Source organism: Oncorhynchus gorbuscha, linkage group LG11, assembly GCF_021184085.1.
Source record: "Oncorhynchus gorbuscha isolate QuinsamMale2020 ecotype Even-year linkage group LG11, OgorEven_v1.0, whole genome shotgun sequence".
Taxonomy (NCBI): Eukaryota; Metazoa; Chordata; class Actinopteri; order Salmoniformes; family Salmonidae; genus Oncorhynchus; species Oncorhynchus gorbuscha.
This window is the reverse complement of record NC_060183.1, coordinates 37,542,205-37,686,383: the sequence shown is the minus strand read 5'-3', so window position 1 is coordinate 37,686,383 and position 144,179 is coordinate 37,542,205. Positions and strand designations below refer to the sequence as shown.

Here is a 144,179-nt window from a genome sequence, read left to right as displayed (position 1 = left end):
CAGTGAACAAAACCAAAAAAACTGCGACATCTTCCATTTAATTGAGGGGTATGAAGTGACCTTTCTAACAAGACTGGAGTGGACAGATTAGATTAAACCTAGATTATACCTAGATGCTGCTACAGTCATACTGGAAACTCATCAGGACCTCATCCGATTCCATTCTTTCTCTCCGTCTACCTCATTTCCCTCGTTTGCATGTGTCAACTCTGAGGAGGCTATTAAGTGGCCACTTAATGGTGCTTTGTGTGAATGCGAGGGCTGGGAGAGAGCGGGACAGGGTGAGAGAGTTCTGGCTGCTGCCCTCTCTGCTCTGTGTGATTAATGTGTGTCTATAGCTCTAGCTGCCCACACACACCCGGATGGACGTGCACACACACATGAATGAAGATTGCACACACACACAACGGTACTTACATGCATGCATAAACGGATGACACACACACGCACACAGAGTACATACATGAGAGGTTTTGATACCTCCACTCACCGTTCTGCCTGCCCTGACCTTGCCGTTCTGGACTCTTTGCACCCTCTCTGTATTACTGACCGTTGCCTGCCTTTGACCTGTCCTTTGCTTGCCCCTGTTTTAAAAAAATAAACATTTGTTTCTTAGACACTGTCTGCATCTGGGTCATACCTAAAACATGATACCATCAATCAGGCCTTTATGGGTCCACAGACGACGCAATCGCAATCCCACTGCACACTGCCCTAACCCATCTGGGCAAGAGGAATACCTATGGGTCTCGACCCCGCCCTGTGCAACTGGGTCCTGGACTTCCTGACGGGCCGCCCCAAGGTGGTGAGGGTAGGTAACAAGATCTCCACCCCACTGATCCTCAACACTGGGGCCCCACAAGGGTGCGTTCTCAGCCCTCTCCTGTACTCCCTGTTCACCTATGACTGCATGGCCATGCACGCCTGCAACTCAATCATTAAGTTTGCAGACAACACAGTGGTAGGCTTGATTATCAACAATGATTAGATGGCCTACAGGGAGGAGGTGAGGGCCCTCGGAGTGTGGTGTCAGGAAAATAACCTCACACTTAAAGTCAACAAAACAAAGGAGATGATCGTGGATTTCAGGAAACAGCAGAAGGAGCATCCCCCTATCCACATTGATGGGACAGTAGTGGAGAAGGTGGAAAGTTTTAAGTTCAACCTCAGGAGGCTGAAGAAATTTGTCTTGTCATCAAAAACACTCACAATCTTTTACAGATGCACAATCGAGAGCATCCTGTAGGGCTGTATCACCGCCTGGTACGGCAACAGCTCCGCCCACAACCGTAAGCCTCTCCAGAGGGTAGTGAGGTCTGCACAACACATCACCGGGGGCAAACTACCTGCCCTCTAGGACACCTACACCACCTGATGTCACAGGAAGGCCAAAAAGATCATCAAGGACAACAACCACCCGAGCCACTGACTTTTCACCCTGCTATCATCCAGAAGGCGAGGTCAGTACAGGTGCATCAAAGCTGGGACCGGGAGACTGAAAAACAGCTTCTATCTCAAGGCCATCAGACTGTTAAACAGCCATCACTAACATTGAGTGGCTGCTGCCAACATACTGACTCATCTCTAGCCACTTTAATAATGGAAAAATTGATGTAATAAATCTTTCACTAGCCACTTTAAACAATGCCACTTTATATAATGTTTACATACCCTACATTACTCATCTCATATGTATACACTGTGCTCTATACCATCTTCTGCATCTTGCCTATGCCGTTCGGCCATCGCTCATTCATATATTTTATGTACATATTCTTATTCATTCCTTTACAATTGTGTGTATAAGGTAATTGTTGTGAAATTGTTAGGTTAGATGACTTGTTAGATATTACTGCATGGTCGGAACTAGAAGCACAAGCATTTCGCTACACTCGCATTAACATCTGCTAACCATGTGTATGTGACAATTAACATTTGATTTGATTTGATTTACAGTGGAGTGGCCAGACGGAAGCCATCCTCAGTAAAAGGCATGACAGCCTGTTTGGAGTTTGCCAGAAGGCACCTAAAGGACTCTCAGACCATGAGAAACAAGATTATCTTGTCTGATGAAACCAAGATTGAACACTTTGGCTTGAATGCCAAGCATCATGTCTGGAGGAAACCAGGCACCGCTCATCACCTGGCCAATAACATCCCTGCGGTGAAGCATGGTGGTGGGAGCATCATGCTATGGGGATGTTTTTCAGCGGCAGTGACTGGGAGACTAGTCAGGAGTGATGAAAAGATGAACAGAGCAAAGAACAGAGAGATCCTTGATGATAACCTGCTCCACAGCACTCAGACTGGGGCGAAGGTTCACCTTCCAACAGGACAATGACCCTAAACACACAGCCAATACAACACAGGAGTGGCTTCGGGACAAGTCTCTGAATGTCCTTGAGTGGCCCAGCCAGTGCCCGGACTTGAAGCCGGTCAAAAATCTCTGGAGCTGAAAATTGCTATGCAGCGACACTCCAACCTGACAGAGCTTGAGTGGATCTGCAGAGAAAAATGACAAAATATCTTGTTTAAAACGGGAACGTTTTTTCATCCAAAAATGAAATACTGCCCCTAGTGTTCCAAGACAGTGTTGTTAACAAAAGGCTAAGCTTGAGAGCTAGCATATTTATTTCATTTCATTTGCGATTTTCATGAATAGTTAACGTTGCGTTATGGTAATGAGCTTGAGCCTGTATTCACGATCCCGGATCCGGGATGGCTAGAATCAAGAGGTTAATAACAAATTAATGAACATGTACAGTGAACAAAACCAACAAAAACAACGACATTTTCCCTTTAATTGAGGGGAATGATGACTGGAGTGGACGGATTAGATTAAACCTAGATTATACCTAGATGCTGCTACAGTCATACTGGAAACTCATCAGAACCTCATCCGGTTCCATTCTTACTCTCCGTCTACCTCATTTCCCTCGTTTGCATGTGTTAACTCTGAGGAGGCTATTAAGTGGCCACTTAATGGTGCTTTGTGATGAATGCAAGGGCCGGGAAAGAGAGGGCCAGGGTGAGAGACTTCTGTCTGCTGCCCGCTCTGCTCTGTGTGATTACTGTGTGTCTGTAGCTCTAGCTGCTCACACACACCCGGATGGACATGCACACACACATGAACGAACGGAAGATTGCACACAAACACACACACTCACGAGGGTGCTTACGTGCACACATACGCGCATAAATGGATGACACACACACGCACACCGAGTAAATGAGAGCTTTTGATAGCTCCACTCACCACAAAGCAATCAAGTGTCTTGGCCGTTGGTAAATATTGCTATGTGAATGCATTATCATTAATTACCAACAGACAAGTGGCTGGGCTGAAGGGCCTTGAACAGACAGTCCCCACGGCCACAAACAATGGGCCTGTTTCCCAGTACACCTTTCCTACCATAACTAGGAAAGAAAACATTGCAGTGAAAATGTCATCACCCATTGACTTCAATGTCGAAATAAACTCAAAAAGCGTTCTTTGTGTATGTGGAGAGTGTGACTGAGTTAACAGAGGACACAGTGGAGGGGAAAGCTGGCAGGGATGTCCTGTATAGGACCAAATGGGGGGCTATCTTTCCTGTTATATATATTTGTACAGTAGGTTTCTACAGGAGGTTAAGCAATTGATACCAAGATGGCTTAGCAGTACAGACGTTGTTTGTCGTCCTCCCGTGTAAATTTAGTATTTTTCATCTTTTTTTGTATATATTTTTATATTTTCAATTTCTTTTTCCATTTTTAAATTAAATATACCTTCTGGCAACCCGCCTCACCCAATGTGATACGGATCTGCTATTGTTTAGACCTTATAGCCAGAACCTCCATCAGAAGATAACCAGCTAATTAGTTACAAGCTATTTAGTCATTGTTAGACACTGCTAGCGGCCTTTACCTTTAGCACAGACACCAGCCCCTTTTAGCCTGGATAATACTTGCCAGCCTGCCAGTCTGCACAGCGCATTACCAACCCTGTGCATATCGGACTGTTTTCCCCACAAATTACTCCAACTACAATACCTCTTTTGCCAACTGGCCTGGACCCTTTGTCGACACGGAGCCCGCCGTTGCATCACGACTGGTCTGCCGACGTAATTCCATCTGTTGTGCCCTCAACCAGCAGGGTGGGACGGTAGGGTAGCCTCGTGGTTAGAGTGTTGGACTAGTAACCGAAAGGTTGCAAGTTCGAATCCCCGAGCTGACAAGGTACAAATCTTCTGTTCTGCCCCTGAACAGGCAGTTAACCCACTATTCCTAGGCCGTCATTGAAAATAAGAATTTGTTCTTAACTGACTTGCCTAGTAAAATAAAGGTAAAATTAAATTAAATAAATAAAACTGCCTTTGCCGGACGTCGGAGCAGACGCTTCAACGAGCACCGGCATGCTGGACCCTATGATCACTTGGCTACATAGCTGATGCCTGCTGGACTGTTCATTAATCACAGTACTCCATTTTTATTTATTTTGTTTAACTGTCGGCCCCAGCCTCGAACTCAGGCCCTGTGTGTAGTTATCTGACCCTCTCTGCTCCATTCATCACCATTTTACCTGTTGTTGTTATCTTAGCTGATTAGCTGTTGTTGTCTTACCCATTGTTGTCTTAGCTAGCTCTCCCAATCAACACCTGTAATTGCTTTATGCCTCACTTTATGTCTCTCTCTAATGTCAATATGCCTTGTATACTGTTATTTAGGATAGTTATCATTGTTTTAGTTCACTGCGGAGCACCTAGTCCCACTCAACATGCCTCAGATACCTCTTTTGTCCCACCTCCCACACACGTGGTGACCTCACCCAGCATAACTAGTGCGTCCTCTCTTATCATCACCAAATGCCTAGGTTTTCTCCACTGTACCCGCACCCTACCATACCCCTGTCTGTACATTATGCCCTGAGTATATCCTACCACGCCCAGAAATCTGCTCCTTTTATTCTCTGCACTAGATGACCAGTTTTGATAGCCTTTAGCCGTACCCTCATCCTACTCCTCCTCTGTTCCTCGGGTGATGTGGAGGTTAACCCAGGCCCTGCGTGTCCCCAGGCGCTCTCATTTGTTGACTTATGTAACCATAAAAGCCTTGGTTTTGTGCATGTTAACATGAGAAGCCTCCTCCCTAAGTTTGTTTTACTCACTGCTTTAGCACACTCTGCCAACCATGATGTCCTTGCCGTGTCTGAATCCTGGTTTAGGGAGGCCACCAAAGATTCTGAGATTTCCATCCCCAACTACAACATTTTCCATCAAGATAGAACCTTCATAGGGGGAGGAGTTGCAATCTACTGCAGAGATATAACTTTGCAGGCTGTCATACTTTCCAGATCTATGCCCAAACAGTTTGAGCTCCAAATGTTTAAAAAATGATCTGTCCAGAAATAAGTCTCTCACTGTTTCCGCCTGTTATAGACCCCCCTCAGCTCCCAGCTGTGCCCTGGACACCATATGTGAATTGATTGTCCCCCGACTATCTTCAGAGTTCATTCTGTTAGGTGACCTAAACTGAGATATAAGCTAGATGCCCTCAATCTCACACAAATTATCAAGGAACCCACCAGGTACAACCCTAAATCCGTAAACATGGGCACCCTCATAGATATTATCCTGACACTCTTGCCCTCAAAATACCCCTCTGCTGTTTTCAATCAGGATCTCAGTGATCACTGCCTCACTGCCTGCATCCGCTATGGGTCTGCAGTCAAACGACCACCCCTCATCACTGTCAAACGCTCCCTAAAACACTTCTGTGAGCAGGCCTTTCGAGGCGACCTGGCCCGGGTATCCTGGAAGGATATTGAACTCATTCCGCCAGTAGAGGATGCCTGGTCGTTCTTTAAAAGTAATTTCCTTGCCATCTTAAATAAGCTTTCAAAAAATCTAGAACTAAGAACAGATATAGCCCTTGATTCACTCCAGGTCTGACTGCCCTCGACCAACACAAAAACATCCTGTGGCGGACTGCACTAGCATATGCAACTTTTTAGGGAAGTCAGGAACCAATACAAGCAGTCAGATAGGAAAGCAAAGGCTAGCTTTTTCAAATAGAAATTCGCATCCTGTAGCTCTAACTCCAAAACGTTTTGGGACACTGTAAAGTCCAAATCAAATCAAATCAAATTGTATTTGTCACATACACATGGTTAGCAGATGTTAATGCGAGTGTAGCGAAATGCTTGTGCTTCTAGTTCCGACAATGCAGTGATAACCAACAAGTAATCTAACTAACAATTCCAAAACTACTGTCTTATACACAGTGTAAGGGGATAAGGAACATGTACATAAGGATATATGAATGAGTGATGGTACAGAGCAGCATACAGTAGATGGTATCGAGTACAGTATATACATATGAGATGAGTGTGTAGACAAAGTAAACAAAGTGGCATAGTTAAAGTGGCTAGTGATACATGTGTTACATAACATTTACATTACATTTAAGTCATTTAGCAGACGCTCTTATCCAGAGCGACTTACAAATTGGTGCATTCACCTTATGACATCCAGTGGAACAACCACTTTACAATAGTGCATCTAAATATTTTAAGGGGGGAGGGGGTGAGAAGGATTACTTTATCCTATCCTAGGTATTCCTTAAAGAGGTGGGGTTTCAAGTGTCTCCGGAAGGTGGTGATTGACTCCGCTGTCCTGGCGTCGTGAGGGAGTTTGTTCCACCATTGGGGAGCCAGAGCAGCGAACAGTTTTGACTGAGCTGAGCGGGAACTGTACTTCCTCAGTGGTAGGGAGGCGAGCAGGCCAGAGGTGGATGAACGCAGTGCCCTTATTTGGGTGTAGGGCCTGATCAGAGCCTGGAGGTACTGAGGTGCCGTTCCCCTCACAGCTCCGTAGGCAAGCACCATGATCTTGTAGCGGATGCGAGCTTCAACTGGAAGCCAGTGGAGAGAGCGGAGGAGCGGGGTGACGTGAGAGAACTTGGGAAGGTTGAACACTAGACGGGCTGCGGCGTTCTGGATGAGTTGTAGGGGTTTAATGGCACAGGCAGGGAGCCCAGCCAACAGCGAGTTGCAGTAATCCAGACGGGAGATGACAAGTGCCTGGATTAGGACCTGCGCCGCTTCCTGTGTGAGGCAGGGTCGTACTCTGCGGATGTTGTAGAGCATGAACCTACAGGAACGGGCCACCGCCTTGATGTTAGTTGAGAACGACAGTTTGTTGTCCAGGATCACGCCAAGGTTCTTAGCGCTCTGGGAGGAGGACACAATGGAGTTGTCAACCGTGATGGCGAGATCATGGAACGGGCAGTCCTTCCCCGGGAGGAAGAGCAGCTCCGTCTTGCCGAAGTTCAGCTTGAGGTGGTGATCCGTCATCCACACTGATATGTCTGCCAGACATGCAGAGATGCGATTCGCCACCTGGTCATCAGAAGGGGGAAAGGAGAAGATTAATTGTGTGTCGTCTGCATAGCAATGATAGGAGAGACCATGTGAGGTTATGACAGAGCCAAGTGACTTGGTGTATAGCGAGAATAGGAGAGGGCCTAGAACAGAGCCCTGGGGGACACCAGTGGTGAGAGCGCGTGGTGAGGAGACAGATTCTCGCCACGCCACCTGGTAGGAGCGACCTGTCAGGTAGGACGCAATCCAAGCGTGGGCCGCGCCGGAGATGCCCAACTCGGAGAGGGTGGAGAGGAGGATCTGATGGTTCACAGTATCGAAGGCAGCCGATAGGTCTAGAAGGATGAGAGCAGAGGAGAGAGAGTTAGCTTTAGCGGTGCGGAGCGCCTCCGTGATACAGAGAAGAGCAGTCTCAGTTGAATGACTAGTCTTGAAACCTGACTGATTTGGATCAAGAAGGTCATTCTGAGAGAGATAGCGGGAGAGCTGACCAAGGACGGCACGTTCAAGAGTTTTGGAGAGAAAAGAAAGAAGGGATACTGGTCTGTAGTTGTTGACATCGGAGGGATCGAGTGTAGGTTTTTTCAGAAGGGGTGCAACTCTCGCTCTCTTGAAGACGGAAGGGACGTAGCCAGCGGTCAGGGATAAGTTGATGAGCGAGGTGAGGTAAGGGAGAAGGTCTCCGGAAATGGTCTGGAGAAGAGAGGAGGGGATAGGGTCGAGCGGGCAGGTTGTTGGGCGGCCGGCCGTCACAAGACGCGAGATTTCATCTGGAGAGAGAGGGGAGAAAGAGGTCAGAGCACAGGGTAGGGCAGTGTGAGCAGAACCAGCGGTGTTGTTTGACTTAGCAAACGAGGATCGGATGTCGTCGATCTTCTTTTCAAAATGGTTGACGAAGTCATCTGCAGAGAGGGAGGAGGGGGGGGAGGGGGAGGAGGATTCAGGAGGGAGGAGAATGTGGCAAAGAGCTTCCTAGGGTTAGAGGCAGATGCTTGGAATTTAGAGTGGTAGAAAGTGGCTTTAGCAGCAGAGACAGAGGAGGAAAATGTAGAGAGGAGGGAGTGAAAGGATGCCAGGTCCGCAGGGAGGCGAGTTTTCCTCCATTTCCGCTCGGCCTTCCGGAGCCCTGTTCTGTGAGCTCGCATTGAGTCGTCAAGCCACGGAGCGGGAGGGGAGGACCGAGCCGGCCTGGAAGATAGGGGACATAGAGAGTCAAAGGATGCAGAAAGGGAGGAGAGGAGGGTTGAGGAGGCAGAATCAGGAGATAGGTTGGAGAAGGTTTGAGCAGAGGGAAGAGATGATAGGATGGAAGAGGAGAGAGTAGCGGGGGAGAGGGAGCGAAGGTTGGGACGGCGCGATACCATCCGAGTAGGGGCAGTGTGGGAAGTGTTGGATGAGAGCGAGAGGGAAAAGGATACAAGGTAGTGGTCGGAGACTTGGAGGGGAGTTGCAATGAGGTTAGTGGAAGAACAGCATCTAGTAAAGATGAGGTCGAGCGTATTGCCTGCCTTGTGAGTAGGGGGGAAGGTGAGAGGGTGAGGTCAAAAGAGGAGAGGAGTGGAAAGAAGGAGGCAGAGAGGAATGAGTCAAAGGTAGACGTGGGGAGGTTAAAGTCGCCCAGAACTGTGAGAGGTGAGCCGTCCTCAGGAAAGGAGCTTATCAAGGCATCAAGCTCATTGATGAACTCTCCGAGGGGACCTGGAGGGCGATAAATGATAAGGATGTTAAGCTTGAAAGGGCTGGTAACTGTGACAGCATGAAATTCAAAGGAGGCGATAGACAGATGGGTAAGGGGAGAAAGAGAGAATGACCACATGGGAGAGATAAGGATCCCTATGCCACCACCCCGCTGACCAGAAGCTCTCGGGGTGTGCGAGAACACGTGGGCGGACGAAGAGAGAGCAGTAGGAGTAGCAGTGTTATCTGTGGTGATCCATGTTTCTGTCAGTGCCAAGAAGTCGAGGGACTGGAGGGAGGCATAGGCTGAGATGAACTCTGCCTTGTTGGCTGCAGATCGGCAGTTCCAGAGGCTACCGGAGACCTGGAACTCCACGTGGGTCGTGCGCGCTGGGACCACCAGATTAGGGTGGCAGCGGCCACGCGGTGTGGAGCGTTTGTATGGTCTGTGCGTTTGTATGGTCTGCTCAATTTAGAACTCCGGAATCTACAATGAGGATGCAGTCGATGATGTAGAGTACAGTATATACATATGCATATGAGATGAATAATGTAGGGTAAGTAACATTATATAAGGTAGCATTGTTTAAAGTGGCTAGTGATATATTTACATCATTTCCCATCAATTCCCATTATTAAAATGGCTGGAGTTGGGTCAGTGTCAATGACAGTGTGTTGGCAGCAGCCACTCAGTGTTAGTGGTGGCTGTTTAACAGTCTGATGGCCTTGAGATAGAAGCTGTTTTTCAGTCTCTCGGTCCCAGCTTTGATGCACCTGTACTGACCTCGCCTTCTGGATGATAGCGGGGTGAACAGGCAGTGGTTCGGGTGGTTGATGTCCTTGATGATCTTTATGGCCTTCCTGTAACAACGGGTGGTGTAGGTGTCCTGGAGGGCAGGTAGTTTGCCCCCGGTGATGCGTTGTGCAGTCCTCACTACCCTCTGGAGAGCCTTACGGTTGAGGGCGGAGCAGTTGCCGTACCAGGCGGTGATACAGCCCGCCAGGATGCTCTCGATTGTGCATCTGTAGAAGTTGAATAGGCGCTGCTGCGCCTTCTTCACTACGCTGTCAGTGTGAGTGGACCAATTCAGTTTGTCTGTGATGTGTATGCCGAGGAACTTAAAACTAGCTACCCTCTCCACTACTGTTCCATCGATTTGGATAGGGGGGTGTTCCCTCTGCTGTTTCCTGAAGTCCACAATCATCTCCTTAGTTTTGTTGACGTTGAGTGTGAGGTTATTTTCCTGACACCACACTCCGAGGGCCCTCACCTCCTCCCTGTAGGCCGTCTCGTCGTTGTTGGTAATCAAGCCTACCACTGTTGTGTCGTCCGCAAACTTGATGATTGAGTTGGAGGCGTGCGTGGCCACGCAGTCGTGGGTGAACAGGGAGTACAGGAGAGGGCTCAGAACGCACCCTTGTGGGGCCCCCGTGTTGAGGATCAGCGGGGAGGAGATGTTGTTGCCTACCCTCACCACCTGGGGGCGGCCCGTCAGGAAGTCCAGTACCCAGTTGCACAGGGCGGGGTCGAGACCCAGGGTCTCGAGCTTGATGACGAGCTTGGAGGGTACTATGGTGTTGAATGCCTTGTGAGGGTTAACACGTTTAAATGTCTTACTCACCTCGGCTGCAGTGAAGGAGAGACCGCATGTTTCCGTTGCAGGCCGTGTCAGTGGCACTGTATTGTCCTCAAAGCGGGCAAAGAAGTTATTTAGTCTGCCTGGGAGCAAGACATCCTGGTCCGTGACTGGGCTGGATTTCATCTTGTAGTCCGTGATTGACTGTAGACCCTGCCACATGCCTCTTGTGTCTGAGCCATTGAATTGAGATTCCACTTTGTCTCTGTACTGACGCTTAGCTTGTTTAATAGCCTTACGGAGGGAATAGCTGCACTGTTTGTATTCAGTCATGTTGCCAGACACCTTGCCCTGATTAAAAGCAGTGGTTCGCGCTTTCAGTTTCACGCGAATGCTGCCATCAATCCACGGTTTCTGGTTAGGGAATGTTTTTATCGTTGCTATGGGAACGACATCTTCGACGCACGTTCTAATGAACTCGCACACCGAATCAGCGTATTCGTCAATATTCCCATCTGACGCAATACGAAACATGTCCCAGTCCACGTGATGGAAGTCCATGGAGAATAAAAACACCTCCTCCCAGCTGCCTACTGCACTGAGGCTAGGAAACACTGTCACCACCGATAATTCCACGATAATCGAGAATTTCAATAAGCATTTTTCTACAGCTGGCCATGCTTTCCTCCTGGCTACCCCAACCCTGGCCAACAGCTCCGATACTTCAAATCAAACCAAATGTATTTATATAGCCCTTCGTACATCAGCTGATATCTCAAAGTGCTGTACAGAAACCCAGCCTAAAACCCCAAACAGCAAGCAATGCAGGTGTAGAAGCACGGTGTCTAGGAAGAACTCCCTAGAAAGGCCAAAACCTAGGAAGAAACCTAGAGAGGAACCAGGCTATGTGGGGTGGCCAGTCCTCTTCTGGCTGTGCCGGGTGGAGATTATAACAGAACATGGCCAAGATGTTCAAATGTTCATAAATGACCAGCATGGTCGAATAATAATAAGGCAGAACAGTTGAAACTGGAGCAGCAGCACGGTCAGGTGGACTGGGGACAGCAAGGAGTCATCATGTCAGGTAGTCCTGGGGCATGGTCTTAGGGCTCAGGTCATCCGAGAGAGAGAAAGAAAGAAAGAGAGAAGGAGAGAATTAGAGAACGCACACTTAGATTCACACAGGACACCGAATAGGACAGGAGAAGTACTCCAGATATAACAAACTAACCCTAGCCCCCCGACACATAAACTACTGAAGCATAAATACTGGACGCTGAGATAGAAGGGGTCAGGAGACACTGTGGCCCCATCCGAGGACACCCCAGGACAGGGCCAAACAGGAAGGATATAACCCCACCCACTTTGCCAAAGCACAGCCCCCACACCACTAGAGGGATATCTTCAACCACCAACTTACCATCCTGAGACAAGGCTGAGTATAGCCCACAAAGATCTCCGCCATGGCACAACCCAAGGGGGGCGCCAACCCAGACAGGATGACCACATCAGTGAATCAACCCACTCAGGTGACGCACCCCTTCCAGGGATGGCATGAGAGAGCCCCAGCAAGCCAGTGACTCAGCCCCTGTAATAGGGTTAGAGGCAGAGAATCCCAGTGGAAAGAGGGGAACCAGCCAGGCAGAGACAGCAAGGGCGGTTCGTTGCTCCAGAGCCTTTCCGTTCACCTTCCCACTCCTGGGCCAGACTACACTCAATCGTATGACCCACTGAAGAGATGAGTCTTCAGTAAAATTTTGAGGGACAATTAGGAGGCCTGCGTCTTGTGACCGTAGCGTACGTGTAGGTATGTACGGCAGGACCAAATCAGAGAGATAGGTAGGAGCAAGCCCATGTAATGCTTTGTAGGTTAGCAGTAAAACCTTGAAATCAGCCCTTGCTTTGACAGGAAGCCAGTGTAGAGAGGCTTGCACTGGAGTAATATGATCAAATTTGTTGGTTCTAGTCAGGATTCAAGCAGCCGTATTTAGCACTGACTGAAGTTTATTTAGTGCTTTATCCGGGTAGCCGGAAAGTAGAGCATTGCAGTAGTCTAACCTAGAAGTGACAAAAGCATGGATTAATTTTTCTGCATCATCTTTCTGCATCATCTGCATCAGATACTTGCCAAAGCATCCCCAGCTTCTCCTTCACCCAAATCCAGATAGCAGATGTTCTGAAAGAGCTGCAGAACCTGGACCCGTACAAATCAGCTGGGCTAGACAATCTGGACCCTCTTTTTCTACAATTATCCGCCGCCATTGTTGCAACCCCTATTACCACTCTGTTCAACCTCTCTTTCGTATCGTCTGAGTTCCCTAAAGATTGGAAAGCTGCCGCTGTCATCCCCACTCTAGACCCAAACTGTTACAGACCTATATCCATCCTGTCCTGCCTTTCTAGTCTTCGAAAGCCTTCGAAAGCCAAGTTAACAAACAAATCACTGACCATTTCGAATCCCACCGTACCATCTCAGCTGTGCAATCCAGTTTCGAGCTGGTCACAGGTGCACCTCAGCCACACTCAAGGTACTAAACTATATCATAACCGCCATCGATAAAAGACAGTACTGTGCAGCCATCTTCATCGACCTGGCCAAGGCTTTTGACTCTGTCAATCACAGTATTCTTATCTGCAGACTCAACAGCCTTGGTTTCTCAAATGACTGCCTCGCCTGGTTCACCAACTACTTCTCAGATAGAGTTCAGTGTGTCAAATCGGAGGGCATGTTGTCCGGACCTCTGGCAGTCTCTATAGGGGGTACCACAGGGTTCAATTCTCGGGCCAAATCTTTTCTCCGTATATATCAACAATGTTTCTTTTACTGCGGGTGACTCCCTGATCCACTATGCAGATGACACCATTCTGTATACATCTGGCCCTTCTTTGGACGCTGTGTTAACAAACCTCCAAACGAGCTTCAATGCCATACAACACTCCTTCCGTGGCCTCCAACTGCTCTTAAACGCTAGTAAAACTAAATGCATGCTTTTCAACCAATCGCTGCCCGCACCCGCCCGTCCGACTAGCATCACTACTCTGGACGGTTCTGACTTACAATATGTGGACAACTACAAATACCTCGGTGTCTGGCTAGACAGTAAACTCTCCTTCCAGACTCACATTAAACACCTCCAATCCAAAATTAAATCTAGAATCGGTTCCCTATTTCACTCACACTGCCAAATATACCCTAGTAAAACTGACTTTGGAGATGTCATTTACAAAATAGCCTCCAGCACTCTACTCAGCAAACTGGATGCAGTCTACCACAGTGCCATCCGTTTTGTAACCAAAGTCCCATATACCACCCATTACTGTGACTTGTATGCTCTCATCGGCTGGCCCTCGCCACATATTCGTTGCCAGACCCACTGGCTCCAGGTCATCTATAAGTCTTTGCTAGGTAAAGCTCCGCCTTGACTCAGCTCACTGGTCACCATCACAACACCCACCCGTAGCACGCGCTCCAGCAGGTATATCTCACTGGTCATCCCCAAAGCCAACAGGCCGCCTTTCCTTCCAGTTCTCTGCTGCCAATGACTGGAACGAATTGCAACAATCTCTGAAGTTGGAGACTTATATCTCCCTCACTAACTTTAAGAATCAGCTATCTGAGCAGCTTACCGGTCGCTGCAGCTGTACACAGCCCATTTGTAAATAGCCCATCTAATCTACCTACCTCATCCCCATATTGTTTTTATGAACTTTTTTCTCTTTTGCACACCAGTATTTCTACTTGCACATGATCATCTGCACATCTATTACTCCAGTGTTAATGTACTAAACTGTTATTACTTCGCTACTATGGCCTATTTATTGCCTTACATCCTCAGGCCATTTGCACACACTGTACAGTATATAGACTTTTCTATTGTGTTATTGACTGTACGTTTGTTTATTCCATGTGTAACTCTGTGTTGTTGTTTGTGTCGCACTGCTTTGCTTTATCTTGGCCAGGTCGCAGATGTAAATGAGAACTTGTTCTCACCTGGCCTACCTGGTTAAATAAAAGGTGAAATAAAATGTTTTTAAAAAATAAAGAGAACCAGACAGATTTTATATATTGTATTTTAAAGGATTTTCTTTTACAATATAGTACAAAACAAAAACACCCAACACAGCTGCTAGACATATCAAGTGGAATATAAGACAACATTATGAGAGTTACAACAACAGTAAGCGTTGTTGTCAGTGCACACAACCAGTCTTTGTCCAGAAGATCCAGAAACGGAACCCTAATCTTTTGAAATCTAATGGAGGAATTAGTACTGTAAAAACGAATATTTTTGATATTGATGGAGCTGATCATTTCCGATAGCCCTCTCCGGAAGCAGGGGGGGGGTGACTTCCATTCTGTGAAGGAGAACCAGGCAGATTCATAGAGATAAATCAAGATACACTATCTCTATGTTGAGAACCACACAAACATATCCCCCAAACTCTGACTTCCTGCGGAAAAGAAGATTGCTGATCGAGTCTGCTCTTTATCAACAATAAATCATTTACTTTCTGTACTGTTTTATTTAATTTGATTGATAATGATCTTAAACATCATCATTCATTATGGTATTTACTGGTTTATCACATGCATTTCTATTGACGACTGGTTCTCAATGTGATTCAGCAAAGTGAGTGTGAAAGCAGCTAGGGAGGGAGTTGGCACTGAGAGAGGAGGGATGACTGATGGATTGATCTGATACTTGTTTATGCAGTTTACACACACACACATACGGATGGGCACACATACACATACACACACCTCATCTTGCTGAGTTGCAGCTTAGCGTAGCTCTCTGTATGGCTAGCCCTCTGAACCTCAGCCTCCTCTTATTAGATTTAACCATAAATATTTGATGACTGCTCCTCTCTCTCCCTCGCCCTCTCTCTCTCTCTCTCTCGCTCTCCCCATCTCCCTCTCTAGTCTCTCTCTCTAGCTCTCTCAGCCAAGCCAAGGGCATTCAAGGTCGGGAACTGCCGCATCCCTTCTTGTGGGGAGGCAGGGGGCGCAGCCTGGGAGGAGTCACGGGACTAAAGGAGTGGAATGGTGGGTATACCCTTCAAACACACCTGGTTCTAGGTAAGGTGAGATACTGAAAATATGAAGAATGGAGGAAAGAGAATATATAGAGTTTGTGAGAAATAAAGTAGAGGTATAAATAAGAAGAGAGAGAGAGAGAGAGAGAGAGAGAGAGAGAGAGAGAGAGAGAGAGAGAGAGAGAGAGAGAGAGAGAGAGAGAGAGAGAGAGAGACAGAGAGAGAGAGAGAGAGAGAGAGAGAGAGAGAGAGAGAGAGAGAAGCCACGTCAGCCATCCTGGCAGGTGGACTGGATAAAGAAGAGGATATCCACACATCTGCGTTCCCAGTCTCTAGACAGAGAAGAGAGCAGCTAATTATTTCTCCTGTGTTATTGTCGTCTGCCTGCCTGTCCGCCTTCCCGCCTCCCGGAATAATCACACACACACACGTGCACACACACACACAATCTCCCTACCTCCATGCAGTTTCAAAACATTTGTAGTGGGTCCTGCTCTGTTTTGTTCTGTTCTGAAGCTGGTATTTACTCAGGCTTGGTTAGCTAGCAGCCAGTAGTGATGGCCATAGGGGCCCAGAGGGGCCATCTATTTCCCTCTACTCCTAACGTCTCCCAGCTACCAGAGTCAACAGTTCAACAGCCCCCCGCTTTCCCCCACTACTTGTCTACTCCCATTCCTCCCATATTCTGTGGATCCCAACTAACTCTCACTCACCCCCCTGCTCGTTTCCTGCCCCGCTTCTTACACACCCCTGGTCAGTAATGGAGGGGTGGGTCATTACTCCAGGCACATACACACAGATATACAGTACACACACACACAGAGGTAAATGAATGTAGGCAAGCAGGCACTCAGCAAATACTGTACAGCCCTCTAGTCTCTCTCTACCACTTCCCAGCGCTTCAACCTGCAACTCACCTCCACTTGCATGCTTTTACAACCCTACCCAGATCCCTCAGTCAGCACTCCCTCATTCCCTGACTCCCATAGTCCCCTCTGTCCACTGAGGCTACATACAGGTATGATTTATGATGCACTCTCTCTGAATATCTGGTAATGACACCCCAGGACACAGTAAATCATCACACACACACACACACAGAGACACAGATAGACACAGACACACACACAAACACCATCCTACAGTAAACCCTGTATCTCTGGAGCCTTTCAGACAGGTAGCAGCACTTGAAGGGGCCTTCGGAAAGATGCCACGCAGCCAGGCGAACGACAGGCGGACAAGCCTAGTACTGAAACAGCTGCTTCGGAGGCCTCGTCACACACTATTGCTACATACCATGACAGCGGGAACAGCTCAGAGAGAAATGGGGGGAAGGAAGAAGAGGAAGGGCGAGACGGAGAGCGAGAGGGAGCGAAAGAGAGCTATAGAGAGAGGGAGAGAGAATATCATAGCTAGAGAGAGAGCTGTAAATGTCAGTGTGTGAGCTGTAATTATGGAGCCGGGCTCAATAGCTGTAAAGTTTGCTCATGAGTGGTGTATTACAGATAAGCATGAATAGAGCACTTGTAGAGAGACCGGAGCTGGTCTCTGCTGTGGAGATATACTTGGCTCTGTTTGTTCAGTGGGGCTGGGCAGTGGGAGGGAAGTAGGAATGGAGTGAGGGAGGGAGGCTGATTGCTTTGGTTAATTCACTTCATGAATGAATGAGGGGCTTAGACATGAGTCTCCATTTCTCTCTGCTTGCTACGTGGCTATACAGTACACAGGGGAGGGGAAGACAGGGGAAATAGAGCACATGGCAAACTGGAGTGTTATAATTGAGTATACAGTGTGTTTGTATCTAAGTGTCTGTAGTTTTAGACTATCTTGCAGTGTTGTAATATACCGGTCTCGAGTCTGGTGACGAGACCACATATTCAGTGTCTCGGTCTTGGATACATTTGTACTTGGTTTTGAGGTCTCGAACAGCGAGGACAAGTACTTTCTTCCGGAGACCAGCGGTGTAAAAAAAGAACCTCATAATTATCAGCTTCTATTCAATCGGCTCATAAAACCACATATACATACTTTATGTATTTCTAAACAGTGGCGAACCTTGAGTCCTTCAGTGTGTGACAGGTTCGTGGTTCTAAAAGGACAGTAACCTTAATACCGGTGCACTCATGTAGGAGAGTTGACGTTTTGAAAAACACAGGGCCAGTGATGTAGTGGAGGCTATACGACTAATCAATTATGTAGTGCAATAGAGAAATCATTGACAAAATAGCCTACACAATCGCAAAGCACGTGAAATATATTAACGCGAACGCCGCACACAGCCTAGTTTCAGCGGAATAGTATATGCAGGCAGCAAGAGTGTGCACCTCCGTTTTGGCATGGAGTAGCTCACAAAAGAATGACATCGATAGCCGGTAGGGTAGGAAAGACGTTATGATATCTACCAGTAAATACTAACGAAGGCAACAATGGGTATGCAAACCAGGTATTGAAAAAGTTCAGTCCGAAGTGTTGGCTAGTAGGCTATTTGTGACGCGTAATTGTCATAATACGCATATGGATGGGCCTGGGAGTACAGAGGCCCACCCACTGGAGAGCCACACGCTGACAGGCCCACGCAATCGGATTGATGTGGTTTAAGCGTTGTTGTGGACTTGAACCATCACGTCTTTTTCTATTTCAAAAAAGTGCGATTTTGAAAGTGAAAATCGGATAAATCTATAGGAAAACTAATAACAAACAGGATTATTATTATTATTTTTTACACAGGGTGACTTTCTGTAATGTCTGCTCCCAACTCACACTGTCATGTTTTGTCATTGATTATCATGTCTTGTCCCTGTGCTTCCCCTTCTATTCGTTTCCCTCTGCTGGTCTTATTAGGTTCTTTCCCTCTTTCTATCCCTCTCTCTCCCCCTCCCTCTCTCGCTCTCTCTCTCTATCGTTCCGTTCCTGCTCCCAGCTGTTCCTCATTCTCCTAACTACCTCATTTACTCTTTCACACCTGTCCCTTATTTTGCCCTCTGATTAGAGTCCCTATTTCTCCCTCTGTTTTCCGCTTCTGTCCTTGTCGGATCCTTGTTTGATGTTCGCTGTTCTTGTCCTCGTTCCGTCCTGTCATGTTTTTTGCCTTCTTCAGATGCTGCGTGTGAGCAGGTGTCTAGATCAGCTATGGCCTGCGCCTTCCCGAAGCGACCTGCAGTCTGTGGTCGCATCTTCAGTTGTTCCCCTCTACTGTCTAGAGGGTTTCAGTATTCCTGTTTTGACTTGGAATAAACTCGGTTTCTGTAAAGTCGCTTTTGGGTCCTCATTCACCTGCATAACACACACTCTCAAACACATAGATCCCTGAACACAGCTCACTTTCCAGCCTACTTTCCAGTCACCTGAATACACACTATTTAGTTCGGTTCTTTGCGCCCCATCATTGTGAGGTTTTGATACACATTCTATTCGGAGTTCTGTTTATTTCCATATTAGTCCTCCTGTGCATCGTAGTTTTTGGCCATCCAAACTAACGATAACTTTTTGTCTATTTTCTGCCTGTACTTTTGCCTATCAGATTTCCTGTCATCAACCTCTTGCCTGATCTCCCGGACTACATTATAAGCCTTTCCCTGCCTGTACTGTTACCTTTTTGGAGTCCCTGTGTATAACCTTCTGCTTGTCCCTGGACCCAGCTACCTGCCTCCTCCTGCGGTCCTTTGCTAATAAACACCTGCTGCGCCCTGCTTGAAACCAGCACTCTGTCTCCCATCGTATTCATTACACTTTCCTTCACTGGGTAGGCCGTTTGGGAACTATTTTGCAAAATTCGAGTGTACCCTCTTCTCCAGGCACCACTGCATAGGGCCGATGGAAAGACAGCAGTCACACACAGCATTATATTAAAGGATAAGCAGTCCATAAACTCTGACATAAGCCAGTAGGTCCCAATCATAAGAATACAAAAACACAACCATGAAGCATTTCCCAATCAAAATGGACAACGATTATTTCCCATTGCAAAAAAAACATTTAATGTTTATCCCACAAAGTAACCTGTGACCTGAAGTTTAAAGTGGAACTGACAGTGTTTTAACTACTTTGCAGATATGAAACAGACAGACGAATATCAAATTCCCAGTTTATGCTACAAAACCAACTTCATAAGAGGTTTTAAAATAGGTTTTATTTCACTCAACATTCCATGACGTACACAAAGGCATTGTTGGCAGAATAGATAGATACATTGTTGGCAGAATAGATAGATGCAGTTCAATGCATGATTAATATAATTCACCAATACATTTGTTGATAGTCCAAAAAATATTGCTATCAGGTTGTAAATCACAGCTGGCTGGGTAATGTTACATTGTTTGCTGCCTCAATTCGGCATGCACTGTTTCAGTTTCAATGACTCAATATTATGGACAAAAATGGACAAATGTAACTAACGTTGTGAATGTCAATACAATCAAACTATCAAGGGCAATGACCACAAGTCAGTCATAACATGGCTAATAGGCTAGTTTACAGTATAAATGTATGTAGCACGCTAAAAACACAGAGCCTAACGTTAGCTAGCTAGCTGCTAGGAGATTGTCATGACATGCAATTGGAGGAGTAGGTGAGTGACTGACTTTTCCCCTCGTATTGTTTTTCGGTGGCTATACACAGCTAGAGATGCAGGTGTCATTTGGTTAGCTAGCAAGAACTTGAACGACTGTTATCCAGTTGGCAAATCTCTCGCATTTGCAAATTCACTCTGGCGATCTACTCCGATTTCAGAGAACTCTCATCTGTGTGTGCCAGAGTGCAGAACAACTGATTCATTTACCAACGTGCTACGCCCTGCTGAATATGACAAACGTAGGCAAAAAAAGTCATAGTTGTTAAATAACGCTCTAGATAACATGTAAACAGCCTATCCAGCTCTGCTACAGCGAGTAAAATAGTCAGAGTGAGGTGTTCTCTCATTTGTGTCTGGAAATTAGCTAGCGAGCAAGCTAGCCAACTTTATCCAGTTAGCTTTGGTGCTTGGTTGGGACAAGCAATGCATTGGCAGGCAAGCTGCAGAAGGACGAGGAGGCTACAGTTCCCCATGGTTTATTAGTGCAATTTTGACGGTCAACTAGTTGAAAACGTTTCTGAGGGTTTATCTAATGTTCCTTTAGCTCATCTTGCTCTGGCTAGCATTAGTTGTTGATCTTGTTGTTTATGGTGTGCATAACTGAGGGAAAGAGAGCCTACAAGCATTTTGCTACATCCGCAATAACATCTGCTAAACACGTGTATGTGACCAATACGGACCTTTTCATGTTTGTTTGATCAATAACACTGTAATGTTATGTAAGAGGACTCCCGTGGTGTTTACACATTTGCAGAAATCGATTCAGGTGTATTTTCTGGCTTTTGGCAAATGCGCTCTAATGAACTAAAGTCGCACTGTAACAACTGCATGTAAACACACAGTAAGGTTGAAAATGTATGATGACAGGCCCATGTGGCAAATGGCTTGTTTGTATAAAGGCCTACTGTAGCTCTGATTGGCTATAGCGCACGGGTCACTGTAGACTGCGGTCCTGGACAAGACAGATGTTTTTATTCTGTTTTATTTACTGCAGTGTCTATTAATTGTATTTGTAATTGTATTTAATCCCCAAACATTCTATGAATTTAAGTTGTTGCTTGTCAGATTTCTTGTTGTTGTTGTGTGTTGTGTTATATTCTTCCTGGGGGTGTCACTCCAAAATGTTGCCCTAACACAGTTGAATGGCAGATGTCTTCATCTAGCTTCTAATGGCATAACCTATGGCTGATTTAGGTAGCTAGACTTATCTTCCTAGAGAACAGCAAAGAAAAATCCTGATTGGATATTTTTTTCCCAGTGTTAACCCTTTCCTTTCACCCCCAAAATGAAGAAATTCAATTAGAACATTATCAATTTGCTCCGGTCTTGTTCTTGAAACAGTCTTGCTTTAGATGGTCTCGAACACAACAGTGCTGTCTTGTCATTATTATTATTATTTTTATTATAGGATCTGAGAAAGAATAAACAAAATATTACACATTGTTAAGTCTCTCGTCACAGCCTTAACATTAGCTGATTTAGTTCTCAGTGCCATTATCTACATATTAATTACACCAAATGACTACAAATGCCATTATTAGTCCCCAAAAGCCAACCATGTTCAGCAGGTCTCCAGTGTGCTGAGGTCAAGCTGTCCCTCCTCAGCCTCTCTGACCTTTAGGTCATCGGGAACTTGACCCCTGACCTCTACCTCAGAGTTTGGTCACCTGCATCCTCTGGTAACACGTAAGCCTGGGGGGTAATAAGGTTTACCAGATGCTGATACATAAAGATCATTATTCACATTAACTAGTTCTACACCCCGAGGCGTAGCATTTCAGCATACCATAGGAGATAGCACAGAAGTATATCCTGAAATCGACACGACACATTTTAATCCTCTTGAAAGATCACCAGAGTCACCTAAATAACACACAGAGAGATGTGTGAACCTAGAGAGAATAAGAAAGGATTGCACTATCCCTGAGTCCTTGACCAGAGTGAGGTCCCTCAGAGTAGACACTAAACACACATACTGACAGGAGGCAAGTGCACAGGAGAGGAGAGGAGAACATCATGTCATTAGCAGCACCAGTCTTGGCTCCACACAAGGAAGAAGAGATGAGGCACAGATAGCAGGGCAGGGTCTGCGTCTGGCTAGGACTCCTATCGCCACCGCGTGGTGAAAGATACGCCACTGCTCCTCCATGTGCTGTGCCAACGCTCTACTGTCCTGTGATGAAGGTTTAGTACCGAGTATAGAGGCTTTACTGTAAGCTTGGAATTGGTTTATCTGCTGATCTGACAGGGATGGGATCAGACTACATGCTCCTTGCTTTGTATTCTCTCTATCTTTACCCCGCCACACTACCTTCCCACCTTACGTAATACTTGTGGTTCTACATCATCATTCTTACGCCATCCTATCTGCTAAACTCCTGTTTGAATTGCAGCTGTGTCTGCACATGCACACACGCACGCACTCACACACAGACAACACACATCACCAGCCCCTAGTATAAATGGGCTGTGTGGCGGATGGTATTGGCCGTGTTGAGAAGTGGAGTCATCCGCGTCAGTGATCAACGCTGTTTGTTGCACGGACCTACGATGAATGATCCTTTCTGTTTACTCCTGAACTACTGTCACGCACACGTGTATATATACACACACACACGCGCACACACACACACACACACGAATATGCACGCACACAAAGGCAAAAAAAAAAAAATGAACACAAGTACCTCAATACAGGGTTTCAAAGTAACCCCAAGTCTCCCCACACTGCCATACTACCAACCCTCTCCGTACCAAACCTATCAACTCATTAATCCAAGAGGTTCTAAGGTAAAATGTGATCGCCAGGGCAACCGAGAACTCCTACAACTTTAACGCCAGAGCAACAGAGCACTCTACAATTGATGCAAAGCTTCTATTCTAATAAAGGGATGGGGCCTCCGAGTAGAGAATCAAAACACGAGAACAGTCTTTGTTTTTTCTCCTTCTACCTCCACTCTCCCGCCCTCCATAACCTAACTGGCATCGCTGATCCCAAGTGGAGTGACTGACCCTGGGGCACGGATGGGGAGGCACTCCCCTCTATCCCCTTCACCTCCCAGGAGCTCTGGACAAAGCCGACTCTTCTGGTGTGAAGAGGACTGGCAAGCTCTTAACAACAACACCCTGTACTGTGCAGTACTGTGCCAGGTAGCTAAAGCTGGAGAAGCATCTTAGCAACCAACTCCCTTGTCCTGGAAAGAGAGAGGGGGAGAGAGAGGGATAATGTAGAGATAGAGGATAAAGGGATGAAAGAGACAGATGAGGGTAGGATAGATAGAGAGAGAGAGAGAGAGAGAGAGAGAGAGAGAGAGAGAGAGAGAGAGAGAGAGAGAGAGAGAGAGAGAGAGAGAGAGAGAGAGAAAAGAAATAAAGAGGGAGGGGGAAGGGGAAGAGAGAGGACAAGGAGACAGGCAAGAGAGAGAGAGCGAGAGAGAAAAAGAGAGAGGACGAAGGAGAGTGAGAGAGAGAGAGGAAAAAAAGAGAAAAGAAGGAGGGCAACAGAGAGCAGAGAGCACCTGCTGTTCAGTCAGCTGCGTGGAAGAGAAGAGGAGGAACGAGCACACCATGGAAGTCACCTTCAAGTTCCTGGTCCCTGTGTGTGTGTTTATCCTGATGGATCCTGCAGTGTGTGTGTGTGTGTGTGTGTGTGTGTGTGTGTGTGTGTGTGTGTGTGTGTGTGTGTGTGTGTGTGTGTGTGTGTGTGTGTGTGTGTGTGTGTGTGTGTGTGTGTGTGTGTGTGTGTGTGTGTGTGTGTGTGTGTGTGTGTGTGTGTGTGTGTGTGTGTGTACTAAGAAGCTCTCAGGTAGAGGGCTGAGGAAGAAGACTGCTCCACTGCTGACACAATGACGTCAAACTGTGAGGTCTAGTAATAGCAAAAAGTGTTAAAAGATTAATCACATTCACCATCATGCTATAATTTGCCAACATGTTGTATTGATTGATAGAAAAGATGGTTAACACTGTAACACCCCTAACCACACAGATATTGCCTAAAAAATGTCATGCAAAATCTTCATTCAAAACCCTTTGATGTCCCCATTGATTCTCCCTGCTGGTACATTGTGTTGGGAGTTGTGGCACATGCAGGCTGGGACGAGTCTAAAGAGAGCGAGAGAGAAAGAGTTGGTACCCCAAGCAGGCTGATTGACTAACCAACTAGAGAGGTAGAGAGAGGGGAGTCCGAGTGGTGTGATGAATGCTGATTGATGTCACCCCCGTGCTAATGTCTAATGTCTGACTCACTTGTAGAACAGAGTTGATAATCCATAGAGAGCTTCAAGGCCTGTGTGGGAGAGAGGAGTAGAAAGAATCTAACTTCACTTTACCCACACCCACAGACCTAATTCAACGGGATAACATGGAGTGCTATTAATCCACTTTTTTAGACAGGATATTGCATACCAGACACCATATATGGAGGGCTCCCGAGTGGCTCAGCGGCCTAAGGCACTACACATCAATGTAAGAGGCATCTCTACAGTCCCTGGTTTAATTCCGGGCTGTATCACATCCGGCCGTGATTGGGATTCCTATAGGGCGGAGCACAATTGGCCCAGCATCGTCTGGGTTTGGCCAGTGTAGGCCGTCATTGTAAATAAGAATTTGTTCTTAGCTGACTTGCCTAGTTAAATAAAGGTTAAATATAAAAACACATATATATCCTGATGCCTAGTCACCTTGCCCCTATACATATCTACCTCTACCATTCCAGTACCCCTGCACATTGTAAATATGGTAGTGGAACTGACTGACGTTTCTTGTTTTATTGTTCTACTCTATGTTATTTTTAGTATGACTTATGTTATTGATCACTGCATTGTTGGGTTTGGAGCTGGCAAGAAAAGGCATTTCACTGTACGTGGGCATGTGACGTTAAAACTCGAAAATTGAAGAGCAGAGATGCAAAACAGCGCTCAAATAAATCATTCACACCAATATGTTTCAGTAAGCTGGAATTGAGCCTTCCCTGTGGTGTCAAGAAAATAGATGATCAGGTCTCCCTTCACCAGACATCTGTTTATTTGACGGTCGGTGAGCAGCTATACTCTTCTTTTTCTCATCCCTTCACCTGTCACCCCCCCTCTCTCTTTGTCTCACTCTTTCCTCTAAGGCAGCAGAGTGGGGAGGTATGCAATACAGGAGGAGGAAGAAGGCCATGTTGAGAGAGAGAAAGAGAGAGAGAGAAATGGAAAGAGAGAAGTTTTCTGTGTGGATGATCTAATTTTCAACACAATGAGTGCAACTCATTTATAACCCACGGTGTCAATTAATAATACGTTTTCATTTTACATGAACTCAATTAAATGTATCTCAAGGTTTAGACTGAAATATTGCAGGTGAGGAAAGCGAGGTCAGTATTTCCGTTAATGTCTCTGTATCTTTCTTCATCTCCCTATGCCTATACTGCTGGTCGTACATTGATGTGGCATTGAGGGGGAGTGACCTATTTAATCTCAATAAATGAGATAAGGAAGGGAGGAGAGATGGAGGTGGTGAAAGAGAGAGGAGAGGGAGGGAGGGAGTGAGCACGTTCAAGATCGGAGAGAGATGGGGAGAGTGATGGAGAGAGAGATCGGAGAGAGATGGGGAGAGAGAGAGAGAACTATGAATTATTGACATCTTGTTGTGGTCTGGGTGAAATTAGACCAGGACACACAGAGAGATGACTGTCAACAGCCCTATGAGAACATGTGGGTACACACACACACACACACACACACACACACACACACACACACACACACACACACACACACACACACACACACACACACACACACACACACACACACACACACACACACACACACACACACACACACACACACACACACACACACACACACACACACACACACACACACATATACAGGAAAGGAAAGATGGGTACACACACAGTCCAAGGTGACACGAGCGAAGTCTTAGATTCATTAACCAACTAGAAGCAGGAAGGAGCACTGTGCAGCAACATCACAGATCAGACAGTCCTGGAACAGATGAGGTGCCACAATGTTAGGAAAGCTTCCCGCTGGAGGACTAACCAAAACCAAAGGGAGATAGCAGTCGTATAATAGAGTTGAATAGATCTCAACTGTCCATCTGAGGAAGGAAAAGAGATGAAGGCTGATGATGGATCAGACTTCAGTATTCAGTGACGCTGAAAGCCGTGTGCCTGTGCAGGTCTGAAACCATATTCTCGTACAAACTCACTGACAGCCCTGAGCCTCATAACTACCCAGTGCTGTCTCACAACTTCCCCCTCCTCACCACCCCCCCCCCTCCTCACACCCCCTCTCCTTCTCCTGACTCTCCCACCTCCCGCCTCCCCCTACAACCTCCTCCCCTTCTCCTCCCCTGCCTCTCGTCTCTATCACATTGGTTCTGTGATTGATCCCCAAGCTCATAGAGAGTCGAGGGCTCATACGTCAACAGCCGTTGTCACGTTACTAGTTATTACCCTTCACGCAGGCTGTCAGAGCAACTCGTGTGCCAACCAAGCTCTTAGAAGACCCAATAAAAACAGGAATCGAGAATATCACACATACTCACGCACGACAGCACACACACACACACACACACACACACACACACACACACACACACACACACACACACACACACACACACACACACACACACACACACACACACACACACACACACACACACACACACACACACACACACACACACACACACATGCAAACACAGTGCGCATGCAAGCACAAACAAACACACAAACAAAAAACCTCCTAAAACCAGTTGATTCCAAGAATAGGCCTGCCGTCTGCATCTCAAACAGCTGCGGTGTTGTTGACAGGTTTGTGCGTGTGTGATCAATAAAAAAATCAGTCGATGACTCTCGGGTTCTATGGGATACCACCAAAGATTTCATAACAAAAAATTATCCAACTGCATTTGTATCTGGGTTGAATAAATCCAAATATAAGATGTCAGAATTGAAAATGTCGTTACCTGCGTTAGAGCGTTATAAGACCAGGTAGATCTTACTCTTTCCAGAGTCAAGACAGAACTTCATTTATTGATAAGGCAGAGAGCAGAATTTGCCATCCATCGAGTTAGTCTCAACCATTGCTTCCGTGGTCATCGTCCTGGTCGTTTACTGGCCAACAAGCTACACAGCATTGATCGGTTCGCTGATTTAGCAACTACGGAATCTGAAATGGGAATTACTATCAGAACCCAAATGAATGAATCTGTCACGGTTTGACATTTATTTCCTTTGGTTTGTCATTATTTAGTATGGTCAGGGCGTGAGTTGGGGTGGGCAGTCTATGTTTGTTTTTCTATGATTTTGGGGATTTCTATTTATATGCCTAATATGGTTCTCAATCAGAGGCAGGTGTCATTAGTTGTCTCTGATCTGCCAGAGCCGCCAGAGCTGCCAGTCAGCCAGGATCTGCCAGAGTCGTCAGCCAGTCTGGAGCTGCCCCTCAGTCCGGAGCTGCCCCTCAGTCCCGAGCTGCCCCTCAGTCCGGAGCTGCCCCTCAGTCCAGTGGGGCCATTTAGAAGGGTTGCCGTGTTTAGGAGGCCACGGAGGCGGACAATGAGGCGGAGAAAGACTGTGGTGAAGTGGGGTCCACGTCCCGCGCCAGAGCCGCCACCACGGACAGACGCCCACCCAGACCCTCCCCTAACCTAGGGTTTTGCGGCCAGAGTCCGCACCTTTGGGGGGGTGTCATTAAATGATGCATTCACACCATGCTGCGCTTTGGTCCGCTTCATACGACGATCGTGACAGAATCAAAGACTCTCGCTTCGATAAAGAACTGTACACCTCTGATTGTTAATCCACACCAAACCAGATGAAGTCCTTTCAAAAAAAATAACTGAAGAACTCCTCTTCTCAACAGAACACGCCATCTCGCTGGGAGCCCAAATCTCTCTCAGTGAAGTCAAAAAGGGCATTGCATAGCAAGAATAAAGGCAAATCATCGGGATGGGACCGTATTCCTCCTGAGGTCTGTTAAAAATGTTGAATCAATTAGGTCCGCTATTGCTCGAAATTACTAACACAGCCGTTCACAACGGTCCATTTGGGAAAGACATGAATACAGCCCGAATTTCTCATTCATTTAAAAAAAAGGCAAGGTTACCACATAATGTTCTCCATATTTCCTCCTATCTTTAATAAACACCATCTCTTTAAACTGCCATCCAGTCTCCAGACTCTATTACCCAAATTGGTCCGCGTAGACCGGAGTGGGTTTGTTAAAAACCCATTTATTCTCGGACAACGTCCTTCGACTATTACACATCTGAGATGCTTCATCAGGAACAACACTTCCTTGGGCTGTATTATCTCTCAATGCAGAAAAAGCTTTTGATAGACTAGAATGGACATAATGCCAAGACTGTGCAAAGCTGTCATCAAGGCAAAGGGTGGCTCCTTTGAAGAATCTCACATTTCAAATATATTTTGATTTGTTTAACACTTTTTTGGTTACTACATGGTTCCATATGTGTTATTTCATAGTTTTGATGTCTTCACTACTCTTCTACAATGTAGAAAATAGTTTTTAAAAATCAAGAAAAACCCCTGAATGAGTAGGTGCATCTAAAAGTTTGACTGGTACTGTAGTAAAATGCATTTTGGGCAGTTAATTTTCGAACAAAATGTTATCTAGAATAAAAACTGTACAACATATGAACAATTCCCTCTAAGCAAGTCTGGAGAATATATCTAAGGATAACCACACAACATTTGATGAATGCAGATGCTTCTGAAGCTGAGAAAAAATGAGTTTGCATGTGGTAAGAGTTTGACTTTTGGGAAATGGCTGTTAAGGCGATGTAAGGGAGGCGAAGTCAGGTGCAGGAGAGCAGAGTAGAGTAAACAGGCGCACTTTTATTCAGTTCAACTCTAGGCACAAAAAAATGACATAAGTGCCCAAAAACACGGAACATAAACTATAAAAGTGTGAACATACACCATTACAACGAACAATTACACACAAAGACATGATGGGGAACAGAGGACCAAATGCATGTAGATTTATTGGGGAATGAAAACCAGGTGTGTATGGAACAAGACAAAACAAATGGACATATGAAAAATGGAGCAGTGATGGCTAGAAAGCCGAAAGCTAAATGAGAGAGCAGCAGTTTGATTCCTATCAATGCACTATGTGGATATCAATCATAAGTGATATCCATATAGCCGTAGACTACATCACTGCTGTCATCCTTACCTCCAAACATTTATTCAAGTTGGATAATCTTTGGATGCCGACAGCAGTCGCACCATTGGAAGACATAGCTTGGACTGTAGCCTACAAAAGCCTTCCTCCTTTTTTCAATGCTGATTTGAATGTCATTGAGAAAACAGAGAAGTGTCAAAGATTTTTTTTCGCAAACATCCTTTCTGAATTTATAAGTAATACTCAAAGTAATCGTCCAGTTTTTCAAAAGTATCGGTAATCTGATTACAATATTTTTGCTGGTAACGTAATGGATTACAGTTTTTTTCTCTCGTAATCCCTTACATGGAACGGATTACATGTAATCTGTTACTCCCCAACCCTGTTGATGGTTGATACATTGTTGATATACATTGACAGTGTACTGGGGGTGGGCAATAGATGCACACACAGACCAGGTTGCTCCTCGACAGACAGGAGCTGTGTGTGTATGCGTGCGAGCGAGCATGTGTGTGTTTCAGCCATCTTGCCTCCTATCTCCAGAACAGGACAGAACGATTTCTGAACAGTGATACCCCTGCCCGATATAGAGCCGTCAATCAGACCCTGTCTGGCTGTCTGTGAACAACCTGGGTCACACACACACACACACACACACACACACACACACACACACACACACACACACACACACACACACACACACACACACACACACACACACACACACACACACACACACACACACACACACACACACACACACACACACACACACACGCGCGCACACACACACACGCGCGCACACACACACACACACACACACACAGTCCCTATTCTCACTCCCACATATCTCCCTGTCACCTCACTGATTCATACACCAACATAACGACAATAACCTCACATCATGTTCACATGGGCGAACACACATCAATATAGCCTACTGAATGTGATGGTAATTTATAGATCCATGTGATGCATCATTAAACATTGAACATGAAACATCATTAAACACGTTACCAAATGGCACCCTATTCCCTATATAGTGCATTACTTTTGACCAGAGCAGTGCACTATATAGGGAATAGGATGATATTTGGGACGTTGTTAGTAAGGCATTCACTGTGTACTCATATGTAATTAAAGACTATTTATAATTCTGAAAACACCTCATTTGACATGCACACATATGACCAATTTGTCCGTAGTTCCTTGTTTAAACATGCATGCACTCTAAGTTAATAATCTGGTAATAACTAAGCACTAATTGGGAACCTGATTCATCTACTGAACCAAAATATAAACGCAACATGTAAAGTGTCGGTTCCATGTTTCATAGGTTTATTGAGCAGAAATAAAAGATACCAGAAATGTTCTATACGCACAAAAAGCGTATTTCTCTGAAATGTTGTGCACAAATTTGTTTACTCCCCTGTTACTGAGCATTTCTCCTTTTGCCGAGATAATCCATCCACCTGACAGGTGTGCAAATTGAATGACACCAAACACATGGAAACCATGTCTTAGATGTATTTGATACCGTTCCACTAAACCCACTCCAGTCATTACCACGAGCCCATTCTCCCCCAATTAAGGTGTCACCAACCTCCTGTGATCTGTAGGCTACATTAAATCACTTATTGTTGATTTATAGTGCCTTTGATGTTACCGCTCTGAGACAGAGTTCATGTGGGGGAACAATTCAGGCTACCAGTCCAAAGGTGCATGGTTTTGAGTGGATGTTGACTGGAGCACAGAGAATGAATTCAATACAGGACTTGCTCTGTACCGAATACTGTATATCTGCTGCATTCTAGTGTTCACTTAGAATACTGCAAGTAAAAACCGGAATAGCTGAACACAACCAGGTACACCTGGCTGACATAGATACCCACGTAAACAAGCTTGGAATGTAAGTAAAGTAGCTATAAGCTATCTAAACTGAAACAAACATTTCGGCACAAATCTATAGGACGAGGCACTTTGCACTTGTCTCAGATAACGCCATCAGGCCGATCATTATGCAAAGTAGCCTATACTAGAGAAATGTGAAGTTTGAAATGAAGTATGTTTGCTAATATGGGTGATTGTTAAATGAATGGGACAAATGGCTAAAACCATCAAACTAGTAGTAGTAGTTTAAAGGATACAAAAAACGCTGGAGCACATTAACGTCGTAAACTTATCGTTCTATTCATCGTAAATTGATGTTTGTCCATATCGCCCAGCTCTAAAAGTAAGTGTCATTTCAGCTCTTAAAAACATGCACAACATGTTCCTCATTATTTGACATATACGTAGCTTCATATTTCCATATGGAGGAAATTGAGAACTCCGTAAACAAATACTTTAATGTTTTTGGTTGTTGTTGCATGCTGATGCTTTTCACTGTCTTAGACAGTCTGTGGGGAATGCCTTTCCTCATATCATTCATTGGTCTCCCTGTTCATAGTATATATTCACTGCATGGAAATCTGTGTTTGTAAGTGTCAGATTGATGGGCCTAGAATCAGATATACTGTAGCCATCTCGTATGTACAAACGGTCCCTCAACAATTCACTAGTGGTCCCAGACTCCCGGGGTAAAATAACAACAACAGCTCAGGGATATGATATCAGACCAGAGATCTGATAGGCAGCTGGGGCTTTCAGTTTCATTAAGGAATCATTCATTATTAACTTCAGTCTGTGGGAAAAGGTCTCACATGCATGCAGCGCTATCAGCCTCTGTCAGGCGCTGTCTGTTACATGCAGGGAGGGCCGGTTGTCTGCACCTAAGATTAGCACCCACACACACACACACACACACACACACACACACACACACACACACACACACACACACACACACACACACACACACACACACACACACACACACACACACACACACACACACACACACACACACACCGTACACCGCTGCACTACTTCTGTATAGCCACAATACAGTGACATGCTACAGGCTCCTCTACTCTCACCTCCCTGTTACCTACTCCCCACTGGCTAACACAGGAAGCACAGAGGCCTGTCTACTCTGCTTCTTCTGCGTGCATACATTTACACATCTGTTCTTGTGGAGCGGAACTGAACTGAACTGTGGCTAGATAGAGAAGAGGTTGGTTGGTTAAAGGAGTGGTTGGTTCCTGCTCTTAAAGACAGTCTACTTGGCACTGGAGATCGAGTAGCTCCCCCCCCCCGCAGTCAGATAGTTAGTAAGCCTGAAGTTGGACCCCACAGCCTCACCATGAGCGGAAAACGGAAACTGAGTAAGTAGCCTACTACGGCGTGTGTGGAGTACCACTTCAGTGTGTGTGTGTGTGTGTGTGTGGCTAGAGGCTGAGGATTCACGTTAATCATTAACTAAATGCACCTCTCTTACAATTACGTCATGCTAGTGACCGTAGTAATGCGATATCTGTGTTTGAGCCACCTGCCATTCCTCTCACTGGTCTCATGCAAATAAAGCTTTAGACAGTATAACACACAAAAAAAGATCTACAGTGTAACATCTCTCTTTTTAGGCTGACCTAGATACAGGCTTCTTTCTGATGAATAAATGAAGAGGGACATAGTAAATAATGCACTTCTGATCTAGTTGAAGGGTGTGCTACAGCTGCTAGCCTACACCATTGCAATAACGTGAGTCATGACTATAGACTATGTACATGCATGACAACACCATAGACATCATATACTAAAGCAATAAGGCACAAAGTGCTGTGGTATATGGCTAATATACCACGGCTTAGGGCTGTTGTTAGTCACGACCCAACGCGTCGTGCCTGGATACAGCCCTTAGCTGTGGTATATTGGCCATATACCACAAACCCCAGAGGTGCCTTATTATTATAATAAATTGGTTACCAACGTATTTAGAGCAGTAAAAATAAATATTTTGTCATAGCCATGGTATACGGTCTGTTATAAGCTGACAGCCGTGGTATATGAGACCGTAGACCACGGGTATGACAAAACGTTACCACGGCTAAGGGCTGTGGCCAGGCACTCCGCGTTGCGTCGTGCTTGAGAACAGCCCTTAGCTGTGGTATATTGGCCATATAACACACCTCCTCTGGCCTTATTGCTTAAATACACCACGGCTGTCAACCAATCAGCATTCAGGGCTCGAACCACTCAGTTTATATTGTATTAGAATGTATACACTATATACATGTATATGATAGGCTATTATTGGTCTTAGGTCCTGACCTCAGCCTGGTTTAAGGGAGAAATTTGGTTCATTTTTGTACTTCACTGAGGGGAAGAGGAGGAGGAGGAGGAAGTGTGAAAATACCACACATGCGCGCGCGCACACACCACAGAACTTCCAAGATAGATGCAGCAGTAGCACACACAGGAAACAGTTCAGTTTCATTGGTTAACTGTTACCTTTGAATGTTCTTCACTCTACAGTGTAGATAGATAATATGGAAGATGTCACAGCTAAAAAAAGGATCCTTTAGTGGTATTACAGGCTTTGGTTTTTCTGTTAATATTTCGAGGTTGGACATTAGCACGTTAGCACATTGGGCGCGCCGATTGGTGTCATCTCGCTTCTCGTTAGTCAGAAGGTGTTTCACCTGTGCTGTCCCAGGTGATATTTAAGTGGCTGGACCAGTGCTCCAGTTGTGTTGAGAGATGTGAAGGGTTGACACCTTTAACACCTCTCACTATTTGATTTATAAAAAATCTATTCTTTATCTGATCTTCATTTTCTCCACTTTTTGGTTTGCTTCCTGTCTTTTAAGTATGGTGTGGGTTTGTAATTATGTTTGTCTCTTCTTGAGCAAATTTAGTGGGCGCTCAGAGTGGGTGTCTTTTATGTCCCAGTTGTTGTTGCTAGTCAACTTTCAGTGGACGACCCCCTTGTGTGTCTTTCAGAACCCCTCCTAGAACCCCCACCTGTTTAGTTTTGGTTGTCGTCAGTCACTCTTTTTTTAGTTCCCCCTTCTGTTTTTGCGACACTTTTTTTGTTTCTTGCTGGGGAACGTAATAGTGGCCACTGCCTCTTTGAGGACAAAGTAAAGACAAAACGTGTAGTTTCTGTTTCATCCTCCTATCCAGTACAGTGCTGTCCGTGTTCTCTCTGTAAATGGTCTTCATATAGAAACACACATGGGAATCTAGAAAAAGTGCATAGAACAATTACTTTGAAAGTATTGGAGCCTACTGTAGCCTCACTTTCTGAAATCACAGGTATAAAAAAGCAGGCTAACTAAGAAATACAACAAGGCCATTATTATATATTAAGGCCTACATTCCCCATCACCACTGCGTCATCATCATCATGTGATGTGCCGATCATCACGTGAGATGTTTTCCCTCCATTTCCCCCACACAAACGGACTAATTGTGTGCAACAAACATTGTTAATTATCCTTGCAAACCTATGGCTAATCACTCAAACATTATGCTTTTGTTCATGTAAAATAACAAATGTCAGTCTGGTAATCAAGGTTATTATAGTTTTGTTTTTTCTATCCTTTTTTTCTATTAGTTTCATCAATCTTTATTTGAAATTCAGTTTAGTTTCTTATTTGCTAGTTTTTATTTAGTTGTATAAACATTATTATATTTTGTTTTTTAAATATTTAGTTTTAGTTTTAATTTGAGTGTTAGGGACAGAAAGCATGACTGGGGGCCATTTGTGTTGTATAGTGTTTTTGTTTAGTGTGTTTTTTGGGATGTCATTTCTCGCAACTGGGGGGCAGTAATAAGATGTAAGTAATAAGTGACATTTAAGATACATATACAATTATATTAATTTTTGTGGATGAATTTACTGCCAGATGCCTTTCATGAAGTTTTTGCTATGAAAATTGCGCTATGTTTTTGCCCATTGAAAACTATTCAATAAGCCTACAAATGTTCAAAAACTACAAGACTACTTCCTGGAAAATATGTCACTTTCATACATTCAGCAGGATGCAATGTTTTGGAACGTTCAGATAGGTTATTTCTATGTAGAACAAACATGCCTCTGACATGTAGAATACGGAGTCACATCAGCTCTAATCATGGCATTTTTATCTGGAAGGTTGGAGAACGTTTGGCAACTGAACGTAGCCAAGATCTTGGGTCATGTCATAGGTTAAGTTAAATTGGTGGAAGGAAATCCTCGCTCGCCCATGTTTACGCCAATGAGGTATAAGGGTTTACACCAATTCAATGCTTTCTAACTTTAGTAGTGCATGTAAAGAAGAATCCATTTTGCTACCTAGATCATTTTTTCATTGATAGCTAGTAATGGCTAGTGATACACAAGCTAGGCCATTTTAGCTCTCGAACACCCTTGTTTGCCGTATTGTAAGGTTTCCAGCGGTTTGTAGAAAATTTAAAAAAAAGTTTCCAAAAACGTACTGCAAGCGATGCGTGTTAATGTTTAGAGCAAGCGTAGGGCTCTTAACAAAACTACCACGGTCAGAAGATAGTATCGTCAATAGGCGCTAAAGTAGTTAGCGTCTATGAATGGGGTAAGCCTATTTGAAACAGCATTTACTTGCCAGATTCAGTAGCTTGAACCCCCCCCCCCCAAAAAAAAAACGATTAAAAAAACGTATTCAACTTTTGCCAAAGTTTAGGGGGGAAAAAAACAAAGGGACAATTTATTATTTTTATTTTAGTTAGTTTCGGAGTCAAAGATAAATAGTTTCTGTTTAGTTTTTCAAACAGGTTTGTTATTTTATTTTCATGATTCATTATCGGATTATTTTTAATTTACTATAACAACCTTGCTGGTAATCATGTCATTCACTTAACAGTGTTTATCCCTGTTTGAAAAGTCAAACAGTTCTAGTCACCACACCGTTGTGAACTGGCCAGCCGGTAAACTCACAACTTTATTCATATCAAATTTTATTTGTCACATACACGTGTTTAGCAGATGTTATTGCGGGTGTAGCGAAATGCTTGTGTTTCTTGCTCCAACAGTGCAGTAATATCGAACAAGTAAAATCTAACAATACACACGATCTAAAGTAAAGGAATGGAATTAAGAGTATATAAATATTTGGATGAGCAATGTCACAGCCGCGTTGACTAAAATACAGTCGAATAGGATAGAATACATGAGATGAGTAAATGCAAAATATGTAAACATGATTAAAGTGACTAGTGTTCCAATTATTAAAGTGGCCAGTGATTTCAAGTCTATGTATATAGGTCAGCAACCTCTAATGATATGTGCTATCTGGAATCCTTGGGATGTCCCTACCCCATTGAAGTCTACATTTATATTTATTTGATTTAACCTTTATTTGATCAGGGAGTCATACGGCCAATGTCTCTTTTACAGAGGATCCCTGATATACATAAATTACAGAAAATACACACATCAAAATATAAATAAGAAATGCAAGCAGAAAGAATAATATAATAATAAGAAAGAAAAACACAGTCTTGAAAAACAAACCCATTTGTCAGCAATAAGGGCCTGTAATTGAACCCACAAGTAATGATGATACAGATACTCAACTAGTCTAAATAAGGCCAGGTTTGATTGCTTCTTTAATTAGCACAACAGTTTTCAACTGTGCTAACATAATTGCAAAAGAGTTTTCTAATGATCAATTAGCCTTTAAAAATGATCAACTTATTAGCTAACACACCGTGCCGTTGGAACACAGGTGTGATGGTTGCTGATAATGGGCCTCTGTACGCCTATGTAGATTTTCCATTAAAAATCAGCCGTTCCCAGCTACAATAGTCACTTACAACATTAATACAACATGTATTTCTGATCAATTTGATGTTATTTTAATGGACAACAAATGTGCTTTTCTTTCAAAAACAAGGACATTTCTAAGTGACCCCAAACTTTTGAACGGTAGTGTATATTTTTTGTAAGTGTTTTCTTCTTCACGATATTGGAGATTTTCCTGTTACTCCATTTTCATATCAGGTGACTCCACATGTACCATGCAGGCCAAAACTCCATCCATCCAAAACAGGCAGGAATTTCAGGCGGTCACAATTAAAGGGCAATACAATTTCACAGTATTATTCTAACCTCATAGTGTGGAAATATATATAAAACAAAAAGGCAAATCAAATTTAACTGTACTGGGCCTTTAAGTCATTGTTGCCATTTGGATCTGGAGTTGTGTTTACAAAAATGTACAGTCTTCAGAATCATCTGCACTGTAAATAGACTAAATAGCCTACCACCTATTTTGCATTTGATCTACTGTCTGTCTCAACTGTTGCGGCTCCACACCAACTAAATAGGCTGCTAGTGCTGGGTCCCTTATCTTAACACATGACCTTCCTCAATATTCAATTGAAATAACTGCTTCAAAAGAACGAGTTAGCTCCTACACCTAAGACAAACGCTTTCCGTTCCTGCCCAGTGTTTATGTATTGTTCCCCTGGACCCCGAGAGGCTGTTCTGGCTCTCCCACCAACTCTCAATCTGACCATGTTATACTGTTAACTTTGAACAGTTTGAAGTTTCTGAAGAAAAAACAACAACTATACATGCCAGCAGTCACCTCTTGCACTCCAACAACCCAGCCCAGGGGGTCACGTTCCAAACATTCTAGAACACACGCAACATTCTAGAACACACACACAACATTCTAGAACACGTAAACAGTGTATAAAAGCAATAATGTGAGGAAAGCAAAGACATCAGAATATATTTTAAAAACAAGGTTAAAACATTAAGAACTGATTGCTGACATGCAAAACATTTTGGGACTATATATCGACAATGGATTAATGAAGCAAATACCAAATGTTTTTGAGTGGAATTTGATTTGAAGAGCATTCCAGGGTACTACTGTAAACGTATGACACATTATCTGTCTGTTTCCCTCAACAGGTTTAAAGTGGTTTGGAATTCTCCCTAACTTCTCCTTCCGTCGCAGCTCATTGTCTGACAAATTCGACTCCAAGTCCTCCTCCGCCGAGCCTGATGGGGCTGGGGCTGTGGAGACGTTTTTTGACGACATGGATATGATGCATCCATGCACATCCAGCTCCAGCGACAACTACACGCACATGGGCACCTTTCCCCGCTTCCTCCTCAGGAAGAGTGACAAGAGTGGGAATTCTGGGAAGAGCGGGACCAAGAAGATCAAGGAGAAGACAGGGGCAAGGCTGGGCAGGAGTCAGAGCCAGCGGCCGGCAGGGGACCATGTGTGTAGCTCTCACCTGCTCATGGCACAATCCAGCCGGCCTGGCTCCAGAAAGGACCAGCCTCTCTCACCTTTATCCACCCAGGCTGGTCCTGGTCCAAGGCCCCAACGGGACCAAGGGCTGCCTCCCATCCCCAGAGGAGGATCACTCGATAGGAATGAACACGGAGACCCACAGGCTCACTGTGAGGAAGAAGAACCACACCAAGGGCAGCTAATGTCAGCTCAGGATGTGGGGTCTCGTACCTCTAACGCCCCGCCGCTCACTTGTGAAGACGTCTCCAAAAAACGCGCATTCACCACTGATCAGGGTGCAGCTTCAGATACAGCTTCAACTGGTGGGGCTAGAAGGAACCTTGCTACTGTTCCTGGTCAGTCTGATTCCGTCTCATTATAGAGCCAGGGCTGTAAACATGCACCTGTTATCCATCAATAATGATAAGCCGGGGGCCTCCCGAGTGGCGCAGTGGTCTAAGACACTGCATTGCAGTGCTAGCTGTGCCAATAGAGAGCCTGGTTCCAGTCCAGGTTCTGTCGCAGTCGGCCACGACCGGGAGACCCATGGGGTGGTGCACAATTGGCCCAGCATCGTCCGGGATTGGGAGGGTTTGTCCGGCAGGGATGTTCTTGTCCCATCGCGCACTAGCCACTCCTGTGGCGGGCCGGGCGCAATGCACACTGACACGGTAGCGAGGTGTACGGTGTTTCCTCCGACACATTGATGAGGGCTGGCTTCTGGGTTAAGCGGGCATTGTGTCAAGAAGTAGTGTGGCTTGGCTGGGTTGTGTTTCGGAGGAGGAACGGCTCTCGACTTTCGCCTCTCCCGAGTCCGTACGGGAGTTGCAGCGATGGGACAAGACTGTAAACTACCAATTGGATACCACTATTTACTAAAAATAGGAAAGCACCTTTTGCTGGCCTGTTCTAAGTGATCTGAAGGAGAAAATTGTGTTTGAAAAAAATACAATGCTATTTTTCAAAGAACAAGATGACTGATTCATTGAAGTTGTATTTTTCAAATAAAATTTAATTTGTAACACGTGCCGAATACAACAGGTATTAGTGAAATGCTTTCTTACAAGCCCTTAACCAACAATGCAGTTAAGAAAAATACCCCCCCTCCAAAAAAGTAACAAATAATTAAAGAGCAGCAGTAAAACAACAAAAGCGAGGCTATATAAAGGGGGTACCAGTACAGAGTCAATGTGCGGGGGCACCGGTTAGTTGAGGTAATTGAAGTCATATGTACATGTAGGTAGAGTTATTAAAGTTACTGTGCATAGATAATAAACAGAGTAGCAGCAGCGTAAAAGAGGGGAGGGGGGCAATGCAAATAGTCTGGGTAGAAATTTGATTAGATGTTCAGGAGTCTTATGGCTTGGGGGTAGACTTGGCGCTCCGGTACCGAGAGAGAACAGTCTATGACTAGGGTGGCTGGAGTCTTTGACAATTTTTAGGGCCTTCCTCTGACACCGCCTGGAATAGAGGTCCTGGATTGCAGGAAGCTTGGCCTCAGTGATGTACTCTGGCCATAAGGACCAAATAAAATGTAATTTGTCACATACATAAGGTTAGCAGATGTTAATGCGAGTGTAGCGAAATGCTTGTGCTTCTAGTTCCGACCATGCAGTAATATCTAACAAGTCATCTAACCTAAAAATTTGTGTAAAGGAATGAATAAGAATAAATAAAAATATATGAATGAGCGATGGCCAAACGGCATAGGCAAGATGCAGTAGAGGGTATAGAGTACAGTATATACATATGAGATGAGTAATGTAGGGTATGTAAACATTATATAAAGTGGCATTGTTTAAAGTGGCTAGTGATACATTTATTACATCAATTTTTCCATTATTAAAGTGGCTAGAGATGAGTAAATATGTTGGCAGCAGCCACTCAGTGTTAGTGATGGCTGTTTAACAGTCTGATGGCCTTGAGATAAAAGCTGTTTTTCAGTCTCTCGGTCCCCGCTTTGATGCACCTGTACTGACCTCGCCTTCTGGATGATAGCAGGGTGAACAGGCAGTGGCTCGGGTGGTTGTTGTCCTTGATGATCTTTTTGGCCTTCCTGTGACATCGGGTGGTGTAGGTGTCCTGGAGGGCAGATAGTTTGCCCCCGGTGATGCGTTGTGCAGACCTCACTACCCTCTGGAGAGCCTTACGGTTATGGGCGGAGCAGTTGCCGTACCAGGCGGTGATACAGCCCGACAGGATGCTCTCGACTGTGCATCTGTAAAAGATTGTGAGTGTTTTTGGTGAAAAGCCAAATATCTTCAGCCTCCTTCAGCCAACCACACCACGCTGTCTGTGTGGGTGGACCATTTCAGTTTGTCCGTGATGTGTACACAGAGAAATTTAAAACTTTCCACCCTCTCCACTACTGTCCCGTCGATGTGGATAGGGGGCTGCTCCGTCTGCTGTTTCCTGAAGTCCACGATCATCTGTTTTGTTGACGTTGAGTGTGAGGTTATTTTCCTGACACCACACTTCGAGAGCCCTCACCTTCTCCCTGTAGGCCGTCTCATCGTTGTTGGTAATCAAGCCTACCACTGTAGTGTCGTCTGCAAACTTGATGCTTGAGTTGGAGGCGTGCATGGCCACGCAGTCGTGGGTGAACAGGGAGTACAGGAGAGGGCTGAGAACGCACTGACACAAGGGGCCCCAGTGTTGAGGATCAGCGGGGTGGAGATGTTGTTACCTTCCCTCACCACCTGGGGGCAGCCCGTCAGGAAGTCCATGACCCAGTTGCACAGGGCGGGGTTGAGATCCAGGCTCTCGAGCTTAATGACGAGTTTGGAGGGTACTATGGTGTTAAATGCTGAGCTGTAGTCGATGAACAACATTCTTACATAGGTATTCCTCTTGTCCAGATGGGTTAGGGCACAGTGCGATTGCGTCGTCTGTGGACCTATTCGGGTGGTAAGCAACTTGGAGTGGGTCTAGGATGTCAGGTAGGGTGGGGGTGATATGGTCCTTGACTAGTCTCTCAAAGCAATTCATGATGACGGAAGTGAGTGCTACGGGGGCGGTAGTCATTTAGCTCAGTTACCTTAGCTTTCTTGGGAACAGGAACAATGGTGGCCCTCTTGAAGCATGTGGGAACAGCAGACTGGGATAAGGATTGATTGAATATGTCCGTAAACACACCAGCCAGCTGGTCTGCGCATGCTCTGAGGACGCGGCTGGGGATGCCGTCTGGGCCTGCAGCCTTGCATTTAAATGTTTTACTCACATTGGCTGCAGTGAAGGAGAGCCCGCATGTCAAGTGGCACTGTCTTGTCCTCAAAGCAAGCAAAGAAGTTGTTTTGTCTGTCTGAGATACGAGAATTCTGTTCTCAATGTTCATAAACCCAATTCACTACTCAGCCTGAAACCCAGAATTTGTAAGAAACTGGTTGAAATGAATCAGACGGAGGCCCAGCTACGATAGTCAGTAAGTTTATTTACGAGAGCGCGCTGCTCTGTTGTACAAGACAATTCATTTTATACTGGCTTCTCACCCACACCCATTCACACTAATATACGCACACACATTGACACTAACATACGCACACACATTTCCAGGTACCAAGCCGACAAAGATTAGGGGATTCCGTGAGATTTACTCCCCCTCCTCCCTCAAGATAGGGAGACTCTGGGAAGTACTCTGTGTCCCCAGCCAAGGTCGGCACTGAATCTTGCTCAGACAGAACGTTCTGGTCTGTTTTTAAGATACTATTATAGACATATTGTACAGACTATGGTTATACATAATTCTAATCAATTTCATACGAAATTGGCTTCAGGGTGGAATATTCTAGTCATTCATATCAATTCCATCAACAGTCTGGGAGCATGACATTGTGGTCCGTGATGGGGCTGGTTTTTCATTAGTAGTCTGTGATTGACTGCCACATACCTCTCATGTCTGAACCGCTGAATTGTGACTCTACTTTGTCTCTATACTGACGCTTAGCTTGTTTGATTGCCTTGCGGAGGGAATAGCTACACTGTTTGTATTCGGTCATGTTTCTGGTCACCTTGCCCTGAGTAAAAGCAGTGGTCCGTGCTTTCAGTTTTGCGCGACTGCCGCCATCAATCCACGGTTTCTGGTTGGGGAATATTTGAATTGACGCTGTGGGTACATCATCACCGATGCACTTGCTAATAAACTCGCTCACCGAATCAGCATATTCATCAATGTTGTTGTTCGATGCAATGCGGAACATATCCCAGTCCACGTGATTGAAGCAATCTTGAAGCGTGGAATCCGATTGGTCGGACCAGCGTTGAACAAACCTGAGCGCGGGTGTTTCCTGTTTTAGTTTCTGTCTATAGGCTGGGAGCAACAAAATGGAGTCATGGTCAGCTTTTCCGAAAGTAGGGCGGGGGAGGACCTTATATGCGTCGCGGATGTTAGAATAACAATGATCCAGGGTTTTGCCAGCCCGGGTTGCGCAATTAATATGCTGATATAATTTAGGAAGCCTTGTTTTCAGATTAGCCTTGTTAAAATCCCAAGCTACAATAAATGCAGCCACAGGATATGTGGTTTCCAGTTTACATCCAGTCGAATGAAGTTCTTTCAGGGTCTGCTGTGATTATGATCTAAGAGAATTATCTTGGTAGATAATGCGGTAGGCATTTGATTGTGAGGAATTCTAAGTCAGGTGAACAAAAGGACTTCCTGTATGAGTTATGTTGTTATGATCACACCACGTCTTGTTAATCACAAGGCATACACCCCCGCCCTTCTTCTTACCAGATAGATGCTTGTTTCTGTCGGCGCGATGCATGAAGAAACCAGGTGGCTGTACCGACTCCGATAGTGTCTCGAGTGAGCCATGTTTCCGTGATGCAAAGAACGTTACAGTCTCTGATGTCTCTCTGGAATGCTACCGTGCTCGAATTTCGTCTACCTTGTTGTCAAGAGACTGGACATTGACGAGTAGTATTCTCGGGAGCGGTGCGCGATGTGCCCGTCTATGGAACCTGACCAGAAGACCGCTCCGTCTGCCCCTTCTACATCACTGTTTTTTTGGGTCGCCGGCTGGGATCCGATCCATTGTCCTGGGTGGGGGGCCAAACAGAGGATCCACTTCGGGAAAGTCGTATTCCTGGTCATAATGTTGGTGAGTTGACGTTGCTCTTATATCCAATAGTTCCTCCCGACTGTATGTAATAAAACCTAAGATTTCCTGGGGTAACAATGTAAGAAATAACATAAAAAAACTAAATACTGCATAGTTTCCTAGGAACGCGAAGCGAGGCGGCCATCTCTGTCAGCGCCGGAAGTTAACACCATCGTTATGTTTGGAGGAAAAAGGGAGGCTTGCAAGCCAAAGAACACCATCCCAACTGTGAAGCACGGGGGTGGCAGCATCATGTTGTGGGGGTGCTTTGCTGCAGGAGGGACTGGTGCACTTCACAAAATAGATGGCATCATGAGTGGGGAAATTATGTGGATATATTGATGCAACTTCTCAAAAACTTCTCAGGAAGTTAAAGCTTGGTCGTAAATGTGTCTTCCAAATGGATATAATGGTGATCCTAACTTTTACTCGGATTAATGTCAGAAATAGTGAAAAACTGAGTTTAAATGTATTTGACTAAGGTGTATGTAAACTTCCGACTTCAACTGTACATACCCCACCAGACACGCCACAATGGGTTTCTTAATGCGTCCACCAGGTATGTATAAAACCATGTCATCGTGGAATGCTCTGCCACCAGAGGTTATTCAGGTAAAAAGCAAGTTTAGCTTTAAAAAAACAGATAAACATCTTGTATCACAGCGCCTCTCCTCTTTCTAAAGATCTAATTTAACTGTACGGTATATAGGTACACTCACCAAAAATATCAACGCAACATGTAAAGTGCTAGTCCCATGTTTCATGAGCTGAAATGAAAGATCCCAGATGTATTTTTCTCCACGCGCACCAAAGCCTATTTCTCTCAACTTTTGTGCACAAATTTGTTTACATCCCTGTTAGTGAGCATTTCTCCTTTTCCTAGATAATCCATCCACCGTGGTCCTTCTGTAGCTCAGTTGGTAGAGCATGGCGCTTGTAACGCCAGGGTAGTGGGTTCGATCCCTGGGACCACCCATACGTAGAATGTATGCACACATGACTGTAAGTCGCTTTGGATAAAAGCGTCTGCTAAATGGCATATATATATATAAATGGCATATATATATATATTATATATTAGGTGTGGCATATCAATAAGCCAATTAAACAACTGATGAATCTGTGGGTTTGCACAACTGAAGAATTTCTGCACAAACCGTCAGAAACCGTCTCAGGGAAGCTCATCCGCCGCCATCACCTTATGTTTCAGCATAATAATGCACGGCCCCATGTCACAAAGATCTGTACACAATTCCTGGAAAATGTCCCAGTTCTTCAATGGCCTGCATATTGACCAAACATGTCACCCATTGAGCATGTTTGAGATGCTCTGGATCGACGTGTACAACAGCGTGTTCCAGTTCCCGCCAATATCCTGCAACTTCGCACAGCCATTGAAGAGTAGTGGGACAACATTCCACAGGCCACAATCAACAGCCTGATCAACTTTATGCAACAGAGATGTGTCGTGCTGCATGAGGCAATTGGTGGTCACACCGGATACTGACTGGTTTTCTGACCCACACCCCTATATTTTTTAAAAAGGTATCTGTGACCAGCAGATGCATATCTGTATTCCCAGTCATGTGAAATCCCGAGATAAAGGCCTAATTCATTTACTTAAATTGACTGATTTCCTGTAACTCAGTAAAATCTTTGAAATTCTTGCTTGTTGCATTTATATTTTTGTTTAGTGTATATGAATAGTGTTAAAATAGTATTTTTGTTGTCTCTCGGTGTCTTACCAATATATAACTTTTATTAAGGATTTAATGTAATATCTTATAATGTTCTTGTTCTGTACTTTGTCATGTAATTGTACTTTATGTAGACCCCAGGAAGAGTATCTGCACGTGCAGTAGCTAATGGGGATCCTAATAAGCTAAACTATCCACACAGAGCCACCTCCAACCCCCAAGCTTCTAAAGAAAACCTTGCAGCAGCCTGGGACCCTTGTCACCCATCAGATCGAGGAGGGCCTCCCCATGAAGAGAGCCGATAACCTGGTAACAGACAGTAACTCCATCCCCCTGCCTGAGAGGGCCTCCAGTGGTTCTACTGATAGAGACCTGGGAGAGGGCCTTCAGAGGGAAAGCCAGGCTGCTAAACCTGTGGACAGGTGAGGTTTATTATTTTATTGAATATCAACCATGTACTACAGCTGACTACTGATTCCTAATTGATTACTGTCTATCTCTTGTGTAGATCAAACATATAGAACTCTATCTGTGATATATACACTTCTAAGATGTCTGGATGCCTCTGTACAGACTACAGACAGGCTGATGTCTAAGCTCCCCTGGCCTTTGAAAGAAAATAGTGTGTCTTTCTGTCCGAGGACATTCTGCATTCTTCATGATGTCACTCATTTACATTTACATTTAAGTCATTTAGCAGACGCTCTTATCCAGAGCGACTTACAAATTGGTGCATTCACCTTATGACATCCAGTGGAACAGTCACTTTTACAATAGTGCATCTAAATCTTAAAGGGGGGGGTGAGAGGGATTACTTATCCTATCCTAGGTATTCCTTAAAGAGGTGGGGTTTCAGGTGTCTCCGGAAGGTGGTGATTGACTCCGCTGTCCTGGCGTTGTGAGGGAGTTTGTTCCACCATTGGGGGGCCAGAGCAGCGAACAGTTTTGACTGGGCTGAGCGGGAGCTGTACTTCCTCAGTGGTAGGGAGGCGAGCAGGCCAGAGGTGGATGAACGCAGTGCCCTTGTTTGGGTGTAGGGCCTGATCAGAGCCTGGAGGTACTGAGGTGCCGTTCCCCTCACAGCTCCGTAGGCAAGCACCATGGTCTTGTAGCGGATGCGAGCTTCAACTGGAAGCCAGTGGAGAGAACGGAGGAGCGGGGTGACGTGAGAGAACTTGGACACCAGATGGGCTGCGGCATTCTGGATGAGTTGAAGGGGTTTAATGGCACAGGCAGGGAGCCCAGCCAACAGCGAGTTGCAGTAATCCAGACGGGAGATGACAAGTGCCTGGATTAGGACCTGCGCCGCTTCCTGTGTGAGGCAGGGTCGTACTCTGCGGATGTTGTAGAGCATGAACCTACAGGAACGGGCCACCGCCTTGATGTTGGTTGAGAACGACAGGGTGTTGTCCAGGATCACGCCAAGGTTCTTGGCGCTCTGGGAGGAGGACACAATGGAGTTGTCAACCGTGATGGCGAGATCATGGAACGGGCAGTCCTTCCCCGGGAGGAAGAGCAGCTCCGTCTTGCCGAGGTTCAGCTTGAGGTGGTGATCCGTCATCCACACTGATATGTCTGCCAGACATGCAGAGATGCGATTCGCCACCTGGTCATCAGAAGGGGGAAAGGAGAAGATTAATTGTGTGTCGTCTGCATAGCAATGATAGGAGAGACCATGTGAGGTTATGACAGAGCCAAGTGACTTGGTGTATAGCGAGAATAGGAGAGGGCCAAGAATAGAGCCCTGGGGGACACCAGTGGTGAGAGCGCGTGGTGAGGAGACAGATTCTCGCCACGCCACCTGGTAGGAGCGACCTGTCAGGTAGGACACAATCCAAGCGTGGGCCGCGCCGGAGATGCCCAACTCGGAGAGGGTGGAGAGGAGGATCTGATGGTTCACAGTATCGAAGGCAGCCGATAGATCTAGAAGGATGAGAGCAGAGGAGAGAGAGTTAGCTTTAGCAGTGCGGAGCGCCTCCGTGATACAGAGGAGAGCAGTTTCAGTTGAATGACTAGTCTTGAAACCTGACTGATTTGGATCAAGAAGGTCATTCAGAGAGAGATAGCGGGAGAGCTGGCCAAGGACGGCACGTTCAAGAGTTTTGGAGAGAAAAGAAAGAAGGGATACTGGTCTGTAATTGTTGACATCGGAGGGATCGAGTGTAGGTTTTTCAGAAGGGGTGCAACTCTCTCTCTCTTGAAGACGGAAGGGACGTAGCCAGCGGTCAGGGATGAGTGGATGAGCGAGGTGAGGTAAGGGAGAAGGTCTCCGGAAATGGTCTGGAGAAGAGAGGAGGGGATAGGGTCAAGCGGGCAGGTTGTTGGGCGGCCGGCCGTCACAAGACACGAGATTTCATCTGGGAGAGAGAGGGGAGAAAGAGGTCAGAGCACAGGGTAGGGCAGTGTGAGCAGAACCAGCGGTGTCGTTTGACTTAGCAAACGAGGATCGGATGTCGTCGACCTTCTTTTCAAAATGGTTGACGAAGTCATCTGCAGAGAGGGAGGAGGGGGGGGGAGGAGGATTCAGTAGGGAGGAGAAGGTGGCAAAGAGCTTCCTAGGGTTAGAGGCAGATGCTTGGAATTTAGCGTGGTAGAAAGTGGCTTTAGCAGCAGAGACAGAGGAGGAAAATGTAGAGAGGAGGGAGTGAAAGGATGCCAGGTCCGCAGGGAGGCGAGTTTTCCTCCATTTCCGCTCGGCTGCCCGGAGCCCTGTTCTGTGAGCTTGCAATGAGTCATCGAGCCACGGAGCGGGAGGGGAGGACCGAGCCGGCCTGGAGGATAGGGGACATAGAGAGTCAAAGGATGCAGAGAGGGAGGAGAGGAGGGTTGAGGAGGCAGAATCAGGAGATAGGTTGGAGAAGGTTTGAGCGGAGGGAAGAGATGATAGGATGGAAGAAGAGAGAGTAGCGGGGGAGAGAGAGCGAAGGTTGGGACGGCGCGATACCATCCGAGTAGGGGCAGTGTGGGAGGTGTTGGATGAGAGCGAGAGGGAAAAGGATACAAGGTAGTGGTCGGAGACTTGGAGGGGAGTTGCAATGAGGTTAGTGGAAGAACAGCATCTAGTAAAGATGAGGTCGAGCGTATTGCCTGCCTTGTGAGTAGGGGGGGAAGGTGAGAGGGTGAGGTCAAAAGAAGAGAGGAGTGGAAAGAAGGAGGCAGAGAGGAATGAGTCAAAGGTAGACGTGGGGAGGTTAAAGTCGCCCAGAACTGTGAGAGGTGAGCCGTCCTCAGGAAAGGAGCTTATCAAGGCATTCAAGCTCATTGATGAACTCTCCGAGGGAACCTGGAGGGCGATAAATGATAAGGATGTTAAGCTTGAAAGGGCTGGTAACTGTGACAGCATGGAATTCAAAGGAGGCGATAGACAGATGGGTAAGGGGAGAAAGAGAGAATGACCACTTGGGAGAGATGAGGAATCCCGGTGCCACCACCCCGCTGACCAGAAGCTCTCGGGGTGTGCGAGAACACGTGGGCGGACGAAGAGAGAGCAGTAGGAGTAGCAGTGTTGTCTGTGGTGATCCATGTTTCCGTCAGTGCCAAGAAGTCGAGGGACTGGAGGGAGGCATAGGCTGAGATGAACTCTGCCTTGTTGACCGCAGATCGGCAGTTCCAGAGGCTACCGGAGACCTGGAACTCCACGTGGGTCGTGCGCGCTGGGACCACCAGATTAGGGTGGCCGCGGCCACGGGGTGTGGAGCGTTTGTATGGTCTGTGCAGAGAGGAGAGAACAGGGATAGACAGACACATAGTTGACAGGCTACAGAAGAGGCTATGCTAATGCAAAGGAGATTGGAATGACAAGTGGACTACATGTCTCGAATGTTCTGAAAGTTAAGCTTACGTAGCAAGAATCTTATTGACTAAAATGATTCAAATGATACAGTACTGCTGAAGTAGGCTAGCTGGCAGTGGGTGCGTTGTTGACACTACACTAATCAAGTCGTTCCGTTGAGTGTAATAGTTTCTGCAGTGCTGCTATTCGGGGGCTAGCTGGCTAGCTAGTAGTGTTGTTTACGTTACGTTGCGTTAAAAGAACGACAATAGCTGGCTAGCTAACCTAGAAAATCGCTCTAGACTACACAATTATCTTTGATACAAAGACGGCTATGTAGCTAGCTACGATCAAACAAATCAAACCGTTGTACTGTAATGAAATGAAATGAAAATGTGATACTACCTGTGAATGCGACCAGGTTGTGAGTCTATTCGGTAGACGTTGGCTAGCTGTCGGCTAGCTGTTGGCTAGCTGTTGGCTAGCTAGCAGAGTCTCCTACGTTAAGGACGACAAATAGCTGGTTAGCTAACCTCGGTAAATTCCTTTACAGGAAGGCCAATAGGAGAATACACATATCACAGAGTTCAAGTTCTAACCTATCCAAAACTTACTTTTGAGACAATGGCAAAATATGTCTCAAGCTTGTATTGATCATTAGTAAAAGTGTTGCAAACGTGACATGGGTATAGCAGCATTATTATAGCAGCACGACTGCAGTAAAGACGTCCTGGAATGCAACCAGTGACGCAAAGTTTGGTGCTATCATCTCGAGCATCCTCCGTTCACTATTCAAACCCGGATTCCCAACAGCCGGCCAGTTCACTTGCGGCAAGTTGCCGGTGAACAGACATTCAGAAGGGAATTGATTCGTGCGCAGCAGATCTCTTTACTGACCATGGTTGGGTGAGAAAATCGTGGGCCCTTTTTCAATTTGCGAAAAGGTAAAGAATAGCATTTAATAACTCTCAAAGGCGATAACTTTTCTTGAACAACTTTATTTGTTGCATAAGTCAATGACATCGCTTCATTTCTGTGACGTCTTTGTCGAGTGCAGGTATTCCCAACTTGTAGTCATGTTGGGCGAGTTGGAACCGGTGTATTTTCTGAATCAAACGCGCCAAATAAATGGACATTCTGGGGAAATAAAGAAGGATATAGCCAAACGTAGCTGCTCTTCTTTGGTATCTTTTACTGATGGCACAAAAGCCATGACAGAGAGATATAGTGGAGTGGTATCGCGCGTGCAACAGTTTCTCCCGAAGCCACTTGGGTACACCGAGAGGCTCTTGCTGCCAAGGGAATGCCTGACTGCTTGAAAGACGTTTTGGAAAAGCGTTTATTAAAGCTTTATTAAAACAAGGCCCCTGAACTCTCATGTACTTTCTGCATTATGCAATGATTTGGGCAGCGACCATGTAATGCTTTTACAACATACAGAAGTGCGCTGGTTATCAAGGGGCAAAGTATTGACACATTTATTTGAATTGAGAGATGATCTTAAAGTTTTCTCTACTGACCATAATTTTCACTTGTCTGACAACTTGCATGATGACGAGCCGATATGGGTGATGTTTTTTCTCCCCTGAATGATCTGAATCTAGGATTACAGGGACTTTCCGCAACTATATTCAATGTGCGGGACAAAATTGAGGCTATGAATAAGAAGTTGAAGCTCTTCTGCCTGCATTGACAAGGACAACACACAGGTCTGACCATCATTGTATGATTTTTTGTGTGCAAATAAACTCAAACTTACGGACAATGTAAAATGTGATATAGCGAAGCACCTGAGCACTTTGCCGAAACGGATGACCCAAACAACTGAATTCATTATCCCTTCCATGCCCTGCCTACAGTCCACTTACTGTGGACTCTGAAAAAGTGAGCCTCGTCGAAATTACTCAGCGGTTATGTGAAAATAGAATTCAATCAAAAGCAACTGCCAGATTTCTGGATTGGGCTGCGCACAGAGTATCCTGCCTTGGCAAATCGCGCTGTTAAGACTAGAGTTCGACCGGTTATGATTTTTAAACACCGATTATTGGAGGACCAAAAAAGCCGATACCGATTTAATCTGCCAATTTTTATTTATTTATTTGCAATAATGACAATTACAACAATACCGAATGAACACTTATTTTAACTTAATATAATACATCAATAAAAATCGATTTAGCCTCAAATAAATAATGAAACATGTTCAATTTGGTTTAAATAATGCAAAAACAAAGTTATGGCTGGTACTGTATGTACACCAAGGTCAATCACTAGCAATATTACAGCAAGAAATGACACGTGGATACAGTTCATGGGATAAGCAACATTTCATAAAGTTCAGAGTAATGTGTGTGTGTGTGTGTGTGTGTGTGGGGGGGGGGGGGGGGGTGAATTAATCAGTTCATAGACCTTAGTCAAAACCTTTTGAATAGCCTGACTGTGCTGCTGTGTTTGTGTGCCAGTTGGCTCCAACAGCATGCCTTCTCTCCCCAGTACCCCTATTAATCCTTATTATATCCAGGCAGCGTGATGAAAAGGCCTTATTCTGAGCTAAACCACGAACATGAACAGACTTTGTTAACAGCAAAGAATACTATGTGTATGGAGACAAGATTAAAAGACTGTGAGGAAGACTGTGTCGAAGTAACAAACATTTATTACTAGAACAGGGGGAAGGAAAAACGACAGGTCAAGGGCAGGTTACCACGTTATGCTACACTCTAAAAAGAAAAGGTTCCTGGAGTATCCTTCAGGGGTTCTTCAAATTGAAACTGTGGGTGAACCCATATAAGTTCTTCAAACAACCCCTTTTAGCGGATCCTCAAAGAACTACCCCCCCCCCCTGTTATTATTATTAATAATATGCATAGCAATAACACAATATTTTAGTGGCAAAGCAGAATCCCAAGTCCCATGTGTATATCCTCTGGCGTGTTGACATTAATTCGTTGATGTTATCCACAGGCAGAATTTTTTTTTTAAGTGCATGGTGATCGAACATGTTTCCTGTTATATTCATCAGAGGTGTAGGGAGGGTGAAGTCTGTGAATCCCCCAAAATAGTTATTACAAAGATGATTAACAAAACATGTACACAACAGTGTTCATACCTTGGTTTTTGTTGGTAAATATGAATTTTAAAAAACTGTTTTGATAATGGTTTTCATACACATACCTTCCCCATAATGTATAGGCCTATGGGATATTCATTGAAAAGGGATGCTAAATGTGATCTGCATGACATACCAATACCAATTGACATACCTTTGAATGTCTCATCTGTATACCTACAGACACACAACTTTGCAGTTCAGTCATCTGCACCCAATACAGCTAGCCTTCAACATGTTCTTATAGCCTACATATTCTTAACTCTTTGTTTATTGAATTGTGTCCATTTTCTGTTTTTAGAAAGATTTGCAGAAATATGAAAAGATAGACGGTATGATCATAAAAGGGACAAACCTTACCTTAAATTGAGTTGATCTTTAAATGTTTCATTTTAGTGACTGCACCTGCTGTCTTTTCAAATTCAAATCCCAATGTTTCTGTTGGGCAGTTCAGTTCCTGCAAGAACCCCCATCAACTAAGGAGGTTCCTCAATGAACCCCAAATCCTATAGGGTTCTTGGATGAACCTTTTTGGGGGCAATTTTCAGTGCCAAGAACCCTAAGGTTCTTAGAAGAACCCTTGTTGAACCCCTATTTTTTTTAGAGTGTATGTAGTTAAAACCTCTCGTTCTCTCAAACAGAATTAGTGAACATAAAAGTGAAATCAGGAGAAACGACACGGATTATCCAGTCGCAGTACATTTTAATGACCTAAAACATGACATTTCGACCTTTTTTATACATGTATTTTTTTAGATTTTGTGGCATAGAGAAAGTTAAGATGTCAGACAAGGGAGGTGATATAAATAATACTCTGAGCAAAAGAGAATGTTTTTGATTTTCACCCTCCCAGACATTATTTCCTAGAGGTCTTAATGATGAAATGGCCATGCATGTTATGTTGTAAATGTGAACATGAATTATGCCCTGTTTTTGTCTTGTGTTGTACCCATTGATTTATGAAAACTTGCTTGGTAGGTCGATGTCCTCATTGTGGTTTTACAGACGTGTTTAATACGTTTTATGTACACACTTTATTCAAATATTTATTAAATGTATGTTGTTATATTGGGTAGCACTTATTTGTTTTCCCTCGACTCCAACCCCATTCGATGCGGGGAACGGATGTGGGTGTGGCTACATAAGTGTACTATTTATTTTTTTAAATCACAAAAGCTCTGACCAAGGCCGTGAGGCCGATGCGTAAAGCTTGTTAAAGAGCAGTGTTATTATCAAGAACAGTGTGCGGGTTTCTTCTTTTTTTCTCATTTTACTCATTAAGATTCAAATTCCTTTTGCAAGAGAGACCTGGCCAAAATAGCAGCAAACAGTTTCAAACATTTACAACATAAAACACAATTGCACTACAGTTTAAAAACATCCGTTGACATATTGAACAGGCACATATGTTTTGTGAGGAGTGGTTTAACTAGGGGTCAAAACATTGATGCCCCCCCCCCCCCCCCCAATACATTTTCCACCATAGATTTTACCCTAGCTTTAAAACCAAAAGGACAAGCTCCGGTAGTCTCAAGTCATGGAGAATTCCAGTCCTGTGAGTGTAGGCGATATTTGTCATTAGTTTGCTTGACAATGTGCCGTATGTACACAGGTAAAATGGGAGCTGTGTCAGTATGACCTTTTTTAGAAATACAAATGTACCAATGACTTAGTCTCCAAAGATCTAAGGAAGGCCAGCTCACTCTCATTTAGAGGGTACAGTGATGGGTGAGAGTTTTGGAGATTAATGCATGTTTGAGCGCTTCAGAGTTTGTAACAAACCTCAGCGCCCCATGGTACACAGTGTCCAGCATACAAAATGACGCTACAGGTGCATACATGTACAATGTGTCGCCATAGTCAATTACAGGCAAGAAGGTAGCAGAAACGAGTCTCTTTCTCACTTTAACGATGGTGGTCATCCATGGTAAACTGGTGACATAATCAAATTCGCTGTGAATGAGCGGCAGACTTTATCTGGCACAGCAGCGGGAGGCGTTATGAGATGTAGGTTCGTCGGTTACCAGGTCTGTACACAGCAGATAGATATTTTGTTATAGCAAGAGAAGGAACGGCTTTCTACTGTGATAAATACCTATTGGCAGTCTATCGGCAGTCAGATTCTTGGTGTGTTTCATGCTTAAAGTTAGTAATTTCCACTTTAAAATGTCACACTTAATATGCACTAAGGAAAGACGTGTCGACAAAATGTCCATTAATTATAATCCACAAAACAATTCATATTTCCTGTTGCTGCAGTATTTTCCACCCTATAGGCGGCAGGCGGCAGGTAGCCTAGCTGTTAAGAGCGTTGAGCCAGTAACCGAAAGGTCTCTGGTTTGAATCCCAGAGTCGACTTGGTGAAACATCTGTCTATGTCCCCTTGAGCAAGGCACTTAACCACTTAACCGCAATCTGCTAAATGACACGTGTGAAACTGTCTGAAATTAGATACTGCATCTGCACATGCGGTGTGCCTGTCTCATTTAACAAGGAGCCCAGTGATTTGGATTTTTGTGGTATGTAAACTGTTGGTATGTGAGGGGCTTTTTTGCAAAAAGAATTGCACCGGGCATCGGAATTCAGTTCACAGTTGTGAACGTACGGTTCATTTATCCCTTCAGTACCGTGCAGGATATTATGTGGAATGAAGCTCCGCTGTGGGGCCTAAACACAATTCCCAGTCAATCTCCCCGCCTCCACCACAAGCCCTACAAGAGCTTAGACACGCCTGTAACGTTGTCAAACTTTTGCTTGCCAACAGCACTCAGCACCTCTGAACAGAGTGTCGGCAGTCAGTCTCTTTTGTGTTCACACAGCAAAGACCTCGAAGTCGTCAGCCACTCAGCCTTGTTACGTATACTCCAAACCGGAAGGTGGCAGTGGCGTTGTTTGGCAATGCATTTCCATGTATGGTGCTTTATGGTCTCGTCAGTGTCAGCTAGCAGAAAGCCCTTGTTGTTACTAACCAGATTGCCACAGGTTAGCTGACGACGCCACGAAAACGATGTGCACGCTTCAGTTGGGTAGAAGTCTGTGTGTTGCGATTCTGAATGGCCAGATACAGTGTAGCTAGCGACTATGACGAAAAGCTGCCATTTCGGGAACAGTAGGTGGCTCGTTTCAGCTAGTTTTTTTTATCTCGTTCTTGATGCCATGTCTTGTTTTGACTGAGGTTTGACCAACAACTGTAACAATGTAACAATGCTCATTGTGCAAATGTATTTGTTTTCAATAAACATTGGAGAAGAAATATAGTTTAAATGTTGTCCACAACCTAAGCCAAACTCATCTGTTCTGCCCAATAGTTGGTGTTGTAGCTGAATAACCAACATGTCTATATAACTAGCTAGCAGGATGACGTTAGAAATAATTTAATTCACTCTCCAAAATCGCATACAGCCCATAGATAATGTTAGCCAGCTAGCAAAAAAATGTATCTAAATGGTTAGCATGATATGCTAGTTAGCTGTTGTGCTAGCTAGGTAAAGTAAAGACACTGCATTGACTCTCAGCAGCCAGCTACAGGAGCTGCTTCATGAAAACAAATCTAATTGTGATCTAATTATGTTACTAGCTACAGTGGCTAGATTTTGTTCTTGCAAGATAATGAACGACCTCCTACTGTGATAAGCACCTATAGGCAGTCATATTCTCTGTGTGTTTCATGCTTAACATTTCCAAAATCCCAGCTCTGCTCTGCCATCACTGTTTGATCTTGGTTCACTGTGAACATGTGTAGTGTAGCTGGTAATTTCCATGTTAAAGGACCCGTGAGCATCAAATCAAACTTTACTTGTCACATGCAACGAATACAACAAGTAGACCTTATTGTGAATGCTGACTGTGAAGTTCATAGATACATTTTCAATGTAATTCATTTCCATCAAAAACAATGTGGCATAAGTAATAATGGATTTGATTTCTGGTCAAACAGATGGAAAAGGGGACTTAGAAAACATCTACCAGAAATAGTATTAAAAGGTATTAGAAATACATCAATATCAAAATAAATGGTTTGCCTTCTTTAAGTTTAAGAAACATTGCCTTGTAATCCTTTTTCCAAAAACCCACATACAGTGCCTTCGGAAAGTATTCAGGCCCCTTGACTTTTTCCACATTTTGTTACGTTACAGCCTTATTCTAAAATTGATTAAATAAATTTTCCTCATCAATCTTCACACAATACCCCATAACGACAAAGCAAAAACGGGTTTTTATGAATAACAAAATATATAAATAAATTACTGAAATATAACATTTACATAAGTATTCATACCCTATACTAAGTACTTTGTTGAAGCACCTTTGGCAGCGATTACATCCTTCAGTCTTCTTTGGTTTGACACTGCAAGCTTGGAACACCTGTATTTGGGGAGTCTCCCCCGCTCTTCTCTGCAGATCGTCTCAAGCTCTGTCAGTTTGGATGGGGAGCGTTGCTGCATGGCTATTTTCAGGTCTCTCCAGAGATGTTCGACCGGGTTCAAGTCCAGGCTCTGGCTGGGCCACTCAAGGACATTGAAACGTGTCCCGACGCCACTCCTGCTTGGCTGTGGGCTTAGGGTCGTTGTCCTTTTGGCTCTGGAGCAGGTTTTCATCAAGGATCTCTGCACTTTGCTCCGTTCATTCTTGCCTCGATCCTGACTAGTCTCCCAGACCCTGCAGCTGAAGGCCTAATTTGGTGAAGTGCTGCAGAGATGGTTGTCCTTCTGGAAGTTTCTCCCATCGCCACAGAGAAACTCTGAAGCTCTGCCAGAGTGACCATCAGGTTCTTGGTCACCTCCCTGACCAAGGCCCTTCTCCTCCGATTGCTCAGTTTGGTCGGAGGCCAGCTCTAGGAAGAGTCTTGGTGGTTCCAAACTTCTTCCATTTAAGAATGATGGAGGACACTGTGTTTTTGGGGACCTTCAATACTGCAGAAATGTTTTGGTACCCTTCCCCAGATCTGTGCCTCGACACAATCCTTTCTCAGAGCTCTACGGACAATTCCTTCAACCTCATGGCTTGGTTTTTGCTCTGACTTGTACTGTCAACTGTGGTACCTTTTATATAGACAGGTGTGTGCCTTTCCAAATCACGTCCAATCAATTGAATTTACCACAGGTGGACTCCAATTAAATTGTAGAAACATCTCAAGGATGGTTAATGGAAACAGGATGGACCTGAGCTCAATTTCATGTCTCATAGCATCGAATCTGCATACCTATGTAAATAAGGTATTTCTGTTGTTAAAAAAAAAAATGTATAAAAAAATCCACAAACCTGTTTTCACTTTGTCATTATGGGGTATTGTGTGTAGATTGCTGAGGAGATTGTTTTAATTAATCCATCTAAGGATAAGGCTGTAACTTAAGAAAATGTAGAAGAAGTCAAGGGGTATGAATACTTTCCGAAGGCACTGCCTTTAAGATATTTTCAAACGTTCCTCCCATATAAGGAATTGTTCCCAGAAGTCACAAGTAAAGGTAGACTTATCAATTAAAAGGGAAACCTGTTTCAGTACAGAAAAGTAGAGCATAGTTCAGTACAATATAGTAGAGTACAGAAAAGTAGAGTATAGTTCAGCAAGGACAGTAGATCACACTGGCGTAGAGTACAGTATAATGTACTATACTGTAAGCTATTGTGCTGTACTGTGATGTCCAAACTTGTGAAACATAGACAACTATGATTGGTTTCAGATTTGGTCCGGACCAACCAAATTTGGTCTTGTTTGGGTGCGGAGCTCATTAGAATAATAACATGTATAATGTGTGTAAAATAATACCCATATATGCAAAGGATGATATTGCATATTTCTACCTGGGTCGTTCCATGAAAAGAGTGCCTTTTGCTTCCCTTTGATATTTTAAGTAGATGTTGGAAATCAATAAATCTGATTTTTTTTAAATATATGAATAAAGGCTTGTTAAATTGCCAAAATGCAGCACTTTGACATGTCCCTCCATCAACCCTTTGTCACTTCTAGGATGATTTGAACTCACTAAATCTCCAAATATGTCCAAGCTTCACCATCATAGTAAACCCCTAGTTATTTTGTTGCTTTGACAGTCATTTCTGAACATTATTATTGATTAGTGATTCATTTAAGTCTGTCCCTCCATTTTGAGGTCAACCCTTTTACGTGAACTGAACTCTCGTTTGAATATGGTGAAACCATCAACCCTGTTACTCATAGATAGACAGGCTAGAAACGTTTTAACAATTCCATTTTCTGGGTGAAGCTTGCATGCAATTGCCAATCCCTGTTGCACACAACTAGCTTCCATTCCCCCTGTCACAGTGGGATTTATGGCTGATTTAATAAGAAACCTGTTACGGTCAACCCTGTTATTTTATTTGGCACTTAATAGTTACTTACAATAGTCATTACTTTTTTATTTAACCTGTTGAAATGGGAAAATGTGCTCATTATGGCAGAATGTGTAACGGTTTTCTTCCGTTGAAGGAGAGGAGGACCAAAATGTAGCGTGGTTAGTGTTCAACATGTTTAATAAGGACAATAAACGTGAACACTATTAAATACAAAACAACAAATGTGAAAAAAACGAAACAGTCCTATCTGGTGCATAGACACAAAGACAGAAGACAACCACCCACAAAACCCAACACAAAACAGGCTACCTAAATATGGTTCCCAATCAGAGACAATGACTAACACCTGCCTCTGATTGAGAACCATATCAGGCCAAACATAGAAATAGACAAACTAGATATACAACAGAATGCCCACTCAGCTCACGTCCTGACCAACACTAAAACAAAGAAAACACAAAAGAACTATGGTCAGAACGTGACAGTACCCCCCCTCCCCCAAGGTGCGGACTCCGGCCGCAAAACCTGAACCTGTAGGGGAGGGTCTGGGTGGGCATTTGTCCGAGGTGGCGGCTCTGGCGCACCATAGTCTTTGTCCGCTTTAGTCTCCACCTAGGAACGGCGACCCTCTCCGCCGACCTAGGATTGGCAACCCTACTAAAGGGCCCCACTGGACTAAACAAACTCCTCCGGACTGAGGGGTAGCTCAGGACTGAGAGAGAGCTCAGGCTGGTTGACGGCCCTGGCACCTTCTGGCTGACTGACGGCTCTGACAGATCCTGGCTGAATGGCGGCTCTGGCAGATCCTGGCTGAATTGCGGCTCTGGAAGATCCTGGCTGAATGGCGCCTCTGGCAGATCCTGGCTGAATGGCGGATCCTGGCTGCTCTGGCGGCTACTTGCAGACTGGCGGCTCTGGCGGCTCATTGCAGACTGGCGGCTCAGGACAGACGGGAGACTCTAGCAGCTCTGGACAGACGGGAGACTAGCAGCTCTGGACAGATGGGAGACTCTAGCAGCTCTGGACAGGCGGGAGACTCTAGCAGCTCTGGACAGGCGGGAGACTCTAGCAGCTCTGGACAGGCGGGAGATTCTGGCAGCGCTGGAAAGACGGGAGCACCCGTAGGGATGAGATGGAGAGACAGCCTGGTGCGGGGGGCTGCCACCGAAGGGCTGGTGCGTGGAGGTGGTACTGGATAGACCGGACCGTGCAGACGGACTGGAGCTCTTGAGCACCGAGCCTGCCCAACCTTACCTGGTTGAATGCTCCCAGTCGCCCTGCCAGTGCGGCGAGGTGGAATAGCCTGCACTGGGCTGTGCTGGCGAACCGGGGACACCATGCGTAAGGCTGGTGCCATGTATGCCGGCCCAAGGAGACGCACTGGAGACCAGATGCGTAGAGCCAGGCTTCATGGCACCTGGCTCGATGCCCACTCTAGCCCAGCCGACACGAGGAGCTGGTATGTACCGCACCGGGCTATGCACTCGCACTGGGGACACCGTGTGCTCCATAGCATAACACGTTGCCTGCCCGGTCTCTCTCGCTCTCCGGTAAGCACAGGAAGTTGGCGCAGGTCTCCTACCTGGCTTCGCCACACTCCCTGTGTGCCTCCCCCCAAGACATTTTTGGGGCTGCCTCTCGGGCTTCCTTGCCAGCCACGTTCCCTCATATTGCTGGCTCCTCTCTCCGGCTGCCTCCGCTCTCCTAGCTGCCTCCACCTGTTCCCATGGGAGGCGATCCCTTCCAGCCAGGATCTCCTCCCATGTGTAGCAACCCTTGCCGTTCAAAACGTCCTCCCTACTAACTATGTTTAATTGTTACCCGATTTTAAATGAATCATGTAACAATTAACTCATTGGGAATTTGGAGCACCACGGAAGAAGTTGTTTAACGAGTTACCATTTCCCAAATTAAACTCATGATGATATACCTCCTATCAGTCTCATTGTGAACGTTGCAGACTTCTTGAATCCGCAAGAATCCCAGCCTTTTCTGATAATTCAGTTCTACACATTGATTTCATTATTTATTTACTAACTAAATAAATATAACACAGAATACACAAACGCACGAGACAAAAGTCCCTAGTGGACTGACAAGATATGACGGCTTGTTAAAGAATGGAGAGGGGGTGGGGAAAGAGAGATACAGTGGCTTGTGAAAGTATTCACCCCCTTGGCATTTTTCCTATTTTATTGCCTTACAACCTGGAATTAAAATATATTTTTGGGGGGTTTGTATCATTTGATTTACACAACATGCCTACCACTTTGAAGATGCAAAATATTTTTCTTGTGAAATAAACAAGAAATAAGACAACTTGAGCGTGCATAACTATTCACCCCCCCAAAATCACTACTTTGTAGAACCACCTTTTGCAGCAATTACAACTGCAAGTCTCTTGGGGTATGTCTCTATAAGCTTGGCACATCTAGCCACTGGAATTTGTGCCCATTCTTCAAGGCAAAACTGCTCCAGCTCCTTCAAGTTGGATGGTTTCTGCTGGTGTACTGCAATATTAAGTCATACCACAGATTCTCAATTGGATTGAGGTCTGGGCTTTAACTAGGCCATTCCAATACATTTAAATGTTTCACCATAAACCACTCAAGTGTTGCTTTAGCAGTATGCTTAGGGTCATTGGGGTCAATGTCCTGCTGGAATGTGAACCTCCGTCCCAGTCTCAAATCTCTGGAAGACTGAAACAATTTTCAAAATTTTCTCAAAAATGTCCTGTATTTATCGCCATCCATCATTCCTTCAATTCTGACCAGTTACCCAGTCCTTGCTGATGAAAAACATCCACACTGCATGATGCCACCACCATGCTTCACTGTGGGATGGTGTTCTCGGTGTGATGAGAGGTGTTGGGTTTGCGCCATTTTCCTTGATGGCCAAAAAGCTACATTTTAGTCTCATCTGACCAGAGTACCTTCTTCCATATGTTTGGGGAGTCTCCCACATGCCTTTTGGCGAACACCAAACGTGTTTGCTTATTTTTTTCATTAAGCAATGGCTTTTTTCTGACCACAAATCCGTAAAGCCCAGCTCTGTGGAGTGTACGGCTTAAAGTTGTCCTATGGACAGATACTCCAATCTCTGCTGTGGAGCTTTGCAGCTCCTTCAGGCTTATCTTTGGACTCTTTGTTGCCTCTCTGATTAATGCCCTCCTTGCCTGGTTCGTGAGTTTTGATGGGCGGCCCTCTCTTGGCAGGTTTGTTGTGGTGCCATATTCTTTCCATTTTTTAATAATGGATTTAACATTGCTCTGTGGGATATTCAAAGTTTCTAATCTTTTTTGTAACCTTTTTTTATAACCTAACCCTGATCTGTACTTTTCCACAACTTTGTCCCTGACCTGTTTGGAGAGCTCCTTGGTCTTTATGGTGCAGCTTGCTTGGTGGTGCCCCTTGCTTAGTGGTGTTGCAGACTCTGCAGCCTTTCAGAACAGGTGTATATATACTGACACTTAGATTGCACACAAGTGGACTTTATTTAACTAACTATGTGACTTCTGAAGGTAATTGGTTGCACCAGATCTTATTTAGGGGCTTCCTAGCGAAGGGGGTGAATACATATGCACTCACCACTTTTCTGTTTTTCATTTTTGAGAATTTTCTGAAACAAGTCATTTTTAAAATTTCACTTCACCAATTCGGACTATTTTGTGTATGTCCATTACATGAAACCCACATACAAATCTATTTATATTACAGGTTGTAATACAACAAAATAGGAGAAACGCCACGGGGGGTGAATACTTTTGCAAGGCACTGTAGAGAAAGGGACATTTATCGTGGATACATTCTATAACCATTCTCACATTAATCATATACCTTGCAAACGAACCACTGCCCGTCTGGGTAAGAAATGTAAAGTATTTACGTGTAGATGTCTTTGTTCGTCGTCTCTCTGTTGCAACCAATCAGTTTTTCTATTGGAAGGTCTTGATAGGTGTAAGGCTCTGGTTGTCCACCAGAGGTCACAATGTCCTTCGTAGTTTTCCTGGTCTTGTAGTGGAGTGTTCAAACAGAACAGATCTTCAGATGCACCAATGGTTGTCTGATATGGGATCTTCCCCTTCCTTTCTCGGGTAAATAGTCAAAGTTCTTGATCCCTTTACATGCACATGTGCAATGGTCATGAAAACTAAGGTCTCGTTAGAAAACTAAAATCATTCCTATTTTAACAAAAATAGTTTTATCGTTTTTCGTATTTCCTACACAACGTAAAGGATGTAAACCTGACATACACAGTGTGAAAGCTCTTCAAATTACAGTATTTTGGTTATACAGTTTTGAATAACATCACAAAATGAAAAGCAATATGACATGATTATTCTTTAGCTCCTCACTGACCATTCGTAGCATTCATATCTTAAAATATTGTTCCAATATTCACTTTTTTGGAAGTTATGGTTTTGTCCTCCAGGAAACGTTTGCCGCCAAAGGCATTGCTTTGGTTGATACTGAAGAGCAGGAGTGGGTTCTCTGCTGCAGAAGATTTACGATTGACGTGAGGTGTCATAAAACCGCCCCAGCCCCTCCTGTGGGAGAGAGAGGGGTCTGGCTATATGTCAGCCATTTGCCAAGCTGATCTGAGGCCTTGGATCCTCGATCAGGAGAGTCATTATACTTTTTGAAACTTTTAAATCAATGGTTTTTATTTGGCATACATTTTAAAGTAAAAAAATCTGGAATTGCCCAGCTCCGCTACAGGGCCTATGTAATGTAATGTGACGTGACTGGGCATACAGCTCCTCTGTGTGTGTGTGTGTGTGTGTGTGTGTGTGTGTGTGTGTGTGTGTGTGTGTGTGTGTGTGTGTGTGTGTGTGTGTGTGTGTGTGTGTGTGTGTGTGTGTGTGTGTGTGTGTGTGTGTGTGTGTGTGTGTGTGCGCTTTTTTTGTTGTGTGTGGACAATGAGAACTAACAGGGTGTTTGAACTCTGTCCTCAGTGGGCATGTAATTACCCTCTCTGATGGGCAGGGTCATATGATCTAGCTGCACTGTGGGGCCTACAGCTGCACCATGAGGCCTATACAGTATGTCTCCTCCCAGCTCCACTGTGGGGCCTTGACATTTGATCTCTCTTCATGTGAAGTGTAAGTGTTATGTGGAAATGTTAATAGGGCCCTTGAGATTTGAGGGATCGTACCCTGCTTCTCTACAAGACCCTGATACGCGATCTCTTACCCCCTGAGATACAGTTAAACGCACTGTAGCATCTCCATGGGGAACATGCCCACCGTGTGTGGTACGGTATATGTTTACCATTGTACATCTGCACACACATTGATAAAGTTCTCTCTGTCCTCTTCCCGACAGTCACATGGACCATATAGACAACAAGACTGAATATGTCAAGGTAAGACTTGTTTTTGTCTTTCCTTTTATTCCTCCTACACTATGTCTTTCTGTTAGTTTTGTAGGCCGGTTCTGCTAGCATCATGGTTCCTACTCAGAAGGCCCAGAAATGGCTTCGGCGTCTGCGAAAAGGAAGGGACTGAGAGTTAAAAACCCATCTGAGCAAGGGGTAACCATTTAGCATCAGTGTGAGTTGTTCTTTCTAGAGTTGGTCTTTTCCAGTTGATCTCCTCACCCTGCTTTGGCTTTGTAGTGAGGTTTAAGGGGACCTATAGTTGAGCTCCCGACTCTAGGACCAGTGTTTGTAATTGAATTAGGATCAGTAGCACAAAGAGGCTCTGCCCCCCCCCCTGCTCCGCTCTGCTACAGTCGAATGGCTGCTGATGAATGAAGTTTGTTTCCATGGGCAACTGAGCAGGAAGCAGGATCTTTGCCAAAGGCCTTGTTTCTAAACAAATAAGATGTGGAGTACCTACCTACACATGCCAAACTCTCCAAACCTTCTGTTGTTTTGCATTTTTTTACTTATTTAAAAAAATGTATATAAGTTGAACTGTCTTAGAGTAAGTGACTTCACAAACCATAATGTAGTACTCTGCAGAATTCAGACTTGAGGGTCTTAAAAAAAAAAAAGCAATTTTCTCTAGTTATATTGGATTTTCATTTTAATGTGGTCTTTGAAATGTAATTGTAGTTGATTACATTCCTGCGCTTCTGCGATTATGCCCATATCAGCAGTCTCTCTCAGCGTTTTAGCCTAATTCATTCTGCCATTTAGGAAATGTAATCCAAAGTCAACAGCGCTGCTTCAGCACTTCTGAGTCCCAGTGTGCTGAGTGTAGTTCAGGACCAGGCCACTAGATGACACTGTAAGCCTGGTTTCTGGGTTGAATCCATCCACAAAAGTGCTCATTTCTGACTGAACACTTGGGATCCATTGTCTGTTTTTCGTTGGAACTCAAAAATAACTGGTGTCAGAAGCAAGTACTAACACTGACCCATATATCCATCTGGTGTAAAACAGTCTCTATCGCTCTCTGTGCAGTGATACCTCTCCCCTTCCAGTTTCCTCACCCACCCATACTCACCCTCCTCCCCTCTCCTCTCCTCCTCTCCACTTCCCCTCCTCTGAGCCTCTCCTCTCTCTTTCTCCTCCTCTCTCACCCTCCTCCCCTCTGATGCCCCGTGTTGCCGTCCCTCGTTTTCTCAACACGCTTCTCTCTGAAACATTTATGTCACTTATGTTTAAATAAACACTTGACCTGAATGTTCAATGTTATGATACAGATCTCTCAGGCGGAAGAAGACTGCCAGGCCCAGCCTGAACTGGACTGGGCTGGCCTGGACTCGACTAGACTGGACTGGCCCGGCCTGGACTGTGTAAGTTTTACACTGGGTGGAAGCAAAGTGCTTTATTTAATCAGCAATCTGAAAAAACAAATGACAGATTGTGGTTTTTAAATATCATTCTACATATGCTGGAAGAAACTCGACTTGGACATCTCTTTCACTGAGATGCAGTGCCTTAGATCGCTGTGCCACTCGGGAGCCCGAGTGGTGTAGGGTACATGTGAATATGGCCTAGATGTATGTTTGTGAGTGTGCGTTGTAGCACAAAATCCTAGAGAGTTCCTCTGACACTGTATCTTTTGTAGGTTTGTATGGGCATAATGGGTCTGGAGGGAGAGGTTGGGCTGCTTTATATGCAGTTAATTAACATATGTCTGGCACAAGACACACTGGTGGATTAATGAAGCCTCATCAGTGTGTGTGTGTGTGTGTGTGTGTGTGTGTGTGTGTGTGTGTGTGTGTGTGTGTGTGTGTGTGTGTGTGTGTGTGTGTGTGTGTGTGTGTGTGTGTGTGTGTGTGTGTGTGTGTGCGTGTGCGTGTGCGTGCGTGCGTGCGTGCGTGCCCGCCTGCATACGGAGTGGGCGCACATGCTTCTTGGGAGAGTGTGTGCCTCATGCATGGTGTGTGTGTGTGCTAGAGGGGGGGGCGGGGGCTCAGCTGCAGTGGTGGTATAGGGGGTGGGGTTCTAGTTGTTTCCAGTTCACACTCCATAGTTTCTCTCCAGTATTACTGCCGGTGTTAAGGCAATGCAGACACACACACACACACACACGCACATAGTCTTTCTGCGATATCGCTTCACCGAGTCCTACGGCAGATTGAGTCAGGCCTGTGCCTTCATTGATCTGAGGGAGTGTAAATCGACTGGGCTAGACTTGCTGACATGTCTCTTGTAGTCTTGGGTTTCCGTCAATTAACAAACTGAGCCCTGCTCAGGTAATCCCTACCATTGTGTCGCTGAACTGTCGCGGGGGCTGCTGCATATATACATTTTCCTAAAGGGTGTGTCATAATGTAAGTAACCTCGTTTATGTTCCTTTTTAAATGCCGTTGTCGATCAGGCGGCCACAGTCAGCAGCAGTCCTGTTCATGAAATCGAAAAAACTTGCTAGGACCCGGAAAGCGTTCATACACTGGCTCTCTCTGAGACTCGCTTAGATCATTTATTCGATGATACGGTGGTAGCAATATATGGTTAGAACATCTGCGGAAGAGACAGAAATGCCAATGGTGGAGGTGTGGCTGTTTTATATATGCCGAGTCATATGCCTGTAGACCTTAGGGAAGGTCTCGTGTGAAATGCTGTTGAAGTAATATGGCTACCGGTTCACCTGCCTCGCCTAAAGCCTATTCTTGTGGGAAGTTGCAATAGACCACCAAGTGCTAACAGCCAGTATCTGGATAATGAATGTGAAATGCTTGTTAAATGAATGCGATATCAACAGAGAGGTATATTTTCTGGGTGACCTAAATATTGACCGGTTTTCATCTGTCCACTCGAGAAAAAGCTCCAAACTGTAACTAGTGTCGGTCAACCTAGCAGGGTGTTTTACGAACGCCAACGGAAAGAAATCATCCACGTGTGTTGATCACATCTTTACCAACGCTGACAGACATCTGCTCCAAAGGCTGTATACGCGCCCGTCAGATGTAGTGATCCCAAAATATTAGCCATGTCTAGAGGGAAATCAAAGTTCCAAAGGCTGGGCCTAATGTAGTGTATAAGAGGTCACACGAGGTTTTGTAGTGATTCCTATGTTGCAGATGATTTGCTGGTCTGTGGTGTGTAATGAGGAGCAACCAGACGCTGCTGGTCTGTGGTGTGTAATGAGGAGCAACCAGACGCTGCTGGTCTGTGGTGTGTAATGAGGAGCAACCAGACGATGCTGGTCTGTGGTGTGTAATGAGGAGCAACCAGGCCGCTGCACTTGACTCATTTATGAAATAGCTTATTCCAGTTAGTAATAAGCGTGCGCACATTTAAGAACGTGACTGTTAGAGGAATTGAAAAAATGGGATGGTTGAGAGGGATGAGGCCAACGGGGTGTTCGTCTGACTGCACAGCTGATCATCATGGCAGCAGTTAATGGGGATCCTAATACAGTACACACACTGTCTGTGGGCCAGGAACAGTGGTGGGAAAAGTACTCAATTGTCATACTTGGGTAGAAGTAAAAGATAACTTTAATAGAAAATGACTCCAGTAAAAAAATAAAAGTTACCCAGTGAAATAGTACTTGAGTAAAAGTAGTTGGTTTTAAATATACTCATGCATCAAAAGTAAATTGGAATTGCTTAAATATATATCATTATCAAAAGTAAAAGTATGGATTCATTCGAATTCCTTATGTTATGCAAACCAGACGGCACCATTTTCTTGTTTTTAATTCATTTAAGCATAGCCACTAGCACACTCAGACATTCATTTACAAACGAAGCGTTGTTGTGTTTAGTGAGTCCGCTAGATCAGAGGCAGTAGGGATGACCAGGGATGTTCTCTTGCGTGAATTGGACCATTTTCCTGTCAAAATGTAGCAAGTACTTTTGGGTGTCAGAGAAAATGTATGGAGTAAAAAGTACATAATTTTCTTCAGGGATGTAGTGAAGTAAAAGTAGTCAAAAATATGAATAGTAAAGTACAGATACCATGAAAAACTACTTAAGTAAAAATACTTTAAAGTACTACTTAAGTACTTTACACCTCTGGCCAGGAAGAACAGGCATAGTCTACTTAGTGCAGGTCTAATTGCAGCTGGTTTATGTATTTTCATTAAGCCTATATTTTTGTCATTTAAGCAGATGCTCTCACCCAAAGTCTCTTACAGTAGTGCATGCATGCATATTTATATGGGTGACCCCAGAACCCATGACCTTGGCGTTGGAAGTGCCATGCTCTACCGACTGAGACACATAGATCTGCATTTACATTTGAGTCATTTATCAGAAGCTCTTACAATCAGTCAGTGTATTCAACTAAAGTAAGCTCAAACAACCACATAGCACACTCATTGCAAGGAGAAGCTCCCTCAAACATAGCTGTTATCTGCACAATCTGCGCCAGTGAGAGCAGGCTCCACAGTTCCCATTCAAACCCTCCTCTCTCGCCTCCAACCGCTCTACTGTATTACAGGGCCTTTGTTTCTGAAGGTGTTTGAGTCAAATATCTAGAGGCTTTATATGGATTAATAATGAATAGGAGTCAATGAATAGAAGCAGCCCTAAACGCTGATGGGGATCTGAGACTAATGGATCATCAGATGTACACACACACACACACACACTCCCCAGCTCCCCATTATTGTGGTGCTCCCAGGCAGGGAACAGGGGGAGCAGATTTGTTTCCTCTCTCCTCCATTGTGTGTGTGTGTGTGTGTGTGTGTGTGTGTGTGTGTGTGTGTGTGTGTGTGTGTGTGTGTGTGTGTGTGTGTGTGTGTGTGTGTGTGTGTGTGTGTGTGTGTGTGTGTGTGTGTGTGTGTGTGTGTGTGTGTGTGTGTGTGTGTGTGAGGGGCTCCTGCTCCCCAATCCGCCCCCAGGACAGCGTCAGAATGGGGATCAGTAATTAATATTTAACTGAAGAAGACAGACAGAGTGCAGGGGGAGAGGGGGGGGAAGAGGGCAGGGAGTGTGTGTGGAGAGGAAAACTGTAGAAGGAGAGGGTTTGAGGGAAAGTAGAGAGTGGGAGACAAAAACCAGAGATGGAGAGAGGAAAAAAGAAATAGAGATGGAAAAACAAGATCTGAGATCGGCACAGGAGGATTAAGGGTTGACAGAGAGCAGAGCACAGAAAGAGCCTTTTAGATTGGTCTAAATTACCTTGTGTTATTGTTAAGAGAAGGTGGGTGGGAGAATCAGTGAGTGCAATGGGAGATAAATGATAAGTGGGTTAGGGGGGAGGGTAGGGTGCAGAGAGAGAGAGAGAGAGAGAGAGAGAGAGAGAGAGAGAGAGAGAGAGAGAAGAACAGTGACTTTGCAATGCACTCTCCCATCAAACACACGCACACGCACACACACACTAGCTACAGTGGTTGTATCTACAGTGAAATACTGTGCTTCATGCCCGTCCCATCCTATATGTAATCTATGCATGTTATGCACACTAGCTCCCCTACCCCACCAGGCCCCATGCTCCCAGGATGATCTCTCTACTCTCGGTGTTCGCACAGCCACGGCAGCGGGAGCAGAGTCGTGATGGGATGCACAGACACTGGTATGCTGTCATTGTCAGCGCAGGACGCTCGGGGATGGAGATAGGGAAACGCATGCATCCTTATGGGATGATTTGTGCTCACAAAGTGTAATCCGCCTACCGAGCCCTGCTTTAGGGGGATTTGTTTAAGGAAAGACTCCGCTAATGAATCTCTCCTGTGTCTCTTCTCTTTGTGTGCCGTTCTCTCTCGCTCTGATAGATTGGGTTATTCCCGTGTATTCAAAGACAAGATTAGCACACTGATTACCTCGTGTGTGTGTGTGTTGGGGTACACTACACACACACGCACACGTAGTAGTAGTAGTAGTAGAGGTGACCTCGGCGATAAAGCAGAGGGATTCCGTCAAACCTCCATGTCCTTTCCTGTGAGGTCTCTGCAGTGCAGGGCTATCAAAAGCTCCCGGAATTTAGGATGCTGTCATGACTCCAGATCCGTTGCCATGGCGAGGCGTCCTCTGTGATGTCATTCAGTTCCCCAGGGGACAAAGCCCCACCTCTCCGCTGCTCAAGACGAACGTGACGACTCAGATTGGTGTGCATGTGGCAGTGTGTATGTGTTATTGAGTGTGATGTGTGTAGTGTTTTTTGTTTTTCGCACACTCGCTAAATACGTTGTTCTTGTTTTTTACAACACCCTGCCTTTCTCTGACTCTCAAAAACAGAACATGAATTATGTCCTCAGACACATTCTATACTTAGCACATCAACCCTTTCACAACATACAAGAACACACACCCGCAGACACTTACCCATAGACAGAAAATATTGCAAACAAGTTTTAGATGTACTGGGTGTGTGAGTGAAAGAGTCTGAATGTGTTTGTGTGTGTGTGAATGCATTCTTTGCCCCCTCTTGCCACCCTGCAATTCCTTTCAACTAGGAATAAAGGACAGATTCCTTTGAGAAGGTGCTGAAACTAAAGAGGCATACCTCTCTCTCTCTCCCCCGCTCTCTACCCCCCTCTCTCTCTCATTCTCTTTCTCTCTACCCCCCTCTATCATTCTCTCGCTTTCTCCTTCTCTCCCCTCCCTCTCTCTTTTGATCCTTCTCTCTCCCCCTTTCACTCTCTCTCTCACTCTCTTTCTCTCACTCTCTCTACGGCCGATCTCCCTCTTTCTCCTTCTCTCTCTCTCTCTCTCTCTCTCCTCTCTCTCTCTCTCTCTCTCTCTCTCTCTCTCTCTCTCTCTCTCTCTCTCTCTTTCTCTCTCTTTCTCTCACTCTCTCTCTCTCTCTCTCTCTCTCTCTCTCTCTCTCTCTCTCTCTCTCTCTCTCTCTCTCTCTCTCTTTCTCTCTCTCTCTCTCTCTCTCTCTCTCTCTCTCTCTCTCTCTCTCTCTCTCTCTCTCTCTCTCTCTCTCTCTCTCTCTCTCTCTCTCCCTCTTTCTCCTTCTCCTCTCTCTCTCTCTCTCTCTCTCTCTCATTCTCCCTCTTTCTCCTTCTCCTCTCTCTCTCTCTCTCTCTCTCTCTCTCTCTCTCTCTCTCTCTCTCTCTCTCTCTCTCTCTCTCTCTCTCTCTCTCTCTCTCTCTCTCTCTCTCTCTCAGTATTGTCTCTCTGTGGTCGTGAAGGAGGGGGTGGGTGGGGTCTGCCTTGCCAGCAATTCGACAGCACTCCCTCCGCCAGTGCCTGCTAGCATCTCTCCCTCCTCCTCCCTATCCCTCCCTCCTTTCCACCCTCCCCCACCCACTCCTTTCATCAGAAAGGGATGAGGTAATCCCTGCGAGGGCTCGTGAAGCACAGCCAGAGTGTGAGCGAGAGAGGGAAGCAGTAGGAGAAAGAGCCTGTGCGTAGCAGAGAGAGAGAGAGAGAGAGAGAGAGAGAGAGAGAGAGAGAGAGGGAGAGGGAGAGAGATGACAGTAGCAGCAGAGTGCGAGGGGCTGGAGTCCTGACCAGCAGTAGAAACTGTAGTGTTAGCTAGCGTTAGTAGCATAGCAGCCACACGGTTTTGAGTGAGATGAGCCGCTGTCCGGGCTGCTAGCGAGGAGCGCTGCCTGCCTGCTGTGGGACAGTGACAGAGGAGAGCTGGTGCTGGGGTCCTCAGGGTGGGGTACAGCCGTGAGCTGAGCCGTAAGGAGAGGAATCATGACTGAACGCTGTAGCCTATGGAGCGCCCTGTCGGCAGCCGCCTGCTGTTTCTACAGAGGCTCCTTCATGCAGGTGCAGGTGAGTGAGTGTGTGTGTGTGTGTGTGTGTGTGTGTGTGTGTGTGTGTGTGTGTGTGTGTGTGTGTGTGTGTGTGTGTGTGTGTGTGTGTGTGTGTGTGTGTGTGTGTGTGTGTGTGTGTGTGTGTGTGTGTGTGTGTGTTTGTGTAGGTGTGCGTGTGTTTGTGTAGGTGTGTGTTTGAGAAATGAAAGTGAGCAGTTGTGATTCAAAGAATGTGTTTTTGTTGGAGAGTTTTGGGTTTGAACAGAATCTGTATATTGTCTCGTGAATTTCTGGACATTTCTGTTAGCAGTTTTGTCTTTGCGTGTGAGAGTGAGTACGGGTTGTGTTGGGAGTGTGTTCATTCCTGTTTTGGACCAGCCGCTAACTGGTGATATCATAGATACGACACGGGCAGGCATATCTAGTTGTGCTTGTCTAATTTAGAAGCCGGGGGAAACATGAGGCTGGCTGATTCCTGACAGATGACCTAAGGGGTGTACAGTTGGCAGGTTGTGGTCGGATCATCTATTGTAACAGAGGTGGACGGGAGAGAAGAGCAGGGAGGTGAATTACATTCGATCACCACTGAAAGTCAGGCCGTTTGGATCTGATGGCATGAAGCATCGCTGACGTATGTTGTTATTGAACGTCATGCCTTTTGGATCTGATAGTACAAAACCTCAATGTAGTACGTTGTTATTGAAAGCGTTTGTATGTGATAGTATGAAACCTCACTGTAATATATTGCTACTCGCTGTTCTGGATTTTGTTTTTCATCTCTTACCTGTGTGTAGTCTCTCTCAACTGTTCCTTGTCTGTTGGGAGACTCTCTGTGGCAGTATTCAGAGTTTAGTAACAGGATTTATAGCAGAGTAGTGGCTTTCAAATAAAATAGGACCCTGACGTTTGTACGTGTGTGTTACTTTGGTGCAGAAAATGGGAGTATGCTCAGTGAAGGGGCTCATTTTGGTATTTGTAGTTGGGCCACCAGCCCAAGTCTGATAGATGGTCTGGTAACATCCTCCGTCTGTTGACCTGTGTGTCCTGTTTACATCACCTGATCTCAGACCAGCACCAGGACAGGAAGAAGTGCTGAGACACTGTCTGTCAGTGACAGTTCGAGTTGAAAAGAGCCTCGACTCCAGGGCGATGCTGGAGCATTTCAACCACTACATTCTCAAAAATAAGAATCTGATCAAGGTTAATTTCAGTGCCCCGGGCCAGGGAACAAAATAGCAGGCTTTCAACACTTCAGTTCAACCATTAGCTTGTTTTCAATTTCCAGCTGATATTGTGCTTTAAACTCCCAGCAGAGAGATTACTACTGATCTATGAGTCTATGGGAGTGCGGCATGCTGGCATTGCTGCCATTGTGTCTGTAATTAAGACCACTGCCGTCCCAGTCGGTCTCTAACTGGGACATTGTGACGTTACAGCCCTGTTTGTTCACAGAGCAGATCAGCGCTTGAACCCCATCTGCCCCTCGCTCCCCTCTCCATGCAGTTTGCACTTTGATGGTTTTCTCCGGATTTTTAATCCCCCCTTTCTGTGTCTGCCAGCCAGGCTAACTCCAACCATCCAGGCAGCGTAACCCCAGTTTATCTCCAAAGTGACCCAGCTGGGATAGGCTGGCAAGGCCACAGAGAGTGTCTGTCAACCCCAGAGGCCATGGCCTGGCACCACGGCCCCCAACCAGTGGAGGCTGGTGTCACTTTAAATTGGAGGACCGGCTCAAAGGAATGAATGGTATCAAACATGTCCTCTGCATTCAAGTGACGCTGTAGCCTCCGCTGCCTTCAATCGTGACGGGAGCTCTAAGGGCCACCACAGCCACCAATTATCCCAGGGCCCCGTACCACCAGTTACCGCGGGGGCTCTTTCAACCTCCACATAGTCAGTTAACCATGTTCAACCCCACCCGTCTGACATACGTAGCAGAAGTGGTAGCTGATACTGAAACGTCTTTTTTTGCGTTAGCGACGTTAGGTAGCATTATCCCCGCGACCCTCTGTGTAATCCCCCCCTGCGCCACTCTTCTTGTGTCTCGTCTCGGGCGCTCCTCTCCTCCTCGGAATCCTTTTCACAGCAAATCCTCTTTGCAGCGCCTGCTTCGCCTCTGCCTCGCCCGCCTGCCACTCCCCCCGGGACAGCGAGGGGCTAAGCGGCTGTTTAACTGCTAAAGTTCAAGAGAAAATCAGCCTGTTACTGCGAGAGAGGAAGCTAATTACACTGGGATGTTTTCTCTAGTAATGAGACACACTTAGCCTGTTTTTTTTCTTCTTCTTTTTTGGGGTTTGCTCGGAGTCCTAACCATTAGTGCCTGGGTGCCAGTCTGTATCTACTCTCTTGTCATGAGAATTCCATAAAACGAGAGCATAAACAGACTGTTACCCAGGCTAACTGCTTGGAGTTGTAGCTGGATACAGCGAAGAGGGTAGACAGTGAAGCACAAGGGATTATATATGACCAGAGACTGAGGAATGGTGAGGAATGGTAGGGGTGCTGGGATCTGAGCAGAGCAGAGACACTTCCACAGATCCATAGCCCCAGGTCAGGATTAGGGTCGGTAGCTGCTCCCACTCACTGGTTCTCACCTTTCTCCCAATTAGCCAATCGGTCCTTTGTCAGTTCAAAAAGCTTCAGTTTCTTGTAGTTGCCTCTTTTCAAGCTTTCATGTCAGAACGTAGGATGCGGACTGCGTGTTTAAGTGCCATTCGATACCTGAAATGTATCCCACAGGAACCTTTTGATCCAAAGATATAATGGACCGATCCACCTCTGATTATTTAGTAGGGGTTTAGAGGAGCTGAGGAGGGTGTCACCCTGGACTGTACTATAATGAACCAGTGGGAGGGTGGTTGCAGATGGCATTTTGGAGGACATGAGAGAGAGCTGAGGCACTGAGGCACTGACTGGTGAACATTTGTAAATGAAATAGGTGTGCTGAAACCGGGATATCTACCACTGTACCAGGTAGAGTTGTGTGTTGACAGACGGACTCACCTCAGTCACTCTACTCACACTACTACTACCCACACTAACTGCTCCACCCCAGAGAGACTGTGTGTGTGTGTCCCTCAGAACCAGGTGCTACATAAAGGGATTGGAGGTTGTTGCATGCTTCCATGTATGTGTGTGCCATACAGAGAGATCTAAAGGACCCCTTGTGATGCCTGCATGGTTCCCCCTCAGAAGTCTTTGTGTGTGTGTGGCTCTTTTCGGGAGCAGAGCAGCACAGCACTGCTGAGATCACAGACTTGGTCTGGAACTTACTTCTACCCCCACCTGCTCTGTACACTCCCCAACCCCCGCTCTCCAACTCACTATACACGGCCTCACAAGCTATTCATCTACCAGTAGGTCTATATCCTGTTAAATTCCTCATTATTGAACACTGATAAACATAATTTCATTGTTGACGTGGTAGACCGTTTGCTGCTATGGATGTCTGCGGACTTCTGGTGCCGTGTGTTTCTGACGGCGTTCGAGAGCGAGAGGGAATCTGGGGTGAGGATTTAGGCAGGAGGGGTCAGGGGGAGGGGTTCTATTGTGTGTCCACTTGGCCTTTGACCCCGGGGGGTCAGCGGTTTTCGGGGTCGCCCGCAGGAGGCCAGAGTTCAGCCGGACAGATATGACTGAACCAGCCCTACTGAGCCTCTCTGGTGAGCGCAGAGGCCTGAGGATAAGTGGGCCGAGGGTAGGGAAGGTTATGGTAACCTGGCGGTCACAGCTCTTGGCGTGCTTCTTACCCGTTTCCGTACCTCTTCGGAGAACCGCTTGCATTCAAACCTGCACTGTACACGGCTTTAGCAGTAGAATGGTTTTAGCTGTAGCAGTACGTCAACTACAGACGTCGGGCCCATGCTAAGGTTTAAGGCACGAGTAACCTCGGTCTCGTCTTTGTCTGTTGGGTCTCTGATAAGATGGGTGTGAGCATTTAGTGGGTCAGCCAGGGGAGGTTGAGGTGACGTGGTCCCAGTACTCCTCAGGCTAGCATTGTTATTTATGGCACGACGGGTCACCAGGTCTCCCCTCGTGAAAGACAGTCTTCGAACATCAGTGGGATAGGTAAAGGTTGAACAGAAGGCACGAGTAACCTAGGTCTCCCATTTACGCTGTAGGTTCTCAGGAATCAATCTACCTCACTGGCATTTATACCATAAATAAATCTTCTTCCTCTTCCCAGCGATGGGCCCCCCCAAAAAAAGGTCTTTGTGAGTTACTGGGTACCAGAGTCTCGGTGGAATTCTTAATGTTTCAGTTTACTTTATGAAAGGACCCCAGGCAATTAAAGTGCAACTAGGTGATTTGCGGCGTAGGACAGAGAATAGCTCCACAGCAGCAGGCAACATGTTTGATCATGGTGGAAGAGAAGATATAGGAGATGGAGAATTTATGTTTTTCACAGACGGTTACTGATAACATCGAAATAAAACTAGTAGAACCATTTTCAAAAAAGTAAATCAGAAAACGTTTAAACAACCGTTTCTGTGATCAATTTAATTTAGAAAAAGATGAGATTGAAGATTAAAATGTTGATGATACCCAAACGATTAAAGTAATGGAATCTAACAAAGATACGTTATGGATTAATGAATAACGTTTCATTAGACGTTCTCTAAAGATGAAACAATTCAATTGAAAAGCTTTGAATGCAATTCCATTTAGATGAGACTAAGAATTAGACTATCCTTGATTAGATCGCGTTCAAAGGGAAGAAGAGAATTACCCTGATTAGATGGTTTTCAGCATTCAGAGAGGCAACAGTATGCTCTGCTGAAGTGTTGAGCTGACGCTGAACGTTTAGGACTAATTTAGTGTGACTGAACGGCAGACGCTGATGCTGCTGGTACACACACAAAAAAAACATGCATCTTCATGAGCTGTGCCATAGGCAACACCATCGTGGGGGGGGGGGGGGATCCCCTCATGCTCCTGAAAAGGTGAAGAGACTTCCACATAGCAGTCTCAACATAGAGATGGAGGGATAGAGAGATGGAGGGATAACTGTCCGTCTCTTTAGATACAGTATGTATGCATCTCACCGGAGCTTAGGCAACAGCAACTACAGAAAACGATGACATAATTCTCTGGATGGAAAAATGGACAGAGGAAGGTGAGGAAGGGGGGGTGAGAGAGGGAAGAAGGATGACGGGTAAGGGTGACAACACAGCAGGGTATCACAGGCTAATTTCCCATGAGTGTCTCTCGGAATAACACGTCGATCTTGTGCAGGCAGGGCTAGTGTTTCCCCCTGGGAGTGTACACACACACACACCCCCACACATATTTTAGGCTGCTTTCGGTGTGCTATGAGAGTCCGGACATGCAAGGGCATTGCTGATCTTAAGGGATGTGTGTTGTGTTTTGGAAGGCCCTCCCCCTCCTCCCTCCTCTCCAACAGCGCGAGTTCAAGCCAGCAAGAAGGGCTCCATCTGAACATCACCATGGTGACAGCCTAGTACACACACAAGGACAACACCCACCTCCCCGATATCCCTCTATCCCTACCCCCATCAATGATTATACTGTCTGTGAGGAAGAAAGAGCGTGTGTGTGTTTTAGGAGCATGAGTACTGTACCAATACTATCTCAGTCTGTTAATGTAATGGCCCTCTGTGTCGGAGGTAACCGAGGGGTTACTAGCTGTCCATCCAAGCTTAGCCCCGCCCCGCCCCGCCCTCAGACACTGTGCAAGAGCTGTACCGTAATGTGTGTGTGTGTGTGTGTGTGTGTGTGGGTGAGTGTGTGCGCCCGTGTGTGTCTGTCTGTGTGTGCGTGCGAGATGTGTGGCAGCGGGTACACAGAGCTCTGCTCACTCTCTCTGCTCTGTATGAATGAAAGTGATACCTCAGCGCTCCCGCACTGTCTAGCCTTTCCTCCCTGCCAGCCAATAGCACTCAGCGCTACCTTGCCTCCTGGAAACAATGACATCATCTCTAGCCAATAGCATCGCAGCTCTGGGGCTTGCTGCCTGCTGCAGCTCCAACGATGGTCAGTTGGGACAAGGGGAGAGGGAAGGATGGAGAAAAGAGAGAGACTATTGTACTGACAGTGCAAACGGAAGATAGCAGGACCCGGATTTGAAGCAGGCTATAAAGCTCAGAGGTATTTCTGTGTGCACTCTTCAAAATAAAGGTGCCAGTTGGAACCGAATAAGGTTTGTGAGAGCAATGCCATAGTGGAACCATTTTAGGGTCTCTGAAGCACCTTTTCATGGGATGGTTCTTTTTGAAGAACCATACAAAAATCCCAAAAACAGACAAGTTTCGTCCCTCCAGGACCAGAATTCGATATCCCTGCTGTAGGGTTTAAAGTCTTATTTGCATATTCATATTGCATATACTTGGTGACTTTCAAGTGAATTTTAAAGTTACCACCCATGACTGTGTTTGCTAGTGACACAGACACGGTTCTTGCATTCATTCATTTTCAGTCCTGTGGCCTTCACCAAGTGAGATTTGAAGTGAATATGTTGTCATTTAAATGTAATTATTCAAGATAACACTAGATATTTCATGCCTTCCTGTGAAGGCGTAGTTTTACCATAATACAGTGGCCTGAAACTCTTGGTTTACAGGCCACATCAGGCCTGCAAGCCACATTATGCCGGCTAGCAAAGTGATGTGAAATTTCTATTGGAATCCAGCCAGAGTGGGGATATCCAACATTTGGAATTTTGGGAAGACTAAGATATGAGACCTTAAATATCTAAACTGGAACAACCATTTCAGTAACTGGTGCAGTAAGTCCAAGTAACAGATTGGAATAGTTTAGGAAAATGTATGTCATTTATAGCGTGAGATGAATTAATCAATCAGTGTACATGCAAAAACAGAGAGATTGAAACACAACTATTCTTAAAATCAACTTGCAATAGAGCATGCTGGGAAATATGATAAGTATGGGCGTGATTTGGCTTCCACTCTGGTTATTAACACCAACACTGGGGTTATTTTACACCACTGTGTTTATTTAACTCTTGAATCAACACTAGAAATGTTACACTGAAAAACCAACGCTAGTTAACATAGTGAAAGGGACACATCTGCAGGCTCCCATACATTTTCAAGAACCTTTTTAGAATTCTGAAGAACAGTGGATGTCAAGAACCCCACACTCGATGTTCTTTATCGGGCAAGACATGGTTCTATCACGGCCACGGGTACTATAACAGCCAGACAGGGCTGTGTGTGTGCGTGTATTCGGCCCATCAGAGGACCTGGCTAATTCACACCCCTGATTTATATGCATCACCAGTCCACCTATCAGATCAAACGCTGCCTCATTACCATATCATTATCAGCAGTGGACATGGGGAGAAGAGGCCGCGTGTACGTGAGGACTTTCTCTAATCTGTTTATTTGATATGTATCATATAGGTATGACAGCTTTTATATATTTAAAGACATTTTTTTTTACCTTTTATTTAACTAGGCAAGTCAGTTAAGAATAAATTCTTATTTACAATGACGGCCTAGGAACAGTGGGTTAAATGCCTTGTTCAGGGTGATTTTTACCTTGTCAGCTCGGGGATTCGATCCAGCTACCTTTCGGTTACTGGCCCAACGCTCTAACCACTAGGCTACCTGACGACGTCTCTCTCTCTCTCTCCTTCCTCCCCCGCACCCGACTTTCCTCCCTCTCTGGTCCCCCCCACCCCCCACCCCGTTCTCCCTCTCCTCCCCGTCTCTCGTATGACCCTGGTCTGTGTGTTTGTGTGCAGAACCCGTCAAGCCCGTCAATAGGTCACCCGGTGTTTGTGTACTGACAGACTTAAGGACTGTATAGCGTTGGGTGTCCGCGTCTGACAGTCGACTCCGGGCGGACCACGGCCTGTCAGCGACATTGATGCTTTTCCTCTTTTTGCCCTCACAAAGCAAAACATCCCACCGCAGGGTGTGTCCAGGTATCGATTAGACTGGCGTGGGCGTGTGTGTCTGCGTATTGTGCATGTGCTTGCCTGTCTCTTCCTGTGTGCTCATCAGCATGTATACACACACACACACACACACACACACACACACACACACACACACACACACACACACACACACACACACACACACACACACACACACACACACACACACACACACACACACACACACACACACACACACACACACACACACACACACACACACACACACACACACACACACACACACACACACACAGGAGATCTTTTCCAACGTTAGCCTTTTGTATGCACTGGAGGGCGGTTACACCGTCGACCCACAAAGGCCCTTGACCACACCAAAAGCATAAAAGCACAGCTGAAAGTAAAAGCAAAATAAAAGGGTGTGACGATCAGCTATTAAAACTATATCAAATATCAACACTTACAGCCAAAGCTACAAATAATGCTGAGGCCGTCAGGGGCTCCCTATATTAAGTCATATTGCTTTGTATCTGCTGTTGTCTTTTGTTGTGGCGCATGGAGACTAATGTACGGGCAACAATAGACGTGCTGCTGTTCTCCGATGCTGCTGTTGTGGTTTGATGTGATGGATGATGATTGATGTGACAGGCCCATCCCTCCGCTCCTTCCTCCTCTCTCTGGTCCATGCTTTCCCTCAGGCCTGAAGCCAGTGGCTGGGATTGGGAGTGGTCAGTCATTTGATGAGGGATGAGATGAGGGAGGGATGAGATGCTGTTACGATGCTCTCATCAATTTTCTCTGAAGGATGGGGATGGGGGCAGGATATATTACTGACCATCAGAGTAGAGCCATTCATTCGGTGTCTGAATCAGAAACAATCCTTCAATCTGTGTTTCGCAATCTATTTATCCTTAATTTCACCAGGGAGTCTCTAGAGATTAAAAAAAAATGTCTCCCTGAATTGAATGATACAGCAAGTTAGACCAGGGTTTCTTAAACTATGGGTCGGGACCCAAAGTTGGCCCTGGGCATGTGAGAGATGGTTTGCGGGTTATGAGAATACATCTATAATACACACTATTTCGACTTAATTTGAGTCATTAAAGGATGATTTGGGTCACAGGAGGATGGTCAATTTCTCATTTTCTCAAGCTGAAAAAGTGTACGAACCCATGACAGACTGATAGTGTGGTAGGCCGATTTGTCTCTAGCCAGCCCCTTTGCTTCACCATGAAACGGTTCAGTTTTGGATTCCATGCTAGCCAGACCCTTTGCTTCACCATGAAACGGTTCAGTTTGGATTCCATGCTAGCCAGCCCCTTTGCTTCACCATGAAACGGTTCATTTTGGATGCCAGGCTAGCCAACTCCTTTGCTTCACCATGAAACGGTTCAGTTTGAATTCCAGGCTAGCCAGTCCCTTTGCTTCACCATGAAACGGTTCGGTTTGGATTCCAGGCTAGCCAGCCCCTTTGCTTCACCGTGAAACGGTTCAGTTTGGATTCCAGGCTAGCCAGCCCCTTTGCTTCACCATGAAACGGTTCAGTTTGGATTCCATGCTAGCCAGCCCCTTTGCTTCACCATGAAACGGTTAATTTTGGATGCCAGGCTAGCCAACTCCTTTGCTTCACCATGAAACGGTTCAGTTTGAATTCCAGGCTAGCCAGTCCCTTTGCTTCACCATGAAACGGTTCGGTTTGGATTCCAGGCTAGCCAGCCCCTTTGCTTGACCATGAAACGGTTCAGTTTGGATTTCAGGCTAGCCAGCCCCTTTGCTTCACCATGAAACGGTTCAGTTTGGATTCCAGGCTAGCCAGCCCCTTTGCTTCACCATGAAACAGTTCAGTTTGGATTCCAGGCTAGCCAGCTCCTTTGTCGTTGTCATAAACGCTATGTAAGATGGTGACAAAGGAGTTGAGTCTAAAACGGAAAGCGATCTGGTGTCTGTCTGGCTGTAGCATCAAAGGGAGTCCGTTCAGTCAATGTCTGGTCTCATCTGCTCAGTCTCTGTCTGTCAGATCCCTCATGTGTTCCTGACTCCTCATCAAGGACATAAGTCTCTGTTTTTGGGAGGAGATGAAATCTCCCATCATTTATTGGATTTCCACATCTTCATAATTCCAGCCCGCTGTGTCTTTTAGGATGCAACAATTAATTCAAGCCTGGCGTTTATTGATTAATCAATGGGATGCAGCATCTCTGTATTTCTTCACCACACACACACACACGTTCTGCTCCTCTTGACTCTTTCCTCCTGCTGCTTCCTCCTCCTTCTGCCTTGGGGTGGTGGGGAGAGAGAGGAGCATCGTGGGACTTGTGGTTTATCTGACAGTGTAAAGGCCTCCATTTATAAAGAACAACAAAAAGATCCCATGGCCTCGGCTTAACACATTGCCGCTTGTCACCGTGGTAACAGATAGCCTCTGGCCCCCAGCCGACACACCACACACACACACACAAAACGTCCCACACACTGACACCGCTGGGCTAGAGGAGCAGAAGCAGGTTAGTATTGATGAGGCACCAAGACCCACAATCCATCAGGGCCCTGACCCCTGACCCTTGAGAGCCTTTAAACTGGCCATTAATGGGCCATTCTTTTAGTGTGTGTGTGTATGTGTGTGTTTGTTTCTGTGTGTGAGGAGAGGGGCTTAAGCACGGTGTATTCCTGACTACTCCTACATGCCAACACACATTTATTTTGATATTCATCTCACACAGACGGGCAGGTTATGCTTTCACCCAGCAGAGTGTTATATAATTTCTGCGGTCGATATGTCTGTAAACAAAATTAATCCATACCAATTTGTGAACCGGGAATCTTTCTGAATAGGAAAAATATAATAAATCCCAGTCAGAGGAGGTTTGTGGGTTTTTGGGAACCTCATATGACCTGAACAATGAAATTCAGCCGACAGCCATCCAGGGTTTAATCCGGCCAATTTTCTCTTTCTCTGGTGTGTGGATTATCCACCCGTATCCCTGTAAGCCTGTTTGCTCTCCTCTTCCTCCTCCTCCTCTCCCCCCTTCTCCTTTTCTCCTCCCTTTCTCTCCCCGGAGCCCAGTCATCAATGTGTTGCTCCTGTTTTTGTCAGTGTAATGGGCCGACCAGTCTCACTGCTGCACCAAACACACACACACACTCTGATACAGGCTGCTACACAGAGCACACACTGGCAGGCAGGGAGCAGGTGGGAAAGATAGATGGGGGAGGGAGGCGATAGAGAGACAGGTGGAGAAAGAGAGGGGGATGAATGAAAGTAGAGGAAGAGGGAGAGAGAGAGCGGAGAAGGCAGAGGAATGGAGAGACCCAAAGCAGGTAAGTGAGACAAGTGCCCTTTCATTTGCCCTCCCTCTATCCCTCCCTCCATCCTAGCCGTTCCCGGCAGATTACTCACTGCCTGTCTATACTGAGGAGGTGGACCGGAGGCTGTTGCTGGGGCTGGAGGCTGGGCAGTGACAAAGCAAGGTTTTGGGTAGAGGAGACGGGGCCGTGTTATCTCAGTGCTACAGAGAAGTCGGGTAGTTGAGATATGTTGTTGGTAAATGGTGGACCAGGGAAGTCTAATCAGGTCGTGTTGTAGTGCCGCGGAGAGAGCTGTACCTCGGACAGTAGTGTTATGAGTCACGGTTGACTGTGCATGTATGTAGTCTACTGTTATTGGTTAGTGGAGACCCAGACCATGGGGTAGCAGATCAGAGGAAAGCGTTGGCCACACCCAGCCATGTTTTCCTCTTCAGTTCACCCCACTGCACATTGCAGGATCGTCCCAGTCCGGCAAGGCCCAGCCCGGCGTCACGGTGCACATTAACCCTTTCAGTCTCCTCTCCGCCAGCTTCGAGGGAGGAAGGTAGGGAGGGGGGAGCCACCATGGAGTGGGAGGAGTTACCAAGGCAGTATCTCCCAGGTGTGGCCCTGCTGAGTAGGCTAGGGAAGGGAGGGAGGGAGGAGCCACCATAGAGGGGGAGGGGTTACCAAGGCAGTATCTCCCAGGTGTGGCCCTGCTGAGTAGGCTAGGGAGGGAGGGAGGGAGGGAGGCGGTGGGTTGGTGGTAGGTGCTGGTTGATGATGGCGTGGTCGTGCTGGGTCTCCTGAGACGGATAGGGAGGAGGGAGGAAAGGGCTTGGTTGATAATGGTAGATGTGTTGCGTGAGACCTCTAGCCTTGCGTTTTGTCAAACCTCTCAGCTGTCCTCTCCTAATTGGGTAGTCATGCCCTGATGGAGCCTCCAGTCCCAAAACCCCAAGCCCCCTCCCTGTTCTTTCCCCAGCCCCTGACCCCATTGTGGCCTTGCCTCAGTCTCATCCAGCAGCCCCCAATCTTCCAATCCTGGCCTTTCCCCAGCCAGCAGCCCCCCAGGGCCAGTGAAAGGATGGAAGGGGGGGGGGTCAGTGGAGGGAACACAAAGTGACCCCCACTGTGGGGTCTGTGGGGTGGGTGGAGGCTGTAGAGTAGAGGCTGATTCCCCCTGACAGGACTGGCTCTGTGAAGAGTTTATCTAAATGCAAAAAAGGACCTGTTCCCTTTTGGTAGGGTCACAAGGCTGCCTAGCATGAACACACACACACACACAGATTGAGTTAAAGATTACCTATTTTCTATACCAATATGTTTCCAGATGCAGGAGGGAAGCAGCTTGGGGGCATGTTGTGGCCATCCAGAGGCATTCTTTTGTGGGGGGTGTGTGTGTGTGCGCGCGCTTACCTCTGAACATACTCTGCTACCCTACAGGCGTGTTTAACAGTAAAAACAGAGGTTGAGAGTCAGGGGGAAGAGAATCAGCTCCGAGACATACTTGCAGTCCGAAATCATTAGAGCTGAGTGCATCTCTGTATCTCTCTCACGTTGTGTGTGTGTGGTAGTGGGGTGGGAGCCACACACAGCAACTCATTCTTACCCGCTCAGTTAATATTGTCTTTTCCTTATCATCATAAACCACACCCATCAGGTGCAGTATCTTAATCAACTGTCATTAAGAAACCAGAGAGTGGGACAAAGAAGGCTTTGATGAGAGAGAAGGGGGGGGGGGGAAAGAGACAGACAGACAGACAGACAGACAGACAGACAGACAGACAGACAGACAGACAGACAGACAGACAGACAGACAGACAGACAGACAGACAGACAGACAGACAGACAGACAGACAGACAGACAGACAGACAGACAGACAGACAGAGCTCTCTCTGAGAGAGGGAGGGAGATGGAGAGAGGGAAATAGAGCAAAAGAGAATAGATGGATGGTCCACAGTGGGAGTCCAGGAGCGTGTCATATCCTGTGGCCCAGCTGTCAGTCAGTGTGGGGGTAGAGGCACTGAGACCATGCTGAGTGACAAGCTCTGGAGGGGAGTGTGTGTGTGTGTGTGTGTGTGTGTGTGTGTGTGTGTGTGTGTGTGTGTGTGTGTGTGTGTGTGTGTGTGTGTGTGTGTGTGTGTGTGTGTGTGTGTGTGTGTGTGTGTGTGTGTGTGTGTGTGAGCTAGCACTGAGCAGCCCTAAGGGGGGTAGACAGGGCATGACAGAGGAAAGGAATGAGGATTTTTCTGCCACTCTGTCGCAAGCCAGTAGCTTTGTGTGTCTGTGTATACCAGCAGTAGTAGGTGTGGTGGAGTCGGTGTTGACAGCAGAAGGGCCCGGTTATCAGTCCCACCTCCAGACCCCAGCCTGCAGATATATCAGCCAACAGAGGGGATGTAAACTATAGCCTGCAGAGGTGATCCCTACAGAGGGGGCACAGTCGGACAAGACACCCACGAGGAGTAGGGGTGGACCGAAGAGTGACTGGAGGATGGAATTCATACAATGTAACTAGATGTATATCTGGTTGGTGGGAGAGGAGGAGGAGGAGGGAGGGTGAGGGATACGTTGCTCCTCGGCGATTCCTTAGCTAAGCGTCTACATGGCACAATTACTGTATGTGAATGACGTTACCGGAGAAATGAATCAGATGAGCTTGGTGGTTATCCTAAAGCTATGGGATTTACTTTGGGTTACAGTCTGTGCCAGGCTAACTTAAGCCTTGTATGTCCTTTTAACATTCCTGACACTGCGACGTGGCTTCTCATAGTACCGCGAGTCTAAGACTAAGAGACTAGGAGGAGATAGAGGAGATCAGGTAAGATAGGAGCATGTGAAATAATGGGATACGGCTGAGATGGTGGGAGACAGGGTTGGGTGGGAGGGTTTTAAGCAGTAATCCAGGCCCCTAAACCCCTTAGAGGGGGGCAGATGGAAAGAGGGAGGGAGGGATAGAGGGTACAGACCTCTGCTCTGGCCCAGCGGATGGGGAGGAGGTGGGGTCCCCCAATCTCAGGCTGCTACCATAGCAACGGGGCTGGGGTAGGGGCAGGGGGAAGCTGAAAGAGAAAGGCTCTACATTCTATCATGGGTTTGGATCTAAGAACACTTCATGTCTGTTTCAGTGCATCCCTTATTCCTTGCTTTGCATTGTACCATTTGGGCCAGAGAGGGGGTTTGTTTTTTTTTGGTAGTAGATTGCATTTGGTAGATTGCACCTGGTAGATTGTATGTATCTTGGATCCAGTCGAAATTTCTGTGAGTTTGACTGATGGTAACGCCACCTCTGGTTTGGTGATCTGCTGGAGGGAGTGGGGGATGTCATTAGTTGGTGCGATTTGATTGGTCAGCAGTGAGGAAGTGGGAGGGTAGTAGGTGTCTGGGTAAATGAGGTGATGGATCATCCAGTGTTATTATTCTTAACATCAGGGAGTGCAGGGACACAGTCCAACCCTCCACCTGCACCCCCATCCATCCCCAGCTAACCCCCGTATCTCCCACCTGCACCCCCTAACCCCCCCCCCCATCTCCATCCGTCCCTAGCCCTGCGTTGCACACCCAATCTCCAGCCCAACCCCCATATCCCCTAATGTCCTACTCCAGAATCAGCTGGGGGAAAAGAACCAAGACCCAGCCGTCTGTCCCTGTCCTAACTATCCCACCTCTTCAATAAACCTGACACCTACCTCTGTGCCTCACAGACGAAATGAGCAACTTAAAAAGAATGATGAAGTTGGTATGCACTGTAGTCCGTTGTTTTTTTAACCTCCAATGTGATGTAGTGGTATGTACTAGAGGTCGACTGATTAATAGGAATGGCCGATTATTTTGGGCCAATTTCAAGTTTTCATTACAATCGGAAATCTGCGCCGATTTGATGATTTAATTTTTTTATTTTTTATTATTATTTTATTTTTTATTATTATTATTATTATTTTTACACCTTTTATTTAATCTTTATTTAACTAGGCAAGTGAGTTAAGAACACATTCTTATTTTCAATGACGCCTAGGAACGGTGGGATAACTGCCTCGTTCAGGGGCAGAAGGACAGATATTCACATTGTCAGCTCGGGGGATCCAATCTTGCAACCTTACAGTTAACTAGTCCAACGCAATAACTACCTGCCTCTCTCTCGTTGCACTCCACAAGTTGACTGCCTGTTACGCTAATGCAGTAAGCCAAGGTAAGTTGCTAGCATTAAACTTATCTTGTAAAAAACAATCAATCATAATCACTAGTTAACTACACATGGTTGATGATATTCTCTAGCATGTCCTGTGTTGCATATAATCTGACTGAGCATACAAACATACAAGTATCTGACTGAGCGGTGGTAGGCAGAAGCAGGTGCGTAAACATTCATTCAAACAGCACTTTCCTGCGTTTTGCCAGCAGCTCTTCATTGTGCGTCAAGCATTGCGATGTTTCTGACTTCAAGCCTATCAACTCCCGAGATGAGGCTGGTGTAACCAAAGAGAAATGGCTGGCTAGTTAGCGCGCGCTAATACTAATACAAACTTCACTCGCTCTGAGCCTTGGGGTGGTTGTTTCCCTTGCTCTGCATTGGTAACGCTGCTTCGATGTGGTGGCTGTTGTCGATGTGTTGCTGGTTCGAGCCCAGGGTGGAGCGAGAAGAGGGACGGAAGCTATACTGTTCCATTGGTAATACTAAAGTGCCTATAAGAACATCCAATAGTCAAAGGTTAATGAAATACAAATGGTATAGAGGGAAATAGTCCTATAATAAATACAACCGAAAACTTCTTAGCTGGGAATATTGAAGACTCATGTTAAAAGGAACCACCAGCTTTCATATGTTCTCATGTTCTGAGCAAGTAACTGAAACGTTAGCTTTCTTACATAGCACATATTGCACTTTTACGTTCTTCTCCAACACTTTGTTTTTGCATTATTTAAACCAAATTGAACATGTTTCATTATCTACTTGAGGCTAAATTGATTTTATTGATGTATTATATTAAGTTAAAATAACTGTTAATTCAGTATTGTTGTAATTGTCATTATTACAAACACGTAAAAAAAAATCGGAAAAATAATCGGCCGATTTAATTGGTATTGTTTTTTTTTGGGTCCTCCAATAATCGGTATTGGCGTTGAAAAATCATAATCGGTCGAACTCTAGTATGTACAGTAGATATTACTGTATGGTTAGAGTGTTAGCTTTGGCTGGCTTACTGTAATGGCTTTCTGGCTCAATATTGATGTGGATGAGCTGCTGTGTTTAACATCTTATATACATGAGGAAGACGTGTGTGTGTGTGTGTGTCTCAAGACTCCCAGCTGCGTGCTGTTGGAGCCAGGAATGCTGCACTCACTGTACATCGCCCGGCACCTGGCCTCTTCACACACAATGAGATGTTTCCATAGCAACCAAGGCTGCAGTAGGGGGGGGGTTAGATGAATGGCATAGTCTTTCGCACTCCATTGTACTTCCTCTATTACTCTCTCTCTCCCTCTACACACCCTGTATCAATGAATGTCACCTGGCTATTCTCTTCTTCTGTCTCTCTCTCGCTGTCTCTCTCTCACTGTCTGTGTCTGTCTGTCTATGTCTGTCTGTCTGTGTCTCTCTGATGTTGCATTAACAAAAAAGTATTGGGTTTGTGCTTTCCAGGAAAGTAAGGAGTGTGAGGCTATTACTCCAACCCACCAGGGAGGCACTGTAACTGGGCCACAGAACATGGGGCTCAGCCAGAGGTTGGATGGGTGTACCACCCCTCTTTGGGAGTCGGAAGAGAAATAGTTTGAAACACTGTTTCTCTCTCACACACATCCTGGTCCCTCTGACACTTTCTCTCTTTCTGCCCCTCTTCTCTCTTTCTGCCCCTCTTTCTCTCTTTCTGCCCCTCTTTCTCTCTTTCTGCCCTCTTCTCTCTTTCTGCCCCTCTTTCTCTCTTTCTGTCCCTCTTTCTCTCTTTCTGCCCCTCTTTCTCTCTTTCTGCCCCTCTTTCTCTCTTTCTGCCCCTCTTCTCTCTTTCTGCTCCTCTTTCTCTCTTTCTGCCCCTCTTTCTCTCTTTCTGCCCCTCTTTCTCTCTTTCTGCTCCTCTTTCTCTCTTTCTGCCCCTCTTTCTCTCTTTCTGCCCCTCTTTCTCTCTTTCTGCCCCTCTTTCTCTCTTTCTGCCCCTCTTTCTCTCTTTCTGCCCCTCTTTCTCTCTTTCTGCCCCTCTTTCTCTCTTTCTGCCCCTCTTTCTCTCTTTCTGCTCCTCTTTCTCTCTTTCTGCCCCTCTTTCTCTCTTTCTGTCGCTCTCAGTTTGTCAGTCGGTCTGTCTCCCTCTCTGGTCTCAGTCATATCATAGAGAGCCTGGCTATTCCAATTTGCCCACCACCTACTCACCTACACACACACATGCATACAGTGTGTATCTACTGTAAAACCCAATTACAGGATGGTCCGTCAGCTCAGCAGCAGCAGGGCTAGTCTCTCCTGGGTCACCACAGAGATGGGGAAAAGCAATAACTCCACACTTGACCCTGCTGCTCTTTTATTGCCCAGAATCCCTTTCACACAGACACACACTTCACGCCCACTTCACTTCAGAAACGTGACGTCAAATCTAATCTGAGTGGAAACTGCTGCGGTTTTCCTGCCCTCCTCCATCCCTCCATCCTTCCCTAGAGGAGGAGAGGCGAAAGAGAAGAGCAGGAGGAGGAGGTGAAGTAGAAAGTGGGGGTTTAATCAACTTATCTCAGAGAAGAGGAGAGAAGGGGGCGGGTGACCAGAAGCATACAGTGACCCGGGGCGATATGGTATTGATTGTCTGCCTTCTGGAGCCCCTCATCTCTTTCTCTCACTTATACAGACAGATAGACAGCTTCACTGATCGATGGATGGACGGACACACACGCACGCAAAGAGATGCAGTACTTTCAATGATCGTCTCACTTGTAGTCAAAAATCTTGCTTGTACAGATGTAGGATCTTAATTTTCTACGGTAGGAAAATAATCCTGCAGCAACAGGAAATGTGAATATTTACATGGATTATAATGAATGGACATTTTTGTAGGGATTGTTTGTCACGGCTGTTGAAGGAAGTGGACCAAGGTGCAGAATTTTGAGCGTACATTTTCTTTTATTATAAAAAATGACGCCAACAAAGCGACAAATGAGAAAACACCCGTGAAGCTACAGGCTATAAACAAAAGTCAACTTCCCACAAAGACAGGTGGAAAAAAGGGCTACCTAAGTATGGTCTATCGTTGTCTCTGATTGAGAACCATACTTAGGCAGCTTTTTCCCAGCTGTGTTTTGTGGGTAGTTATTTTTTGTGTTGTTTTTCTGCACCTGACAGAACTGTTCGTTGTTATTTTGTTCAAGTGGTTTTTTGAAAATAAATCATGAACACTTACCACGCTGCGCTTTGGTCCTCTCCCTCTTCTTTTAACGGCCGTGACATTGTTACAGTTTCTGAAATGTCAAAGTGGATATGGCAAACTTTAGAACCCTTTTTAAAACTCAAACACACTACAGGAATAATCCCTGTAACAAAAGGGTGATCAAATTAAGATCCTACACCTGTTGAAGTGTACTTGGATAGTGTTTACTCCCAGTGGGTGTCAAATAACGTCATATCTTTCCATTTAGCATCTCATCCCTGTGTCCATAGAGACCGTGTTGTTATTGTTTGTTTTGGTGGTTGTGCCTCTACTGGTAGTATAGAGATGCTGTCAGTGTGTTTACTCCTCTCTATCTCATCTCTCTCTCGCTCTCTGTGTCTCTCTGACTCACTCTCTTTCCCCCCTTCTCTCTCTCTCATCTCCCACTCACTGTCTCTCTCTTTCAGTTCCTCTCTCACTCTGACCCTCTCTCTGTCCTCCCTGGCTGCGTATTTCCTCACAGATCTGGACTCGAATGTAAACGTCTTTTGTCGTCATGGGTGGTTTCAACGTAACTTTAGAACAGTACTGTTGAAATGTGTAATACTGTAAAGTCTTGCATTCTGATTGTGTAACTACGGTTGTTGGTGGGACCGTGGTGCGGGAGTTACGCTGTGCTGTGTTCCTGTGCGTAGGAATGGAGGATGTTAGGTCATAGATTACTATATAACAGAAATGTTAAAGACAGGCAGAGTACTGTAAGCCTACACACACACACACACACACGTACGAAGAGTTTTTATTTAGAAAGGTTTCACAATGGGGGAAATCAGACCTTTGAAATCAGGTCAATGAGGGTTGGATTCCACGTACTGCATTGTACTGTGTGTGTGTATGCGTGCATAGTACCAGTATCACTGCTAGCCTGAGGGGTGAGCGGCTGTCTCACGGGTGTGTTTCCTGTTCCCTATAGTTCTCCAAGGAGAAGTACCTGCTGGAGTCTCCACCAGAGAAACTACGGAAGGAGCTGGAGGAGGAGCTGAAACTCTGCAGCAGCGATATCAGGAGCCATGGCTGGTACCATGGACACATCCCTCGAGAGGTACACACACACACACACACACACACACACACACATACACACACTCAGAGCATACACATACAGAGTACACACACACACACACAAAGAAGAGTGGTTATCTACGTGCATACTGTTGTCTTCTTAGTTAGTGATGTTTCATACACAATAAAAGTCCCATGCGTGCATTTCTTTGCCAACTTATACATCCGCTGTAGTATTTATTGACATTCTTAATGACTAATTTGCATAATGAACAGCCTTCCATATGCTCTTAGTCTTAGACAAAACGTCAAAATCCTGAACTTGTGAAACGTTCACACACACACACACACACACACACACACACACACACCGGTGTGGCCGCACAGTCCTCCTGACACCCATCCGCACTCCTCCCTCGCTTTCTGTCTGTAGTGCGAGTTAAACCATCTGTGAGTCTGTCTCCCTCCCTCCCTCCGTCTGCGATGCTTCAGCACATTAACATAATGCTACATTCACACTGGAGTAAACAGACAGAACAGGGGGAACCCGTGGCTCACCCTCACTGCTAAAACAATGCACTGTCTCCATGGTGATGGGCTCCCACGCAGCCAGCCGCAAGCAGCAGCACCCCTGTCTGTGTCTATCTGTCCCTGCTGGTGGTGGTGGTGGTCTGGCCTGTAGTAACAGCGCTCCCTGCTGGCCATATGGAGAAAGGCTTTACTACGGAATTACACCTTTAGACATTGTGTACTCCTCACTATGTCCCCTATTATAGCATGCCTCTTCATAACAGTTCTCACAGGAAATCTTAGTTGTGTATAAGCTATGTTCCCACACTAGATGTGTGCTTAACATTGACTTCGAGTCACTTTGTGTACTTTTCAGGCATATAGAATAAAGGGTACCAATGTTGTACAGTTACACCCTCATTTACACCTGCATTGTTTGCTGTTTGTGGTTTTAGGCTGGGTTTCTGTACAGCACTTTGAGATATCAGCTGATGTACGAAGGGCTATATAAATAAATTTGATTTGATTTGAAGTCGGATGTTTACACACACTTAGGTTGGAGTCATTTAAACTCGGTTTTCAACCACTCGACACACTTGTTAACAAACTATAGTTTTGGCAAGTCACTGCGTTCATCCACCTCTGGCCTGCTCGCCTCCCTACCACTGAGGAAGTACAGCTCCCGCTCAGCCCAGTCAAAACTGTTCGCTGCCCTGGCCCCCCCAATGGTGGAACAAACTCCCTCACGACGCCAGGACAGCGGAGTCAATCACCACCTTCCGGAGACACCTGAAACCCCACCTCTTTAAGGAATACCTAGGATAGGATAAGTAATCCCTCTCACCCCCCCCCCCCCTTAAGTTTTAGATGCACTATTGTAAAGTGACTGTTCCACTGGATGTCATAAGGTGAATGCACCAATTTGTAAGTCGCTCTGGATAAGAGCGTCTGCTAAATGACTTAAATGTAATGTAATGTAAATGGTTAGGACATCTACTTTGTGCATGACACAAGTCATTTTTCCAACAGTTGTTTATAGACATGTTATTTAACTTATAATTCACTGTATCACAATGGGTCCAGTGGGTCAGAAGTTTACATACACTAAATTGACTGTGCCTTTTAAACAGCTTGGAAAAATCCAGAAGATGATGTCATGACTTTCAAAGCTTCTGATAGGCTCATTGACATAATTTGAGTCAATTGGAGGTGTACCTGTGGATGTACCTTCAAACGCAGTGCCTCTTAGTTGACATCATGGGAAAATCAATAGAAATCAGCCAAGACCTCAGAAAAAAAATTGTAGACCTCCACAAGTCTGGTTCATCCTTGGGAGCAATTTCCAAACGCCTGAATGTACCACGTTCATCTGTACAAACAATAGTAAGCAAGTATAAACACCATGGGACCACGCAGCCGTCATACCGCTCAGAAAGGAGACGCCTTCTGTCTCCTAGAGATGAACGTACTTTGGCGTGAAAAGCGCAAATCAATCCCAGAACAACAGTAAAGGACCTTGTGAAGATGCTGGAGGAAACCAGTACAAAAGTATCTATATCCACAGTAAAACGAGTCCTATATCGACATAAACTGAAAGGCCACTCAGTAAGGAATAAGCCACTGCTCCAAAACCACCATGAAAAAGCCAGACTGCGGTTTGCAACTGCACATGGGGACAAAGATTGTACTTTTTGGAGAAATATCCTCTGGTCTGATGAAACCAAAATAGGACTGTTTGGCAATAATGACCATCGTTGTGTTTGGGGGGGGGGGGGGGGGAGGCTTGCAAGCCGAAGACAACATCCCAATCGTGAAGCACGGGGGTGGCAGCATCCTGTTGTGGAGGTGTATTGCTGCAGGAGGGACTGGTGCACTTCACAAAATAGATGGCATCATGAGGGAGGAAAATTAGGTAGATATATTGAAGCAACACCAGTTAAAGCTTGGTCGCAAATGGGTCTTCCAAATGGGTCTTCCAAATGGACAATGACCCCAAGCATACTTCCAAAGTTGTGCCAAAATGGCTAAAGGACATTAAAGTCAATGTATTGGATGGGCCATCACAAAGCCCTGACATCAATCCTATAGAAAATGTGTGTGCAGAACTGAAAAAGCATGTGTGAGCAAGGAGGCCTATGAACCTGACTCAGTTACACCAGCTCTGTCAGGAGGAATGGGCCAAAATTTACCCAACATATTGTGCGAAGCTTGTGGAAGGCTACCCGAAACGTTAAACAATTTATTGTTACGTCCGTCGTGGAATGAATGAGACCAAAGCACAGCGTGGAAAGTGTTCATTATAGTTTATATTTTGTTGGTGTTTCATTATTAAATGAATGTCAAGTTCTGCAGGGCTAGACAGCTACTGTGCAAAAACAAGATCTCAGGTGGAAAACAGGCTGCCAAAGTATGATTCCCAATCAGAGACAACGATAGACAGGCTGCCTCTGGTTGGGAACCATACCCGGCCAACAAAGAAATAGAAAACTAGAATGCTCACACAGGCTCTCTACGGTCAGGGCGTGACATATGTATGTAAACTTCTGACCCACTGGGAATGTGATGAAAGAAATAAAAGCTGAAATAAATCATTCTACTATTATTCTGACATTTCACATTCTTAAAATAAAGTGGTGAACCTAACTGACCTAAAACAGGGAATTTTAACTAGGATTAAATGTCAGAAATTGTGAAAAACTGAGTTTAAATGTATTGGTGTATGCAAACTTCCGACTTCAACTGTAGATAAAACAGTCTTCTAAAAATGTCACTATAACAATGTTATGTCCCTCATAGCAATCTAGCAATGTTATAATAACTTTAACAATGTTATGAAATAACCCTCCTAATTCCTTTCTGTCAACCTCCAGCTGTCGGAGACTGTAGTCCTGCAGAACGGGGATTTCCTGATCCGTGATTCGCTGATTAACATGGGCGACTACGTCCTAACGACCCGCTGGAACCACGAGGTTCTGCATTTCAAGATCACCAAGGTCCTGGTCAAGTCCAGCACTGAGTCGAAGGTATGTATTGTAACTGGCAGACCTGGGTTCGTGTACTATTTCAGGTATTTGAATGACTTTTCAATACATTTCAAAACAAGTATTTAAATCAAATGTATTTGAAAAAAACAAGTTGCTGAACATGTAAATGCATTTGAAAATACTATCTGAAAAGTATTGTTATGGATTTACAATTCCTTCAAATACATATCATTGGAAGTATTTGAAAGACAGAATTTTCTAATAAATATTTGATTTAATTTTATTTGAAATAACAAACCATTTACAATTATATAGGTCTCATTTCACTGTTTAATCACAATATGCAGCCCATACTTTACATTGGTGTCTCATGAAAGAGGACAAGATGCCATGTTATATATATATTTTTTAAACATCAGAGTTTCAAAAAGCTCGTCAGAAATTGAGTAGCGATCTGTTCTGAAGATACAACCCCCCCCCCCACACCCCCAATGCTGAAAAGCCGCTCCACAGCTTCGGATGATGCTCGGACATGTAGGTACACAGAAGCAACTCTGCTCAGTGTTGGGCGTGTGTGACTGTCTTCCAGAATTTCAGAGGATCAATTTCTCTATTCTGTGGTTGTTCCATGCAACCGAACAGTGTGTCCAAGCGACTTTGTTGGTGGTGATGACTCACTGTGTGGGACATCCTATGTTGTGCTGGTGAACTTTGTGTCCAGATCATTGATGTCCTGCCGTAAGGGCAGCCTTCTCAGTGGCATTGCACTGTGCCAGTTTAAAGTGTGGGATCCAAGACTGAGGCGATCTGGTGAGGCTTCTTCTGCTCATAAACAGTCAGGCACTTCTCAACTACTTCTTTCAGGTTTTTGACACGCTTTTTGTTCGACCTGGTAAACCAATTGGTGAGATGTTTAGTCAGTCCTCTGATGCATGGAATGATGTAGCTGGCTGTGACGATATCAAATCCTCAAAGGGGGTTAGGATGTCCACAGCATCAGCACTGACATACTTCTTGTGCATGGATAGCTTGGTGACAGGCAGTGTGTTGTGCTTTCCTTCATCCGCTTTGAGAGAACCATTTTCGGTTGAGTTCCACCTTGTGACAGTGGCTGGTTGGCAGACAATTCTTCCCTTTCAGGAGATCCTGTGCAAATGTTAGTGGGAGACAATGTTGGAGGATTTGGAAATGGCTGTGTTGAGGTTATCTGCAGATTTAGGCCATATAAACGTATTGAAATGCACAGGAAAAAAGCATTTTAAATAACAAATACCGGTCACCAGGCCGGCCAAAACTCCATCCCACCAGAACAGCTCAAATAAGCAAAGAGAAACGACAGTCCATTATTACTTCAAGACATGAAGGTCAGTCAATACGGAACATTTCAAATGCAGTCGCAAAAACCATCAAGTGCTATGATGAAACTGGCTCTCATGAGAACCGCCATAGGAATGGAAGACCCAGAGTTACTTCTGCTGCAGAGGATAAGTTCAGCCTCAGAAATTGCAGCCCAAATAAATGCTTCACATAGTTCAAGTTTTTATTTTACCTTTATTTAACTAGGCAAGTCAGTTAAGAACAAATTCTTATTTTCAAGGACGTTAACTGCCTGTTCAGGGGCAGAACGACCTTGTCAGCTCTGGGATTTGAACTTGCAACCTTCCGGTTATTAGTCCAACGCTCTAACCACTAGGCTACCCTGCCGCCCCAAGTAACAGACACATCTCAACATCAACAGTACAGAGGAGACTGTGTGAATCAGGCCTTCATGGTTGAATTGCTGCTAAGAAACTACTACTAAAGGACACCAATAAGAAGAAGAGACTTGCTTGTGCCAAGAAACACAAGCAATGGACATTACACCGGTGGAAATGTGTCCTTTGGCCTAGAGTACAAATTTGAGACTTTTGGTTCCAACTGCCTTGTCCTTGTGAGACGCGTTGTGGGTGAACGGATTATCTCCTCGTGTGTTTTTCCCACCGTAAAGCTTGGAGGAGGAGGTGTTATGGTGTGGGGGTGCTTTGCTGGTGACACTGTCTGATTTATTTAGAATTCAAGGCATTTAACCAGCATGGCTACCACAGCATTCTGCAGCGAAAAGCCATCCCATCTGCTTCGGGCTTAGTGGGACTATCATTTGTTTTCCAACAGGACAATGACACAACACACCTCCAGGCTGTGTAAGGGCTATCTGACCAAGAAGGAGAGTGATGGAGTGCTGCATCAGATGACTTGGCCTGCACAATGCCCTGACCACAGGCAAATTGAGATGGTTTGGGATGAGTTGGACTGCAGAGTGAAGGAAAAGCAGCCAACAATTGCTCAGCATATGTGGGAACTCCTTCAAGACTGTTGGAAAAGCCATTCCAGGCGAAGCTGGTTGAGAGAATGCCAAAAGTGTGCAAAGCTGTCATCAAGGCAAAGGGTGGCTATTTCAAGATTCTGAAATATTAAAATGTTTGATTTGTTTAACACTTTCTTTGGTTACTACATGATTCCATATGTGTTATTTCATAGTTTTGATGTCTTCACTATTATTCTACAATGTAGAAAATAGTCAAAAATAAAGAAAAACCCTTGAATGAGTAGGTGTTTCTAAAACTCTTGACCGGTAAGTGTATAAAACACAGGAAAATCTCGTTTTTGACTGCACCGGGCCTTAAAGATTTAATGACAAGTCTAGTGAGTAAGGTGACTATGGATAAACTATCTATATATTTTTATGATCTATTGATTATTGTATATGAACTGTTGACTGTTGCCGTTTTATGCTGCTATCTGATTTTACTCCTTATATTGTTGGTCATCGTCTTTTTGTCCTTGTGACTGTGTTGCAGTGATTTGACCACTAAGTGTTTCTTATTTTATCTTAAGGTCCAGTACCTGTTAGAGACGGACAGCTTCGACTCCATACCTGAACTGGTGAGGTTCTACGTGGTCGGCCGGCGGCCTGTCTCCCAGCCCAGTGGAGCCCAGATCTACTGTCCAATCATACGCACCCTACCCCTGCACTACCTGGAGGCCACATTTGCCTTAGCCAATAGCAGGCACAGCCTGGCCCACTCACCGTCCAGTCAGAGAGGAGCGTACATCAAGAGGCGGAGCGTAACCATGAACGACGGATTGACCACAGAGAAGCTGATACCTCACAGGTGAGAGACAGACTGACATGGTATCATTGTTATATTCTCTTCTTCTTCTACGACATTCTTGTTCTGTGTGTGTGTGTGTGTGTGTGTGTGTGTGTGTGTGTGTGTGTGTGTGTGTGTGTGTGTGTGTGTGTGTGTGTGTGTGTGTGTGTGTGTGTGTGTGTGTGTGTGTGTGTGTGTGTGTGTGTGTGTGTGTGTGTGTGTGTGTCTCAGTGTTGTAAAGCAGATGTTTCATTGCCCATTCATTCCCATTGTGCGGTCAGTGATGTGGAGTCCATCAGTCCAGTGGAACCACCAGTTCTCCCAGTAGCTACACCCGTACCAGTGGTACCAAAGCCAGAAGTGAAAGCTGCTGTCGTGGGGTGCAGGTGGTGTGTGTAAGCCCATTTGGGTCAGAACACCGGTGTTATGATAGAGTACTGACCCCTTCTCACTCTCACCCCCTGCCTCTGATTCACTGAGAGCATGCTAGATCCGAGCCATACTTTAGACTCTGTACAATATGGCTCGGTGTTAAACTAGTTGCTACACCGGTCACTCTGACACTGAACTGTCTGCACATCCTTAAAACGCATGACTGTCTGTTTCCTCCTCCTCGGCACAGCAACCCGAGGTCAAGCTGAGGTCAAGCTTAGCCTGGTCACAGATCTGTTTGTGCTTCCTCCAAATCTAACCTTGTCAACTCGTATGGTCATTGTCATGCCAAACATGACATGACAGTGACCATGTGGCCATGCAGCACAAACAGATCTGGGACAAGGATAAGGTTGACCTGTGTTTCACCTCTTCTTAGTATGTTTATCTGGTACTTACGTTAAAATATAGACTTTTGGGGCATTTAATCAAATCAAAATAATCCTGTGACAACTCTCACACGGTTCATGGGAACCCAGCCACATTAGAAAACAATTGGAAATGACTGTGTTGGTTTGTGTTTTGCAGCCCTTCTACTATTCACAACCACAAGGATGCGATGAGGAACTGTGCCGTGAGTATGGATCAGATCCAGGAGTATCGCTGTCCCCTGTCTCCTGTAGGAGAAACACCTCTCTCCCCAGCATACAGCCACAGTGAGTGTTTCTGTCATGGAGATGCAGATTATTTTATAAGGTGGTGCTGTGGTGCATTTGATTGAGCATGCCTGTCTACGGTGTAAGATGGGTAGGGTTTGCACTTTTGAGACAATTCCATTAGCTCCATTGCCCCCAGGCGAGCTCAATCAAGCACAGCTAAACATTACGAATTGAACCCTCGTATTGAATATACAATACATGTGTGTAACCCCCTGCTTATCTCCCCAGTCCACAGACACATAACCCAGTCAGGGGGTAGAGTTCTGGCAGTGGTTCCCCCCTCACCAGTCCTGAGACGCTCCAGCGAGCCCCAGCTCAGCCCTGGCTCCAACAACAACCTACCCGACATGCTAGCTGCCAGCTCCCACTCCACCCCGGCCCACTTCTCCTGCCCAGCCCCAGCAGGGGGCTCTGGAACAGAGGGAAGCTACTGCGACCTCAGGCCCTCCCCGGCCCCATGTCCCGGGGCTCCATGTGCCGCTGGTATGCCCCCCACGCCTCCAGCTAAGAGCTACGTGGAGCGGCTGCGTGTGGAGGAGGCCCGAGGGCCTGCCCCAGGGAGGGAGAACGGAGCAGGGGCTGGGGGAGAGGCATTCAGCGCCCCCCTGGTGGAGACTGCCTCCTCCTTCAGACCAGGGAAGTACCTGTCGCCCCTGATCCCCCAGGAAAACAAGCCCTTGGAGATGAGCGTGCTGAAGAGAGTCAAGGAGTTGTTGGCTGAGGTGGACGCTAGGACGGCTGCTAAACACATCACAATGGCCGACTGCACGGTATGGACACACTTGCATACAGTATGGACCCATAGGACTTTGAATAGGGTTATAAGAGCAGCATTCTTGGACCCCTGAACGTAACTCAGTGATGTCACTAATCTCCTACGGTCAGCCACACTACTCCGTCACAGAGTGTTGCTCAATTAACTCCTGTTAATGGTAGAGCAGCAGAGAGCAACCTGAGGTTAATACAGGAACGACTATGCTACTCTCAACACTATTTACTCAACTCATTATTTGAATTTGAATTAAGAGCCAATTAACCACATGTTGCAGTGACCATGAATACATTAAGATAGGAAGGGTTTATTGTCATTTCTATCTCTCACCTCTCCTATCCTTCCCGACCTCTCTGCTTCCTTCACTCACTCCTTCCCTCTATGTTGTGCTTCCTCCTTCTGTCTGTCTGCAGGTGGCAAGGATACTGGGCGTTACCAAGGAGATGCAGAGGATGATGGGAGTAGGTTCAGGACTTGAGCTTTTGACTCTACCTCACGGACATCAGCTGAGACTGGACCTACTGGAGAGGTAAGGGTTAATATTAATATAATATGTAGGGTTGTGGTTGAGACTGGGATAAAGACATGAAGTTAGGGTTAGGGTTGTGATTGAGGCTAGGGTTGAACTGGGATGTAGACATTGTCATGTCTTTGGCTATGCCGGATTAAGTGATATGATATGCTATTCTATAAAATTATTTATCCGTAATTAATGTAACCTGATTGAGCTAATCATGTAAATATAATTAACTAGTCGGGCACCACAAAATAATATTTATAGAGCTGTTATCTTCCAAATAAACTCTTAAAGACCTAGTCATATTTCACATCAATAGCAGTCAATATTAATCGTCATCTTAATTCAGTCTCATCTGAAAGTTGTAAATTCTTAGTTATCTGCACGAACCCTGGCTAACAAGTTGAATCAGCAATACAAAATTGGGTTTAATTATTTATTTACTAAATACCTAACTAATCACACATACACATAATTAAATCATAACTTGATTACAAATTACGTCATAAAGGTAAACGTCCCTAGCGGGAGGAACAGATACAGTGCCTTCCGAAAGTATTCGGCCCCCTTGAACTTTGCGACCTTTTGCCACATTTCAGGCTTCAAACATAAAGATATAAAACTGTATATTTTTGTGAAGAATCAACAACAAGTGGGACACAATCATGAAGTGGAACGACATTTATTGGATATTTCTAACTTTTTTAACAAATCAAAAACTGAAAAATTACCGCCCATTTGGAAAAGGAAAATGCAATAAATATTTACTCTGAGCTGCGCTTCGGTAGGTTGGTGGAAGATGGAAGGCCGTGTTGCCCAACTGAGTCTTTTGAAGAATGTCTCTGGTTGTCAATTGGATACGTTGTAGTAACGTCGTTGGGTGACAGACGGGATACTCTGTCTGTTCCTTCCTAACCCTCGTTGCATCTGCTGTTGCTAACTCAACGGCTAGGAGGTATCACTTCTGTAGTGAATAAGAGTTCAAAGTTCATACCATTCGCAACCAAAGCTCACGCTGATTTTGGCTTCGTTCTGTAGTTATTATCTGAACCATTCTGACATAGGACCGTCGTCCTCACGTCGGAACAGGAGGTTATATTGTCGTCAAGGGCTTATATAGGAAGGGAGAGGAGGATGTGTTTTATAGCCCATGTCCCTTCACAGGGGCGGGCCACTGATTGAGCAGAGCCCTATCTTATGAAAACCCAAATCTCACATTTTAGAAGCTAAAATCACATTTCATCCCATCACAAATAATTGAATATTCAAACATTTAAATTGAACAACAATTCCATGTGAATCCGATAACTCTAATGTGTAGACTTTCCACTGTAGAGTTTATGTCATCTTATCATTGATGAGAATGTCTCAGATGACAACCGAACTGACATCATATTCATTAAGTACCACCGCATATGTTCAATTGATCGGACTACCAGAAAATAGTTCATCCCCCCCCACCTTCTGATGTTCCCAGAATCTCTATGTTAACTAAGGGTTTTGCAAATGTAACCTCAGTAGGGTAGAGAGAGGAAAAAGGGGGGGAAGAGGTATTTATGACTGTCATAAACCTACCCCCCCAGGCCAACGTCATGGCCACATGAAGACAGGGTTGTGGTTGAGGCTAGGGTTGAACTGGGATGTAGACATGAAGACAGGGTTGTGGTAGAGGCTAGGGTTGAACTGGGATGTAGACCTGAAGTTAGGGTTGTGGTTGAGGCTAGGGTTGAACTGGGATGTAGACATGAAGCTAGGGTTGTGTTTGAACTGGCATGTAGACATTGAGTTAGGGTTGTGGTTGAGGCTAGGGTTGAACTGGGACGTAGACATGAAGTTCGGGTTAGGGTTGTGGTTGAGGCTTGGGTTGAACTGGGATGTAGACATGAAGCTAGGGTTGTGTTTGAACTGGCATGTAGACATGAAGTTAGGGTTGTGGTTGAGGATAGGGTTGAACTGGGACGTAGACATGAAGTTCGGGTTAGGGTTGTGGTTGAGGCTTGGGTTGAACTGGGATGTAGACATGAAGCTAGGGTTACGTTTGTGGTTGAGGCTAGGGTTGAACTGGGATGTGGACATGAAGTTAGGTTTGAGGCTAGGTTTGAACTTGTATGTGGACATGAAGCTAGGGTTGTGGTTGAGGCTAGGGTTGAACTGGGATGTGGACATGAAGCTGGGGTTGTGGTTGAGGCTACGGTTGAACTGGGATGTTGACATGAAGTTGGGGTTGTGGTTGAGGCTAGGGTTGAACTGGAATGTAGATATGAAGTTAGGGTTAGGGTTGTGGCTTGGGTTGAACTGGGATGTAGACATGAAGCTAGGGTTACGTTTGTGGTTGAGGCTATGTTTGAACTGGGATGTGGACATGAAGCTAGGGTTAGGGTTGTGGTTGAGGCTAGGCTTGAACTGGGATATAAACATGAAGTTAGGGTTGTGGTTGAGGCTACGGTTGAACTGGGATGTAGACATGAAGTTAGGGTTGTGGTTGAGGCTAGGGTTGAACTGGAATGTAGATATGAAGTTAGGGTTGTGGCTTGGGTTGAACTGGGGTGTAGACATGAAGCAAGGGTTACGTTTGTGGTTGAGGCTAGGATTGAACTGGGATGGGGACATTAAGCTAGGTTTGAACTGGGATGTAGACATGAAGTTAGGGTTGTGGTTGAGGCTAGGTTTGAACTGGGATGTGGACATGAAGTTAGGTTTGAGGCTAGGTTTGAACTTGGATGTGGACATGAAGCTAGGGTTAGGGTTGTGGTTGGGGCTCGGTTTGAACTGGGATGTAGACATGAAGCTAGGGTTGTGTTTGAACTAGGGTTGCATGTAGACATGAAGTTAGGGTTGTGGTTGAGGACTAGGGTTGAACTGGGACGTTTGTGGTTGACATGAAGTGGGGACATTAAGCTAGGGTTGGGGGTTGTGGTTGAGGCTAGGTTTGAACTGGGATGTAGACATGAAGCTAGGGTTACGTTTGTGGTTGAGGCTAGGGTTGAACTGGGATGTGGACATGAAGTTAGGTTTGTGGTTGGAGCTAAGATGTGGACATGAAGCTGGGGTTGTGGTTGAGGCTAGGGTTGAACTGGGATGTAAACATGAAATTAGGGTTGTGGTTGAGGCTAGGGTTGAACTTGGATGTAGACATGAAGCTAGGATTAGGGTTGTGGGTAATGGTAGAGTTTAACTGGGATTTTGACATTAAGCTTGGGTAAGGGTTGTGGTTGAGGGTTGAACTTGGATGTGAACACAAAGCTAAGATTATGTTTGAGGCTAGGATTGAACTGGGATGTGGACATGGAGCTAGGTTAAGGGTTGTGGTTGAGGCTAGGTTTGAACTGGGATGTGGACATGAAGTTAGGTTTAAGGCTAGGTTTGAACTTGGATGTGGACATGAGGCTAGGGTTAGGTTTGTGGTTGAGGCTAGGCTTGAACTGGGATGTAAACATGAAGTTGGGGTTGTGGTTGATGCTCGGGTAGAACTTGAATGTGTACATGGAGCTAGGGTTAGGATTGAGGTTTGGGTTGAACTGGAATGTGGACCTGAAGTTTGGGTTGTGGTTGAGGCTAGGTTTGAACTGGGATGTAAACATGAAGTTAGGGTTGTGGTTGAGGCTAGGGTTGAACTGGAATGTAGATATGAAGTTAGGGTTAGGGTTGTGGCTTGGGTTGAACTGGGATGTAGACATGAAGCTAAGGTTAGGTTTGTAGTTGAGGCTCGGGTTGAACTGGGATGTAGACATGAAGCTGGGGTTGTGGTTAAGGCTAGGGTTGAACTGGCATGTAGACATGAAGTTAGGGTTGTGGTTGAGGCTTGGGTTGAACTGGGATGTGGACATGAAGTTAGGGTTGTGGTTGAGGCTTGGGTTGAACTGGGATGTGGACATTAAGCTAGAGTTGAACTGGGATGTAGACATGACGTTTGGGTTGTGGTTGAGGCTAGGTTTGAACTGGGATGTTGACATTAAGCTAGGGTTAGGGTTGTGGTTGAGGGTTGAACTGGGATGTAGACATGAAGTTATGTTTGAGGCTAGGTTTGAACTTGGATGTGGACATGAAGCGGGGGTTAGGGTTGTGGTTGAGGCTCGGCTTGAACTGGGATGTGGACATGAAGTTAGGTTTGTGGTTGGGGCTTGGTTTGAACTGGGATGTGGACATGAAGCTGGGGTTGTGGTTGAGGCTACGGTTGAACTGGGATGTAAACGTGAAGTTAGGGTTGTGGTTGAGGCTAGGGTTGAACTTGGATGTAGACATGAAGCTAGGATTAGGGTTGTGGGTAATGGTAGAGTTTAACTGGGATTTAGACATTAAGCTAGGGTAAGGGTTGTGGTTGAGGGTTGAACTTGGATGTGAAAACAAAGCTAGGATTATGTTTGAGGCTAGGTTTGAACTGGGATGTGGACGGGATGTGGACATGAAGTTAGGTTTAAGGCAAGGTTTGAACTTGGATGTAGACATGAAGTTAGGTTTGTGGTTGAGACTAGGTTTGAACTGGGATGTGGACATGAAGTTAGGTTTAAGGCAAGGTTTGAACTTGGATGTAGACATGAAGTTAGGTTTGTGGTTGAGGCTAGGCTTGAACTGGGATGTCAACATAGAGTTAGGGTTGTGGTTGATGCTAGGGTTGAACTTGAATGTGTATATGGAGCTAGGGTTAGGCTTGAAGTTTTTAGTTGAACTGGAATGTGGACCTGAAGTTAGGGTTGTGGTTGAGGCTGGAGTTGAACTGGAATGGAGACATGAACTTGGGATTGTGGTTGAGGCTGTGGTTGAACTGGGATGTAGACATGAACTTGGGATTGTGGTTGAGGCTGTGGTTGAACTGGGATGGAGACATGAACTTGGGATTGTGGTTGAGGCTGTGGTTGAACTGGGATGTAGACATGAAGCTAAGGTTTGGATTGTGGTTGAGGCTAGGGTTGAACTGGGATGTAAACATGAAGACGGGGTTGTGGTTGAGACTAGGTTTGAACTGGGATGTGGACATGAAGTTAGGGTTGTGGTTCAGGCTATGGTTGAACTGGGATGTGGAAATGAAGCTAGGGTTATGTTTGAGGCAAGGTTGAACTTGGATGTGGACATGATGTTAGGGTTAAGGTTGATGCCTTTGTTGAACTGGGATGTAGACATGAAACTAGGTTTAGGGTTGTGGTTAAGGGTAGTGTTGAACTTGGATGTGGACATGAAGCTAGGGTTAGGGTTGTGGTTCAGGCTATGGTTGAACTGGGATGTGGAAATGAAGCTATGTTTAGGTTTGATGCTAGAGTTGAACTTGGATGTGGACATGAATCTACTATTAGGATGGAGGTTAGGGTTGAACTGGGATGTGGACCTGAAGTTAGGGTTGTGGTTGAGTATAGAGTTGAACTGTGATGTAGACATGAAGTTAGGGTTGAACTGGGATGTAGACATGAAGTTTGGGTTGGTGTTGAGGCTTGGCTTGAACTGGGATGTGAACATGAAGTTAGGGTTGAACTTGGATGTAGACATGAAGCTCGGATTAGGGTTGTGGGTAATGGTAGAGTTTAACTGGGATTTAGACATTAAGCTAGGGTTATGTTTGAGGCTATGGTTGAACTGAACTGGGATGTGGAAATGAAGCTAGGGTTATGTTTGAGGTGAGGTTGAACTTGGATGTGGACATGAAGTTTGGGTTATGGTTGACGCCTTTGTTGAACTGGGATGTAGACATGGAACTAGGTTTAGGGTTGTGGTTAAGGGTAGTGTTGAACTTGGATGTGGAAATGAAGCTAGGATTAGGATGGAGGTTAGGGTTGAACTGTGATGTTGACATGAAGTTAGGGTTGTGGTTGAGGCTAGAGTTGAACTGTGATGTAGACATGAAGTTAGGGTTGTGGCTGAGGCTAGAGTTGAACTGTGATGTAGACATGAAGTTAGGGTTGTGGTTGAGGCTAGAGTTGAACTGTGATGTAGACATGAAGTTAGGGTTGTGGTTGAGGCTAGAGTTGAACTGTGATGTCGACATGAAGTTAGGGTTGTGGTTGAGGCTAGAGTTGAACTGTGATTTAGACATGAAGTTAGGGTTGTGGTTGAGGCTAGAGTTGAACTGAACTGTGATGTTGACATGAAGTTAGGGTTGTGGTTGAGGCTAGAGTTGAACTGTGATGTAGACATGAAGTTAGGGTTGTGGCTGAGGCTCGGGTTGAACTTGGATGTGGACATGAAGCTAGGTTTAGGGTTATGGTTGATGCTAGGGTTGACCTTGGATGTGGACAGGAAGTTAGGGTTGGGGATGTGGTTGAGGCTAGATTGGAACTTGGATGTGGACATGAAGCTAGGGTTAGGGTTGTGGTTAAGGCTTGGGTTGACCTGGGTGGTGGACATGAAGCTGGGGTTGTGGTTGAGGCTTGGGTTGAACTGGGATGTTGACATGAAGCTAGGGTTGTGGTTGAGGCTTGGGTTGAACTGGGATATGGACATTAAGCTAGGGTTAGGGTTGTGGTTGAGGGTTGAACTGGGATGTAGACATGAAGTTAGGTTTGAGGCTAGGTTTGAACTTGGATGTGGACATGAAGCTGGGGTTTGGGTTGTGGTTGAGCCTAGGGTTGAACTTGGATGTGGACATGAAGCTCGGGTTGTGGTTGAACTGGGATGTGGACATGAAGCCCGGGTCATGGTTGAGAGGCTGGGGTTGAACTGGGATCTGGACATGAAGCTAGGGTCATGGTTGAGGCCAGGGTTGAACTGGGATGTGGACCTGAAGTTAGGTTTGTGGTTGGGTCTAGGTTTGAACTTGGATGTGGACATGAAGCTGGGGTTTGGGTTGTGGTTGAGCCTAGAGTTGAACTTGGATGTGGACATGAAGCTCGGGTTGTGGTTGAGGCTACGGTTGAACTGGGATGTTGACATGAAGTTGGGGTTGTGGTTGAGGCTAGGGTTGAACTGGAATGTAGATATGAAGTTAGGGTTAGGGTTGTGGCTTGGGTTGAACTGGGATGTAGACATGAAGCTAGGGTTACGTTTGTGGTTGAGGCTATGTTTGAACTGGGATGTGGACATGAAGCTAGGGTTAGGGTTGTGGTTGAGGCTAGGCTTGAACTGGGATATAAACATGAAGTTAGGGTTGTGGTTGAGGCTACGGTTGAACTGGGATGTAGACATGAAGTTAGGGTTGTGGTTGAGGCTAGGGTTGAACTGGAATGTAGATATGAAGTTAGGGTTAGGGTTGTGGCTTGGGTTGAACTGGGATGTGGACATGAAGCTGGGGTTGTGGTTGAGGCTACGGTTGAACTGGGATGTTGACATGAAGTTACGGTTGTGGTTGAGGCTAGGGTTGAACTGGAATGTAGATTTGAAGTTAGGGTTAGGGTTGTGGCTTGGGTTGAACTGGGATGTGGACATTAAGCGAGGGTTGAACTGGGATGTAGACATAAAGTTAAGGTTGTGGTTGAGGCTAGGCTTGAACTGGGATGTAAACATGAAGTTAGGGTTGTGGTTGAGGCTGGGGTTGAACTGGGATGTAAACATGAAGACGGGGTTGTGGTTGAGGCTTGGTTTGAACTGGCATGGAGAAATGAAGTTAGGGTTGTGGTTGAGGCTAGGTTTGAACTGGGATGTGGACATGAAGCTAGGGTTAGGGTTGTGGTTGAGGCTACGGTTGAACTGGGATGTAGACATGAAGTTAGGGTTGTGGTTGAGGCTAGGGTTGAACTGGAATGTAGATATGAAGTTAGGGTTGTGGCTTGGGTTGAACTGGGGTGTAGACATGAAGCAAGGGTTACGTTTGTGGTTGAGGCTAGGATTGAACTGGGATGGGGACATTAAGCTAGGTTTGAACTGGGATGTAGACATGAAGTTAGGGTTGTGGTTGAGGCTAGGTTTGAACTGGGATGTGGACATGAAGTTAGGTTTGAGGCTAGGTTTGAACTTGGATGTGGACATGAAGTTAGGTTTGAGGCTAGGTTTGAACTTGGATGTGGACATGAAGCTAGGGTTAGGGTTGTGGTTGGGGCTCGGTTTGAACTGGGATGTAGACATGAAGTTAGGTTTGTGGTTGGAGCTAAGATGTGGACATGAAGCTGGGGTTGTGGTTGAGGCTAGGGTTGAACTGGGATGTAAACATGAAATTAGGGTTGTGGTTGAGGCTAGGGTTGAACTTGGATGTAGACATGAAGCTAGGATTAGGGTTGTGGGTAATGGTAGAGTTTAACTGGGATTTTGACATTAAGCTTGGGTAAGGGTTGTGGTTGAGGGTTGAACTTGGATGTGAACACAAAGCTAAGATTATGTTTGAGGCTAGGATTGAACTGGGATGTGGACATGGAGCTAGGTTAAGGGTTGTGGTTGAGGCTAGGTTTGAACTGGGATGTGGACATGAAGTTAGGTTTAAGGCTAGGTTTGAACTTGGATGTGGACATGAGGCTAGGGTTAGGTTTGTGGTTGAGGCTAGGCTTGAACTGGGATGTAAACATGAAGTTGGGGTTGTGGTTGATGCTCGGGTAGAACTTGAATGTGTACATGGAGCTAGGGTTAGGATTGAGGTTTGGGTTGAACTGGAATGTGGACCTGAAGTTTGGGTTGTGGTTGAGGCTAGGTTTGAACTGGGATGTGTAAACATGAAGTTAGGGTTGTGGTTGAGGCTAGGGTTGAACTGGAATGTAGATATGAAGTTAGGGTTAGGGTTGTGGCTTGGGTTGAACTGGGATGTAGACATGAAGCTAAGGTTAGGTTTGTAGTTGAGGCTCGGGTTGAACTGGGATGTAGACATGAAGCTGGGGTTGTGGTTAAGGCTAGGGTTGAACTGGCATGTAGACATGAAGTTAGGGTTGTGGTTGAGGCTTGGGTTGAACTGGGATGTGGACATGAAGTTAGGGTTGTGGTTGAGGCTTGGGTTGAACTGGGATGTGGACATTAAGCTAGAGTTGAACTGGGATGTAGACATGACGTTTGGGTTGTGGTTGAGGCTAGGTTTGAACTGGGATGTTGACATTAAGCTAGGGTTAGGGTTGTGGTTGAGGGTTGAACTGGGATGTAGACATGAAGTTATGTTTGAGGCTAGGTTTGAACTTGGATGTGGACATGAAGCGGGGGTTAGGGTTGTGGTTGAGGCTCGGCTTGAACTGGGATGTGGACATGAAGTTAGGTTTGTGGTTGGGGCTTGGTTTGAACTGGGATGTGGACATGAAGCTGGGGTTGTGGTTGAGGCTACGGTTGAACTGGGATGTAAACGTGAAGTTAGGGTTGTGGTTGAGGCTAGGGTTGAACTTGGATGTAGACATGAAGCTAGGATTAGGGTTGTGGGTAATGGTAGAGTTTAACTGGGATTTAGACATTAAGCTAGGGTAAGGGTTGTGGTTGAGGGTTGAACTTGGATGTGAAAACAAAGCTAGGATTATGTTTGAGGCTAGGTTTGAACTGGGATGTGGACGGGATGTGGACATGAAGTTAGGTTTAAGGCAAGGTTTGAACTTGGATGTAGACATGAAGTTAGGTTTGTGGTTGAGACTAGGTTTGAACTGGGATGTGGACATGAAGTTAGGTTTAAGGCAAGGTTTGAACTTGGATGTAGACATGAAGTTAGGTTTGTGGTTGAGGCTAGGCTTGAACTGGGATGTCAACATAGAGTTAGGGTTGTGGTTGATGCTAGGGTTGAACTTGAATGTGTATATGGAGCTAGGGTTAGGCTTGAAGTTTTTAGTTGAACTGGAATGTGGACCTGAAGTTAGGGTTGTGGTTGAGGCTGGAGTTGAACTGGAATGGAGACATGAACTTGGGATTGTGGTTGAGGCTGTGGTTGAACTGGGATGTAGACATGAAGCTACTGGGATGGGTTTGGGATTGTGGTTGAGGCTGTGGTTGAACTGGGATGGAGACATGAACTTGGGATTGTGGTGAAACTGGGATGACATGAAGCTAAGGTTTGGATTGTGGTTGAGGCTAGGTTGAACTGGCAAACATGACGGGGTTGTGGTTGAGACTAGGTTTGAACTGGCATGTAGACATGAAGTTAGGGTTGTGGTTGAGGCTAGGGTTGAACTGGGATGTGGACATGAAGTTAGGGTTGTGGTTCAGGCTATGGTTGAACTGGGATGTGGAAATGAAGCTAGGGTTATGTTTGAGGCAAGGTTGAACTTGGATGTGGACATGATGTTAGGGTTAAGGTTGATGCCTTTGTTGAACTGGGATGTAGACATGAAACTAGGTTTAGGGTTGTGGTTAAGGGTAGTGTTGAACTTGGATGTGGACATGAAGCTAGGGTTAGGGTTGTGGTTCAGGCTATGGTTGAACTGGGATGTGGAAATGAAGCTATGTTTAGGTTTGATGCTAGAGTTGAACTTGGATGTGGACATGAATCTACTATTAGGATGGAGGTTAGGGTTGAACTGGGATGTGGACCTGAAGTTAGGGTTGTGGTTGAGTATAGAGTTGAACTGTGATGTAGACATGAAGTTAGGGTTGAACTGGGATGTAGACATGAAGTTTGGGTTGGTGTTGAGGCTTGGCTTGAACTGGGATGTGAACATGAAGTTAGGGTTGAACTTGGATGTAGACATGAAGCTCGGATTAGGGTTGTGGGTAATGGTAGAGTTTAACTGGGATTTAGACATTAAGCTAGGGTTATGTTTGAGGCTATGGTTGAACTGAACTGGGATGTGGAAATGAAGCTAGGGTTATGTTTGAGGTGAGGTTGAACTTGGATGTGGACATGAAGTTTGGGTTATGGTTGACGCCTTTGTTGAACTGGGATGTAGACATGGAACTAGGTTTAGGGTTGTGGTTAAGGGTAGTGTTGAACTTGGATGTGGAAATGAAGCTAGGATTAGGATGGAGGTTAGGGTTGAACTGTGATGTTGACATGAAGTTAGGGTTGTGGTTGAGGCTAGAGTTGAACTGTGATGTAGACATGAAGTTAGGGTTGTGGCTGAGGCTAGAGTTGAACTGTGATGTAGACATGAAGTTAGGGTTGTGGTTGAGGCTAGAGTTGAACTGTGATGTAGACATGAAGTTAGGGTTGTGGTTGAGGCTAGAGTTGAACTGTGATGTCGACATGAAGTTAGGGTTGTGGTTGAGGCTAGAGTTGAACTGTGATGTAGACATGAAGTTAGGGTTGTGGTTGAGGCTAGAGTTGAACTGTGATGTTGACATGAAGTTAGGGTTGTGGTTGAGGCTAGAGTTGAACTGTGATGTAGACATGAAGTTAGGGTTGTGGCTGAGGCTCGGGTTGAACTTGGATGTGGACATGAAGCTAGGTTTAGGGTTATGGTTGATGCTAGGGTTGACCTTGGATGTGGACAGGAAGTTAGGGTTAGGGATGTGGTTGAGGCTAGATTGGAACTTGGATGTGGACATGAAGCTAGGGTTAGGGTTGTGGTTAAGGCTTGGGTTGACCTGGGTGGTGGACATGAAGCTGGGGTTGTGGTTGAGGCTTGGGTTGAACTGGGATGTTGACATGAAGCTAGGGTTGTGGTTGAGGCTTGGGTTGAACTGGGATATGGACATTAAGCTAGGGTTAGGGTTGTGGTTGAGGGTTGAACTGGGATGTAGACATGAAGTTAGGTTTGAGGCTAGGTTTGAACTTGGATGTGGACATGAAGCTGGGGTTTGGGTTGTGGTTGAGCCTAGGGTTGAACTTGGATGTGGACATGAAGCTCGGGTTGTGGTTGAACTGGGATGTGGACATGAAGCCCGGGTCATGGTTGAGAGGCTGGGGTTGAACTGGGATCTGGACATGAAGCTAGGGTCATGGTTGAGGCCAGGGTTGAACTGGGATGTGGACCTGAAGTTAGGTTTGTGGTTGGGTCTAGGTTTGAACTTGGATGTGGACATGAAGCTGGGGTTTGGGTTGTGGTTGAGCCTAGAGTTGAACTTGGATGTGGACATGAAGCTCGGGTTCGGGTTAGCTGAGACTGGACCTGATGGAGAGGTTAGGGTTCAGCTCAATGCTGGACATAAAACAGCTAGAGAGTACACGCTGGGAAATTGAAATGTCCCTCCCGTCATATTCTCGTACACCCCAGACGACCTCTTTCTTTGTCGCAATTAGCCTTGGGACGAGTGAACTCTCGTCATGGTAAGTCAATTGGGCTCCTCAACCGTGACTGTATCCTCATCTACTCTATCTACTCATCTCTTGCTTCCTTCATCTGCCATCCTGCCCTTCCCAGGTTCTACACCATGTCTATAATGATGGCTGTGGACCTGTTGGGGTGTACAGGCAGTACAGAGGAGAGGGCTGCTCTGCTCCATAAGACCATCCAGCTGGCTGCTGAACTCAAGAGCAACCTTGGGAACATGTTCGGCTTTGCTGCTGTGATGAGAGCACTGGAGCTGCCACAGGTATATGGACATAAAGTATACACACACACACACACACACACACACACACACACACACACACACACACACACACACACACACACACACACACACACACACACACACACACACACACACACACACACACACACACACACACACACACACACACACACACACACACACACCATAATTCTATTTTAATTGACATTACACATGCTGTTCTACCTCTGTCAGATTTCTCGCTTGGAGCAGACGTGGATGACGTTGCGTCAGAGACACACAGAGGGAGCCATCCTCTATGAGAAGAAGCTCAAGCCCTTCATGAAGAACATGAACGATGGCAAAGGTATGAAGCTGGAGGCTCAGATAGCACTTTTTTTACAAGGCACTCTGCCACAGGAGAGCACAGCGCACAAAGCATGATGTATTTCTCATGGTGAAGGAATGAAAAGATGAATCACTATTGAAAAGTCTCAAGATGGTCTGAGTCTGAGTGTCTCTCTACCTGTCTACTAGATGTTATATAGTATTTCAGTGACCAGTGTTTCTAACTCTCTGTATCTGTGTGTCCTCTGTGTGTATTTAAGAGAGCAGTGTGCTGTCCAACACGTCCTTCCCTCACGTGGTTCCTCTGCTGTCTCTGTTGGAGAAGGGTGTGGCCGTGGGGGAGGGGCCAGGGGCGGGGATAGAACCCTGGGAGAACGTGGAGGCAGGTGTTGATGTGGTGATGTCACACCTGGAGGCGGCCCGGACCATCGCTCACCACGGGGTGCTGTACCGCACCAATGCTGAAACCAAACTACAAGGTAAGGGTTCTGTGTGTGTGTGTATGCACACACACGAGGTCAGTTTCCCGGACCCAGATCACTGTCAGACAGGTCACAGAGGTGACCTGTCAGGAGAGAGTAATTCAGGACAGGACAGGTGGGGCTCTTGAGTTGTTGCCTGTTATTTATTTATTTATTTATTTAACTAAGTCAGTTCATATCAAATTCTTATTTTACAATGACAGCCTACCCCGGCCAAACCCTCCCCTAACCCGGGCGACGCTGGGAGAATTGTGCACTGCCCTATAGGAGAAATACAGAGCGTAGGGGTTGGTATTCTTCTTTAGTTGCGCCTTGATTGGCTCAGTGATCTGTCACTCATGGGGACACTACGTCGCTGCAAAATCTGACAGCTTGAAAGTTCAAGCCCATTTGGGTGCTGCCATTGAATTACATTCGATGTGCCCATCCAAGAATGCTCAAGGTCATTGGCCACAGATAAAATTACGTCAAATCACGTTATAAACTCAACCCAAAAAAATTAAACGTCCCTATTTCATGACCCTGTCTTTCAGAGATAATTTGTAAAAATCCAAATAACTTCACAAGTTTTCATTGTAAAGGGTTTAAACACTGTTTCCCATGCTTGTTCAATGAACCATAAACAATTCATCAACATACACCTGTGGAACGGTCGTTAAGACACTAACAGATTACAGACGGTAGGCAATTAAGGTCACAGTTATGAAATCGTAGGACACTAAAGTGGCCTTTCTACGGACTCTGAAAAACACCAAAAGGAAGATGCCCAGGGTCCCAGCTCATCTGTATGAATGTGCCTTAGGCATGCTGCAAGGAGGCATGAGGACTGCAGATGTGGCCAGGGCAATAAATTGCAATGTCCATACTGTGAGACACCTAAGACAGTGTTACAGGGAGACAGGATGGACAACTGATCGTCCTCGCAGTGGCAGACCATGTGTAACAACACCTGCACAGGATCGGTACATCCGAACATCACATTTGTGTAACAGATGGCAACAGCAACTGCCGAGTTACACCAAGAATGCACAATCCCTCAATCAGTGCTCAGACTGTCCGCAATAGGCTGATAGAGGCTGGACTGAGGGCTTGTAGGCATGTTGTAAGGCAGGTCCTCACCGGCAACAACATCGCCTACGGGCACAAACCCACCGTTGCTAGACCAGACAGGACTGGCAAAAAGTGCTCTTCACATACGAGTCGCGGTTTTGTCTCACCATGGGTGATGGTCGGATTTGCGTTTATCGTCGAAGGAATGAGCGTTACACCGAGGCCTGTACTCTGGAGCAGGATCAATTTGGATGTGGAGGGTCCATCATAGTCTGAGGCAGTGTGTCACAGCATCATCGGACTGAGCTTGTTGTCATTGCAGGCAATCTCAACGCTGTGCATTTACAGGGAAGACATCCTCCTCCCTCATGTGGTACTCTTCCTGCAGGCTCATCCTGACATGACCCTCCAGCAAGACAGTGCCACCAGCTATACTGCTCGTTCTGTGTGTGATTTCCTGCAAGACAGTTATGTCAGTGTTCTGCTATGGCCAGCAAAGAGCCCGGATCTCAATCCCATTGAGCACGTCTGGGACCGGTTGGATCGGAAGGTGAGGGCTAGGGCCAATCCCCCCCCAGAAATGTCTGGGAACTTGCAGGTGCCTTGGTGGAAGAAAGAACTGGTAAATCTGGTGCAGTCCATGAGGAGGAGATGCACTGCAGTGCTTAATGCAGCTGGTGGTCACACCAGATACTGACTGTTACTTTTGATTTTGACCCCCCACCTTTGTTCAGGGACACATTATTCAATTTCTGTTAGTCACATGTCTGTGGAACTTGTTCAGTTTATGTCTCAGTTGTTGAATCTTGTTATGTTCATACAAAAGTTTGCTGAAAGTAAACACAGTTGACAGTGCGAGGACGTTTCTTTTATCTACTATAGCTTTGATTGGACTGATCATGTCAACATCATACGTTCAAAATCTTACCTGGCAAAAGGTAGACAAGCATTATGAATCACTTATGAATCACGTTGACAATCTCCTGGCAAATCCTTTTCAATCCTTGTCACATGAAGATAAATTATAGATAAAACGTATCGGTGTTCATCGGCCATTGGACATTAACATTACACAACAAGTTGGAAATCACAAATTCAACAATGAGTGGTTTGGAAGGAATCAGTGGCTAACTGCAAGCGTTGCAAAGCAATCCCTATTTTGCTTCCCTCGCCTGCTATTCGGTGGAGAGGGTTTATGGTCTAGGTTTAAGAGTCTCTTTTCCAAGCTTAAAAGGATAAACATTCACACCCAACACCATGGGCCAGAAAAGGTTGAATACTTTGGCCATGCTGTCAATCCAGCATGACTTCTGCTATGTTCAAAACAACTGGAAACTCGGAACTGGGAAATCTCAGACACCAGTAAGTTCAAGACAACTGGGAACTCAGGGGGAATTCTTTTTTAAATTAGCTCTGACTGGGAAAATACATTTTGAAGTGTCATCCAACTCTGAATTCCAAGTCGGGAACTCTGGCCTCTTTCTAGAGCTCCGACCTGAAGATCACTGAAGTCATGATTCAACCATGTTTTTCCGAGTTCCCAGTTGTATTGAAAGCACCATAAATCCAGAGAATGCCAGACTTTGATGACAAAGTTTCATGACCAAATTTCCCCACAAGAAGGACCGCTGCGCCACTTTCCTTTTCAAGTGAGCACAGCACAACTGTCTTGTAATAATGTCTTGTATGCTGCTGCATAATTGATGTAATATGCTAGGGAGATACAGTATATATACTGTAGCTAAGAAAACAATACTAAGTATGTTTGTAGTAAGTTGTTAGTAGCTCATGTGCCTCACCTTAATAATTTGGTCCCTTTCCCCCTCATAATTTAGCCTACTGTTCTGACTTGGTAGTGCACATGTAGCCTATAACCTGTTTTAGAGAAATGTAATCATTGAATAACGTAAGCGCTTTCATTGTCTGCTTATATGCCCCCTTTATTTATCCTACGGTTCTGACTTGGTGAATACTGTAAGAACGGCCCATGCTCTGAATCGCTGTCGCTGTACATTTCAAAAGTGCTGAACAAATAGTTATATTGACTACGTCCGTCTAAGCTCGCTCATTAATGTCTTAATCGAAATTACGGATTGCCTCTTATCTGGTCATCGTCCCCTTATGCCATAGTTTGTACATCTGAATTGTCAGTAGAAACCACATGTGTTTAAGCAAGGCAGCCATATCAGCTATGTTTTTTTTTAAAGCAGTAAATGAGGCTGAATGAACGGTTTCGCTGCCAGGTCTAGCGGGGATAAGGATTCACTCCATGGTTGCTGATAAGAAAGCTCTGCTGTTGGGACAGCTTTATGAGGCCCTGGCCCTAACAGTGGGCACCGTTTGTCACCATTATCGTGCAATTCATGTATTGTTTAGTGTCGTGTAGTGTAGTGGCTTTGCTTGCATGCATCCAATGTTTGTTGTTGTTGAGTTTGCCCCACCAAGACTTACATGCTAAAATCACCACTGCTCATTCGTTAGTCGAGAATCACAGACTCAATCTCCGTCGGATGTGCTTTTTAGCCTCGTGATGGGATTAGGCTTAATCCAGGTCCAGGAGACCGTCCACAGAGTATATAATAGTATTATAGAGTAGTGTGTGGTGTCGGCTTTATTGACATTACTATGGACTAACCACTAAGGCCTTGTCTGAGTAGTGCCTGGTGTGCATTGATTTATTTGACAGAGTGATAACTGTAGTTATTGCGTTACATGTTAAGTTGTTATGTTGCTCCCTGATGCTGAGGCATCGTAATATCTGACGGTGTGGGTGTGTTCGATATGATGTGTTATGCTTCATTGGCATTGATCTGAAATAACGATTGAGGTGTTGCGTTGTGTACATCTGTGGTAGGGTGATGGTTACAGTGTGTTTACATTGGCCTTGTGTTCTTATTGATTCCAGTCCCTGGTGATGACTGGTGTTTTGAGCAGGATGTCAATTACTACCTTAACTAGCCTGTTTTCCACAATGTCTTTAATATTGATTTCTTCTCTTTTATCTTCTCTTCTTATGTTCTGTCCTCTCTCTCTCTCTTTCTTTCTTTCTTTCTTTCTTTCTTCCCCCCTCCACCAGGCTTCCAGGAGAGTCAGGAAGTTCTGGAGATCTTCCGGACAGAGTTCCAGATGAGGTTGCTATGGGGAAGCAGGGGTTCGGAGGGCAGCCAATCGGAACGCTATGAGAAGTTCAACAAAGTCCTGACCGCTCTGTCTCACAAGCTGGAGCCTCCTGTACGCCACAGCGAACTATAGCACCCATCTCACTGAACACCCCTATACAAAGCACTGCGCTCACAGTGGTACGACCCGCCTCCCCATACTGCAAGGCACCTTGATGTGGATGTCCAAAGTGAATAACGGGAGGAGGCCGACTAAACCGAGACAAAATAGTGTACTTAGAAGAAGACAGCAGGCGAGAAGGAGCATCTCACTGTATACCCCCCCCCCCCAAAAAAAGGCACAAAGGGCTTTTTTCAGAGCTCTTCAATAGGCTGTAATATTTCCCTCCCTAAATGCTAAAAGACAGAGTGGGTCGTGGAGGAGTGGGGAATTGGGTATTCTTCTACCCATCAGCAAGCTACAAAGGACAACAGGTATGGTGTGCGCTGAGGGACAAACAGTGCATGAGAAGTTGGATCTAGCTGTTCTCTGGTAGATCATATGAAGCTCTGATCTGTCTTCAACACCTTCATTATTACCCTTACTATTACGTCTGCACTTACTGGCTCATTGTCGCACACTGTTCTGTCAGAGAGTAATAGTAAACACAGTGTGTGTGTGTGTGTGTGTGTGTGTGTGTGTGTGTGTGTGTGTGTGTGTGTGTGTGTGTGTGTGTGTGTGTGTGTGTGTGTGTGTGTGTGTGTGTGTGTGTGTGTGTGTGTGTGTGTGTGTGTGTGTGTGTGTGTGTGTGTTCTGTCTGACTTGAAGAGAGAGTCCTATTTAACACAATGTGTGTGTGTACTTCAGGACAGCAGTACCCCAGAGATACATCGGCATCTATCTCTATGACCTCTGACCTGTCTCATCGGACCTCAGCTTCTGACTGCGAGGTTGTGTGTTCTAGAATCTGTTCTTCTTGTATAGACTCTCTGCGTGGCTGCCATTACTTCATCACATAGCCCATCAGGTCCCCTGTTGTTGACACACACATTGTGTTCATACAGACAGACACTTATCCTCCAATAATGTATGTTGCCAAGTCATTTCAGCTGTTTGAGGCATACTAAAGCAATTCTCTCTGTGGGTTTTGTTTGTGTGCTGTTCAGAAGCAGTTCTCTTATTGAGGCTCTTCTGAGAAGCATCCCCTCTCCTCATTTCTGGCATGTCATCCATTTTTCATATGACTCTGATTTTGTTTGAGTACCGTCTGGTAGCCTTTATTTTAATGGGAGCTATTTTGGGAAGCATTCCTCCCCCGCTCCCTCTCCTTATCTCTGGCATGCCATTAATGTTTCATAATGACTCCAGTCCCATTGAAATCATATGAGCATGTTTGCCTTGTCCTCACTTGTCACAAACATACCCTTAGAAATATCCTTAAAGCACTCTGACCTGTTTGAGTGAATTAATGTGCTTTTTGACATGTAAAAACACTGACTACTATTTTCTTCAACTTTATTTAGATAACATTTTTCTGTGTGGTTTTATTGCTGACCGGCAGATTTTGTTGACATGTTTGAAGACTTTGTTGACATGGTAACATAACATGTTTGAGCCTCTGCTGTTGCCGTATAGGATTCAGGTTTTAACCAGTGTGAATGAATGTGCTTTAGTCTGAAAGTGACCAGAATGTTCTCAGGGCAGAATGGAGGCCCCCTCAGATCTAGCCTGGTCCCAGACCTGTTTGTGCTGTCTTCTTGCCAACTTCTCTGGTCATTGTCAGCCAAAGAAACTATATGAGATTGCAAAACAACATAAATAGATGTGGGATCAGGCTACCTCAAACCCCCTCAGTGACTGTATGATGTGTTTTGCTTTGTATGTATGATAACGTGTGTTTGATATGATATGGACAGAGTGTTGAAAAAAAGGACATTTAGATTTTAAAACCATCAAAAGCGTTTTTGATTTCACATATTCACTGTAGGATCGTGCGATTTTCACTCACTCAAATTCATAAAATGTTCTCTTTTAAATTGTATTGTTGCTGAAATGCTTTAGTAAAATGCAACATCAAGATGAGGGCTTAAAGGAATCTGTCAACGTCCTTGGAACTAAATACAGTGTGACCTTTTGATCAAATAATAACTGGCAACCTTTCCTCTGCCGACCCCTAAGCAGTGTTGCGTTGAAACACTAAAGCACTATGAATGAAGATGACGATTTATTTTCGATCTGTTTGTTGAAGCGTCAGTGTCTGCTGATTGCTTTCCAATCCATGATGTATTTAGGCCTGAGATAGAGAGCTGACTCTCAGATCTAGGCAATCACTTTTAAATCAATTAAGAGTCCCATAGAAAACAAGCAGAGTAGACACTGCTGCCCCCGAGGATGTGAGTCGTGTCCTACTGGGAACAATCCACTTGAACGCCCCTCTAACTGGTGTGTACTACTGGGAAACTCGTCTATCATCCCTGAGCTACAACTTCTCCCACATGCTGACCTCTGACGTCACCCACTAAGAAAATGACCTTGATAACAGCATTTGAGAGTTCAATGCAACAACAAAACAATACATAAAAAGCAATCAATTAATATGGGTTTTGAATACTATAATTGGTTTACAAGCATGATAGCTGTACTTTTAGTTTATGGTTGAGCAGCTTGTTGGCCATTAGCCAATCAGCATTCCTCAATGAGTTCAAGGCACGTGAATGCATCCAACTGGTAATAACCACCTTCCTACTTGGTTATGAATGCAGCACAAGTGCCAGCCAGCCAGAAAGTGCATCCCAGGTCGTATTCATAAGGCACCAAACAAAGGAAAACATACTGAAACGGGGAGGGATTATCAATTTTGTTTTCTGTTGCAAAACGTTTTGCTACAGTGTGCCCTAATGAACACGACCCCAATCAGCCAGTGAGAATAAAGGGGAGAGCCAAAGTCCAATTGCCTCTCTTGTCCAGTAGAGGGCACTATTGTTCAGTCAGCAAAAAAATAAAAATTGAAGACACCTTGATTTGAATCTTTTTTTGAGTGTTTTTGTGATTTATTAATAAAGCCTACTGGTTTAGGAACGATTTGATGATGTACTGTATGTAATTATGTTTCTCTCACCTTATGTTGTACAGATTACATGTGCTTTTTTTCCTGTTGTAAATAATCATTCTGAAATGATGAACCTATAATGAAAAATGACAAAAAACTCCCATGTTTGTGACCCCATGTTTTTTTATGTACTGTACATAATGGTTCACTTGTTTTTCAAATAAAATAAAGCTCGAGTCAATGACGCTTGTATGACTTGATTCTATTTACTCATTCCATGTGTTCATGGTACTAACCGCTAGATGGCAGCACTGCCTCACTAATGCTGATGCAGAGTGAAAGTCAAGTCAGCATCCCTCAATTGATCCTTGTCTTCTTACTTGTGTACAGCTAGCTTCATGGGTACAGACATCAGTGCAGTTAAGGTGTTGCATACAAGTGTGATACTTAGAACTACTTGACATCAAAGAGGATGTGATGATTTTCCATTTTAAAATGTCTGGCGAGCTGTAAGATGTCTGGCTATGCTGTTATCTCTATGTGTGTGTGTGCGTGCGTGTGTGCGTCTGTGCGTGCGCTCGCCTGTGTTTCAGCTACGGCGCATGTGTATTAGATAACAGGGGTGCGTCAGGGTCACGTGACTATGGTCAGGGCGGGCGGGGACAAGATGGTGGAGATGGGGATGAACAGAACAGGCAGACCAGTGTGTGTGCGTGCGTTAGAGTGAGGTGGTGGTAGAGATGGGGGGGGGGGTGTATAGCACACAGATGTTCAGAGTCAGACTCAGACCATGCAGCTGTGGGCCAGTGCCAGTCAGAGAAGGGGCGCGCTGAGCTGCACTCTCTGGCACAATGACACAGCCATTCCCTCCGCCCTGGTTAGGACGAGACGGGAGGGACAGGGCCACTGCCGCCGATGTCCCCCGTGCAGCCCTCGCTGTCTCTCCCCCCTCCCCCACGCCAAAGAAGACAATGCGGTCAGGCTGTCTCTCCTACGTCAGTGTGAGCCTTTGCGAGTCACAGGCTTGGGAGGCAGAGAAACAATCTCAAGCATAAATTTTATTCTGGTGAAACTATTGAAAAAGGCCACGAGGAAATGCCAGCTAGCAAGTGTTTTACTTGTGAGGCAAGGAGTTGATATATTTTCATATTAGTTCTATAAGCTACGCAGCAGTAACTATGGGGGGTGTAAATGACAATAGGCCACACAGAGTGCATTCTCTCTGCTATCCCCTGCCTCCAAGATCCATGATCCATGTAACATGTTAATTCTTCTATTTCTTTATGTGATCACAAACAGACCATGGCTCCTTTTTGCCCCAAACCCATCCAAACCTCACCAATTCACTACTAATCTAATCCTCTCTGCCTCTTTTCACTGCAAATCCATTGTGTTCCCCATTGTCAGCTATCCATGTGTGACATAGCTGCACGTCCATGGGAGTATATCACAGAATGTATCACAACTGATTTATCACATCGCAGCATCAATTGGGTTGTGTCTATGCGGGTTCAATGCGCCACCATCAAACGCATCTGATCAAATGTGTTGATGAGATACGTGAAGTTGGCTTGAGATACGTGAGCGCGTGTTTGCAATGTTTATGGTAAACCAGGAACCATATTCATATAGTGTATCAGAGGAGGAGTGCTGATCTTGGATCAGGTTACAACATCCATGTAATCTTATTCATTGTGTAATCTAAAAGGCCAAACTGATCCTAGATTAGCGTTATGAATACGAGCCTAGGTTGTGTTCTGGTCTGGGATCAGTGCCAGTGTGTTATGACGGGATGGTGGTAACAGCTGAGGAAGAACTCAAGCAAGCCTAGCAAATGTGAAGTGACATCACACTGATGGGTTAATACTAATATGGTAATACTTAGCTATCTAAATCTATGGGGACTCCTTGTAGCCGCCCCTCCTGTCACAGGCACGCCACATGCGACACACACGGCCTGAACCACTGCTCTCCAGTAGAAAATGTCTGTGTCACTCTATAATATTGTTAAAACTAGTCTGCAAATATGTAATTAGTTTGGTCTGGCCCTGTAAACCAAGTGTTACATGAGGTGTTCACAATTTTCGGATTGGAAGCATTGAGTTGTGAGGAGAGTCGGGACAGTTCCACCGGTTACAAAAACCCAATTTAAATCTTGCCTGTATATAATTATAGGTCCCTAAAAGGATCGTGCTTGTTTAGCCCTAGAGGATGTCTTGTTCACTCCCCTGGACATCAGTCAGGCTGTGATCTCCTTTTCTCTGGACATCAGTCAGGCTGTGATCTCCTTTTCTCTGGACATCAGTCAGGCTGTGATCTCCTTTTCTCTGGACATCAGTCAGGCTGTGATCTCCTTTTCTCTGGACATCAGTCAGGCTGTGATCTCCTTGTCTCTGGACATCAGTCAGTCTGTGATCTCCTTTTCTCTGGACATCAGTCTGTCTGTGATCTCCTTTTCTCTGGACATCAGTCAGGTTGTGATCTCCTTTTCTCTGGACATCAGTCAGGCTGTGATCTCCTTTTCTATGGACATCAGTCAGGCTGTGATCTCCTTTTCTCTGGACATCAGTCAGGCTGTGATCTCCTTCTCTCTGGACATCAGTCAGGCTGTGATCTCCTTTTCTCTGGACATCAGTCAGGCTGTGATCTCCTTTTCTCTGGACATCAGTCAGGCTGTGATCTCCTTTTCTCTGGACATCAGTCAGGCTGTGATCTCCTTTTCTCTGGACATCAGTCAGGCTGTGATCTCCTTTTCTCTGGACATCAGTCAGGCTGTGATCTCCTTGTCTCTGGACATCAGTCAGTCTGTGATCTCCTTTTCTCTGGACATCAGTCAGTCTGTGATCTCCTTTTCTCTGGACATCAGTCAGGTTGTGATCTCCTTTTCTCTGGACATCAGTCAGGCTGTGATCTCCTTTTCTCTGGACATCAGTCAGGCTGTGATCTCCTTTTCTCTGGACATCAGTCAGGCTGTGATCTCCTTTTCTATGGACATCAGTCAGGCTGTGATCTCCTTTTCTCTGGACATCAGTCAGGCTGTGATCTCCTTTTCTCTGGACATCAGTCAGGCTGTGATCTCCTTTTCTCTGGACATCAGTCAGGCTGTGATCTCCTTGTCTCTGGACATCAGTCAGTCTGTGATCTCCTTTTCTCTGGACATCAGTCAGTCTGTGATCTCCTTTTCTCTGGACATCAGTCAGGTTGTGATCTCCTTTTCTCTGGACATCAGTCAGGCTGTGATCTCCTTTTCTCTGGACATCAGTCAGGCTGTGATCTCCTTTTCTCTGGACATCAGTCAGGCTGTGATCTCCTTTTCTCTGGACATCAGTCAGTCTGTGATCTCCTTTTCTCTGGACATCAGTCAGGCTGTGATCTCCTTTTCTCTGGACATCAGTCAGTCTGTGATCTCCTTTTCTCTGGACATCAGTCAGGCTGTGATCTCCTTTTCTCTGGACATCAGTCAGTCTGTGATCTCCTTTTCTCTGGACATCAGTCAGTCTGTGATCTCCTTTTCTCTGGACATCAGTCAGTCTGTGATCTCCTTTTCTCTGGACATCAGTCAGTCTGTGATCTCCTTTTCTCTGGACATCAGTCAGTCGGTGATCTCATTTTCTCTGGACATCAGTCAGTCGGTGATCTCATTTTCTCTGGACATCAGTCAGGCTGTGATCTCCTTTTCTCTGGACATCAGTCAGGCTGTGATCTCCTTTTCTCTGGACATCAGTCAGGCTGTGATCTCCTTTTCTCTGGACATCAGTCAGGCTGTGATCTCCTTTTCTCTGGACATCAGTCAGGCTGTGATCTCCTTTTCTCTGGACATCATTCAGGCTGTGATCTCCTTTTCTCTGGACATCAGTCAGTCTGTGATCTCCTTTTCTCTGGACATCATTCAGGCTGTGATCTCCTTTTCTCTGGACATCAGTCAGGCTGTGATCTCCTTTTCTCTGACATCAGTCAGTCTGCAGTCTACGTTTCCCCCGTTTTCTGAACCCCCTCCAGCATCCTCACTCATCCACCCAGCCTCTACTCCTGGATTTTCTCATTACCACATGAATGGCGACTGGAAAGGGCCACCGCAGCCTTGGACGCTAACAGAAGGCAGGAGATTTGCAATTCAATCTCCCCCACCCATATCGGGAAAGGGCTGTCACCAATGACAGAGAGGACAGGGGAGGGGGGTTGCGCCTTTGACATGGCACGCACACACACACACCTACTACTACTTCAACCACCCATATTTCTCAAAACATAACGTATGAGTTTTCTCATTTTGTTGCATGTGGTGTAGTTATGAGACAGTTAGTCAGATATTGTTACCTCCATTCAACTAGTAGGCTATTATAAATATCCCTAAACAAAAAGGCAAAGAAAAAAAAGCTTATTTCAGACTTACATCTTAATTTTCAACAGACAATGCTGGGATAGGCAAAAATAAATGTAACACTAGAAGTGTAGTATTTGGGATTGAAAGCATTTTTTCAAAGAGGAGAAGATCATTGGACAGCGTCACTTCCAGCGCTGGTGTGTAAACTTCCGGTGACAACAATATGGCGGCGCCCATAGCGATACACCTGGAGTTTGGGTTGGTATAAAATACGTTTTTCTTGTTCGTTTGACGCAACCTTTGAACATTTTCAAACACATTTAACAAGACGTCGTCTGTTCCCAGTCGTCGTATAACTTTCAAAAGGCAGGAAATACATTGTTGCTTTTAACTATCGCAAATGTGTCGCTAGCGCTACAGTGCATGAGAGAATGACTCGTGCAGTCGCAAACTAACGTTCACGCTAAACCAATGCATGACTATAGTTTAACAAACTAATGCTAGTTATCTAGCTAGCTAGGTTGCTGCGTTTGGGAATAGATGATCGCGAATTACTAGCTTTGTTCTGGTTCATCTCGCGACGACAAATTGACTTTTTTATATTTACAATTAATGTACTTTCACAACTCACCAAGTAAAGATGTTGCTAGAGTGCAGGGTGTAAATCTTTTTTTTTTTTAATTAAATAGTGTAGGGTGTAGGTCAAGAGATTAGCTCCGGTACTCACATACTGCCTCAAGCGCGTGTACCAGAGCTAGTCTGTCCGTGACTAAGGTCTCAAAAATCGATCATTTCGTATTTTTGAGAAATTACACCCTGAGCAGACAAACACGTTGTCTAACACTCTAGCAACTGTGCAGTAATACGAATGAAAATTAAAGAAGCATTTCTGGACCGGTACCTCAAGGTTGCTGTCACAAGCTAGTGCACGACTCAACTGAGGGCATCACTTCTCTGACTCTGTTATGAAGCAGCAATTGTCACATCAAATTACAGTGTTGCATTCTGGAAAAGAATACTGCTTCACAGTGTGTGAAACACTGCACTCAGAAAATGCATACAGGACGTCTGTGATTGTAGCCTAAAATCATTTATTCTGTCCTGACTGGGCTGCCATGAGATGACAACATTTGTCTTGTCATATAGGGAGAGGAATGAATGCTTTAAGCTGTTGTAGGAGATAAGAGGAGTAGTGTTTGAGACTGAGATAACTGGTAAACCCAAATGAGTGTTCCAGTAGTCATACAGGAACTTTGCTCAATCGTACATAGGATAAATGCAGTTCTCTGTCATAGACTATATAGGATCGGGATGAATGCTTTAAAATGTTGTAGTAAGATGAGCAAACACAGTGTTTGCTTGAAACTCGTTGACCCCAGAGAGTGAGTGATTCATTACCAGGCGAGCTTCTCTCGCTCGATCTCCCTTTGCATAGATATACTGGGCTCTAGGCCAGCTCCGCACCAGAGCATCTGAATGACAACTCTGCATTCTCCAGGCGATGTGAGCTCTCTTTATAATGGCCCGGCCTGCACCTGCAGCAGCCAAACACACACACAGTCTATCTTTGCTTCTGTCGCTCTCTGATCGGTGCCCTTTCTATCTCTTGTGCTCACCCTATCTTTGCACTTGACTTGCTCTCGTTCTATCTCTTGCGCGCGCTCATATGTTTACATTGTATATTTCACTTGCTCTGGCATTTTGCATATCAACCGTTAACATTAAACACACACACACACAAGTTTCAAAAGAGAAAGACGTTTGAAATGTCATTAACGCTCCTCTCTCTTTCATGCAGGGAGAGAGGTGACTAATGTTTGTCTCATGCTGGCAGGCTAGTCACTGCTGGTCTGTTTACTAGGATGTGTTCACTGTCTGCTTACTACATGGGGTTGGCGGTAGAGCTGGGCGATATATCAAATAAACGTTTCTGTCGCGAGGCAATGTGGCACCATGTACCATTGTCAGCATTTTAGCCACCGACTTATGTGTTCGCTCTCTAGTCTGTGTTTTATCAATGTGCAATGAACATAGACACACACATGCACATAAGGAATTAGCAACTCGTTCTCCACTTGATTTCAACGTCTAAACAAAGTGGACAGGCTAGCATGCTGCTCAAACAGTTGGAGACGGACAGGTGGGTGTGTTCATAGCATAGCCAGCTATGAAATGGATCAAAGTTGGCTAAACTTGAAATCTAAATATTAGCTGGCTATGCACTAGCACGTGGACTTGTTCTTGAGATATTGTTTATGAGACCTGTGTTCATTTTCTATGATGCCCACTAAAAGAAGTAGGACATTATTGGTGGCGATCTGCTTGGTTCTGGATACATTTGTAACAAAAAGCAGTTTCATGAACAGACTTGAAAGCCAGATCAGTCATTATTGCAAAAAAGAAAAAACAGGTTAAACTATTTTGATTAAATAATTAGTGGTTTTAGAATGGTTTTATTTAGCTTAGGTATAATTTTCCAAGTTTTGAATTCATTAGATTGTTGCTGACTGTTTAAATGCAGTGTATTTAGCTTTAATTGTGCAACTAAGCTTTTATATATATATATATATATATATATATAGGGCCAAAAATATATGGACACCCTTTCAAATGAGTGAATTTGGCTATTTCAGCCACACCCGTTGCTGACATTAAAATGGCCTGTACTGAATGGCTCGGTGACTTTCAACGTGACACCGTCATAGGATGCCACCTTTCCAACAAGTCAGTTCGTCAAATTTCTGCCCTGCTAGAGCTGCCACGGTCAACTGTAAAGTGCTGTTATTGTGAAGTGGAAACGTTTAGGAGCAACAACTGCTCAGCTGCGAAGTGGTAGGCCAAACAAGCTCACAGAACAGGAACACCGAGTTCTGAAGCATGTAGTGTGTAAACATCTTCTGTCCTCGGTTGCAACACTCACTACCGAGTTCCAAACTGCCTCTGGAATCAACGTCAGCACAATAACTGTTCGCCGGGAGCTTCATGAAATGGGTTTCCATGGCCGAGCAGCCGCACACAAGCCTAAGATCACCATGCGAAATGCCAAGGGTTGGCTGGAGTGGTGTCAAGCTCGGCGCCATTGGACTCTGGAGCAGAGGAAACACGTTCTCTGGAGTGATGCTTCACCATCTCACGCTACCTGCTCGAATGCATAGTATCAACTGTCAAATTTGGTGGAGGAGGAATAATGGTCTGGGGCTGTTTTTCATGGTTTGGGCTACACCCCTTAGTTCCAGTGAAGGGAAATCTTAATGCTACAGCATACAATGACATTCTAGACAGTTCTGTGCTGCCAACTTTGTGGCAACAGTTTCAGCATGACAATGCTCCTGTGCACAAAGCTAGGTCCGTACAGAAATGGTTTGTTGAGATCGGTGTGTAAGAACTTGACTGGCCTGCACAGAGCCCTGACCTCAACTCCATCTGACACCTTTCAGGTTAATTAGAAAGCAGACTTCGGGCCAGGTCTAATCGCCCAACATCAGTGCCTGGCCTCCCTAATGCTCTTGTGGCTGAATGGAAGCAAGTCCCCGTATGTATCAAAGTTCCACATCTGGTGGAAAGCTTTCCCAGAAGAGTGGAGGCTGTTATTGCACCAAAGGGAGGAACAACTGCATATTAATGCCCATGATTTTGGAATGAGATGTTCGACGAGCAGGTGTCCACATACCTTTGGTCATATAGTGTATATTGTGAATAGGTTTAAAAAAAAATTGAGATATGAGGGGAGGTTACCAAGAACCCGATGGTCACTCTGACAGAGCTTCATAGTTCCTCTGTGGAGATGGAAGAAACTTTCAGAAGGACAACCATCTCTGCAGCACTCCACCAATCAGGCCTTTATGGTAGAGTGGCCAGACGGAAGCCACTCCTCAATAAAAAGCACATGACAGCCCGCTTGGAGTTTGCCAAAAGGCACCTAAAAGATTGAGACCATGAGAAACAAGATTCTCTGGTCTGATGAAACCAATATTGAATTATTTGGCTTGAATGCCAAACGTCTTGTCTGGGGGAAACCTGGCACCATCCTTATGGTGAAGCATGGTGTTGGCAGCATCATGCTGGGGATGTTTTTCAGCTATAAGGACTGGGAGACTAGTCAGGAAATCCTTGTGAAACCCAGCTCCAGAGCACTCAGGACCTCAGACGGGTGAAGGTTCACGTTCCAACAGGACAACGACCCTAAGTACAAAGCCAAGACAACGCTTCGGGACAAGTCTCTGAATGTCCTTGAGTGGCCCAGCCAGAGCCCAGACTTGAACCCGATCAAACATCTCTGGAGAGACCTGAAAATAGCTGTGCAGTGATGCTCTCCATCCAACCATCCAAACTCCCCAAATACTGGTGTGCCAAGCTTATAGCGACATACCCAAGAAGACTGGAGGTTGTAATCGCTGCCAAAGGTGCTTCAACAAAGTACTCAGTAAAGGGTCTGAATACTTAAGTAAATGTGATGTAACATTTTTTATTAGCAAAAAATTTACAACTGTTTTTGCTTTGTCATTATGGGGTATTGTGTGTAGATTGATTGAGGATTATTTATTTATTTATTTAAATAAGACTGTAACGTAACAACGTGGGGAAAGTCAAGGGATCTGAATACTTTCCGAATGCACTGTTTATAGCCTAGTCCCTCGCAAATAGATGGTCTCCTTATTGTCCCTATACTTGGGTGGTGGCTTTCAGTCGCCTCTCGGATGTCTGTCTCTGTCCTTGTTGAGGGCGGCCAGTGGGACCTGTCGTAACGGTCTGAAGGGGAGGCTCACAGCTGTGATATGATCGGTGTCCACTCGTACTTTATTGAATTATCTCTGCTGGCGTCCGATGCCACACACTCGTTCACTGCAGGGGAGCCCCATCTCCCTATTCTTCAGTGTCTCACCTCTCTCCCCATCTCTATTCTTCCCTTTTTTCTTTACCATATCTTCTCCTATTCTTTCAGTGTGTCTAGTCTCCACAGCCTGTTCTCCTTTCCTCGGGGATTAACTCGCCACCATGCCCTCTAATTCCAGATTATGTCAATCTAATACCACCCTGGCTGCACTTTTTATTTGACCAATTCAATATGACGCTGCAAAGTTACTCTACCAACCTATGTGATAACTATGGAACAGATATGTAATTAAATGCCCTTTACTTCCTAGGGGAGGGGCGGAGCTACTGTTTGGCAGCGTGAAGGAGCATCATGTGACCCTGCCCAACCAATCAGAACCCTGTGAGTACAAATTGTTGAGGAACATTTTTGTTGATCAATTGTCAATGAATATTTACTTTCATTTACTATATATATTTTTTAAGAGACATTACTTCAAGACAAGGATAGGCACTGATTATGCAGTGCAGACTGATTCTGCACAGTTCTGTTTTAAAACAGACCACTAACTGAATTCAGTTTAAATTCAGTGACTGAAGGATGATGGAGGTGTGGTATTTCTGCCTCCTCTGATTGCCTCCCCTCCCCCCTGAGAAAATAGCCTTTCTCTTCCATGTGACTAAACAAAACTCAACTGTCACGTGCATAGATGACTTCATTAGTTCAATACATCTCCTCTAACGCCGGCTAAAAGGGAGGAGGGGGTTGTGCGTCAGCCGCTCTTATGGCCCCTACTCAGCGGGAGCTAATATGCAGACACAAAACCCCAGTACAAATCCTACTAAATCATGCTGCTCTATCTTTCTGCTCTCTCTCTCTCTTTCTCCTGCATCCATCTCTCTCTCCCACCACTGTTGTCCTTGCGTCTGCCCTCTCCCTTCTCTCCCCTCCATCACTCTCTCTCTGACCTCTCTCAGCCCTTGTTCACATGGTGCCTGGACAGCTGTTGAGCTGGCCATGGTAGCCAGTGGCCTGCCTGCCTGCCTGTCTGGTTGCCTTGGCCCCTCAGTTCGGCCAACCCCCCCTTCTCCATTGAAAATCGGGTATAAAACAGTCCACTCACCCCCCTCATCTCCCCTCTCTCATTCCGGTCTTTCCTCAGTAACCATGGTGTTGGAGCCCCCTCCTTGCTTCCCTCTCCAGCACCACCAACATCTGTGAGCCGCCCCGGGCCTCGACCCATTCTTCTCCTAACTGTTCCATTATTAGGCCTCATTCACTTGTAAATGCAGCCAGTGATACTGTTGATGGGTCTTCCATCCACAACGCAGAGTCAGGGAGGAAAGGAGAGTTAGGGGTGCCTGTGGAGGAGAAGAAGAAGAAGGAAGGGGGCCCTGGAAGGGGTATTTGGGGACAATTGTGACAACGCCTCCAAGTTCTTTTTGTGTAAAATCATTTTGGGGGGTTGGCGGGATGGACAAGTGGCCCTGTTTCCTCTCTCTATGCGCCTGTTCCTGTGCTCTCCTGGTGGAAATAGGGAAGTGAAAGTAGGTAGAATGAAGGAAAGGGTCTCCTAAAACTGCCGAGCTCATCCCCGGAGGAGGAGGCCTACTGCAATGGAACTGCAGCTCAACACACTCAACTGGTTTTACTCCTTTCTTTCATAGTACAGCACCTCAGAGTCATCTCCTGTGATTTACTCCTTTCATTCATAGTACAGCACCTCAGAGCCATCCCCTGTGATTTACTCATTTCATTCATAGTACAGCACCTCAGAGTCATCTCGGGTCTAGATCTAGATAAATCAGTGACATTGAAATCATTCTGTTCATAAACAGAACCAAAGTAGGAGGAGGGACAGTGGAAAATGTTTTTATAGTGGAGGCTAAAGGCACATCTTTTTTGCGTCCTGTTTTGTCATATCCTTTTTAGCACACTACCGTTCAAACGTTTGTGGTCACTTAGAAATGTCCTTGTTTTTGAAAGAAAAGCAATTGTTTTGTCCATTTAAAATAACATCAAATTGATCAAATATACAGTGTAGACATTGTTAATGTTGTAAATTACTATTGTAGCTAGAAACAGCAGATTTTGTAATGGAATATCTACATAGGCGTACAGAGTCCCATTATCAGCCACCATCACTCCTGTGTTCCAATGGCACGTTAATCCAAGTTTATAATTTTAAAAGGCTAATTTGTCATTAGAAAACCCGTTTGCAGTTATGTTAGCACAGCTGAAAACTGTTTTGCTGATTAAAGAAGCAATAAAACTGGCCTTCTTTAGGCTAGTTGAGTATCTGGAGCATCAGCATTTGTGGGTTCGATTATAGGCTCAAAATGGCCAGAAACAAAGAACGTTCTTCTGAAACTCGTCAGTCTGTTCTTTTTCTGTGAAATGAAGGCTATTCCATGCGAGAAATTGCCAAGAAACTGAAGATCTCATACAGCGCTGTGTACTACTCCCTTCACAGAACAGCGCAAACTGGCTCTAACCAGCATAGAAAGGAAAGAGGAGTGGGAGGCCCCGGTGCACAACTGAGCAAGAGGACAAGTACATTTGTGTCTAGTTTGAGAAACAGACGCCTCACAAGTCCTCAGCTGAGCTTCATTAAATAGTACCTGCAAAACACCAGTCTCAACTTCAACAGTGAAGAAGCGACTCCGGGATGCTGGCCTTCTAGGCAGAGTTGCAAAGAAAAAGCCATATCTCAGACTGGCCTATAAAAATAAAAGATTAAGATGGGCAAAATAACACAGACACTGGGCAGAGGAAGATTGGAAAAAAGTGTTATGGACAGACAAATCTAAGTTTGAGGTGTTCGGATCATGAAGAACATTTGTGAGACGCAGAAAAGATGATGGGAGGTGTGCTTGACGCCATCTGTCAAGCATAGTGGAGTTAATGTGATGGTCTGGGGGTGCTTTGGTGGTGGTAAAGTGGGATATTTGTACAGGGTAAAAGGGATCTTGAAGAAGGAAGGCTATCACTCCATTTTGCAACTCCATGACATACCTTGTGGACGATGCTTTAATTGGAGCTAATTTCCTCCTACAACAGGACAATGACCCAAAGCACAGCTCCAAACTATGCAAGAACTATTTAGGGAAGAAGCAGTCAGCTGGTATTCTGTCTATAATGGAGTGGCCAGCACAGTCACCGGATCTCAACCCTATTGAGCTGTAGTGGGAGCAGCTTGACCGTATGGTACGTAGGAAGTGCCCATCAAGCCAATCCAATTTATGGGAGGTGCTTCAGGAAGCATGGGGTGAAATATCTTCAGATTACCTCCAATAAATTGACAACTAGAATGCCGAAGGTCTGCAAGGCTGTAATTGCTACAAATGGAGGATTCTTTGACAAAAGCAAAGTTTGAAGGACACAATTATTATTTAAATTAAAAATCATTATTTATAACCTTGTCAACGTCTTGACTATATTTCCTATTCATTTTGCAACTCATTTCATGTCTGTTTTAATGGATAACAAGGACATTTCTAAGTGACCCCAAACTTTTGATCGGTAGTGTAGGTGTGTGGTGTGCGTCAGAACATATTGTATTGTTTTCTTCGTTGGTTTGTTTGTCGATATGTGTGTCTGTCAATGACTGTGTGTGAGTGACCGTGTTGAAGTGTGTGAATGTCCACTCCCCTGCTAGACCCCATAGTAGAACTGTGAGGGATTGATAGGAGTCGTTTGGGTTGTTCTGACCTCCTACAAACAAAGATTTGGTCTCCGTGGCAGTGCAGTCTCCAGGACAACCTTAACACAAAAGTTGGCCAGAGCAGAGAATGCGAGCCTAGGATGACCTTGTTGATCTGCTGTCCGCTGGACCTGTGTGTGTGTGTGTGTGTGTGTGTGTGTGTGTGTGTGTGTGTGTGTGTGTGTGTGTGTGTGTGTGTGTGTGTGTGTGTGTGTGTGTGTGTGTGTGTGTGTGTGTGTGTGTGTGTGTGTGTGTGTGTGTGTGTGTGTGTGAGAGATAATCCCTTTCTGAATCCTCAATATTTCTCTTTAACCCCTGTGAGTGATTGATGACCCTGGCTCTGAATTCCCCCCTGCCTAAGATCCCCCCCACACACATCTCAGAAAATGTCCCATCACACATCTCCAGCAAGATGGATGATTTATTTCCTCCCACCCACAGATAACCACCATATCAATAGTAGTGCAACGCACGGAGAGAACGAGGGGAATTACGAGGAAAGAAAAAGAGAGGGAATGCTTTGAGCCTGCCGTTCAGACGCCCTCTCCCCTCCGACCCAGACAGCGCTATCCCATAATGCACCTGCATGGAGCCTGTGACGCACATTCCTCATTTTCCTCCTCCTCTCCATTGTTGTCCTCCATCATCCTCGGCCCGCCCCACCTGCGCTCTCCTACCCCTACAGCCTATGGGTGGGCTGAAACACAAACCGGGTCGTATTCACTAGGCACCAAACGACAGAAAACAGGCTGAATCGGGGAGGGACTACCTGAACTCGTCCAATAAGAAACTCTTGTTTTCTGTTGCTAATGAGTACGACCCAGGACAACGAAAGCAGACCAGAGTCCAGGAGAACCTTCATCTCTGCCCCCTCGGCCACCCTGACCTCTGTCTCTCTGAAGGAAAATCGACAGTCAGGGCGGGGGGGGGTGCGATAGACTTCAGCGGTTTTTGCGAGAGAGTAGAGAGTATCTTGCTCCCCACAAAGGCGAAATTATGAGAGTGGAGTGATTGGCTTCTTTTTTTAGAACTGTGCTGAGGTACAAGTCAATATTCATTGCCTTTGCTCTGCATCACTCTTCTTTATAGGTGCTGGCGAGAGGGAAGTGGGAGCGGGGGAAGAGGAGGGAGAGAGAGAGAGCGGGGGTTCTAGGCAGGGGGGGAGGAAGGAAGGTAGGCCAATCATTACACTTGTGAAGAGGTCTGACAGCCATCCAATTAACCTGATACTGCCCCCCCCTCCCACGCCTCAGAGGTGCCATATAAAGCCCCACCAAACACTTCTGCAAAACCCTACAGTACACCCAGGTACGAGGACTGTTTTGGAACGAGCAGAGAGCCTCGATGTCTTAGACGGACTGGGTTCCACGACTCCCATGCATGGTTTCCGCTTAATCGATGTCCGCAGAGTCACTGGTGTAGAGTAAGAGGGGTGTTAGCTCTGTGAAGAGCTCTGTCTCTGTCTGATGGGCAAGGGGGTTGGCTGTCTGTGGACTGGCCCCTATGCTTCTTTCACATGTCCTTTCTGTGACATGCCCTGTTCAGAGGTTATGGATCTGAAGTAGCACATCAGTGAGGATGGCAATAATGAAATGATTCTACGCTTTAGTGAGCATCGAGCACAAGCCTCGTCACATTTCATCAAAAGCCCTGCCTCGGATATTATTTCCGAACGCAGCGTAGACTTTGCTATTTTATACATCCTTTCGCTTCTTTCTCCCCTTCTCTCTTTCCCTCCCTCCCCTCTCACATCCATATCAGCACTGAGCGAACTGGTTGGATCCGGTGAGAGAGGCTGATGATGCTGTGTTAGGGATGGGGAGGCTGGTGTGTGTGTGTTTCTGCGATATGGGGAAACTGCAGTCCCGGTCCTGCTCTCGTATGCCATCGCGAGGCCTTGTCCTTCTGTACATCTGCAGACGGCCATGATCTTATAAGAACACATCGTTTTTCTTATAAGGAACCACACATTGCTTTCACACGCACGTTGACGGACAGTAATGAACGCTTAGGTTACAGTATATGGAATCGTATCGAATGGCGGCAAGAGGATATTATGTGTGTGTGTGTGTGTGTGTGTGTGTGTGTGTGTGTGTGTGTGTGTGTGTGTGTGTGTGTGTGTGTGTGTGTGTGTGTGTGTGTGTGTGTGTGTGTGTGTGTGTGTGTGTGTGTGTGTGTGTGTGTGTGTGTGTGTTGCTCTCGTAACCCGATGGTTCGGTATATGTTGTTCTCTGTAGCCTGACAGTTCAAGTAGCTCAAGCCATTGTTAATGCGAGGTCGTTTTCCCAAACAGCCGATTGCTCCAGAGGTCAGACTCATGGAAAATGTTTAAATATCACTGATGTTCAAGTTCTTTAAAAAAAGACACAGATGTGTTTTATTTTCAAATGCATATAGACACAATCATTTGAATTCCTTATTTTGGGCTTTGCATTTTCTGTCAATCAATTCCTAATCTCCGTTTAGGAGCGGTTTCCTGGACAGAGATTAAGCTATTATTTCTCTCTTTCAAAAGGCACAAAATAATTTCAATCAACAGAAAATATTTATTTGGTTATTAATCCAGGAATAGGCTTTATCTGAATCTGGGAAACCGGACCTTTCGGGTTTACGAGGACAGCACTGCATGCATACCATGCACACCTCCACTTAGGAAGTGGAGGATTGTATAATGTCAGGATGTTATCCATTTAAAAGCTCTTTTTATATTTTAACCTCTTTGTTTACCAAGAGACCCTAATATAAAACCTAATGTCCCAGAGGTGAATGAGGGCGATGGCCGGCTTCGAGACGTCTGTCTCACCATCCCCCTCAGCATCTCACACACACACACCGTGATCTCTGGTGATCCCTGGTCCCTCTGTCGCGTCACATTGACCGGCTGGGACTTGGGGGCTGGACCATGCACCTTGAACTCTAACCCGTGTGTGTGTGTGTGTGTGTGTGTGTGTGTGTGTGTGTGTGTGTGTGTGTGTGTGTGTGTGTGTGTGTGTGTGTGTGTGTGTGTGTGTGTGTGTGTGTGTGTGTGTGTGTGTGTGTGTGTGTGTGTGTAGGGGACATGAAGCAGCTGCTGGTATGGATCAGAGGGAACATGCTGAAGGAACGGCCAGAGCTCTTTGTCCAGGGAGATACTGTGTGAGTATTATACACACGCACACCGCAATACATTTTTTTTAGTGATCGACTGTTTATTCTTTTTGGGGTGAAACAGTTACAAAAGGAGCGATGCAGACATGTTTATATTTGTCCAAAATGTGTCCGAAAGGCACAGCCATCATTAAAGGAGATGGATACTACCGGACAGACAGGAGTTGTGGTTTGTGGATGCCCTGTCCTCCTCACCCATTATAGACTTTTATTGTTCCTTTTTTATAGGGGTCTATTTATAGTGGTAACTAGCTAATGAAGGGAGGACATGTGAGAGAGGGAGGAAATCTGTGCTACTACCTATAGATCTGTCTACTCTTAATCATTGTATGGTCACATTGTATTCCAAACTGGGATTATTTTATTTTAACCTGAAAACAGACATTTTTAACAGCTGCACCATATTAGTGGAGGCTGTTTACATGCTTTAATTAAAATTTTAAAAACATTTTAGTGATTTAGCAGACGCTTTTATCTAGAGCGACTTCCAGTAGTGAGTGCATAGATTTTCATACTGGTCCCCCGTGGGAATCGAACCCACAACCCTACCAACTGAGTCAGACGGGACTATGTTTTTAAGGTGTACTGGCCATGTCAGGGGAGGTTATGTATTTTATGCAGTATGGAAAGGGGAAGTGTGTTTTGAAGGTAAAGCAGCCTATCAGAGCATTGCGTGTAGCCCTCTGACTCTGTGATGTCGAGAGCTCGCCGACCGCGGTGGGGATGGAGGCAACTTCATACGTACAGCAAGAGAGGAAAGATAAACTACCTGCAGTTGTGGCGCATGTCGCTACGTCTTCAGCTACCATAGTCAGAGTTAAGGGGGCTACCGCAGTCTCCAACACCCCGTCTACAGCGCATGATCTCACACACCCGATCCGCGTCCTCCTGTGATGTGTAAAACATGTGCATGTGATTTTTTTATATCATTTTTCTTCCTCGTGTAGAATTATCTTCAGACTAGATTGCCTTACTTGTGTGTGTCTGAGGTTATTCTGTGGTGTTCAATGCAATGTCTTTTCCCCTTGATTTTAATAGGAGGCCTGGGATCTTGGTACTTATCAATGATGCCGACTGGGAATTGATGGTGGGTGTTCTAACAGAGTGTGTGTTGGGTGTAAAAGACTAAACACAAAAAGCTCACGCACGCTGTTCATTTGCACGGTATATGCTACAGCGTACATCTAAAAACTATACCGGTCTTTTGAGACTAAATGCATTAAAAAATATATATATATATATATTTATGAGCACACTTTTGATACCATTTCTGTTTAGTTTTTTTAACAGGAGAAAATCCACACTCCCTTTTGTCCATTTCCTCCATGTCTTTTCTATTTACCTGTTATAGCATACGTGTGAATGTCTGACTGTTTGTGTGTGTCTCTCTCTTTCCTTATTTAAACATATGTATATATTAAATATCCCTAGCATGCATGTGTGTCTCACACACACACACACACACACACACACACACACACACACACACACACACACACACACACACACACACACCTTTTATATAAATTCATTGAATGAAATCTCTCTCTCTGAAGGGTGAGTTGGAGTATGAGCTACAGGACAAGGACAACGTAGTATTCATCTCTACTCTCCATGGAGGTTAGAAAAGACTGGGTGTAGATGTCCACAGGCAGCCTCCACATACAATTCCCCTCACTTTCTTCTACTCCTATTGTTCCACCACAAAACTCGCTGGACTCTTAGACCTCTCCGGTCCAACCAACCAATCACTGAAAGAACGCTGGGATGCTATGATTTATGTTTTACCCAGACTTCAGCCTGTATTAATTCCTGATCTAGGATCATTTTTTGAAAAAAAATTTGAGATCATAATTATTGCAATTATAAGGACAGGGTGGGCCTGATCCTAGATCAGCACACCCTGACTTGTTTTTTTTGTTTTTTTATATATGGGTGCTGGTCCCCCAGAATGATTTTGTTTGTTTGTTGTGGAGTGAGGAGAAGATCTACCGAGAGGGACTCTATGGTGATGGCGTGAGTCTTTTCAGGGCCACAGTCATTAATATTCTGCTACAGTTCTGTCTCCATTCAAATAGATTCAGAAGAGACAGTAGGATTTGAGCTGATACTTTTTTGCATTGAACTCTGCATGTGATTGGTCTAGAATCATAATCATTTACCAGCTTTTAAACTTTTTTTTTTAAATTCACCGACAAAAATTGCTGCTTCAATCCTGCAATGTATGTTTTGAGACTAAATGGGTATTGAGACAATTAATCTGTCATAAAAATATGCATTTGGCTTGCTGTAATGTAACCATAAACAAATGTATTTAATTGGCTTACTAGATCAGATGAATAAAATGATTGCATTCTTTAACTCATTTATTACCTATCAAGTCTAACTTTCCCTTTCAACGACGTCTTTCTCTTTGCTGCAGTACAGAATAAAAGAAGTTGAATGATAAGGTCACAGTTTACTATGCCTCGCTCTACATGTCTAAGCATACACAACCTGTTTTACATCGTTGCTTATGTTGTCTATCCTTACCTATTCCCCAATAGTTACACGCAGTTGAATGATTTGCTTGACAATGTTATTATTATGGTATGGCATATGTTTTATTATAACGGTCCATATAGGCCAATAATAAGCATTTGAAAGTGTTATATCGTGATTTAAAACTGATCGATGTAAATGGGGTATCGGATTTGGAGTTATAGGCTGATTACAACGGGGATTTAAAGGACTATTTCTCCTCAGAGCCTTCACGTAGAATATTCATAAGGTCAACCTGAACGAAAGACCACGGCGGTTGTGGACTCTGATTTGCAACGGGAAACCATCTGATAATAGTAGCTATAATGGCAATGCAAATGAGCTTTGCGAGAGGGAGAAATGTGGTGTGTGTCAGTCGGTGCTTGGAAGGTTGAGCTGCAAATTTGAGTGTGCGTGTGTGTGGCGCGAGTGGAAGCCTTTTTTTTTAAAGGGGAGAAAGGGCTGAGAAAAGAACACACGGTGCACCCCGCGGCGTGACCTGTCGAGAGGCCATGAGTCGGTTGGGCTCCACAAAACACTGGATAATTATCAAAGACTCAAAGCCAGCCAAAGAAACGGCTTGTTTTAGCACGATGTTTTACTGCGTGTATTTATCCAAGTGATTTGTAGAATAGCAGCACATTTGAATTGAGTTTTAATCCCAAACTTTTTAATGGAATTTTATGGAACCATGAACGAGTGGGAGAAGTAGACTCGGGCCCTAAATAAAATGACCAACTACATTTGACAGTTGTTCTAATTAAATAATTATTTCTTATTGCCATTTTTTAAATCAGATGATATTGTTAAAGCCTTTATGGATGGATTCTTCTAAAGTAAGAGGAAACGGGATTTTGGGGATTCCTTGCATAAGCCTGGTCTATATGTGAGGTGATTTTTATATTTAAATTGCTTTATCTCCATAAACGATCTTTTCACACCTTTCCAGTTATGCACCGTTTCCCAAACTCGGCGTGAACGTTTGGTTTTTGCCCCAGCACTACGCAGCTGATTCAAATAATCATCTAATCATCAAGCTTTGATAATTTAATTCAGCTGTGTGTGTGGTGTCAGGGTGAAAACCAAAACGTGCACTGCTGGGGTCCCGAGGACCGAGTTTGGAAAACGCTGCATTTATGGAAGGTGAATAGGGTTATGTTTAGAAATATAAATCCACTTTATTTCAGTCTTCATAAGGAACTTATGCACGTTTCTTTGCTTTAGCATTTAGACCTGTACATTTTCATGATGCCCCCCCCAAAAAAAGAAAATAAAAATCTGTTCCCTGCGTTTTATTGGCTAAATTAAAAAATAAATAATAATAAAGCATTTATTTAGTTACCTTCTTGCGTCGTTTTTAGTTGACATGACAGCTAAAATAACACACCCAAACCAACCATAATAACAGGTGAATGGTGGGGCCTTAATTTACATCAATGCACCCTCGGTCTGAGGATACAGGGGATCGGGGGATGTGAGATGATGCCCTGCACCCTGCGTTTATAAATGGGGGGTTACGTTTGACCAGCAAAGTTAAGAATCAAGGTTGTAGGCCTCTCCTATGTTTTATGGTTAGAAAACGACCCCAATTCTACCATATTACTCAAGTCTTTGGCTAAGATGATATAATATTGTATATTATAAATATAAGCGTATTACTAACACTATTTGAATGTTACAACTATAAATATTAGGCTATGTATTGTATGAAATTACTATTATATTTGCATGATTTTTATTATTAATAATGGTATGGTTCGTTTTTTTTACCAATGTGTAAAACACAAAAACGTATTTCTCAAGTCTACTAAATATTACATAACAAAAAAAGAAATATCTCAGAAAAAAATATTCAATTGTTTTTCAATTCACAACCATTAAATGTGTATTTCAGCCAAACTGCAGGCAAAGCTGGGTGATGGGGCTGGAGAAATATAACCACAATTCATAAATGGGCCTGTTGTCTGTCGGATATTTGTTAAGCTATACATCGTTGTACAAAAACATTGTTTAATCTTGTGTGTGTGCGTGCCTGTGTGACAGAGAGACCTCAAAAATGTTGATCCTCATATACAATCAAACTGGCATTGTGTAACTTATGAAGGCATGCTTATTTACTAGTTTTCTCATACACATTCAGCACTTCTCAGGATGTTGATAATAATAATTTATTTAAACGGATCTAAAACATCTTTAAATATATTTTTTTAACCAAACGTTTAATTTAGAAACTACAACTGACCGACAAATTACGCCAAAGACTGTTTTACGTGATTCAAGTGTCATGCAACTAAATTCAGGCCAAGTGTTCAGGCCCCAAACGGTCCCTAATACTGGCATTCTACTGCTCTCTATCCAGCCAAACTCTCTTGACACCTTAGTGTACTGCAAATCCATGGGTTTACAGTTGTGCAATCAACTATTATGTAAAGATTTACAGGTCAGATGTGTTAGGTTTTAGGCCTATAGTTATATTTCAAACCAAATTAAAATAAGATATTCTACGATAATTAAAATAGGCTATATACCTATAAATCCTAGGCCTGACCTAAAATATCGGAATTTATTTTGGAATTAGCGGTACCATTAAAAAAACGATCATCCCTCTTGTAAAATGAGATCGTTTATGTTTACATATTAGTTCGACAGTTCTGTAAATTATGCAAATAGCTACATAAACAAGACTGATACTTTGATACTAAATCATGTTTGATATTGCCATGATCAAAGACAACATTTTACTAGACTTTATTATGAGGATTATTATCTCAAAGATAACGGTTAAATCAATATATATATTTTTTTACTATAAAATAAAACAGGCCTGTTTCCTTGATTTTAAAGCAAACCGAAACCGTCGTGAGGTCAGGTTGTCCAGTTGCATAGTGAAGAAATAACTAATATCCAAACATTTTAGATGCAAGACCTTAGGATGGCTTGATCGTTTTAGCCATTTAATGATGTAGAGCCCTAAAGTCACCGTTCATTATTTTGATAACTTGTGTCCTTTGAATAGGCTAATTTTACAGATGACACGAATCTCTCGGAAGGTTTATGTGGCTAGTCAAGTAACTGCATTGTAATAATGGCCAAAGCACTCGATATATCCATGACTCCAATCGATAGTTGCCATTTAAAACAACCCGATTTAATTAGATTTTCGACTAAGTGTAACACCAATTGGTGGATCCATCGGGCCTACACAAAACATACACCAGGAAACATACAGTACATTAGTCAGTCATATTGGTTTTCTTCCCTTTATTGGCCCAACATAATCTCATATGTTTATATCGAATCAAACTCATTTTAATCTGCTGAAAAATGGTGGATTATTCTTACCTGCAAATGAGACATTTTTTATAAAATGGTTATATGTTGTTTCTTGAATGTTCTGGGTTTTTCGTTTGGATAAAGCCAGGATGAATTTGAGTTTTCAGCAACAGATGTCCATGCACAATTCTTGGGGTTTCGTTTGATTTTGCTCAAGAATTGCGTTTGGACAATCAGTCGCTAACACTCTAAAATGGCCTTCTCGGAAAAAACACATCCAGACCTTAATTCGATTCAACACAAATGCATATATTAGTATTAGGCCTACAGAATGCACATACTTCCATTTCAAAATGATTTGCTAAATGTATACATTCATTGTTGGAAAACAACCCATCATGTTCTAAAGACAAACGAGATAGAGAGAGAGTGGTTAATAGAAAAGTTGCACTTGTGCATTTTTTTCCCATTCCTTTCGCTGCGTTGTATATGGTCACATGCTTCCATGGTCCTGCCATGTTCAACCATCCGAGCCACAGATGAGCCCGAATTCAAGTTATACATGTGTATTTCCAAACATGCAATAACAAATACAGTAGCCTGTAGCCAACTAAAAGCCTTCTAACTGAGCAAGTGTCTCGTTTCGATGGAAAATGTTTATAGAAAGAAATACACATTATGGCATCAAAAGTTGAATGCACTTGCTGTTTCATTAATTCATTCCCATCGGTTGGAAAAGTAGGCTTCACAATTCAATGTTATGTGGTGGCCTAGGCCTAAAACTGTCACTACTCATATTTACCAGTCTACCACAGTTCAAACCCTCAAATACTTGCAGGTTGAATTTTCTTTCCTCGCAAAAAGGAGATTTGTGCGAGGCAATGTAAACGCACTTTGCCTTTCACTAATATTTTTATGTGGCCCTAAACTGACAGAAACATCATTTACGAAATATCGCCTATTCTCAACTAATTATATAATGAGTCATGTAAAATAGTTTTAAATTAACCAAGACACCCTTCTACAAAGTCCAGGCTGTGTTGATACAACAAAAACGCTTTCGCCATCTCTGCTGCACCTGTTAAGGGCGCACATCCACGTAGTTTCCACACCGCGTCAGGAAAGAGTCCGAATCTTGATGGTCATCTTAAAAACAAATCTGCTGCAAACAAACCATTTCCAAAAATTAAAAATAATGAACAATATGAGTATTTGTAGTTGTAGTGTTTCTGTCCTCTGACGATTGTGAGACGAGGTGATGAAATCGAGAAAACCACTCAGTCCTGCCTGCGTTCTCTCCTCTATGCCCACGACGTGCGCAGCCCAGCCTGGATCATCATTCCTAACGCTCTAGGCAAGATGGGAACGCGTGCAGAGGAAGAATGATGCTCGGAGCGGGTTTGCTGGTTGCATTAAGCTCGCGTCTCGGCTTGCAGTACCTCCGCAGCAATTGACTTTCTGGGACCGTTGCTCCTCTCCTGGCTCTTTTCTTAGACTGGCGTAACAATACGGACGGCGAGAGAGAGTGGGGATGCTCTTCGCTTGGTACTGAATTTGAATAACACCACAGGGTGGACGATAAATGTCCATTGTGCTGTAGAAGTAATGAATCTCAACCGTCTTCTATGGGCACACACACAAGCCAGCAGCTGCGAGCGAGGGGACCAGCAAGCTCTTAAAGACACAACAGCCCTATTTTCTAGCCAAAAGGGATTACAATTCGAACACTGTTTATTCAGCGCCAAACCACTCTGACAACTCTGCACGACGCTTGTTTGCTCTGTGTTCTCTGTTTTTTTTTTGTAAGAACACAAGTGCAATGCAGTATCCAGGCACTTGGACATAAAGCAGTCCCTTGAACGCAATTTGTAACGTTTTGTTAAAGTGTAGAAGGCCAATATGAAGAATGGCATGCAAATGTATGAAAGGATGTGAATTAGTACAATTAT

The 144,179-nt window shown here is 45.1% G+C and overlaps 2 protein-coding genes across 3 annotated transcripts; both read left to right on the top strand.

Annotated features, from left to right (window-relative positions):
- The first annotated feature begins 32,537 nt into the window (after positions 1-32,537).
- sh2d3ca (SH2 domain containing 3Ca) lies at positions 32,538-120,696 on the top strand. Of its 2 annotated transcripts, XM_046369515.1 has the most exons (15): positions 32,538-32,654; positions 38,210-38,896; positions 45,539-45,758; positions 63,857-63,896; positions 65,183-65,275; positions 91,083-91,211; positions 94,552-94,704; positions 97,540-97,817; positions 98,757-98,884; positions 99,116-99,657; positions 100,073-100,188; positions 112,290-112,461; positions 112,678-112,789; positions 113,031-113,249; positions 117,379-120,696. In XM_046369515.1, the coding sequence occupies exons 1-15, from the start codon at positions 32,633-32,635 to the stop codon at positions 117,552-117,554; spliced, it is 3,087 nt and encodes a 1,028-aa protein (XP_046225471.1). In that variant the 5' UTR covers positions 32,538-32,632; the 3' UTR covers positions 117,555-120,696. The 2 variants fall into 2 exon arrangements, with proteins under 2 accessions (XP_046225471.1, XP_046225473.1); XM_046369517.1 differs by lacking the exons at positions 32,538-32,654; positions 38,210-38,896; positions 45,539-45,758; positions 63,857-63,896; positions 65,183-65,275 and adding an exon at positions 71,204-71,611.
- Positions 120,697-124,942: 4,246 nt separating this feature from the next.
- On the top strand, positions 124,943-138,798 carry urm1 (ubiquitin related modifier 1). The gene is made up of 5 exons (XM_046369514.1): positions 124,943-125,032; positions 129,919-129,989; positions 136,344-136,425; positions 137,476-137,524; positions 137,994-138,798. Exons 1-5 carry the CDS (start codon positions 124,998-125,000, stop codon positions 138,060-138,062), a joined length of 306 nt encoding a protein of 101 aa, XP_046225470.1. The 5' UTR covers positions 124,943-124,997; the 3' UTR covers positions 138,063-138,798.
- The last annotated feature ends 5,381 nt before the right edge of the window (positions 138,799-144,179 follow it).

Excerpts from the sequence above, each read along its gene's own strand:
- sh2d3ca (XM_046369515.1), top strand. The coding sequence starts at position 32,633 with ATGAGCGGAAAACGGAAACTGA. Across the intron at positions 97,818-98,756 it reads GAGAAGCTGATACCTCACAG|CCCTTCTACTATTCACAACC; the intron begins GTGAGAGACAGA and ends TGTGTTTTGCAG. Across the intron at positions 100,189-112,289 it reads AGACTGGACCTACTGGAGAG|GTTCTACACCATGTCTATAA; the intron begins GTAAGGGTTAAT and ends TGCCCTTCCCAG.
- urm1 (XM_046369514.1), top strand. The coding sequence starts at position 124,998 with ATGGCGGCGCCCATAGCGATACACCTGGAGTTTGG. Across the intron at positions 125,033-129,918 it reads GCGATACACCTGGAGTTTGG|GGGAGGGGCGGAGCTACTGT; the intron begins GTTGGTATAAAA and ends TTTACTTCCTAG. Across the intron at positions 137,525-137,993 it reads ATGCCGACTGGGAATTGATG|GGTGAGTTGGAGTATGAGCT; the intron begins GTGGGTGTTCTA and ends CTCTCTCTGAAG.